Genomic DNA, 144,179 nt, shown 5'->3' on the forward strand with positions numbered 1-144,179 from the left:
TTATCAAACTCTCATTTACATCCCTTTCTTTATACCCTCTTAATATAAATTTATTAAAACTTTGAATAAATTCATTCTCCATTATTACTGGATCACTACATAATCTCTTAATTCTATTAAGTTCTGTATATGGTATAGCTTTTATTGTATGTGATGGATGAAAACTTTTTCCATGTAAAGTAGATCCAGCACCATGAAATTTCCTATATATATACAATAATCTATATTTTTACCCACACATCCTTTCAATAAAACATCTAAGTACTTCACTTCATTACCGATTTGTAAACCATCAAATTTAATGCCCATGTTATTCTCTTGTATTTGATCTAAAAACACGGAAACTTGTTCCTGCCCTCCTTTACAAATAAATATAAGATCGTCAATAAAACAAAAATATTTACACACATACTTCTTAAAAAATTGATTAATATATATACACTTGTTTTCAAAATATCCCATAAAAACATTAGCATAACTGGGGTTTCTTTTGTTACAAATGGCATCTTTAATTGCAAAACGGAGAGAGTTATATATGGTATGAGATGTACATGCAATACATTTTATGTGGGAGAAACTAAGAGGTCTCTTGCACGTAGAATAAAAGAACATGTTAGAGACATAAAAAATTATAAACAAACTAGCCCCATAGCATTGCACTTTAATAAATTTCATAATGGTAATCCAGAGGGATTAGTTGTGACGGTTTTAGATAGTGTAAAAGGAAATATATATTTAAGTGAGCAACAAATTAAACATATATTAAGAAAGAAAGAGTTATGCTTAATTTTAAAATTTAATACATTAAATCCTAGAGGGTTAAATTATGATTGTTCTTGGAAAAGTTTGTTATAAGTGTGCATATGAATAGTATGTATTACTGAGAGTATTATAGTGTTGTTCCTTTATTTGTTAATTAATGTGTTAAGAGGATGTGTTTCATGTTAGTATAAAGGTGATGAAAATGCATATGAAAAGTTTTTACTCTGTTAAAGGCAAGTGTGCCGAGGCGCTAGAGAATTTATCTGCTTTTGTACCATACGTGGATATATATCACGCATTTTATGCTACTTGAGTGCATTTTAAGAATAAATCCTTGTTTTTCCACTGGATTGGATTCACTATTTGTGGTGAAGTAAAGCTTCCCATTCATGTTAAGCAGAGCACATCACTGGCCCTTTTCAAGAGAAATTTTGACGAGTGGATGGGTAACAGAAAGTTCACTCCAGGGATCATTCCAGTTGCCCTACTGGATAGCGGCACTGTGAACCAACATTGGGTGACACGGTGCCTGGGCAATTTTTTTTTTTGGGCTAGGCTTGTAAAGCCTCCAGGGCCATTAGCCTAGTACACACCTATGAACCTATGAAATGTAATCTCAAAATCACAGGGATATCCATTTTATATAGCTGGAACAGTTTATTTGGAAGTCATCCTTGTTAAACAAGAATTCAATTTTGCTCTAGGAAACTAAAATCAGACTTCTATTTAAAATAATGGAACACTACTATTTAAATAATCTTTGATTGCAATCATCATATTTTTCAGCAAATTGCCAGAAAGACAACATTTTCTAGAGCTTTCCACTTTATACTGCGTACATATCTGATTAATGGAAGAAAATTATAAGCAATGCCTGTGTGTGTGGGAGGACAGTAAAAGAATTCACATTCTAAATCCTTTAATCCAAAAAGAACAAAATCTGATGAGAGAACATTCAAAAAATATACTTTCATGTCCCACAATCCACAGAACAGCTGTGAAGCTGTTAAAAGTGCTACATGTTGCATTTGTTTAACACGTCAGTCAGTTTAATCCTTCTAATATACGTTAACACTGGAAGCTGCAATTGTCTGTGTTTTAGGGTGTGACATGAAGCATTGGGCTGGTTACATGACCTGCCCAGAATCATGTAGTGTGAAAATAAAAGGTGTGGGAAATAAACCAGCTCTACAGGATGTAGCACTATACATCTTGTTATCTTAACCACTATAGTACTCTGTCAACACAATCTGACAAGAGGATTATCAGGGAAGCCACTTGGGAGCAGAGATGTGTGTGTGTGTGTGTGTGTGTGTGTGTGTGTGTGTGTGTGTGTGTGTGTGTGTGTGTGTGTGTGTGTGTGTGTGTGTGTGTGTGTGTGTGTGTGTGTGTGTGTGTGTGTGTGTGTTGTGGGGGATGGTATTTGTGCCTAACAAATGGGACAGGATTCTTTAGATAATCATATCAGTGACTAAACAATGTGCAAAACAGAAAGGACGTCCTTTGGGAAGGCTAGGTGCCCCAGGAAAGGGCTAACTAACTCAAGGAAAGGCAAACAGTAGTACAATTGAATAAATCTAGTGAATTTTCAGATATAATTACTGTGCTATTTTTGAAATTCCATTTCTGGAAGAACATGATGTAAAAGTGATATTGAAGTGGTTGTAGAAGTTAAAGTCCCTCAATATATAGAGTAATGAAAAAAGAATGGGAAGTAGGGGTGTTCCAAATGACCATAAATAGAGCTTTTTAAAGTAACCAACATTTGAAAAAAAATGCTGGGGAAAGGAAGTGCACAGTAAAGTTGTATAGGCATGCTATCCCAAACAAAACCAAGACCCAATCATCCAAAGGTAGGCGTCCATTCTGGTGGACCCCTGCCATAAATAAACTGTACAACAGAAGGAGGAAGCTACTACATGATAAAGCAAAATCCCTACTAGGGAAGGCATCTCTGATCAGTACTAGCAAAAAATTACGATCCCTCATAAAATCCTCCAAGGCCAGCTTCGAGAGAAAAATTGCACAGGACACCAAAGACAATCATAAGGCTTTTTTCAGTTATGTTAGAAACCTGGGATGCAACTCCCAGACTTGTTCTGAGTTGATTCTAAATGACAAAAAATACACTGAACCCACAGACATCGCCAATATCCTGGCAGACAGGTTCAGTGCAAACCCCCCCCCCCTTCCCCCCAAAAGAGGAAGTATCTATCCCAGCAGAGGGCTGCCTCCCAAACATCTCTGATGCTCAGGTGAAGGCTGCCCTCTCCAAAGCAAAAACACTGCTTCCATGGGACCAGATGACGTCCCAGGTTACGTCCTACATGAACTCCTAGAGGAACTAATCCCTCAAATAAAACAGCTTTGCAATCTCAGCCTCACTACAGGATATGTGCCCACAGAATGGTGTACAGCAACAGTGGTCCCACTCCACAAAGGTGGAGCCTCTACGGACCCTGGAAACTATCGCCCCATAAGCCTGACTAGCTTAGTCTGCAAGGCTATGGAGAGGATCATCATGGAGCTCATAAACAAAGACATTGGGGACCTACAGACACTAGATCCTACCCAATTCGGCTTCGTCAAGGGCAGATCCTGCCTTTTGAACCTGGTCGACTTCTTTGAAACTGTCACCAAAGCCATAGATGAAGGGAAGGTAGTCCACACAGCCTATCTGGACCTTGCAAAGGCATTTGACACAATACCCCACTCGGGCATCATAGATAAGCTATCCAGATTAAATATAAACCCCTATGTCACAAGATGGGTCGCAAACTGGCCCAAAGACAGAACCCACAGAGCGAGAGTTGCTGGAGCCATGTCAGACTCGAAACCAGTCACAAGTGGCGTCCCACAGGGTTCTGTCCTGGGACCACTCTTGTTCAGTATATACTTTTCCGAAGTACAGGCAAACGTGGGAGGACTATGGCTCACCAAGTTCGCAGACGACTGCAAACTGGGCGCCATAATCAACTCTCCAGCTGACACAAACATCCTTCAAAAAGGTCTCACAGAGACAGATAACTGGTGCCAGCGCCATGGTCTAAAGCTAAATGCCAAAAAATGTATAGTCATACCCTTTGGCAGAAACAATGTGCCCACAAATTACCACATAGGCGGAAACCCATTAAGTACAGAGAAAGTTATTAGGGACCTGGGGACCCAAGTTGATAGCAATCTCTCCTTTGAAAACCACATTGCCAAAGTGTTTAGAAAGACCTTCTACATAGCCCACCTCATCATGAAGGGTTTCACATCTAGATCAAGAGAGGTAATCGTGCCCCTTTATTCATCCCTCATCAGGCCCATCATAGAATACAATGCCCCTTTTGGGATGTACCTTACCCGACACCTGCAGCAATTAGAAAGACCCAAAAAGTATCTCACCAAGAGGATCAAGGGTCGCAAACAGATGCCATATGCTGCTCGGTTAAAAAAACTCCAGCTCTACTCAGTTGCATACCGCCTACTTCGAGGCGATCTATGCCTGACATACAAAGCTATGTCAAATCCAGAATTAATGGACATGCTCCACCTCAGTAAATCTAAATCCCTTAGAGCCACACGCTCGAGGGACTTGAACCTCAGCACAGAAATAAATAGAACTTGCTGGAGGGACAGGTTCATAACCCAGAGGCTCCCTTCGCTCTGGAATAGAATTCCAGTTCATGTGAGGCAAAGCACCTCACTGAATCTCTTCAAGAAGAATCTCAATAGGTGGATGGGGGATCGTAGGTTTGTCCCAGGGATTACTCCCGTGTCACTATTAGACAGAGGCACAGTAAACTAAACCTTAAAGGGCACAGTATACTCAAATCAAGGGGTGGCGTAAGCCATACAGAATCGGGCTAGGCTTATAATTGCCTCAGGGCAGATAGCCTAGTATGAACCTATGAACCTATGAACCTAAGACACCGGTGAATATAAGAGGTAGGAAGCACTTATGAGTTCTGGCAAACCTCTCAACTGTCCTTATTTGGAGGAACATTCCTATTCTGAGGCTGATTTATCCATGTACACGATATTCCTATTTTTGGAGCTATGTCCCTATTTTTAGAATTGATTTATCTTTCACACACTAATCTGAATCCTCCTCACCAAACATGACTTTTGAAGCTAACTAGTACACAGAAAACCAAACTACATAAACAACATGCAAGTGTCACAAATAATTTAAAGAAAGCGGACATACATTTTACATCTCCCTTTTTTCAGGAGCAAAAATAAACCTTGTATGGTAGAAGTGTGCCACATAATTCATTAAAGTCTACAGATTTTACATGGTCTCTGATAATGTGTTTATATTTTCCATCATTTTTGTCATTCTGTTGTTAAACATGTTTCTGAATAAAATCCCATCTTCCTACTGGAAACAGGTAGAATTACATGCTATTTAGAGTTCATATTTTATGCTAATTAGACATCCACATTTTTGACTGGATATACTTACTTTTTAAGGGCCTTTTTCCTATTTTCAATGTCTGCAGGTTGAGATGTGTGATTAGCTGTTCCTCTGATCAGCAGTAGTACTAGTGAAGTACAAGCAGAGAAAACACTGTATGGGCTAAGCATGCTGGGAAAACACTGGGGGCAGTAGGGTGGGATGGGGAAGACCCTGATTCACTGGGATTATTTTAGAATGTAGGAAAATAAGTACCCTAATTGTCCCATCTTGCAATCTGTACCATTTTTACTGTTATATTTATGGTTAAAACCCTCTCGAAGTTGTTAAAAACAACTTCCATACAGAAGAACAAGACAGGTTTCTGAAATTTGGAAGTAGTCTGATACATCTTTAGTAATTACCTTTTCCACTATGGCATATTATGACTGCAAAACTATGATGCATTTTTCTCTCATTTATTCACTTTTTGTCCCACATCTTCATCATATCCCTTATAAAAATTATATTTCCTTGCCTTGATATTAGTTGACTTGCATGACCTGACATGTTAAGGTAGCGTAAGTGTAAAGAGCTGCCCACAGACATTAAAGGGTTATGCTTGAGGTGCGTCTATTACCATCTATGGACATACAGATATATAACACACAAAGCCTACTTGGATATCAGTGAGGATTTAGTAGGTCTTTTATAAAAGCTGTAGCTTAATATAAAGTTTATGAAGCTTTTTATTAAACAACTGCCCAAAAATATTAGGAGTGCTGGAGGGGTATAATTAATTGCAGCACTTATACCACAGGAAGCTGTAGAGCTTATCTAATCTGTACCAAACCACTTTAACCCAATTTTACAGTGATCTAACCATCCTGCTGAATGTAGTGTCAGTTTCCTCACCATGAATCTTAAGGTGAACATTAGGTGCAAGTTATGACCACAGAAATGGAGAGCAGATCTAACAATTTTTGGTAAACCTAGAACTCCATATTTTGGAGAAAATCTTGAGTGAACTTAAAAGTTTTGTTACTGATTTATAGATGAGACCTATCAAACATAAACCACCTTGGTGACTGTGCCACATAGACAACAATAAAAAGCATGACTATATATATAATGTACACAGACAACCCCCTCCTCCTACTACCAAACAATAATATATGCAAGACATGCAATTATACAGCCAAACTGGAGGCAAAGCTCTCTCAACCCAAGACTGGAACTGACAGTCAAGAGGAGAAGGAAAATACTTGCAACACACCACCAGTCTCACATAGACCTGCTAAACCAACACCGGCAAATAGCACACATAAATACACGAAAACATACTTGGAGGCTCTAAATAAAAATCTGCAAAAGCAACAGAGACCTCCAAAGCAGACACCCAAGCAACCTCCACATCCCATCACAAACCATGAAACACATACTTCACATAATCAGTGTGCCATGCAATCACAGTCCTTAAGGCAAAATAACATACCCAACACACTAGTAATAGGCGACTCTATAGTCAGGCACACTGATGTCCCACTAACTAGGCTGAACAAGGAGAAGGTTACACTAAGCTGCCTGTCTGGCACCAGGATCCGCCACATAACACAAGCACTCAGGTCACTCCAGAACAAGTACAAATACGACTCTGTCATTGTCCATGTTGGTGTGAATAACCTGAGACGTACCTCCCTGGACTACATGAAAAGAGACATGGAAGAGCTCTCTGATCATGTAGTCCAGGCCGGTATGACCCTGACCCTGAGTAGCATCCTGCCCACACCAAGAATGATGCCACAGTATAAAGAAAAATTATCAATTTCAACAATTGGCTAAGTTTCTGGTATCATTCAAAGGGGACCCAGTATCTAACCACCTGGGATGACATGCTCGATAAGCCATGTTGCTTCGTAAGAGATGGCTTGCACCTGTTACCCTTAGGCTTTCGAATACTGGCCAAGGCTTTTGCCATCCCCATAGTGCCTTTTTTATGCAATGCTTAAAGGACAAACCCACCACCGTAAATAGCACAAGTAACCAAAAACTGAGGGTAATGCTACTCAATGCCAGAAGTCTAAACCTCAAAATGCATGCACTTGAGGCACTCCTCAGTATGGAGAACATAGATATCTGTGCAGTAACAGAAACCTGGTTTAAGGCTCCAGAGAGCACTCCAGCACTACCAGGCTATAACTCATGCCATACTTTTCAGCTACAGAACCAGGACTGAAACACAAAAGGTGGGGTTGTATCCATATTCCTCAAGGATACCCACACCTCCAGGTTAGTGGCACAGCACACTGCCTCAGAGATCATCCATGTGCAACTAACAATGGGCAAAACTGCAATTCAAATTGTAGCTTGCTACAGATTACCCACCATGACCCAAGACCCCCATTCCGTGTTTCTGGAGACACTGGAAAATATGAAGGTCCTACCAAATATCCTAATATTGGGTGATTTCAATTACCCAAACATTAATTGGGAGAACTACTCAAGTACTAACTCCCTTGCCCAACGCTTCCTAGAATTTATAAACTCGAGCGCCCAGGATCAAGTGGTCAACACCCCCACCAGAGGTGACAGCATTTTGGACCTGGTCATCACCAACATGGGCGACTGGTGTTCTACACCGGAGGTCAAACCCTCGCTGGTTAGATAAGACCATAGATTAATCATGCTGGATATCCACATTCCGCCCCCACCCCTAATCAAGGAAACCACTGTGAAAAACTTTTCAAAAGCAAACTTCACGTTACTTAAGACTGAGGTGGAAAGGTTCACACCCCCTATGCTAAAGGACAATGCTGTCCAAGCTGCTGAATCCCTTATAAAGGAACTCTATGAGCACCTGCAAGAATGCATGGATCGTGCTATCCCAAGCAAAACCAAGACTCACTCCTCCAAGAAAAGGAAACCAGTCTGGTGGACCCCTGCCATAAACAAGCTATACAATAGAAGGAAGAAACTAGTGCAGAAAAGAGTAAAATCCCAAGAAGGAAAGACATCCCTGATCAGTATCAGCAAGAAACTACGATCCCTCATAAAATCATCCAAGGCTAGCTTCAAAAGAAAAATTGCCAAGAACTCCAAAGATAACCACAAAGCGTTCTTTAGCTATGTCAAGAGTGGAAACTCTCAGATCTGCTCTGAGTTAGTGCAGAATGGCACAAAATACACTGAACCGACTGATATTGCCAACATTCTGGCAGACAGATTTGATGCAAACTTCACCCCCTCTTACCCCCTAAAGGGCCCATAACCATACCAGAAGAATGTACTGCCCTGGCAATCACTGACACACAGGTGAAAAAAACTCCATCCAAAGCCAAAAATACAGCTTCAATGGGACCAGATGGTGTCCCAGGCTGTGTCTTACACAAACTAACCCCTCACCTAAACACACTGTTCAAACTCAGCCTCTCTGCAGGCTATGTACCCATAGAGTGGCACACAGCAACAGTTATCCCGCTCCACAAAGGTGGAGCCACAACGGACCCCGGGAACTATCGCCCTATAAGCCTGACTAGCCTGGTCTGCAAGGATATGGAGTGCATCATCATGGAATTCATTAACAGAGACATTGGGAACCTTCAAACATTGGACCCTACCCAGTTTGGCTTTGTTAAGGGCAGATCATGCCTCCTAAACCTGGTGGACTTCTTTGAAACTCTGATGAAGCCTAAGATGGAGAGGTGAAAGCGCTCAGTCAACATTAGAGCATTGAACCTTGTTACACCATTGTGCGGTTATTTCCTTCTTTTTTCTTTTTTCTTTTTTAGTTTAGTATGACTTCTTTGAGACAGTTACCATGGCTTTAGACAAGGGAAAGGAGGTCCACACAGCCTACGTAGACCTCGCAGAGGCTTTCAGCACCATTCCCCATTCTGGTATTATAGACAAGTCCACCAGCCAGAACATAAACCCCTATGTCACGAGATGGGTTGCCAATTGGCTCATGGACAGAACCCGCACAGTGAGAGTTGCAGGCTGTCTGACTCTAAACCAGTTACAAGTGGCATCCCCCAGGGCTCAGTCCTGGGACCCCTCCTATTCGGTATATACTTCTCAGAGGTACAGGCAAGCACAGGAGGACTATGGCTGACTACGTTTGCAGACGACTGCAAACTGGGGGGCATAATTGACTCTCCAGCTGATACAGACATCCTCCAGAAGGGTCTCACTGAGACGGATACCTGGTGTCAAAATCATGGCCTTAAGCTAAATGCCAAAAAGTGCATAGTCATCCCCTTTGAAAAAAAAACAAAGTACCCGCGAACTACCACATACGTGGTAGTCCCTTAAATACAGAAAATGTAATAAGGGATCTGGGGACCCAAGTAAATAGTAATCTCTCCTTTGATAATCATATTGCCAAGGTGGTTAGAAAATCCTTCTATGTGGCCCACCTATTCACAAAAGGGTTCGCATCTAGAACAAAAGAAGTTATTGTGCCCCTCTACTCATCACTCATCAGACCCATCATAGAGTACAATACCCCATTTGGGATGTACCTTACAAGACACCTGCAACAGCTGGAAAGACCACAGAAGTACCTCAACAAGAGGATTACTGGCCTCAATCATATGCCCTATGCAGCTCAACTGAAGAAACTCCAGCTGTACTCGGCTGCATAGCGCTTACTCACAGGTGATCTCTGCCTGACATACAAGGCCATGTCCAACCCAGAATTGATGGACATGCTCCACCTAAAAAAAAACAAATCCCCAAGAGCCACACACTCTAGGGATTTAAACCTCACCACAACGATAAATAGGACATGCGGGAGAGATAGATTCCTGTCCGAGAGACTCCCCATGCTTTGGAACAGGATTCCAATCTACATTAGGCAGAGCCCCTCAGTAACACTCTTCAAGAGAAACCTTGATGAGTGGATGGGAAACAGAAAATTTACCCTGGGGATCACTACATTGGCTCTGCTGGACAGAGGCACAGGGAACTAATGGCTCTGCTGGACCGAGGCACAGGAAACTAATCTAAGGGGGCAGCGAAAGCCAACACATTCTGGCTAGGCTTATAGATGCCCTTGGGCAGATAGCCTAATACTTACCTATGAACCTATGTGTACTGTATGTGTGCAGCTGTACAATAAAATATGGCATTATGTGTAGTGGCGTCATGTTTTGGTCTTTTGATCACTCTGTAAGATGACCTTCCCAAACACTCACATGAGTACACAGCATGTATATACACACACATATGCCTGTGCGCGCGCGCACACACACACACACACACACACACACACACACACACACACACACACACACACACACACACACACACACACACACACACACACACACAGATCCTATATGAAACATACACATCTGAAAATCCAGTTGGGAATCACCAACTGCAGAAGCTACCCAAGCTGTCTGTTTATCATTTCTTTTATAAAGCAGTTCTAATGTACCCCAAGAATAATGTTTGCCACAACTGTGTTTTATTTTTGTATATACTTATGTTTTTATTGCTTTAGCTTAGCACAGTACTATTTGTGAAGAACAAAAATGGGAATCATTTACTGACTCACTATTATGGCAGTAAGAGAGGTGAGGTGGCTGTTCATTATGCCAGGGAATCAGGGAATGAGGTTCATGGGTTCATAGATAAGCACTAGGCTAGCTGTCCCTGAAGGCTATTTTAAGAAGAGCTACTTAGCATTTTTGTGCTCAGCATAACCTATCCCATTGGGTTATAGACTGGTTGGTCTTACCCATCCCATTATCTATAGTTATTTATTATCCTTAATGAGAATAACTGTGATTATAACATAGATAATTTGAGGGGATCCATGCATGGGATAAAGCATATAGAAGCTGTGTATGTCCATTATTAGTACAGGGGGCAGTCCTGGGGCATATTTCCTGTTTCCCATCCAGAGATCTAGGTTTCACTTAAAAATGGACGGTAATAAATTTTGTTTTATGTGGATGGGGAGTCTGTTCCATAGCTGCGGTATCCTCTGTGAAATATATCTGTCCTTCCAAATCATTGTGTTGGTGTTGCAGAAGAGGTTCAGATCCCTAGATCAAGTATATCTGATGCCATTTGACTTGCTGATGTCAGTAAATCCATCATTAATGGGATGCCTTGTATGCCTGACACAGGTCACATCTTAGTAGTCTGTAGGATACTAGGTATAGTGACAGGGCTTTCAGTCCATTTAGGACATGTTGTTTAGTCCTTGTATCCTTTTAGTAAGGGATCTCTGTGGACATTCCAGTTATTACATGTGTCTGGACAGATACGTGCCAAAGGGCATATTATATTCAATGATGGCCTAATGATGGCTGAGTAAAGGGAGACAATGACATCCCTAGATCTAGAAGCAATCTCTTATTTATAGGCTGTCCAATGTAGAAGGACTTTCTTACGATAGACACATGTTGGTCAGAAGTTAGGTGATTGTCTACATAAGTTCTCAAATCCTGAACAACTGGGTCAAACTTAGGGGTGTATTGTAAATGTGGTATTTCCCTGGGGTAGACAACTTCCCAAGGGATACAATAAGCATTTTTCTTGGCATTTAGTTTCAGACCATGATTTTAACATCAGTTATTTATTTGAGACAAACCCTCTTACAGCTGGGCAGCAGTATGCTGTAATGACAACCTCCTCATGCTGGTCAGTGGTGTGGTGCAGTGATGGCATTCTCATGCTGCCTGCCATCATGGTGCAGTGATTGTCTCCTTATTCTGTCCAGTAGCATGGTGCAATGACCACTATGTTGAGCCCAGTGCAGATGCATGATTCTGCACTTCTGTTGTGCTTGGGTAGAAACCACTCCAGACTTGCAAGCAGGTTGTCAGATTTCACTATGTAGAAGTAATTTCTCCACTTGCCAGCAATAACCACGGTACAGTCAACAACTCACCTTATTCCTGTATGGAACTGAATCACAAAAATGGCCAAAGGCAGATAACAGGACTAATCTTGAGGCAAAGGCTTTTTTTCATCATACAAGTGATTAGGAAGTAAAAACAGGTCAGTACAGATGGAGTTTAGAGAGAGGTAAACCATTTGCAGAAACTAAGTTAACTGGGTGTTAGTGTATGGATATAATTAATTAACTCATTGGCCAGATGAATCTACTACTTCAACAGGAAAAAAGAAACAACTGTCAATTCCTTCATCTTTCACAGACATTTGAAAGCAGCTACGTGTTGGCATCTAGACTGCAAATTATCTAAGTGACTGGGTGAATTCTTCCCCAAAACAGGGTAAGAAACAAAAGACCTTCATCCTTCATGGACATTTGAAGGTAATTGCATGCTAGCATCTGGCATGTAAATTATGAAACATGTCAACTGATTGAATCACTCTCCAACAAGACAATGCACAAAATATCTCTCTTCTTGGACACTTGAAGGTAAGTGTGCATTTATGTTTGGGCTGTCAGTTAATTAACTTATTTATTGATTGACCAGTTAAATCACTTACCAATAGAACAAGACACACAAGACCTTCACTCTTTGTGAACAATTAAAGATACTGCTTGTCCCCCTGGAATGGCAAAAGCTATACCAGGGTTAATCTGTGAAAGTGCTTGGTTAAAAGGTGGTTATCTGCCCCACTCAATACTGTGTCTCATACAAGCAGCTTACACAAATGGTACCCTGACATACTGCTAAATATCAGATTCCATTACTATTTGCTTACATTAGTTACCCTTCTATTATTAGCTATAGCAATCCCCTGTGCTCTCAATGCTCTACTTGCAGGGAGTTTTCCTTCTACTGTAAGTATGCCAAGAATCAAAGTGGGGCTGCATTCTTATACTAAACAAAGAAATATTTACCCCTGTAGATGTAGTACACCCATTGTCACTGTCTAAATACAGATATAGTTGTTGTTGTGTCTTTTAGCTTTTTCCTGGTTAGGGGTCGCCACAGTGGAACTCCGGTCCGCTAATGATTGGTAGTTGATTTTTACGTGCCGAGTTACCAGCCCTGATGCACAACCTTCAATGAATGTATACCCATTCATGCATGTCTCCACGTAGAAGATGGTCTAGCTGAGAATCGATCTATGCTGTGAAACAACAGGGACCATCTGCTAGAACTGCTTTGCTCATTTTAGTCTGTTTCTGCTAGAAACAGTGGAACATAGGCTTCAATAGTTAATAGATTTGGACTACATACTTATTTAGTATTTAAAGCTATATAGTCCATTGTGTGTGTGTGTGTGTGTGTGTGTGTGTGTGTGTGTGTGTGTGTGTGTGTGTGTGTAAATCTGGACAAAGAATAAAATAATGGGAGAACAAAGGCCCAAAAATAGGGACATTTTTAAAATATTGTTCTTAGAAACTTAGAAAGCTACTAAAACAATGGGTTTTGTGTTAGCATGCATTTTCTGAAGGATATGAAGTCTAAGACTCAAATGTTTGTCATTATTTAGTGATATCAATCCTCAATGATGTGCTAGAAAACCACAAATTCTGTGAGGAACAGACCAAAAATATTTGCCAAAATCTGGACATTCTGTGAAAATATGGACAGTTGAGATGTGTGTGTGTGTGTGTGTGTGTGTGTGTGTGTGTGTGTGTGTGTGCGTGTGTGTGTGTGTGTGTGTGTGTGTGTGTGTGTGTGTGTGTGTGTGTGTGTGTGTGTGCGTGTGTGTGCTCCACACCACTAAGTCGTCTATTCCCGTATTGGCATCTACAGTACTGAGTGCAGTAAGTAGTAAGTGCACATTTTTTTTGTCACCTTACAAGGAAAATTTTAGTTTTCTTTTTTTAATTTTACATTTTCTGCTAGTTGAAATTGAGTTGTGTACTTACCCAACAAGGAGTTCTTCAGGGATTAAGGTTATGCAGATTTTAGTTTCTGTTGTAAGTAATCTCTTTGCTTTCTCATTGCAGCTTAATTAAGCCTTTTGACCATATTCTGAACCACTTTTAAGTGACTGTGCATTAGTGTCTAGACTGTAAATTAAGTATCGTATCAGCTCTGAATCCCCACTGCAACAGGCAAATCACACAAAATCCTTGCCTTTCACAGGCATTTGATAGCATTGTTCATTCCTCCCAGGATAGCAACAACTATACCTAAACTACTGTGGAACTAATTGACCAGAATATGGTTATCTGCCCATGATACTCAATCTTGTATAGTCCACTTATACTGGTGTCTCTTTAATGCACTACTAGATCTCAGACTCCTTTACTATTTGCTTATATTAGCTACCCTTCTATTATTAGCTATGGCAGTCCCCATAATGCCTGTGTATTTTCCCCAAAATGCTTTTCCACTTCTTAAGTGCAAATGATCAAAATGAGTCTGCATTCATACACTTACCAAACAAATCTTTACCATACCATAGACATAGTAATCCTGCATTTACTGTCTACATGCAAATATGAAAAACATTTAACAAACTTCAACTATTATATATTTTGTTATAGCAAAATACTTGTTCAGGAATGTAGTTTTGAGAAATACTGCACCTGCACAAGCTAACTGACTTGGGCTGGTTGCCGTTAGCTACTCATTTCACTTATAATCCCTACCACCCCACATCTATAGCCATGTTTATACGTAGTATACCCAAACCCTCTAGAGCTCTTCTCCTGAATACCATGTCACTGAACTTCTGCGAGACATACAGATTAAAGCAGAGCGACAAAATACTCATGGACAACCTTAACTCATTCTATCCAGCAGTGGAGCCCTTGAAGTTTGCACTGTAACTTCCGATGGGCGGAGCCTAAGCTTTTTGATAGAATCAAATTATGTCCTCACATTTCAGATAAATGTTCACATCTCTGAAACCATAGTGATTATTAAAGAAGCATAAATTGCAAACTCTTTAGCAGAAAGTATTTTATAGTTGTAGTATTCTTTCGGTCCTAGGTCTTAAGCCAGATTCACAGTAAACATGGTAACTATTATGCCTGTAATAGTTTGTAAACAGTATCTCAGCAACCACCCAAGTTTCACACATACTGTCAGCAGCAGTTTCTTTATTCAACTGAGAGCCTTCATATGAGGTTAAGCAGTTCTGTCTGTGCTACATGGTTGATGAGGTATTCAGAAAAATATAACATTTATGATAATATAATTATTATATGAACAACAATTAATATTTCTTTACGTCTACTAGACAGAGGTCAAATATCAATACGCTTGTGTTTACCATTGTATATGCTTTAAGATTAAGTATTTTATTACTTTGTATATAGTATGTCTTTAGAATAATTATAATCCAAATATGAACAATCAATATTTAATGCCTAGAGTCGTCCATAGGATGTACCTGCAGAAACACCTGGAGGCGTCACTCTGCTATAATTAGTTAATAAGCCATGTTCATTTTATCGATAATAGCAGTAATACTGAAATAAATGGTGCTCCTACCAATATTTCTAATAACTTTAAGCTTCCTGTCCTTAGACATGTCAGTACCATGTGCCATACCAAAGACTGCCTATTTACACCTTATATTACATCAAACAACTATACAAAATAGATATATAAAACTAGTGGGGCAATTATACTAATTACCCATATATTCCAACAAAAAAGATTACATTATAAATTCTGAAAATACTGCATACATACTGCCCAACTCAAGTCAAATTTGCAGTTCAGAGAGTTTCCATAATACTTGGTTTACCTTTACTATTACAAGCCAGTGGTATCCAACTAAGCCTTGGTCTTGTAGCATCCTCCCAACAATGTAACACATCATGTAAAAAAACATCTGCCCATTGGCTAGCTAAGCAAAGCAAAGATAAATAATAAATTTATTTATTTATTTTTATTTATTTTACATTTATTTACCGGGATAGTCCAACTGGATACATGTTCATTTTCAGCGGAGGCCCGGGAAGAAAAGCTCCACATAGTTAAACATACAAAAGGTTACACAAGAAGTTAGAAAACAATTAGAATATATATATATATATATATATATATATATATATATATATATATATATATATAAAAAGTGGTAATATACCTTATGTACATTGGTTTAGAAGTGTTCCCTAGTAGGGACTCACAGTTCTTATAGATAGACATACAAAGGTTGCACAAGAAGTTAGAAAACAATTAGAATATATAAAAACAAAGTGATAATATATCTTATGTACATTGGTTTAGTAATGTTCCTTATTAGGGACTCACAGTTCTCATGGACAGATACAATTACAAGTAAGATTGAAACTCACAGTTAGCCCCTAGTAGGGACTCACAGTTCTCATGGACAGACTCAGTTACAAGTAAGATTGGATACATAGCATGGTGATGTAGTTAGATGTTATCATAATTACTGATTATGCTGTTGTTTTATAACTCAATCCGGGTTGGTACATGGGAAGAGCCAGTTCAATTTGAGATACTGTTTGAGGTTTTTTTTTTGAAGAGACATTTGGAGGATTGTAGAGTTATATAGTTTGACAAGACATTCCAGGTTTTGCCAACAAAGTTGGTGAACAAAGATTCACCAGCTGAGTTATTAGCTTTGTGGGTTTGGACCAGTAATTTGTTGACTGACCGTAGGGATCTCAGGTTGCTATATGGCTTAATAATATTTATGAGAGAGGGGGTATCTTTAGGGAGGTACAGAACTTTGTGCGCTATTAGGAGTTGATTGAATTGAATTAAGCTGGGCAGTTCTAGCCATTCTAGTTGTTTCAGGTTCTGGCAGTGATGAGTTCTATAGGTGGAGCCAGTGGCGAATTTTGGCAATATGGTTCTAGGTATGGGACAGCTTACTTAGTTCAGTTTTATTGAGGTTTGAGAGTACAGGTGAGGCATATAAAAGAGTAGAGAGTAGGTGTGATCGGGTGATTTCAGTCCTAGCCAGTGGGGTTAAGAGTGTCTTGTTTCTATACAGGGATCCAAGCTTCTTATTGATGGTCTGTACGGTTTTGTTGACCTGTAGGTCAAATTTGAGATTATTGTCTATGATAACCCCTAGACATTTTGTATGTTGATCTGAAGAGATAGTGGTGCCATTGTTAGACGTGACAGAGAATGAAAGTGTGGCAGATCTACTAGTGGGGTGAAGAGTAGAAGTTTAGTTTTATTGGGGTTCAGTAGAAGATGCTTGTTGGCGAGCCAGTTCTCAATAGTGTTAAATGTATTTTGGGTTAAGATTTGTAATTCAGATGGGGAGGTGGCTGAACAGATGAAAGTGGAATAATCTGCATATTGAATACAGGTAGTTTTAGAGATAGCAGTGTGAAGATTATTGATAAAAATAGAGAAGAGTAGTGGGCCTAGTATGGAGCCTTGAGGGACACCAAGTGTGAGATGTAGCTGGCTGGAGAGTTTGCCCTGCCATAGTACTGCCTGTTGTCTACCAGTTAAGTAGGACTGGAACCATTGGATAGTGTGCGTGTTGAGGGAAATGGATTTTAGAGAAAGAATGATAAGTTCATGGTTGACCATGTCAAAGGCTTTTGATAGGTCAAGGAAGAGGGCGGAGGTTAGTCTATTGTCATTTCTGTTATTGTTTATGGCATTAGTAAAGGAAAGGAGGGCTGAGGTCATGCTGTGATTTGGCCTGAAGCCATGCTGGGAGTTGGATAGTAAGTTATTCTGTGTGAGGTATTGCATTAGTTGCTTGTATACACATTTCTCCATTATTTTGGCTAGTGGGGAAAGAATGGCAATGGGTCTATAGTTGGACACGTCTATTGAGCTACCACCTTTATGGAGTAGGATGACATGGGATATTTTCCAGAGGGAGGGGATAGCATTTTCAGATAAGGTTTTGTTGATAAGGATAGATATGGGATATGCAATGGCATCTGCAACTATTTGTAGGTGCTCTGCAGGGAGGAGGTCAGCAACGAGGGTGGTAGGTTTTAGTTTATTTAGGAGAATTTTGATACAACTAGTGGATATTGGTTGGAGGCTAAATTCAGGGTGATTTGTGGATAAATTAGGTGTGTGGTTTAAGTTTGTGGAGGTTAAGTGATTTGCTAGGGATTAGATTGTTTCGGTGAAAAAGTTATTATAAGCGCTAGCTATGGTCTTTGGGGAACAATGGGTATGGTTAGCCGGGTTGGTGTTGGTAGAATGTCCTGGATGAAGTAGTTGACTTAAGCTTGCCCAGAACTTTTGGGGGTTGTTTTGGCGTTTTTGTAGGAGATTATGGTAGAAGCTTTTTTTATCGTGTAAAATATATTTTTTGTGTCATTCCTGAGTTGACGATATTTTAGATGGTCAAGTGGGGCTTTGGCTGTTCTCCAGCTGGCCCAGGCTCTGTTTCTAGCTTTGATTTTAGATGTGGTCTCTTTTGTGAGCCATGGTGCTGTGTTTGATCTAGATTTTATTGTACGTGCTGGAGCATGGGAATCAAAGATACTTAGGAATTTAATGTTAAACTGAGCTACAGCCTCTTCTAATGGTAGATATTTTAGTTTTGACCAGTCAACTGTTTGTAGTTCATTTAGGATTATTGCATTGTCAAGTTTTTTTCTGTTTCTCACAATTTTATATTTGGTCTTGTGAGGGTTTCCTACCTTATGTTTTATGATATAGGTTAGAAAATGGTCGGTAAGGTTGTCAGGGAGAGTGCCAGCAGTATACAGTTGGGGTTGGTTGTTAACTAGGATCCAGTCCAGGATACTTTCCCTTTTGGTCAGTTTGTTTATCCTAGTGGGAGAGGTTATGGTCTGTTTAAACCCAGATTGGTTTATAGGAGTGAGGGGGGGTTCAGAGGAGCAGGGGTGCCAATCGATGTTAAAGTCATCAAGAACTATGGTTTTTTGGGGATAAGTAGTGGATAACCAGTATAGGATATCCTCTAGGGTATTTAAGTTGTTGCCTGGTGGAATGTATCCACAGATAATGTTTAAACATTTGTACTGGTTAATCTGTAATTTGGTTATGAGGAGTTCAGCACTGTTGAACTGGGGTGGTTGAATGGTGTCTATTAACAGTTAGAGTGTTTTTGTAAAGGACTGCTATCTCACCTCTTTTCTTAGTAGCGTGGTCTAACCAGTGTATATTATATCCTGGAGGTAGTATCTCATTGTCGGTAGTACTAGGTTTTAGCCAGGTTTCCGTAAGACACATAATCTCTGGGGAGTGGGTTGCTAGGAGGGCGTGGAGGTTGGGAATCTTATTGTTAATACTTCTAATATTTAGGTGAAATGCTAGGAGGGAACTAGTGGGAGTAAAAAGAAGTAGCTTGACTGTGGGGGTTGTGGTAGGGGAGTGGAGGTTATTGGGTGTGGAGTGGCCAGGTTTGGGATGAATATCCCTGTGTGTTATAAGGTTATAGTGACAGGATATTCTAAGCTTTAGGAGTTTGTTTATTAGTTTTATATAGTCTTTGTCTTTAGGATTGTGTTTTGTGGTTTTACAGGGGTGATATATTATTGAGGGTTGTATATTCGGTTTGCTGGGGATGGCACAGTGTTTGGTGTTATGTGTGTAGACGTGGGTGTCTGTTTGACCTTGTGGGTAGTGAATACCATTGTCAAGTATTTGTTCATAGGCAGTAAGATGGTAAAATAAAAACAGTATAGGCATTATGGTAATTAGTATTTTCTTACTTGTTTGCATTTTGTTAGGGGGGGTGGGCCAAATTTGATGGTTGATTGTGCTAACGGTGTAGAAGAATGGAAGAGAAGAAAAATGGGTGTGGGGAGGGCTGTTCAATGATTGGATCTTAGTATGAGGGGAGTGGCTGAGCATAGTTTAAATGTAGGAGTAGTGGGGGGTGGGTGAAAATTGGGGGCAGGGAGGGGAGCAGAGTGAGCCTGAGCGCAGCGAGAGCGAGCAGAGCGGGGCTAATACTAACTCCAAGTATTTCCCTGGGCTTATGGTATGTTAAGGTAATTTTTTGGCTGAATTTAGATTTGTTTCTTTTTACACCAACTTTTTAGGCTATTTTTAATCTATAGGTTAATCACTTGCAGGATAAATTAATAGTTGCAGAGTATAATTTTCTGGGCTATGTGAGGGAGTGCAGGGTGAAATTACTGTTGTACCAGTTTAACCTGTTTGAGGAAAAATGGGGGTGGGGAAGAGAGAAGGCAGTAGGAGTGGTTAGAGGGGGACCTTGATTGACTCAAGACACCACAGCAGAGGTAAGTTTAATGTAAGGGCCTAAAACCTGCACTCAGCACTTAATGTTATTTATGTTTAGCAGGAAAGACAGACCAACAGTATACACTTTTGAGGATTTTTACAAGGGTTACTTGTTCAATGTCAGACAAGTAAAACTTTGATACAGGAAATCTATGTTTGTGTAGAATGCCAGAAAGGTACAAGGTATACCTGTAAAAATTAGGGTCAGAGACACTAATGTAAGAGTCAGTGTACTTTAGTTACAGGGGAAGGAGGTAAACACTCAAGTAGAAAAGAGCCCTATGGCTGACCAAAATAGTGACTTGCTTAGTTACACAGCACTATAAGAGTAAGCTTAACAAATGTTTTTATATGTGTAACCTACTCTGTTTAATTGCTGGGAGAAAAACTAAATGACCTCAGTATGAAGCAGATACACAGATGTGCAATCCTAAAATAATACTCATTACTAAACAGCGGCTTTTAAAACTCTTATCTTCCTCAAAATATCACTGAGATGTATACACTTAGCAGTGACAGTTGAGCAGAACCCTTATAAGACAATAATGTCTTAGTACTCATTAAAAATGGCACCAGTCTATCTTCCACAATTATAAGCAAAAGTAATTCCTCAAATGACACAAATCCAAATTGTCTGCTAGTCCAAATACAGCTTGGTAGACTTGTACAAATGTTAACACACACACACACACACACACACACACACACACACACACACACACACACACACACACACACACACACACACACACACATATATTGTTTGGTTGATGAGTACTAGGGGTGGTGCTTTATATCAAACCTATGGATAGCCAAATGGTCAAAATGTCAAGGCAATGTTTTGTCAAGAAAGGAGAGTGGGGCTGAGGGTGAGAGAACATTTGTGCTTGTGTGTTAGAGTTAGGGTTAGGGTTAGGGACTGGGATAGATGAGGGTATACGTTTTGTATGTTTGTGTATGAGTGTGTGTATTTTAGGGTTAGGGTCAGGTAGTGTTAGTGTGTGTCTGAGTGTGTCTTGTGTAGTGGCAGTGTTACAGGAATGTTTTTATTAAGGTAAGGTGTAGGGTTAGGGTTGGGGGAAGAAGTGGCATCAGGGTTAGGGTTATTCCCCATTACTAAGGTGGTGTGGGGGCAGATGCTACAACAGATTTTTCTATGTTTCTCTGTTACCAGTTAAGATACACAAACTGTTTTTTTAGATGCTTCTGTAATTCAAGCACTAGATGGTAATATTAATGCGAGAGTATATTAGAAGGAATGTAAATGTAATTATTATTTATATAAAACAAGTATGCACCCTACATATGTACAGTATATAGAAATATACTTAAAGGACAATTTATGAGAAATTCTCATGTTACTAGTTAAGACAGAGATTTTGAAAATTAAATCAGGCTGGAGCAAATTATGTATTAGAAGAGATATAGGAACTTAGAGTTACTATAACAGCACTCGGTGACACAGGTAATGTAATAACCAATAAGGAAAAATGGGATGCTGATAACACACAGGTAATATAATGCCCAATAAGGAAAAATGGGGTGCTGATAATAAGATACACTTTATAACTGCATATACTAGCTATACCAGAAGTCTCTGTAATATTAAAGATTGGCATATTTTGACAATAAATGAAGATTTTAAGAATCTCATAACAGATACAATCTACTTCACATATAGAAATGGCAAATCATTAATGCAAAGGTTATGCTATGGGAATTTTTACGAAAGAGGGTGTATATTTTCCAAATCTAAAAGTACTTATCCATGTCATAATTGTAATTATTCACATATTATTAAGGATAATAAGTGTTTACACCCTATTACAGGAGTTATATATGAAGTTCATTCATACATCACTTGTTACACCACTGATGTAGTTTACATAACTCTTTGTCAAGGATACCATTTATTTTTTGTAAGTAAAACTAACAGGAAATTTAAAGAAGGAATTTCCAATCACATTTATGACATCAGAATGGGAAGTCTAACTATTGCATTAGCAAACCTTCAAGCAGAAATGGATGGTAAGTTTCTAAATTCATGGGACTTTAAAAGACTAAGAAAGGTTTAAGAGGAGGGGATATATGTAATGTGGCTAAACAAGTAGAAATGGGTTGGATTATCAGGTTAAATGCACTGAAAACACTAAGTCTGAACGTTAATGTTAGTATACGTCTGTATTTGAGTGGGAGGGGCTTATGGTAATGAATGTTCAAATTTGATTGGCTACTACAGTCTTATGGTCTAGAAAGATTTTGTTTATATAGTGTTGTTTTAACATTCCTTATAATGTTTGAAGAAGCAATTTAATGTGAAAGCACTAACATAAATGGTTAGAATCCAAAAGCTATTTGAGGACAACACAAGGAAGACTTCAGTGCAATAGCTGTGGACATGATTTCAGAAAACATGCTGAAAGCACTCTGAGTACTTAGCTATTCAGCTTAGGTTAGTTATGGATTCCACACACCACAGTCTGACTACAAACACATCATGTGCCCAACATAAATTAAATGCGACAAGCTGCAATGCTGACTGTTTCTGAGATCCTCGGCTTCTGCTATACTGTCCACAAGGAACAGAAGCTGCTGATATAAATCCTGCCATATTCCATAAGACTCCCAAAAAATAAAAGAAAAATGCAACCTGCAGTTAATGAACTGCAACAGTCTGCAGTGGTACAAGTGTTAAATGAGGATATGGCTGTCTACCCAAGAAGGCAGACAGCTAAAGTCAGAGCAAGGCTGTAACTAAACCAGTTGTCAGACCAGAAAATAATTGGCTGGTACTGACTAGACAGACAGCTGGTACAGCTTGTTTGCAACATGTGTGCCCCACATGTCTGTACATACCCTGTGTGGAAACCCCATCCCTCTTGAAGCCAAAGTGTGTCTCAGCCTGGGTGTACTTGCATCTGGGACATTTCAGATACACAGCAGATGGACCAGCAGTGCAACTGTGTGCACACTGTAGCACAGATATTGATGCCTGATGGGGAAGGTTGGTTCTCCTGAGAGGGGGCCTGACTCTACTATGTGGCAATCACGTAAGCAAAATCAGGGCACACAGAACTCTGTTTGCACTACAGTACTGCTGTAATACTGTAGAGACCTGGGATTCTACTGACCATGTCACAGATAATATACTTTTATTCTGAGCAGCCAGTGATGCTATTACCTCTGTGCGCCTGTTGTCTCTAACCTCCATCATATGTTTGTGTGTAATAAATGACTTAAATGAACAACTAAGCATCATCATCTTATTTGAATACACAAGATGAATGACAGATTCCACCTCCTCTAACAGACCTGTAACCAGTGGTGTTCCACGGGGATCAGTTATGGGGACCCCTACGTTTCGGAATCTACTGCTCCAATGTCCACTCAAAAACTAAAGGTCTGTGGCTGACAAAGTTTGCTAATGACTGCAAACTGGGAGCAGCCATTAATTCTCCTAATGATGTCAACATCCTGCAAGAGGGATTTATGCAGACTAATGACTGCTGCCAAAGTCATGGTCTTAAACTAAATGCAAAAAAATGCATTTATCATCCCCTTCGGCAAGGGCGATGTTCCTGTAGACTACCACATCAGAAGCAATACCCTAAGCACCCATTCAGTAATGACAGACCTGGACACACAGGTTGACAGTAACCTTACCTTTGATCATCATGTCTCCACAGTGGTAAGAAAGGCATTTTATATTGCTCATCTCATAAGTAAGAGCATTGCCTCCAGAAAAAAAAGAGGTTATAACCCATTCCCTCATCAGGCCAATAATCAAGTACAATGTTCCCTTTGGCATGTACCTTTCCAAGCACCTGCAGCAATTGGAGAGACCACAAAGGTTCCATACAAAGAAAATGCAGGGTCTTCAGCATCTGCCATATGTGGACAGACTGAAATCACTGTCACTTTACTCTGTGTCATACAGACTACTCAGTGACCTGTGCTCTACATATAAGTCAACCTCTGACCCTGCTTTAATGGGAATGCTGCACATTAACAAGTTAAATAGCACACAGGTCACTCACTCTAAAGACCTTAACCTGGTATGTGCCATCAACAGGACCTGCTGGAGGGAGAGATTTGTCTCCCAAAAGTTGCCTCACCTTTAGAACAGGCTTCCGATTCATATTAAACAAAGCACCTTATTCACTCTACTTAATGGCACTTTGGACAATTGGATGGGTAATTGGAAATTCACTCCAGGGGTTCAACCTGTGTCCCATTTTGACAGGGGCAATAGCTACTGATTTTAGTGTCTGCTTTAAATGAACACTCTCGGGAACAAGGGTTGAACTTGGCTAAGCTTTTAAGGGCCCTAGGACCATTAGCCTAGTAACCTCCTATGATCTCTGATATGGCTATCATGCACCTTATTCATTACCCTATAGAGTTTTCCATGTATCTATGATCCAGCTCTGTGACTGTGGATGTGTATGCCATGACAATACAGCATTATTAGCCATCCAAGTAGGTAAGACCTGTACCGAATGATGCCAGAAGGGATGGCTATTTTTGATGACAGCAGAGACATAGGGAGGTCAAAAATGAGATGCAAATGCCCTGCAGACATGTAAGACCCCCTCTGAAAAAAACAGCATCTTATATGCAGAAATATTTCTAACTTTTGTATGACTTTTGGGTTGTTGAACAAAACCTGCTGCAGCATTTGTATTGTCTATAATTGTTTTGCATTATTCATTCCCTTGGCTTTATTCACCATTGTTTCAGGGAGCTGCAACAATTCTGCCACCTATCAGGTCCTGTACCTCGCAAAACATACCAAAACACATCAGCCAGTTAAAGTATGTTTTCACTGCATTCACTAGCATTGTCATTAAATTATATGTTAGACTCCTTTTTGGTGGGTTTTTCGCTAACTGTAAGGGATGCCAGCAGCCTAATAACCCTCATTTTTAACACTGCACTTTTATTAGTATTGAAATTTAGCCCTAGCCTCTTCCAGCCTAACTTTCTGCCTAGTACAGCCCCTTTATGAAACTTTCTATTTTCTTTAGCTAATCCCTCTGTAACACCCACTTTCCCTGACACTTTTTGGTTTCAAGACATTTTTCACTTACTGTTTATTTCTATTAATTGCTACTTAACTGTATATTAGGAAGTTAGCAGACAGCAGCCAATTCCGCTTAACCATACCCAAACAGAGCTTCCTCCATAATTACTTTATATCCATTTTTTTCCTTCGTAGGTGGGTGACTGATTTTTTTTTTTTGTACATTTGCTGTTTGAGACCTGCTGATAGCCCCTGCCATTTGCCATCACTTCCCTTGGGCTCACTTTGCTCCTCAACCTTACCACCATTCCCACCCATCCTCACCCTCCTGTACTTTATAGCTAACCATGCCACTCCCTTGCTGACCGCACCTCTCTAGCAATGAATCCTTAGCCATCATTACTAGTCTTCTCATACTTGTCTTCTTCTAATATACTACTACCTACATCATTGCCCTTGTCTGCCAAACAATATTGCTTACTCTCCCATCCTAAACCCTCTTCTCTCCTTCTACCTTAAAAACAAACTTGCCTATCTTTCTTTACTGCCTCCGTTTGCCAACTACCTATCATTATTACCTACTGTCCTACCCTAATCACCTTTCTATTACCCCTCTTTAAACCTACTTGCCCTATCTTGCTCTGTTACTTCTAGTGATTCTAATTACTCTACCATACATTTTATTCACCCAGCTTACTCTGACCCTACTTACCATTCATAACTTCTTTTATTATCCTCTTTACCATGCCTCAGATAAGACCAATCATCTCACTCACTTTCCTACTGTGTCTGCATTCCCTAGCCCATTATACCACCTCATACCAGTCTTATTATCTAACAATCTACCCCTCTGCTACTCTGCCTATTATGCAGAACATTTATCATGATAGAGACATTATTTACATCTCACCACATCTTTTTAATACCTCTGCTACACCACTTTCCTCTTTTAGATATTTTCATACCCATAGCTTTGTTTATAACCTTTACAAACATTACAGACTTTTTTCCAAACTAAAATTTCTTACCCTCCACTCCCTTACACAAATTAAGCTCCAATCTGACATCCAACCTAACCCAGGTCCCACACTCTCCACATCCTCTAACCCACTTCAGCCTTTAAACTTGATCAGTGCCATCTCCTCTCTCCACCATCCAGCTCTAAAAAGATGTGTATGATCTACTCATAATAAATTTCAACCTCAGGAGCCTTCTCAACAATGTTCATGAATTTCATGCTGTCATTGTCCTGTACTCCCCAGATATAGCCATAATTACTGAAACCTGGTTTAAGCCACATATAAAAAAATGAGGAAATACTTCCTTATTGGTATAGTATATTCAGAATGGATAGAGTAACCAAACATGATGGTGACATTGCCATAATGTTTAAAGACACCCTCAGTCTAGTACAACTCAACTCTAGTCTACCAGACCTCCCTAACTCTGACATTTTAACTACATGTCTGGCTATAAACACCCATAAGACTTTTATCATAATAGCTATCTACCTCCCCCCCCCACTAATAACCTCACTAACATTGAAAACATCAGAGAATGGGCCTCCTCCAATTTCACCCATGAAACTATAACACTTGGAGACGTTAACCTCCAAAACTCCCACCAACTTCATAAACTTATATAACTTCTGTCAAAACATTAACCATCCTACATGCATCGACAAGATCACCAATAGGCAATCTATACTTGACTGGATTCAGACAAACAAATCCAATATTAGTTATTATGCTGGTTGTCTTCCAGATACTCCAAGTGATCACTACCCAACCTATCTAATCAGAAAACATACAGACAGTACCAGCAATGTTTCATTCCGCTACATTCATAATAAAAAAAATGTTTTTCTCCCACTATATTTAATACACTTCTACAACAATATGACTGGTCACCTCTAAAAACTTTACAGTTGGACTTTGCAGTACAGTACTTTAATAATGCTTTCCTGCAAATACTCAATGACCTAGCCCCAGTCAGGAAAATTCACACTAAAGCCAAACAGCTTCCTTGGTTATCAAAAGAAACAATACTTCTACTTGAACAAAGGGACAAAGCCTGGACTCTTTTTCCTAATAACATAAATAAAGTCAATCTTACCTCCTACCAACAACTGAGAAATCAAGCCAAAAACAAATCAAACAAGATTAAAAAAAAAAATACTTTCAATCATGTCAACTGAAATGCCAAAATAATCCACCAAAATTCTGGCAAACGTCAAACTTCTTTCTCAACCCTGGAAAAAATGAATGCCCCAGTTCCAACAACCAACAGTTCTACAGGATGTATAGCCACTCAGTTCAATACCTACTTCATCATCTAGATAACCTCATTGCTAAACAAAACTGCGAATTCTCCTCTTTCAATACCCACCCCACCAACCTTAATGCCACCTTTTTCTTTCTTAGACCAATCCAAACTAGTTATATAAAAAAATATCCTAGGTAAATTAAAACCATGTACTATAGCTGCAGATCAACTACCCAGTGAAATTCTAAAACTAGCCACTACATCCATCTCCTACCCTATATCTGTCCTAATAAACTGCTCTATCTCTGAACATTATGTACCTCTTCTTTGGAAAATATCTCATGTCATACCCCTACATAAAGGTAGCCCCTCTACTAACCTTTCCAGCTATAGACTTATCGCCATTCTCTCACCACTACCCAAAATCTTAGAAAAGTGTATACACAAACAAATCCTAGATTACCTCCTTAAGAACAACCTATTATCTGATATGCAACATGGCTTTCAACCCAGACATAGTACTAACACAGCTCTTATAAGCTTCACTGATACCATAAATCACCTCGAAAATAAAGCCACCTTGTCTCAGCTACATTCCTTGGTATGTCAAAAGCCTTTGACACTGTATCACATCAAATACTTTTCAATAAACTTGCCTCATAGAATTTCAGACCCAAATCCCTAAGCTGGTTTCATAACCTCTATAACTGAAAACAAGCCACCTTATGTGATAATAAACTCTACCCCCAACTACCCATCACTGTTGGTGCCCCACAAGGCTCCATTCTTGGCCCTCTCTTTCTCATTATTTTTACCAATGACCTCAGTTCCCCCGCCAAACCTGCCTCAATCATTCAGTACACTGATGATGCCTCCCTCATCTGCTCTGCCCCCACTATCAAAGAACTTCAAAAAAAAACTCAGGTTGCCCCCAAAACATTGAAAACTACTTATCGGACCATCAACTCATATTAAACCCCAACAAAACCAAGCTCATGGTCTTTATCAATACCACTATAAAAATGACCAATCACCTCCCTCCATCTATTCCTCCAATGGCACAAAAATAGAGCCAGTAGAACAAACAAAACTTCTCAGTGTTACTCTTGACAATGGCTTGAAGTTTGATAAACACATAGCATTAACAATCAAAAATGTCCATATAAAACTTGGTGCTCTGTATAGGGCAAAACCCTATCTCATCAATCATGCCAGACTTACAACAGCTAGAACCCACCTCTTATCCACCCTTCTCTACTGTTCCCAAATATTCACCAACCTCTGTAAATCAGATTTGAATAACTTCGAATCTTGCTACAATAAAATAGCCAAATTTGCCTCAAACCAGCCTCACAGATCACATCATTGCACTTCCCTTCATCATCTAAACTGGATTGAACTCCCTAATTTACTAACTTCCTATCTTTCAATCAACTATTAGTTGCTCATATAGTCATCCGTAAACCTGACAACTGTCCTGTCTAACTGGCCTTGTATAACCCTACACTAACCTCAGTTCACTCAGGTCAACTGACAAATTATTGCTCAAAGTAATCAAAACCCATAAACGTTCATGGAGACTCCTTATACTGCCATAAAATAGCCAAATTCTGGAATTATCTTCTCCAGCATATTCTATCCATCCCTGATACATATAATTTCAAACTGCTTCTAAAAGAATACTTCTCAAATCATTGGCTTTGCTCCTGTACTTCCCCAGGCTAAGTTTCACACACCTTCCTTAAACTGTCTACACACACTTTCTCTCTCTTGGCCTCTTATTATCTTGGCAATCTGACTTCTACCTTCCTACGATACATTTATAATTATAAAAAAAAATGTTCTGAACTTGAACTGATGTTCGTTACTCATGATATATTGTTATATCCTGATTTTGTGTTTATCTGCATGTAATTAATTTTGAATCTCTGTTTAGCTGCATGTAATTTTAAATCTCTGTTTAGCATGGCTTGTACCTTCTCTTTATCTCATTGTACAAAATATGTAATTAAGTAACTTTTTTAGCGCTTTTCTCCCTGGGTTTCCACTGAAAACAGGCTACTGGCCCAGCCGAACACTACCCAGTAATCAAATGTAAATGAATAAATAAATAAATAATTCATTAATAGGCCTGGACTATGTAATATTGTCTAACCATGTTGCATTTTAATAATATATTTTTGCAGTCCCTTCTTTACAGCATTCAGCAATTGCAAAGAGATTGATGTCTGTCAGGTCATATAGTCTGCATTATATGGGGTAATAATCAGTGCAGCCTGATTTTCAGCATCCAATATGTAGTCATTGTTGCATATTACTGTGATATCGTCTTCTCTACAAGTTTGGATAGTAAATCATTTGTGCATTTAGTTGAAAGCTGTTGGAGGATTAAACCTCCAAGTTGTTAATGATCTGTTTCTTGTTTCAAGGATGCAGAGTCTGAATCTTTCCACCTTCATTTTCCTACTTTATGATATTGTGCAAGTCACTTAAACAGAAGTAAAAACTTTAACGATTAGGCCAGCCCTCAACTAAAGCCAAATTCCTTTGAGCCAGAATTAAACCATCTTTGGAAATCACTACAGTCCGCTGGTCTGCCAGCTGAGCTATCAAATGAATGTGAGCTTCAAGGGAAGAGGTTTAGTGTTGCTTATGTTGCCTTTTTTCAATGTGTAATTCTTTTTTGTTTAGAAAATGGCCAATGTTTGTGCAATAAAATTTGAAATAAATGTTTTAAGTTAAATCCACGTCTCTGAAATCATTGTAAAGAAGAAAACAGTCTGCACACAGGCAGGTTTTAATTGTTTGTGTTAAGTGGGGCGAGATAGCCAAGTAATTGGACACTGAAATAGTTGCAGGGGGATGTACATTACCCTGCCTAGGGCCCCATTTGACCATGACCTGGCTCTGGCTCAGAGCTAGTGTCACTGCTGCTGATGAGCTCCCTCTCTGAAGTACCAGCATCACCAGCCTCAGATGGATGTGTGGCCTCTGGCTGGTTCTCCTCCTCCTACCTTCCCAATGGGTTTGCTTCCATGTCTGATTGTGTGTAAAAGCATGCATGTGTGGTACTATAGTATTAAAGTCATTTCCTATTAGGACAGTAGCAGGAATCTGTTCAAACACAGTCACCTGCTTGCTACCTTGTCTTTCTTCCCAGTCCAGATACACTCTGGCCAAAGGCACTTGAAAAAAGTTTCCTACTGAAGAATCTAAATGAAGTTGATCACCCAGGCAAGTGTTGCTCCTGTTTGGTCACTGCAGGTTTGACTATGGTAATGTCTGAGGCTGTGTCATTTTGGTATTGGTCTCCTTCCCTCCTATCAGGGTAGGATACAGGCATTTATGATAGTTTGGTACACCCATAATCTCTACCCATCACCTTTGTAGTGTATTCCTGCTTGGTGCTTCTGAAGATCTTTGTTCTCCCTCACCTTAATGGACAATGAGACTGTAAATGCCCCATCTGGTTGCATTTATAACATCTAAGTTCAAAACCTGGGAGTGTACCTCAACCCATGGCTTCCCTCTTGTCATGTGTATTCTGCTAGGATAGCTTAGGCTGCCCTCATGGGTTCCCCTATACCAATGTGAAGTACTGGATCCCTCCCACCCCTCCCCTCTGAACTGGGAACCTGCTAACCAGGGAAAGGTCCCATTTTCTCCCCATCTCCTCAGTAATGTTACACTTCCAGTCTGCCACCCAAATCCTCCTAGTCTCAGGCATAGTGCGAAGGGCTTGCCTTTCAAATGTGGTGAACTTACATCTATTCACACTCTCTGTGAAAATAAGTGTTGCTTTTTGGAATATAGTCCGTCATACTTTTGCCTGCCTTTCTCTTGTATTCTCTAAAATTTTATATATACAGCTCTTTTGTTAACCTGTAGCAAGCAAGCAAAGATTCCTTACCATTGGCATAACTTTAACTTTTTTAATACTTCAAAGGCTGCGTTTGAAAAAAAATAGCTTCTCTGGTAAAGGACAACCACAAAGCTTTCTACAGCTATGTCTGTAACCTCAAGGGAAATAGCAACAATGCACAGACCTTATTGTAAATGGCGTCACCCACACTGAACTAGAAGACATTGCTAACCTTTTGGATGACAGATACAGCTAAAATTTCTCCCCCCTCTCCTCCCCCAGTAGCCTAAAGGAAATTCAGCATACCACATTCCTCCCAGCCATTACTAGGTAACGTCATCAATGTGCTTTCCAAGGTGAAAAACACTGAATCAGTGGGCCCCAATAACATCCTGGGATGCTTACTAAATTGTACAAAACATGACTTCTCTGATCCACTTCAATCACTTTTCAACTAGAACCTACAGTCAGGTTTTGTGCTCAAGGATGAGAAGATGGCTACAGTCATTCCTCTGCTCAAAGAAGGTCCAATGACTGATCCGGGCAACTGCAGGCCCATAATCTGACCAGTCTCATATGTAATGCCATGGAAAAAAATCATTATGGACATGATAAATGAGGACATAGGTAACCTGCAAATGCTGGGCCCATCACGGTTCAGCTTTGTTAAGGGAAATTCATGCCTATTAAATTTGGTGGACTTCTTTGAGAGGTTCACCAAAGCAATGGATGAGGGCAAGACTGTGCACACACAGCCAAGGCATTTGATGTAATTCCCCACTCAGGCATTATAGGCAAGCTCACTAAATTAGGAAAAAACCCTTTTATCACTTGCTGGATAGCCAATTGGCTCTCATACTGATATGAGCCAGGAGGTTAAAATAGGTGAGGCAATCTCCACCAAGAGGCCAGTTAGTAGCAGAGTCCCTAGGGCTTAGTAATGGGCTTGCTCATTTTTGGAATCTATTTCTCTGAAATAGAAGAAAATGCTGAAGGTTTATGGCTGATGATTGCAAGCTCGGGGTTAACATCACCTCCCCTGCAGACACTAGCATTCTTCATGAAGGCATATCTCTGACTAACAAATGGTGCCAAAGCCATGGTCTTAAACTCAGTGATAAGAAACACATAATTGTACCCTTTGGGATGTCAATTGTCCTGGCTAATTACCTTGCTGATAATACGGCTCTAAGAGTCAACCCAGTGGGGAAGGCTCAGGGTATATACATAGACAGTAGCCTTGCCTTCAACCAACAACTTCAAAGTAAAGATATAACATTTAGGTCCACAGAGGTCATTATCCCAATGTACTCTGCCCTTATTAGACCAATCATAGAGTACAATGTTCTCTTCGGTATGTACCTGACCAGTGATATGCAGCAACTAGAACTACAACAGAGGTTCCTTACAAAAAGAATACAGGACACGATAAACCTACCTTATGCAGAGTACTTAACTCCATTTTCCCCTACTCAGTCTCATATAAATTGCTGAGGGGTGATCTATGTCTCGCTTACGAAGACATCTGCAAACCCCACACTTATAAGTCTCCTGCATATTCGTAAGTCAAACAGTACCAGAAATACAAGGTCTTGTGACCTGAATCTTGTCTGATGTAAACAGAACATGCTGAAGAGACAGATATGTGTCTCAGAAACTGCCCCTCCTATGAAGCAGGCTTCCTATCCATGGAAGCTGTGTTTGTCTATGACTCAATTTAACTGCAATCTAGACTAGTGGATGGGAAATATGAAAACTTACATACAGCCTGGCACCCATGTCCCTTATGGACAGACATAGCTTACAAATGCCTGGCCTTTATTCTCCTATTATTATTTCAGAAAAACTTTGCTAGGCTTAGATAGAAAGCTCACCCCCCCCCCCCAAATTTTAGCCTATTAACAATCTATGAATGTATGAATGTATAATGTAAACAGTTATTATTACTGAGTTTACAAACTGCATTCATTGCTTTATCTGTGAACAAGGGAGTTAGAAACCTCATCCACTACCCTTGGTCATCTTAGTGCTGAATACACACTCTCTCAAAGGCCTTTATAGAACAAAATATATCATACGTTCATAGGTATATAGGTTGGTACTAGGCTATTGACCCTAGGGCCTATACAAGCCTAGCCATAAAAATTCCCTGGCTATTTCTTCCCACAGTATTTACTTCCCTGGATCCCTGTCTAACAGGGCAACTGACGTGAATTTCCTATCTCCCATTTAATCATCAAGGTTCCTTTTGAAGATGGCCAAAGAGGTGCTCTGCTTGACATGTATGGGCAGTCTATTCCAGAGTCTGGGGAGTCTCTGGGTCACGAACCTATCCCTCCAGCATGTTTTGTTCATTGTGATGACAAGGTTTTGATCCCTGGAGTGTGTGTCTCTGAGGGATTGGGATTTTTTTAAGTGTAGCATGTCCAACAGCTCTGGGTTTAACATGGCCTTGTATGTTAAGCAGAGATCGCCTCTGAGTAGACGATATGCAACAGAGTATAGGTGGAGTTTTTTAGATGGTCAGCATAGGGCATCTTCTTTAGGCCTGTGATTCTTTTAGTGGGGTATTTCTGCGGCCTTTCCAGTTGTTGCAGATGTCTTGAGAGGTACATACCAAATGGGGCGTTGTATTCTATAATGGGACTAATGAGGAATGAGTACAGTGGGACAATTACCTCCTTTTTTCTGGATGAAAAGCCCTTAGTGATGAGGTGTGCCACATAGACGGATTTCCTGACTGTTGCAGCAATGTGGTTATCGAAGGTGAGACTACTGTCCAGCTGTGTCCCTAAGTCTCTTATCACTCTTTCGGTGTTTAGTGTACTGCAACCTATGTGGTAATTCATGGGTACATGTTTTTTTCCAAAGGGGTTGACTATACATTTCTTGGCATTGAGCTTGAGCCCATGGCCTGGCACCAAGCATCTGTTTCTGTAAGGCCTTTTTGTAGAATATCCACATCATTTGGGGATTCAATAATGGCTCCCAGTTTGCAGTCATCTGCGAACTTTGTTAGCCAGAGTCCCTTATTGTTGACCTGTACTTCAGAGAAGTAGCTGCCAAACAAGAGCGGTCCCAGGACTGAGCCCTGAGGTACTCCACTTGTCACTTGTCTGGAGCTGGATTTGACTATTTTTACATTGTGGGTTCTGTCAGTAAGCCAGTTGGCAACCCATTGAGTGATGTAGGGATTAATGCCCAGCTTAGTAAGTTTATCTATGACCAGAGTAGGGGATGGTGTTGAAGGCCTTGGTAAGGTCCAGATAGGCTGTGTGGACCACCTTACCCTTGTCCATGGCTCTGAAGACTGATTTGAAGAAGTCAAACAGGTTCAAGAGACAAAATAAAACAACCCTGACCCAACAACTGGATATCGCTGATAAATACCAAAGTAATAAAGTGAAGCAAAGAATAAATCCACTTATTTTATTCACACTCTAGCGCCTTGGTGTTTCCACCTTCAAGGAATAACAAATCTAACAAAACACATACATTCTTATACTACAATCAATTAACTAAAACACACCCAATAATTTAAACATGTTTGTTCCTTAAAGCAAACATTTCCAATTCAATTCATTGTTCAAACCATTGGGCATTAAAGTTTTGTATTTTAAAATATAAATACTTTCTTTGTATAACAATTTCTGTTTCAATACAAGGTCCAGATAGGCTGTGTGGACTACCTTACCCTTGTCCATGGCTCTGGAGACTGATTTGAAGAAGTCAAACAGGTTCAAGAGACAAGATTGGCCCTTCACGAACCCAAACTGCATGGGGTCCAGTGTTTGAAGGTTGCCAATTTCTTTTTTTATAAGTTCCACGATAATACGTTTCATGGCCTTGCAGATCAGGCTTGTCAGACTGATGGGGCAGTAGTTCCTGGGATCCAAAGTGGATCCCCCCTTGTGGAGTGGGATAACTGTAGCTGTGCACCACTCAGTGGGCATGAAGTCTGAGGTGAGGCTATGATTAAACATGACACTTAGGTGAGGTGCCAATTCATTTTGTAGTTCATGTAGTACACAGCTTGGGATGTCGTCTGGTCCCATGGATGCTGTCTTATTAGCTTTGGAGAGTGTGTTTTTTACCTGTGTGGCTGTTATTACTGGAATTTGGCAATCTTTTGGTATTGAGATGGGACCTTTAGGGGGAGAGAGGGGGTGAAGTTTGCACTGAATCGATCTGCCAGGATACTGGCAATATCCTTGGGATCAGTATATTTAATACGATTCTGTTGTAGCTCAGAGCAGATCTGAGCATTGCCATTTAGATTCTTGACATAGCTATAGAATGCCTTGTGGTTTTCTTTGGAATCTTTGGCAATTTTATTTTTATAACAAGCTTTGGAAGATTTTATAAGGGATCTCAGCTTTTTACTGAGGCTAGTAAGGGAGTTTTTTTTGCATCCTGGGATTTTCCTCTTTTCTGCACCAGTTTCTTCCTTTTGTTGTAAAGTTTGTTTATTGCAAGGGACCATCAGATTGGCTTCCTTTTTTTGGAGGAGAGCATCTTGGTTCTATTGGGGATGGCACGATTCATGCAGGAGTGGATGTGCTCGTACAGTGCCTTAGTGTAGGATTCAGCAGTCAAACTTTCAGTTACAGTCTGTATGGGTGTCATGAAGTTTGTCACTTCTGACTTGAGTAGCACGAAGTTGGCTTTGGAGAAGTTTTTTATGGAGGTTTCCTTACTGGGGGGTGGGGGCCGGGATGTGAATGTCAAGGGTGATTAGCTTATAGTCAGATCTGACCAACAAGGCGGTGACCATAGGTGTGGAGCATCGATTTCCCATGTTGGTAATGACCAGGTCTAGGCTATTGGAGGCCCTGGTGGCACTAAGGATTAGTTGATCCAGGGCGTTGGAATTTATGAATTCCAAGAACCGTTGGGCAAAGGTTTGGTACACGAGTAGTTTTCCCAGTTAATGGCAGGGTAGTTAAAATCACCCAGTATTAGGTTGTTTGATTGTATCTTAATATTTTCCGGTATCTTTAGAAATGTGTAGTGAGAATCATGGGGCATGGTGGGGGATCTGTATCAAGCTACAGTTTGGATTGCAGTCTTACCTAGTGTTAGTTGCACCTGGAGAATTTCAGATGCATTGTGTTGGGGAACTAGCTTGGTGTTGTGAATATCCTTGGTGAATATGGACAATCCTCCACCTTTAGTGTTTTGGTCCTGGTTTGGTGGCCAAAAAGTGTGGTAAGAGTTGTAGCCTGGTATTGCCATTTTTAGGAGTGCCTCAAGAGAGTGCATTTTGAGGTTTAGATTTCTAGCATTGAGTAGCATTACCTTTAGATTTTGCATGCTTGTACCTGTTATGGTGGTGGTTTTGTCCTTTGAACTTTGCCTAAAAAAGGCACTATAGGGGTGGCAAGAGCCTTAGCCAGTAACCTGAACCCCAGGGGCGACAGGTGCAGACCATCTCTGGCAAAGCACCATGGTCTGTTGATCATGTCGACCCAGGCAGACAGATACTGGATCCCCTTTGAATGACACTAGAAGCTTAGCCAATTGTTGAAGTCAATCATTTTGTCCTTATACTGTTGTATCATTCTGGGCGAAGGTAGGATGCTACTCAGGGCTAGGGTCCAACCTGCCTGGGCCACATGATCCAAGAGCTCTTCCATGTCTCTTTTCATGTACTCCAGGGAGGTATGTCTCAAGTCATTCACTCCAACATGGACAATGACAGAGTCATATTTGTACTTGTTGTGGAGTGACTTGAGCGCATGCGTTGGCGGATCCTGGCACCCAACAGGCAGCTGAATGTAATTTTCTCTTTGTTCAGCCTGGTGAGTGGGACATCAGTGTGCCTGACTATAGAGTCACCTATGACTAAAGTGTTGGGTACGTTGTTTTGCCTTAGGGGCTGCTGTTGTGTGGCACTCTGGTGTTGTGAGCTATGTGACACTTTGGTTGTGATTGGTGTTTGTTTGCATTTCAGCTTCGGAGGTCCTTGTTGCTTGGGCAGGTTAATGTTAATGGCCTCCAAATATGTGGATTTAGTGTTGCTATGTGTGGGTGTTGGTGGTGTGGGTTTAGATGGGCTATGTGTTGCTTGAGGTGTAGTGTGGGTGTTAACCTTCTCCTCTTGACTGTCTAGCACAATCTTGGGTGGAGAAAGCTTTGCTTCCAGTTTGGCTATGTAATGCATCTCTCGGTGGTTGTAGTGTTGGATGGTAGGAGGAGAGAGTTGTCTGTGTACATGAGGCAATTGCTGCATTGCCCCAGCATGCCCAGATTCATCAGGTGGACAGGATAAATCACTGGAAGCTGACCCTTGGACATGCTTTGTTTGGTGCTTTATTTTTTTGTAAAGTACAGGAGCTGTTTTCCCTTACCTTAGCAAGGTACTTTGAAATTATAGGCTGTTCAGTGCCTATGATTAATTTCTCCTTATTAACAAAGAGAGTTGAGTGTTTTTATCAGTTTAAGACTTCCTGGTGCTTTCCAGCAGGTTTTAAAGCAAGTGCCAGTCACAGGGATGCTTAAAGTTAAGATGAAAAAAAATGGTTTATCCAAACACTGCAGTGTGCATTAGAGGAGTTAGATGTGAAAGTAGGTACTTTACGTTTTACCTGTCTAAAAAGTTAAGTTTTTGTGGAGAGTCACTATTTTTAAAACAGCAAGATAGATTGAAAGGGGGTGATCACTTTTGTATTCTGGTACTATGGAATACAGTAGGATGGTCAATAAATTTAAATAGTTGAAGGGGAGTGATTTCACAAAAGGATAATTTTGTGCTTACTCACACAAGCCAGTAAAATCAGAGAGGAAATGAGATATATGGTCAAATTAACACAAGGGAAGGCAACTAGAAAGACAATGGTGTTTAAGAACACTACAGTAACTGGGTGAGAGGGTGGGGAAAAAAATTCTGCCTGACTCACAAGAGACAGAGCTGTGGTCTCTTTTCAATTTTTAATATGCAGTTAAAAGCAGAATACAAGTAAAACACAAGGTAAATAAAACAAATCACAGTATTCAAAATAGAAAAAGGCAATAAAGTAGTACAACAAATAAAAAGCAAACTAACATTTCCCTCACAGCAAAGTGTAGCAGAGTCTGGGTGAGCCTTTCTAGTATTGAGGAAAATGTTTTGTACAATGCAGTTCTCCCTTCCCTTAACTCACATTCATCTAGCAAAATAACTTCATCTCCTTAACATGCTCTTATTTCTGTTCTTTCTCCTCTGCTTCCAACTGTTGCATTATCCCAGCTGCCATGAGTTTTGTGTGCTTTGGTTACAGTGCCAGTCTCTGTAACTCCAGCTTGGCTGAAAAATCCATTGGGATATAACTGACTGTCATTGCTCTGTCTCCTGCAGATTATCTCCATGTTGTACTAAGCACAAATCTGCCACCATTTCCTCTCTGTACATATTAGTATTCTGTCTTCCTCTTGCTTAGCAAAACTTTTTGAGATGGGCTACTGATATCTTAGCAAACTTGCCAGAAGAGCTCATTTTTTGCCTTTTCCTAAATTAAGCTGACTAAAAATAAAAATAACTGCTCTGCACAACTAGACCTCTGCACATTTTACCTTGCAGTGATGAGGGTTAACACACCTTTGGTAAAAAAGTGGTTTCAGGCTGAATAACGTCAGTTCTTTTATCCTCACCACTGCACCCCCAATTTGAAGGACAAACAGCTCAACTGCCACCAAATCTGATGTCAAAGTAGCATCACTATCTACCAAAGGGTGACATAATAGCAAGAAAGTACATACAAATCTGTTGTTCACGGAGTACAGCCAGGCCCCAAGACCAAAAGGGAATATGCATTGCTGTTTTAGGTATGGTCTTCCAACCTCTACACATACATTTAACTGCATACTGGCCATTTACATAGCTGAGTCCTTGGCCCAGCAATTCTAGACCCCTGCTTCAATGCTGTCTTTGTGACCATGTTTTCCACTGCCTTTTTATCTGGGTTAACTGCCATTCACACATAGTATTATTTTCACACATACATGTGTATATGCACACACACATACATACACATTTTGCAGAGAAGGCTGGCAGAATTATCCAAGTCACTTTCTTCTTGGCCTGGAAGTACTGCCATCCCTTTTGAAGACGCCAGAATCTTCCAGTTACTTGCTGCTCTTAAATTAAGCCAAGCAATCTCATAGGTATTTGTCATACATTCTGTTAACCTACAGTGGAAATAATGGTAAGCCTCTTCTCAGATAAAAAAATGCAGAAAAAAGCTTATAATAAATAAAATGAGCCACAAAAGTTTAAAGGTAAGTGAATGAATTTTAATTCAATAATAAAGAAAATAGTGTAAATGCAGAGTAAAATGTGTATACAGAATGGCACACATAAGGAAAATTTAAAAATGGCAATAAACATGGAAAGCATACAGAAAAATCTAGCTACATAAATCCAAGTTCCCTTGTTAGTTTACTACAAGATTATTGTTTCTAAATAAATAGCTAATACTCACAGATGATTCGACACATACAAGGCAAAAGAAGACATCATTATCAGTGACTAATAGCACACACTTATATAGCACATTTTCCCCTAGCTCAGTAACTATTACATCATCCTATTGTCAAGGAAACATTGTAAAATCAGTTCATTTACTTATCATGCGAACCACCAAGTTTTGTGAAAACACATCAGAATCTTCTTTCCTTGAACCCAAATCACAGTTATGTCTTAGGTTCATAGGTAGGTACTAGGCTATTGGCCCAAGGGCCTAAGTAAGCCTAGCCAAAGAGGTTCCATGGCTTACGTCATCCAAGAAAGTTATTTTCTTGTGCTTCTGTTGAGCAGAGTTACAGAAGTGATCCCCGGGGTGTATTTCCTATTTTTCATCCACTTATCAATATTTTTCTTGAAGTGTGCTAATGAGGAGCTTTGCTTGACATAGATGGGTAGCTTGTTTCAGAGTATGGGAAGTCTCTGGGACATGAATCTATCCCTGTCCCAGAGACTTTCTTAGAGATAAATCCTTATAGCCATTATATTTCACTGGTCATTCATCCTTTTATGTTACATTATCAAGTAGTACTAGCATGTCTAGGGCTCAACACATTTGAAAAACAGTCACTATCCTTTGATATCTGGACAAACAAAACATCACATTCCTACCATAAGAACACACACTACAGATACAGATAGAAAAAAAAGGATGAAAAAACATGTTTTTTTTTTTTTTTACTGTGGCATTACTGCTGGCTTCACAGACCTACCCATGCATACACAATGTGCTTTGCAGGTACTCACGTGGGTTTGCGAATCTGGCTGAGCCTCTTAGAGTGGCTTAGGTGAATTGTAAGATGAGTTAAATGTTTGATTCAGGAACAATTCATTTAAATAAGGCTCATTAGTATAAGGACCATGCTGTGAGCCTCAAAACTGTGTGATAAATGCAGCTGTGACTACTGTTGGCCTCCTTGTGCTATAGAAGATTGAGAGACAGCAAACTATACAGCTCTTATTTACAAGGTATACAGAGCTTTTTAGGATCAAATCACTTTTAAAAAGAGGTAAGTGAGTGGGAAATTGTATTGTTCCCTCAATCACCCACTCATGCTTCGCATTCACACACAACTTTATTCCTGACACACACACACACACACACACACACACACACACACACACACACACACACACACACACACACACACACACACACACACACACACACGCACACACACACGCACACACACACACTCACACACACACGTACACACACTGTGTGCAGTTGACACTTTTCACTGTGGTCCTCCCCATCTGTACTACATATTATGACAAATGTGCCCTTTTATGTAAGCAGCCTATATCTGATGCACAGGGTGGCCAGCCTGTGCATTGTATTGCACAGAGTGGGAAAATATTTGCATATATAGGTTTTAATGTTCTAGGTACAGTTTATTCTGGACCATAATTATGAACCATACAGTGCCTCTTAGCCAGTGCCATGGCTTACTGTGCCCTTGCAGTTGGCTCTTCCACAGGCTCCTTATCAAGCACCTCTTCCACTGCTGACTCTGGGACATCATCTTTCAGAATGTCTCTGCCCTGCTGTAACTGTTTATGTATCAACATGTTTGTAAAATTGCACACACTGCAGTGACTTTACTGCATGTTCCATGATAATACTCCAGTGGACTGCCAGGGGCATCCAGATATCAGAAAAGGACCTCTAGCAGGCCAAACACACATTCGACAATGACCTGGGTGAAAGACAAGGCATTACTGTGTGCATTCACTGCCATTGTCTGTGGGTCTCTTACTGGTATCACCTATAAGATGATGCTATGGAATATCATTCCACACAAACTGCTGGAGTAAACTGCACATGTGCTAGATGTAAGAGTTGTGGGTACTGCTTAAGTGACTTGCTAACACATTGTGTATTATACCCTGTGCAGCACAGACCACTTGGTAGTTCATGGAGCAGAACTCTTTACAATTAATATGCCATTTTCCCTGATCTTCACTTTGGGCCTTTAGTGCAATGTGGGTGCTGTGAAGACTGCCAGCCTAGACAGATAGAACTTTGCAGATATCCTGACCAGCTGCAAGATAACAGAACAAAATGAGATGCTTAGAATGTAAATGCAGTTTCTGTTAGCCTGGGAACCCAGGGAAGTGTGCAAATGATGTAATGTGTAGCCTGGGAACCCCAGGAAAGTTTGAAGAATGATGTAATGTGAATCAGAACTGCAATTTCAATTTTAACAGAGAGAACCAGAGATTATTAAGCATTTTTGTCTTGACCATCCCACTCATCAGCACTCTGCCTGTTTTCTTAAGTAAGTTATCTTAGACTTGTGTTTTCTTTTAGAACTAGCTAGGAAGTAGACAGATTAGACTAAGTGTTTTTCTGTGATGTCAGAACTGTAGTACTGGATTATTTTAAGTATTTCTCTCTGATCACTGAACTCCTAACTAGGACTGTGTAGTAAGAAGTATTGTCTTGTGTTTTTATTATTTATTATTAAATATTTTAAAACCTTTCAACTGTGGCTGTTTGTGTAGAGATAATTTAAGCTCTAGAGTACACTGCATATATATTGCACAGTAACAATTGGACATCCTTATAAGGGCCTTTGAGTAGCTGATAAATATTAGCTGGGTGGTGGCAGGCAGTACTACCGTATAGTCTGGGTAATAAGGGCATAGCTGGAGTACCTGTGCCAGCCTTTCCCTGGAGTGGCTGTGTGGTTGTATAAACTCTTATCGCACAGTGTGTGTGTGTGCCAGCTACTTGGGCAGGGACACGAAGCACTGGTTGGACAGAGAGGGTGGTGGAGGTTTTAACTTGCCCAGCTAGGCTGAGATCTGGACCCTATAGCTGTGCAAGTGGGGAGTCTGATTGGGGACCTGGAGAGCAAAAGAGCAACCAGCCCCAGACTGACTGTGATCTTGGTGTGCTCTTAAGGGAAATTGCACTTTACTGTGTATAATTGTTATCCTTTCCTTCATATATGAGATGTCCTCTCTGGTGTTAGTGGTGAGGATTGAGACTCCTTGATTGCTGGGCCAGGGCACAGGTGTCACAGGTGTCATTAATGGCTCCATGTACCTCAGGGAAATGAACTCTATCATATAATTCCACCATGACATTTCCTGTCTCTCCTCTGTGGTGCATGAAAACCACATATGCTCCCCCTCATGCTCCACCATGGCATCCAGGAGCCAGTGGAGTATCCCTGAAGCAGATGTTTGAGATGCACCAATTTTGCCTCCTATTGATTTCTGAAAGTGCCCTATTGCTAGTATTCCCAAAGTCATGCATACCTTGGTGTCCTCAAAGCTAGGTACTCCATGTACCCCTTAGACCTGCATATGCGAGCAGTACATCTCAACCAGTTCCTGCATTGTACTTTTATCTACACATTAGTGGTCCACAATTTCAGTGTCATGGAGAGAGTGGCACTTTAGATGTGGACTGGTAACCCAGCATTGCTCAGAGTGACAGTGTGCACCTCTATGACTATGCACAGTGACACCGACCTCTTGTATATACATATTTATTGATAGCCACCCCATAACATCTTTTTGTTGTCTGTCTCTTGTAACGCCAGGATTTTACTGTGGTCAGCAGCTCTGGAGGTAGTATTTCTTCATGGGAAACATATACATTTCTGAAGCATGCCACCATATTGTTTGCCCTCATATGGATTTGCTATTTGTCTCATTTTAATAATTTGCTAAATTCCATGTCATAATACCACCATTTACATATTATACAGGTTGAGGTATTTCTTGGCTTACTGCAACCATCCTCAGTGTGCTTCTGAATTCCCTCCACCCAGTAACTGCTTTTCACAGAAAACTGGCTACCATGATGCAAAAACTGTTTCTGAATCCCAAGTATTGTCATTTAGCATTCCTAATACGACACTTGTTGTGCAGCAACCTATATGCATTAAGTTCATTGCTATTATGAGTTTGCCTGTGCCTCCAGACTTTATCCTTTGAATGCAAAATTGTTTGATTGTTAAGATAATCTGATCCTGAGTGCTGCTTTTTACCATAGAGATCTTTAATGAAGCTATGCTGTTGATAACGCCGCTTATAATAGATACTTAAAAAAAAAAAACTTTGTCGAAGTGTGAGATGGTGAAGATGTTGCTTCAGCAATATCCAGTCAGGCTGATGGCAGGATATGGATATACACTTTGGTTAAAGTATTTCATATGTATGTCCCGGAATTCACAAACTTTCTCTCTGCCACAAAATTACCCAACACAGGTTAATCAGTTAGTGCAATAGAGATAAACTCTGATTCAAAGACTTTGAGTAGCTGCAATGAGAAAGACCTTATTATTAGCTGATTACCATGTCTCTGAACTGAACGTTGTGCTGTTGCACCTGAGTGCACTAGTGTTCTTCATAGTAGCCCATGTATCACATTAGTAAAGGTACCCTCACACACACACACACACACACACACACACACACACACACACACACACACACACACACACACACACACACACACACACACACACAGCTATTCAGCTTACACAAGCCAGTTAACGCCATCAAACAATGCTTCACATTTAGTTGGATACCAGATTTTTCAGGGCACTACTTCTGTGCTACATAGGACAGGATGGGATGTGTCTTTCTAATATCTTCAACTTCCACTGATCAACACTGGGCTCAGTTGACACTTGTCTAGACCTGTCTAATGTGACCAATATAGGGGAAGAAAATCTATTGTAACCCCATTACACAAAGGTGGGAATTCCAATAAACTCTCCAGCTATCGCCCTATCTCTATCCTCTTCCCCTCTATCAAAAATACTAGAAAAATGTATACATGCTCAACTTCTCAAACACTTCATTGACAACCATCTCCTTGCCCCAACCCAACATGGTTTCTGTCCAGCACACAGTACCATTACCACACTACTGTCTTTCACCGACACAGTGAGCAAGGTCTTAGATGCTGGCTTAGCTACATCAGTAATTCTGCTAGATTTATTTAAGACCTTTGGCACTGTGTCCCATGCTTTACTGCTAAAACAGCTAAAAAATTGGGCTGCTCCTCTAATGCTCTAACATGGTTTTCCTCCTACGTAACTAACATGGAACAATCAGACAAATGGCTCAATCGCCAGTCAGAATACCAAGCCAATCATATAGGCGTCCCCCAAGGATCCATGCTCGGCTCTCTACTTTTTAATACCTTCATAAATGATCTACATAAGGTTTCACCACAAAGTAAACGAATTCAGTATGCAGACGATTCCACCATTATCTCCTCTTCCGACAATTTCTCTGATCTCCTAAAGCTCACACAAAACTCATATACATCCATTGAATCCTGGCTAAATGATTCTCAACTCCTATTGAACCCCAAAAAATCCAAACTCCTACTTTTCTCTACAAAGCTGCCACACACAGATTTTTAAATTTACACTCAAAATAAGACAGACATCAAACTAGTAAACTCTTCAAAACTACTAGGTATAAACATCGACAATAAGCTCACATTTGAGGAACACATCCTTAACTCAATAAAGAACCTAACTCATCAAAAAACAGAAATGTTCTCATTTAGATTCAGGTCACCCTGTACATTCCAAGTCTGATATCATGTAAATAAACACCTTTCACTGGATCTGGTGTGGTGCTTGTGCTATAGGAAGGACTTCTAAAACTTTGTGCTGCCTCATTGATGCACATTATTACCATACATATCTGATCTTTATACATTAGTACTAGGCTGCTCTTGGGGGGGGGGTACACTAAGCCTAGTCAATTAACCCATGTGAGAATCAAACCCTACACCTCATGCTTATAAGTATCATAACCACTGTGCCAACCTCCATCACTAATACTGTTTAGCTGATATCCTCATTATCTGAAAGTGAGCAACCTGAATTTCTTTCCCCAAATCTAAAGATCCATATCATCTGAAAGAATATGGGCTTGCAGTGTTTCTTTTCAACTTTGCTAAACTACTGTTAAAAACAAACAAGAAAATATTCAGTTATGCAGAAAAATATGACATCTATGAAACATCAAACCTGTCTTGCTTCTGAAGCAGTACTTATTGATCTTACAAAGGTAGCCTTTTCACAACTTAACTCACAAGGTATTTATGTGCTTGATTATTTGTTCTTGTTTTTTAACTGTGTAGGAGGGATAGTCAAGAGATCATTCCCAGCCACAAATGGGGCCAAAGGCAGTTCACATTTAACAAAATACTTGTTATAATATTTTTCAGATGTACAGGCAAAGTATAGGTAATAATATTTTTGCACAAGTATACACTGGGCAACATGTTTTATATAACATACTTAAGTTGAAAGCAATACTGAAATTCAATGCATTAGTTGTTGTTGTTTGTCTTTCGTCTTTTTCCCGGTAAAGGGTCACCACAGTGGAACTCCAGTCCGCTAATGATTGGCAGTAGATCTTTTTTACGAAATGCCGAGGTGCCAGCTCGACGCCCAACCTTCAACGAAGGCACACTCATTTACGCACACATGTCTTTCGAACGCTACCCAACCACGGGAAGGACATGTAAACTCCACACAGAAGGCACTCCCAAGCCATGCCGAGAATCGAACGGGAGAACCTCTTGCTGTGAGATAACAACGCTACCGCAGTACCAGTGCGGCATTATGCATTAGTAAATGACTGCAAAAAGGATACAGGATATTAGGATATACAAACCAATTTGACCAGAGGCAGTGTGTGTGCCTTGCCAATGACCACCTTCAGGCTCTACCCCTCTCTGCAAGAAGAGTAAGACCTGTAATTTCTGGGGTAGATTTCAGGGCACCAATCCACTTGTCCAAGCTATAGTGGAAAGATGACAAGGAATCGTATTGCTTGACAAGCAGGGCAGTCTATTGCAGAGCAACAAGATACATAGGGTGATGAGACTATCCCTCCACCTTGTTTTATTTATTTACAGATATGGGTTTAGATATTTGGTTCTAGTACTGGTTACACTATTTCACTTAGCCAGAAAATGGTAGTCAAGAATAACAAGATCCCTAAGGGCATAATAAGTGAGGCACAGATCTCCCCTCAGGAGCTTAAATGATAGAGATTACAAGGACAAGGATTCAGGACTGTTCTGGTAGCTAAGATTTTGGTGACCAGTGATTCTGTTTTTTTTTTTTTTGGAATCTCTGATTTTTTTTAAATTTTTTGAACATGTCTAACTAAATACATGTTAAAAGATGCATTATGTGTTATAGTAGGTCTGATTAGGGTAGAATATAAGAGAACAACAGCTTCACTGGTTTTAAAAGAAATGCCTTTGGCAATTAGTTATGAAATATAGAAGGATTTCCTAACTATAGTTGCACATGATGATCAATGGAAAGAGAGCCATCAGCCCATGTGCCCAGATCTCTAACAACTCTCGACTGATAATGGGGAGTTGTCAGTGCAGTAGCTGCAGTATATTGGTGCTTCCCAAAGGGGATGATACTATATTTCCTGGCATTTAGTTCAAGCCTATTTTCTGTGTACCAAGTGTAAACTCATGATTAATTTTGGAGGGTATATTTACCTATGTGGGACTTTAGAACTACATCCATCTTGTGGTTATCAACAAGTTTGGTTAGCTAGAGATCACTGTTATTAGCTAGGCTATAGTCCTGAATCCTGGTGCACTGCTGTAGCAGTAGGGACAGAGGCTGTAGCTAGGCTTAGGTTAAACAGTTTAAGTAGGAGATGGGTGAGTGCATGTTTGACATTGTTTATCAGACAACCAGTTATATTCTCATGAACCATGGAAGAACTGTTTTTGTTTTTTGAGAGTCCCTATAGGACATGATAATAAGTGACAGTGGAAGAAGAATGATTCAGGAATGACTGGATTTGGATGGTGGCTTCAGGGGGAGAAAATGGTAGCAAACTTGTTTGCAATCTCTTTCTGGTTTGTGTGTGAGGCTCCATTGTCGAAACATATGGAGCAGTGTATTGAATTATTTCTTAGTTTTCTAACATAACTGAAGAATGATCTTTAGTTATCCTTTGTTTCAGTTGCTAGCCGTAGCCTGTGGGATACATTGCTGGTCTTGAGAGCTGCCTTCCAGTTCTTAGTGATTTTCTGTGCAATTCCCATCCTGGGAGGCTCTGATGCTACTTGACAATTTAAGAGTTCCTTTCTTTTGTTATATAGTCTGTTTATATTTGCTGACCACCAGGTATGTTTTTGAATTTTCCTTGGTATTTGGTTCTGGTAGGGACTGCTTGGTCAATGCGTTTATCTAAATGGGCATACATATCCTTAGTGCAGATGTCTGCGTATAGTATGTCAACTGTGGAACTATCATAGATAAATTTAGAGATTTTGAATAATTGTATGAGGTTTGCCTTTATGAAGACTCTAAAGAGTGTAGTATTGTTTACTGTGTAGTGTGAGTTCTGATGGCAAGGGTAACCTGTTGGTAATTTGACTTAACTGAGGAGGGACCGACCAGGGGAGTGGAATAGGCTGGAATCAGGTTTGTGAAAACCTTGTCCAGAATGTTCCTGCCCTTGGTAGCAGTTTTAGTTTTTCAAGGACATTTTATCTTCAAAATCTACATGAAAGTGAAACTGAAGAAATGGATCAAGGATTACTCAAAGATATTTGTATGACTAAACAAAAGAGATGCGAGTCGGTAAGGAATCAGATATTTTGAGGTAGGAAGCACAAAGCAGTCTTTTTGCTGCTCCAAAGAACAATTAAATTAGTTTTACCAGTACAAATCATTAGCCACCTTGCACTGAACCTAGAAGAAAAAGTTTTAATGTCCTAACAGTAGCAGAGTTGATATTTGAGGACAGACCTTTACCACCTTGTAATCTAAGAATAATCACCAGTGTAAAAGTCAGCTATAGTTTGGATAACGGAGTGGAGGAGAATTGATGTATGTACAAAAGGGTGACAGGCCAAGAATAATGCACTGGGTGACACCAGAGAAAAGGGTAGTTAGGAGGTAGGGTGATTTACCAAAATGCACATGACTGAGTCTTTTGGAAAGGCAACTAGAAAACTGGTTGAGAGGTTTATTATTAAAAACCTTGAGAAGAAACCCTAGAAAAGAAAAGAGTGATGACTAGTGTCAAAGGCATGCCTTTTATCACCAGAAAGGGTACTTATAAGAAGGCTTCTGTACACTTTCAAAGACGATAGTATCTTTATGCTGGTAGATAGCCGTGAAAAGGCTGTAACCTGGCCTGACGCCATGTTTTGCATGCATAAGAAGACCACGATCTTGAATGCATGTAAGGAATAGATTGTAAACTTGTTTTTTCAGGAATTTTAACAAGCAGATGATGATTAGCTTGTAGGTCTGACATACTCTAGGTTAGCGGGATTAGTACATTTAGATAAAGTATGATAGCTGCCTTCCAGGCCCTTGCAATGGCACCAGTAAGAAGAGCTAAACAGAAAAGGTAGGTAAATCGTTTAGTTATATAATGAGTAGCCCTTTCTAGGAATTTCAGGTGTAGCAGGGCAGCATGATTCCACTCTTGAAAAGACAGGACAGTTTTTAAGAATAGAACCATGGAAAAAAGCAGATCCTTTCAGTGGAGTCTGGGAAAATCAGGATATTTTTCAAAGAAATTAGTTGACTGTTACAGACGTGGGCAAGAAGATTTGGTGGGAACCGAGCTTGTGATACGAATAACTCGTTTAGCAGTTCCCCACTTTCTAGGCAAAAAATGCAACATATTACTTTACAAAAGGGGGTCAGCAGGGATCACACAGAGTGACCATTGAGACTTTTAATCTCTATATAATACGATTTTGGACTGCCGATTAACTCTTCTTGTCCATTTTGCAATATGATGACTTTGCCTTTCTAAACATTTTCCCTACATTAATTTCTTAAAGATGGAAAGGTATTGCTGTCTGATTCCCAACATTTCCTGACAGTATTCCTAATGTGTGTAGGTCATTAAGTTTTCAAGTTAGCAATAGACATTTGTTTCCCCAAATGCAGTGAGATCTAAGTAGGATCACCACAATACAGTTTCAAGATGCGTGCATAGGAGAAAATCCATTCTTGCTTGACAAAAATGTAGTGACCCTCACTGAAGGAAGTTTGCATTTCTCAGTAGACCAAATCAAAACAACTGGGCAATGGTCCCTGATGGTAATGGGATGGACTTATCAAGAACATAAGTGAGTATCAGATTAAGGAGGAAATCATTAGCTGTAGTGGGATTCTGGACCAGCAAGAAAAGAGACAGTCTGTCCAAGATCAAAGAGTGATACATGCTGAATGAGTTTATTATCGAGGGGATCAAACCAATCAGTATTAAGATTGCCGAATATAATACACTGCATTTTGCTGAAGAAAGGAGATTGTTGCCAAACAGCTATCTATGGATATAAAAGAGCCACTATTGCAGAAAGTAAGATAAATAGGTTTTGAACTAAAGAATTACTCTGGTTTAAGAAATGTAGTGCTCACAGGCAGACAGACAACTAAAAGTTAAAAACAGTAAAGTAAAAATGTTACCTCCAAGTGGCAACTACTCTATAATAACAAGAATTCAACTGAAGTAGCAGACCACTTTCACCACCTTGGAATCTGGATGGATTCACAACTAAAAATGCTAACACCAAATCGCCATGAAAAAAGCTAAGATTTCCTGAACTCTCTTCTGGGCTGAAAATGTCCACTTCCTTTGACCTCAAGGAAGAAATACCATTGACGAGAGCAGTCTACAAGCATAAGTAAGTTACAACCGTTCATTGATAGCAACAGCCTCCAAAAAGAACTTAAAGGCTCTTCAGACCCTTTTAAACCAAATATGCCAGTGTATTACCATATCCCCAAAACAGAATGCAACTGCCAATTACTCATAAAAGCCAAATGCCTCTCCATAAAACAATCATCCCAGCTTCCCACAGGATCTCTTCATCAAACTCCTCAATCAAGATTCATTCCTTGCTGTTATTAACTGTGTCAACACTAAATCCTCACACTACATTCTCAGATAATTTCTTACATCTAGAATCTCCCTCCTCTCCCCAGTGAACAAATTATACTGCACCAATCATACATTCTCTGTTGTGATTCCCCAAAGTCTGGGAATTTCTTCCTTCTGACCTTAAAGACACACAGCCCTTTTAGTTCTTTACTGTATTATGGGTGCAGTTAAAATACTGTTCCAAAACTGCTATATGTAATTGCTTCAACCAGTATATGATATTACTAAACTCCCCCTCTACCTCTTTTACTCTTCTTCATTCTTCTCAATTTCCTTTTGATGTCACCTCAGAAAGTAACACACTACTAATACTTCACTTCAGCTCTAATTTCCTTACCACCCCTCATCTCATAGCTTTTCCACTTCCCGTCTAACATAACATCCCTGTTCCTAGCTACTCCCATACTGTTCAATCTCTTAGTACAAGAAATCTAGACAAGACCTAAAATAATGGGGGACAAAAATAGGGACAGGTTTTTAAATATTGCTCCTATAATCATAGAAAGTAGTGAAAGAAGAACATTTTTTTCTGAAAAATATGAAGTCTGAAACTCAAATGTCTGTTATTTAGTGACTTCAGTCCTTAGTGATTTGTCAGAAATATGAAGTCTGAAACTCAACTGTCTGTCATTAATTAGTGACTTCATATTCAATGGTTTGCCAGAAAACCTCAAATTTTATGAAGAACAGATTAAAAATATGGAAATATGGAAAAATCTGGACAATTGAGCGGTATGGCTACCCCCTTTTTCTCCCTCCCTCTACATCTTCCACTTCAACCCACCTTCACTTATTTCCAGAATCCAGTTCAGAATACCTCATCTGCCTATCCTCTATTCTTCTTCTTATGTTTTCCTCTAAATATCAGCTGTTTTACTTAGGTTCATAGGTAGGTACTAGGCTATCCGCCCGAGGTCATTTATAAGACTAGCAAGAGTGTGTCAGCTTTTGCTGCCACGTTGATTAATTAACTGATCCTCTGTCAAGCAGAGCCAATGAAGTGATCCCAGGGGTGTATTTTCTGTTAATCATCCACTCGTCAAGGTTTCTCTTGAAGAGCCTTAGTGAGGGGCTCTGCCTAATGTAGTTTGGAATTTTGTTCCAAAGCATGGGGAGTCTCTGTGACAGGAATCTATCCCTCCAGCATGTTCTATTTATTGTTGTGGAAAGGTTTAGCTCACTAGAGTGCGTGTATCGCAGTGACTTGGATTTCATTAGGTGGAGCATGTCCAGCAATTCTGAGTTTGGACATGGCTTTGTAAGTCAGGCAAAGATCACCTCTGAGTAAGAGATATGCCACTGGGTACAGCCGGAGTTTTTTCAGTCGGGCTGCATAGGACATATGTTTGAGGCCAGTAATCCTCTTGGTGAGGTACTTTTGTGGTCTTTCCAGCTGTTGGAAGTGTCTTGTGAGGTACATCCCAAATGGGGCATTGTACTCTATGATGGGTCTAATGAGTGATGAGTAGAGGGGCACTATAACCTCTTTATTTATGTGAACTCTTTAATAATTAGATGGGCCACATAGAAGGATTTCCTAACTACTTTGGCAATATGATTGTCAAAGGAGAGATTACTATCTACCTGGGTCCCCAGATCTCTTATTACTTCTTCTGTATTAAGGGGGCTGCCACCTATGTGGTAATTCATGGGTGTTTTGTTTTTTCCAAATGGGATGACTATGCATTTTTTGGCATTTAGCTTGAGGCCATGACTTTGACACCAGGTGTCCATCTCAGTAAGGCCCTTTTGGAGGATATCTGTGTCAGCCGGAGAGTCAATTATGGCTCCCAGTTTGCAGTCATCGGCGAACTTGGTTAGCCATAGTCCTCCTGTGTTTGCCTGTACTTCTGAGAAGTATATGCCGAACAGTAGGGGTCCCAGGACCAAGCCTTGCGGAACACCACTCGTGACTGGTTTAGAGTTGGACCTGGAGCCTGCTATTCTTACCGTGTGAGTTCTGTCTGTAAGCCAGTTGGCAACCCATCTCGTGATGTAGGGGTTTATGTTCAGGCTGGTGAGTTTTTCTGTAATACCCGAGTGGGGAATAGTGTCGAAAGCCTTGGCGAGGTCAAGGTAGGCTGTGTGAACCACCTTTCCCTTGTCTATGGCCTTGGTGACTATCTCGAAGAAGTCAACCAGGTTTAGTAGGCATGATCTGCCCTTAACAAAGCCGAACTGGGTTGGGTCAAGTGTTTGGAGGTTCCCAATGTCTTTGTTAATGAGTTCCATGATGATGCGCTCCATAGCCTTGCAGACCAGGCTAGTCAGGTTTATGGGGCGATAGTTACCAGGGTCAGTTGTGGCCCCTCCTTTGTGGAGAGGAATAACCATTGCTGTGCTCCATTCTATGGGCATGTAGCCTGTGGAGAGGCTGAAGTTGAACAGCGTGTTTTGGTGAGGAGTTAGTTTGTTCTGTAGTTTGTGCAAGACGCAGCCTGGGACACCATCTCATCCCATTGATGCTGTGTTTTTGGCTTTTGAAAAGGCTGTTTTCACCTGTGCATCTGTGATTTTTGGGACACTACACTTTTCCGGTATTGTTGTGGGCCCTTTTGAGGATGAGAGGGGAGTGAATCTATCTGCCAGGATGTTGGCAATATCAGTAGGTTCAGTATATTTTGTGCTATTTTGCACTAGTTGAGTGCATATTTGCGAGTTGCCACTTAGATTCTTAACATAGCTAAAGAAGGTTTTGTGGTTATCTTTTGAATCCTTGGCTATTTTTCTTTCGAAGTTAGCCTTGGATGATTTCATGAGGGATCTTAGTTTCTTACTGATACTGATCAGGGATGTCTTTCCTTCTTGGGATTTGCTTTTTTTCTGAACTAGTTTCCTCCTTCTATTGTATAGCCTGTTTATGGCAGGGGTCCACCAAAATGGTTTCCTTCTCTTAGAGGAGTGAGTCTTGGTTTTGCTAGGGATGTCACGATCCATGCATCCTTGTAGGTGCTCATAGTGTGCATTTGTAAAGGTTTCTGCATCTTGGGTAGTGTTATCCTTTAGCATGGGGGCTGTGAAACTTACCACCTCTGTCTTAAGTAAGGTGAAGTTTGTTTTAGAAAAGTTTTTTACCATGGTTTCCTTAGTTGGGGGTGGTGGTGGGGTGTAGACATCCAGAGTGATTAGTTTATGGTCCGATCTAACCACTGACGGGTTGACCTCCGATGTGGAACACCTGTTGCCCATGTTGGTGATGACCAGGTCCAATATGTTTTCACCTCTGGTAGGGGAGTTTAATAGCTGATCCAGGGCATTTGAGTTGATGAATTCCAGGAAGCTCTGGGCCTGAGAGTTTGTACTCGATTAGTTTTCCCAGTGAATGGTAGGGTAATTGAAATCGCCCAATATCAGGGTGTTTGGCAGGACCTTCATGTTTTCCAGTGTCTCCAGAAAGGTGGAGTGGTGGTCCTGGATCATGGTGGGTGATCTGTAGCAGGACGCAATTTGCATTGCAGATTTGCCTGATGTTCATTGCACATGGATGATCTCAGAGGTATCATGCTGCGCCACTAACCTGGAGGTGTAGGTATCCTTGACGAATATGGATACACCCCCTCCTTTTGTGTTTCGGTCCATGTTCTGTGGCCAAAACGTGTGGTATGAGTTATAGCCTAGTAGTGCTGGGGTGCTCTGTGGAGCCTTGAACCAGGTTTCAGTTACTGCACAGATGTTGACGTTCTCCATACTGAGGAGTGCTTCAAGCGCGTGCATTTTGAGATTTAAAGTCCTGGCATTGAGTAGCATAACCCTCAGTTTTTTGTTAATTCTGCTGTTTACGGAGGTGGGTTTGACTTTTGAGCCTTGCCTAAAAAAGGCACTATGGGGACAGTAAGAGCCTTGGCCAGTATTTGAAAGCCTAGGGGTGACAGGTGCAAGCCATCTCTTGTGAAGGAATGCAGCTTGTCGAGCATGTCATCCTAGGCTGACAGACACTGGATCCCCTTTGAATGACACCAGAAGCTTAGCCAGTTGTTGAAATTGATCATTTTTTCTTTATACTGAGGTATCATTCTTGGTGAGGGCAGGATGCTACTCAGGGTCAGGGTCATACCAGCCTGGGCTACATGATCAGAGAGCTCTTCCATGTCTCTTTTCATGTAGTCCGGGGAGGTATGTCTCAGGTCATTCATACCAAAATGAACAATGACAGAATCATGTTTGTACTTGTTCTGGAGTGACTGAGTGCTTATGTTATGTGGCGGATCCTGGCTCCCGACAGGCAGCTAACAGTAACCTTCTGCTTGTCCAGCCTAGTGAGTGGGACGTCGGTGTGCCTGACTATAGAGTCACCTATTACTAGTGTGTTAGGTATGTTATTTCGCCTTAAGGGCTGTGATTGTGTGGCACACTGATTTTGTGTTTAATGTGTTGTCTGGTTTGAGACAGGAGATTCAGGTTGTTTGGGTGTCTGCTTTGGAGGTCTCTAATGCTTTTGCACGTTTTTATTTAGAGCCTCCGAGTATGATTTTGTGTATTTATGTGTAATTTTTGCCAGTGCTGATTTAGTAGGTCTGTTTGCAGCTGGAGGTGTGGTGCAGGTGTTAACCTTCTCCTCTTGACTGTCTGTTCCAGTCTTGGGTGGCATATGTTAGTGTTTTGTGGTAGGAGGTGTGGGCTGTCTGTGTACATGAGGCAGTTGTAACATTGCCTCAGGATACCCAGATTCACCAGCTGACCTGGAGAGTGCACCTGAAATTGCTCTTTGGTCATGCCTGAATAGTAGGGTGAGCTGCTTAGTCGCTTGGTTGGTGAGGGGTGAATAAAGAGCCTTGCCCTGCTGGGCAATCAGTGTCAGGGTATATTAGTGCTTGCTATTAAGTCTGAGCAAGTGCTGGGCTGCAGGATGCTTTTTGAGTGCTTAGGTTGAGAGTTAGACTAGTTTCAAAGGAAAAAAACTGAAGAGGAGACTTAGTGGAGTCGGGAATTAATTTAACTGTAGCTAACTGGCACTGTCAGTGTGCAAAACCGTGCAAATGCGGTTTTTATAGTAGGGAAATGAAAGAGATAGAAATTAGTCCAAAATGGCCAATAAACTACTAACTTCTGGGCTGGAACCACTCCTCCATGGACAGATAGGTTGATCAAAGCTCCCCTCTCTCACAGGTGAACAGAGAAACTTCCTTCTATCCAAGTAAGGTATGGGCAACTCAGAAACTAGTATCACAGCCCTGAAATCAGCACTAGCCTGAAAACTTGACTATAATAGCTTAGAAAGGTGGGAAACAAGGAATTTTTTTTTTTTTTTTTTTGAAAAGATAAGGCAAAAACAGTAAAAATACACTTAAAACAGCTTTAAACAACTACAAACGATCAGAAAGGGCTATTGCACTTTAGTGTGTAGCCTACAACAGTTAAACAAATTATTTAAACAAAAAACAACTTTTTAAAAGTACAGCAGTCAAACAAGTACAATATGTGGAAAAAACAAGCTTTTAAATCACAATAAATGCTGGAAAACCTGCATTTAGGCGGAAAACAGTTAAGTACAGCAAGAAAGTACAGAAAACTGATACATAATCACTCCAGAGTCTCTCTTCTAAGCTAGAAGACTTGTATCAGTTTAAGGCTTTAGATTAGTTACAGGAAAGATGGGAAAAAAGCGCAGATGTGGTCTTTTAAACCAGAAAGTTGAAATAGATGGACAAACTATCCAAATGGTCAGTAAACTACAATTTCTGGGCCAAGAACCTCTCCTCTCATGATAGACAGGCTACCTAGTGCTTACCACTCCCACTGATAAGCTAGAAGGCTTTCTTCCAACACAGAAAGGCTTGCGGGGCTCAGAAGCTTACCAACAGTCCTGGATACAGCAACTCTGTATCTGGACCAGGCTAGTTAAAGGAAAGGTGGGAAACAAGTGCAAGTGCAGCTTTTAAACCAGAACATTGAAAGAGATGGAAAAAAACTGCCCAAAAAGCCAATAGCTACAATTTCTGGGCCAGGAACCACTCCTCTTGTGGTACACAGGCTACCTAATGCTTACCACTCCCACTGATAAGCCAGAAGGCTTCCCTCCAACACAGAAATGCTTGGGGGGCTCAGAAGCCTACTAACAGTCCTGGATACAGCAAATCTGTACCTGGACTAAACTAGTTACAGGAAAGGCAGGGAACAAGTACAAATGCAGGCTTTTAAACCAGCAAGTTGAAAGAGATGGAAAACTGCCCAAACGGCCAAATAAACTACAATTTCTAGGCCAAAACTCACTCTTCCCATGGAGGATAAGCTACCTAGTGCTTACCACTCCCACTGATAAGCTAGAAGGCTTCCCTCCAACACAGAAAGACTTGGGGAATCAGAAGCTTACAAACAATCCTGGATACATCAACTCTGTAACCAGACTAGGCTAGTTATAGGAAAGGCGGGAAACAGGCGCAAGTGCGGCTTTCAAACCAGAAAGTTGAAAGAGATGAAAAAAAACTGCTCAAACAGCCAATAGCTACAATTTCAGGGTCAGGGACCACTCCTCTTGTGGTAGATAGGCTACCTGATGCTTACCACTCCCACTGATAAGCTAGAAGGCTTTCCTCCAACACAGAAAGGCTTGGGGGGGCTAAGAAGCTTGCCAACAGCCCTGGATACAGCAAGTCTGTATTTGGACTTGACTAGTTACAGGAAAGGCAGGAAACAAGCTTAGAATTTTTTTTTTACAGAAAAGCGGCTAAAACAGCAGTAAATGCAATTCAAATTGCAGTGCAGGCCTGCACACCTGAGTGTGTAGCAAAACTACAGCAAATACAGTTCAAATAAATGCAATTAAATTAACAAATGACTAAAAAACAAATGCAGAAGGCAGTAAATTAGAAGGCTACTAACAAGCAGTAATAAGTGCAGAGTAAGAGCGACTGAACAGATAACTGCATGCAGAAGAGCAACTAAGTTACAGTAAGAGCAGCTGAAAAAAAAAAAAAAAATATATATATATATATATATATATATATATATTTTTTTTTTTTTTTTGAGGGAGGGAACAGAGCAGGATTAAGAGGCTACAGTGGTTGTCCTTCCCAAATGCTCTCTTTGTACACAGTAGGAGTGCCTGAAATCAGAATATGATCTCACTGCACTCAGTTGAGTGAGCAAATGAGATGGGCCCAGAAGGAGTATCCAAATACAAATCTACAAGATGGGTGGGCAATTTCAAAGCCACCAACATTAACACCAAACCAAGAACAGGGAGGATGGGTGGGAAACTAACTGCAGAGACACAGCCGCAACATCAGTTGAGTTAATATTCAGTGAAAAACACAAATAAATAAATTAAATACAGTACTATATGAAAAAGAGCAGATAAAAGTGTACTTAAATTCACTTATAAGTCCAGCTGATTTCAGGTAGATGTTAGCCGGCCAAAGCTCAGATATTAAGCAGAGAACTCAAATGTACCACTTATATAAGGCAGGACAGAATATCAGTGATGAGGTGAAACTACCCCCCACTGCTATCAATGGTTACACAGAAATTATAACAAGTACTCTGTAGAGAGACAGTCACAACTTCAGATTAGTTAATATTCAGTGAGAAACGCAAATAAATAAATTAAATACAGTACTATATGAAAACGAGCAGATAAAAGTGCACTTAAATTCATTTATACTTCCAGCTGATTTCAGGTAGATGTTAGCCGGCCAAAGCTCCGATATTGTTTATTAATATTGTTAAGTACTAAAACGTGTTTTCTGATGTTCATTTAAGAAGCTTTCATTTAAATGCAATGTATGTGTGTTGTTTAGCAACTTTTACATACTGTTTATATCTTTAGTTTTAGTTTGTATTCACATCAGACATTGATAGAATAAGAAAATATGAATTAATATAGATTTTCTGAAGTAAATGAAATCTAGAACTTTAATTATAGTAATTATTTATTAAGTGTAATTAATCATCATTTCTCCAAAATTCACCAGTTTCTGGAAAGATTAAGATGGACAGAGCTAAAATTGAGTCAAAATCAGGGACTACTTAGCTACCATTGTGTAATGAAGACAACCAGTTATGTGTGCATATAAAAACTATTTGCAAATTGGTAAAAAAAGAGATGCAACTGAGTTTTTTTAACTTAATGTGAGGGTACCAGAGAGTAGAGATAAAAAAGCGTTGATTTTGTGTTCATGAGATGTGTCTTGTAATGCCATCTAGTGGATAAAATGTTTGCTTGTGAGCTGATAACATTTTTATCCTCACTGCTGTTAAGTATAATGCCATCTAGTGGACAAATATGCTTGCTTTGTGAGGTGATAACATTTTTATCCTCACTGCTAAGTTCAGTGAAAGTAATGTGGTACTATACACTATTTTATTTATTTATTTATTTTACATTTGTTGACCGGGCTAGTCTAACTGGAATACAAATCCATTTTCAGTAGAGGCCCGGGGAGAAAAGCTCCAACACAAACACAATATGTATAATAAAAATTTGTCACAATTCAGAGAAGTATAAAGTAGTTGAAAAGTTCTGAACAGTTACAGCCGTATAGGCTTGATGCAGTTGTCATTACAAGAGTACATAGCTCATGATGAGGAGATATGAAAAGCAAAAATAAAATACAAAACAGTTGTTTACTTATAGAAACAGAAAAAAATAGGATAAAAAAGATGTTTATTTATACAAATGTACCATGTGATACAGTGAAATACAAGGTTTATAGGAGACAACAAGAGGATGTCGTTAGTTAGAACATAATAATATTAGATGCAGAGAGCACATAGGAAATCGAAGAAAGAAGAAAGACAGTCAGGGTTACACTACAGATGCAAGAAAACAGTTACACATACTAACAAAACTGTTCATTATCATGCTGCAAAGTTATTATCAGTCTGTCAATATGCAACATAACTTGATCACATTTTAAATAATTATGTTTTTTTTTTTTTAGATGGGATCCTATCACATCTCTCAACCTCTTAACTCAAGAAATCTGGACAGAGTCAAAAAAATGTTGTGGCGGGGGGGGGGGGGGTGGAGGCAAAGGCTCAAAAACAGGGACAGATTTTAACTATTGATGTTACTAACTTAGAAAGTTGCTGCAATAACAGCTTTGTATCAGCATGCATTTTCTAAAGAATATGAAGTATGAAACTTACATGTCTGCCATTATTTAGTGGCTTCAATCCTCAGTGATTAGCTAGAAAACCACAAATTTTATGAGAAACAGCAAAACATGAGACAGAATCTGGACATTCGGCAAAAATCTGGACAGTTGGGATGTATGGCCGATATTTGCAATGTGATTTGTCAGAGAACACTGTGAAGTAATATTAGAAATTCAGGAAGAATTTGAAAAAGGCAACTGACAAATTTGGTCTGCATCAACATTAAGTTATGTGTAAACAAAAGCACTGATTTTATAAATATTAATAACTAGCTTGTCTCTTTCTCATTATTAATTATCAAACTAATTTACATTATGAAAACAAAGCATTTTCTCATAGTCTTAATATTACAACAGAGGATTACAACTGTTATGTGGGGAATAAACCATATAGGATAATGGCAGAACAGGGAATTGCGATGGAAAGCGTAGATTTATACAGCTCTATACAGAGTTATAGAATACTACACTGAATTTTGTTTACATCATTCTACATTTTATTTTTATATTTATATTTTGGCAAAATTACCCCTGCTGACATGTGGCCTAGGATTCAGAAACAAACTCAGCGCTCACTGTAAGTGTCATGACAGTTTGGTCAATTAACATGACAGAAAATGAGATTCAGAAACAGCTATGGGCACAATAAGAAAGACCTCATTATTGGTTAACATCTCTGTGAACTGCTCACTGCTGCTGTCAGACATGACTGTGTATTGTTCTGCACATATACATGCGTGCACACACACACACACACACACACACACACACACACACACACACACACACACACACACACACACACACACACACACAAAATCACACACAGTGCATGCATGCAAACACACACAAGGAAACACTTACCTATTCACCCACATGCACACTCCAACATGCACTGTCTATTCTTTACCTAACCCCCACCCCCTCCCAGTGCAACCAGCAGGGTAGAAGCACACACAGACACTAAAGTCTAACCCACCCCAAATCTTCACTGAACTTACCTGCATCTCAATACTTCTTTGGAAGTGAATGAGTGTCCATTGTGTTTGTATGCAATAAATCTTTTTCTCGTTTAGTAGCATTTTATGTGACTGAGCAAAGTGGAAGCCTCTGACATTTCTGTGGGAGAAAACATATAATTAGCATTAACTACTGCTAGCAAGACTGCTCTCAGAGCTTAAGAGCCCAATGACAAAGGTGTAGCTAGGCATACACTTTGTACTCTATAGAGTACATTTTTTATTTGCATCACTCAGAAACATTGTAGCTTTTTAATGATATATTGTGTCTACAATTGTCTACAGTACTGCCACTGACAACAGGTGGATAACTTGCTTACAGAGAGGATTGCTAACCTAATTAAAAAAGATATATATATATATATATATATATATATATATATATATATATATATATATATATACATTAAATAATTCAAGAGGGGAACTCTGAAAAGAAAATGATGTGTATATTTACTAACTGCTGAGGAGACAACATTTTTGAAGATATGACCACTGTTTTAAATACCAGGTAGGTTGGGAGGTAATAAAAAGTGTACGTGAGCACAAAATGGAATTTTCTGGCTACACCCTGCCTGGTGAGGTGAATACCTTGTCAATACAGGAGGTCCCCAGATCAGAAAGGCTGAAAGGGAAAACTACTAAGCTAAGGTTTCCCTACTCTGATAAGCCTTTCTGAAACCTAGGTTTGGTTTTGACCGATTTATTTCCCCTACTGGCTCTATAAACATTTTTCTTTGTAGAAATTTCCCATCTTTTTGGAGCATCTTAGTCTAACAAGCTTTTAGGCATTTATCTTTGAGGATAATGGAAGGCAAGAGTCAGCAGACTAGGGTTACCACCTGTCCCACTTTACAAGGGACAGTCCCTCTTTGGGCGGTTGTGTCCTGACCAAAAATATTAAAAATGGTAAATGTCCTGAGATTGTGGGACATAATTATGTCCCATATTTTATGTAATAGTTGCATAAAATAGTTATTTCTGTATCTAAAACACCTACATGTTACAAGAAACAGAATAAGCAACTAAACTGCTACAAGAATAAGCTTTTATTTAGGCAGAAAAGTAAAGTTCTATCCTTTGTACTAACCGTGGGTAAGCGCCGGCCTGTAAAATCTGATGTGTGTCCCGAAAATGTTCCACTATGGCCATTTGAAAAGGTGGAAACCCTACAGCAGACATATACTGGGAATACCATAATGCAGGCAATTAAAAGTTTGTTCTTTTTGCTACCTAAAGCCTCAAGTACATGGAATACAATGTGTCAGTATCAGGGGCAGGACAACATATGGTACCAGGATCACATCATACAATGTGCCAATATCAGGGGCAGGACAACATATGGTACCAGGATCACATCATACAATGTGTCAATATCAGGGGCAGGACAACATATGGTACCAGGATCACATCATACAATGTGTCAGTATCAGGGGCAGGACAACATATGGTACCAGGATCACATCATAAAAAAGTGCCAATATCAAGGGCAGGACAACATATGGTACCAGGATCACATCATACAAAGTGCCATTATCAGGGGCAGGACAACATATGGTACCAGGATCACATCATACAATGTGCCAATATCAGGGGCAGGGCAACATATGGTACCAGGATCACATCATACAATGTGTCAATATCAGGGGCAGGACAACATATGGTACCAGGATCACCTCATACAAAGTGCCAATATCAGGGGCAGGGCAACATATGGTACCAGGATCACATCATACAAAGTGCCAATATGAAGGGCAGGACAACATATGGTACCAGGCTCATATATTTGCATTAGAACAACTGTTTCTGCCTGACTAGCTGCACAATCCAGTTCAGGGCCAGCCACTAGTGTAAGCAGATGATCAGAAACAGAAGGCCAGTGCTTTAGTCAAAATTTCTAAAATACTGGCTTCTTTTTCATTTAAGTGGTCTTTGCCTTCAAATAAAACAGCACCAAAGTTGCTGCACCTCAGAGCACAGAAAAAAAGGAGAGAATGAGAGGCAACATCTTAGACATTTGGTCCAAAGTAGTGGCTGAAATTCTTTGTCTATATCAGTCTGATGGCCACCAGTTAATACAAATTTAAACAGTCTATTCTTACATGTGCACATGAGCTCATGGGTGCGCATGTGTGCGTGTGTGTGTTTGTACATATGCAAGTCCATATTGTGCTTATCTATGCACCCACACATGTTGCCATATATTTGGGCATACATCTCACACACAGACACATGTGCTTGAGCATGTGCATGCACGTGTATACAGACACACACACACACACACACACACACACACACACACACACACACACACACACACACACACACACACACACACACACACACTCACATATATGGAGTATGTGGTGATCTGGGTTGGATATAATTTTTAAGTATACCATATAGGAATCATACAAGTGTACAAGTGATCTCATTATCAGTGAAATCTATAGCTATCTCAGTATGAGTACATCCTACTGTCTAACTCATACACTTTGTCTTTATCATTTTATGCTTCCTCAGCTTCTTTACCTTCATTGCCAGATCCTGTGCCATACAGCAGCAATGGTCCCACTAGTGTTTTGTACACTTCACTTTTCAGCTTCTTTGACATTCCTCTATCACAAACTGCCCCTGACACTTTGTGACACCTGGCTGCGGCACCGCTGATCCTAGTTTTGACCTTCTCACTTCATACTTCCCATTGCCTTAGGCACAACTCCCATATACTTGAAGTTGTTAATCTGTACCACTATTTCCCTTCTATCTCAATTTTCACCTTCTTTTGATTTCCCCCTTTTGCTGTCATGGCCACTATCTCCAGCTTTGCATTCCATTCCGGTTTCATTTATTGAAGCTCATGGTTACAGTCTGTTTGTAATACCACAATGTTTAATAAACACAAGCGGTTTTGTTGACCTGCCCCCTCTGACCTGTCTGCTGATGCAGTCCATCACCAGTATGAAATGGAGTGGACCCCAAGCTGAACCCTGATGCACACATATTCCTACTGGAAACCCCTTTGTGAGTTCAAGCTGTGTTTACACTTAAATCAATGGGTTCTTCTACATAGCCAACACTAATTCTGGTAATATTTCTGGAATTCTGAACCATAACAACACTGACCAAATAAGCGTTTTTGGGACATTGTCACATGCTTTCTGTCAGTCTAGAAATGCCCAGTTGAACTATTTCTTCTTCTCAGGCTTATTCTAAACTATCTGTCACACTGCAAACATTAGGTCAGTTGTACTGCATCTTGATCTGAACTTGAACTGCTCATCTCACATATTACCATCTCTCTCTGCCTTTACAACACACACACACACACACACACACACACACACACACACACACACACACACACACACACACACACACACACACACACACACATATTTATCTCTGTCTCTGTCTCTCTCTCTCTCTCTCTATATATATATATATATATATATATATGCATGTGTGTGTGTGTGTGTGTATATACACACACACACACACACACACACACACACACACACACACACACACACACACACACACACACACACACACACACACCTTGATTCCCTAGCAATATGTTTCTTTTTAGTGAGGACATCACCTCAGAATGTTTCTTTTGTTGCCTAGCTATCCTGTTAGGTACCTGAAAATTGATCAAAACTGATTGCCTGGTAAGATTTATGGCCTTATTGTATTCTGCTTATATTAGTACTTCAAAATTAGTATAAAAAGTTCACAGATGAGCACTCATAGAATATATGTGCCCACTTACCTTCTAGATAGAGTTTGCATCTTTTCCAACTGAAGTGGAAGATGTATGTAGTTTGGATAGTCAGTGTGGCAGAGACAGAAATATTTTATACACAAATTTTCATGAAAATGTCCTCTAGTGCTGACTCTATAGTGGAATGCTGAACCTGTATAATGTATTAATTATTATACCATGTGGACATGTTGGAATAACCTTTCTCAATTTATCCCTGTGTATGTGTGACTGTGTGTGTGTGTGTGTGTGTGTGTGTGTGTGTGTGTGTGTGTGTGTGTGTGTGTGTGTGTGTTATGTTCTGTTAGGCAATGCACTGCCAAATGAGCCAAGCTAGAAATCAGAGTATCAGGTTCAGACATTGATTTGGTGGGTATGTGAGAGCAGAATACTGACACCCCAAATATTTCTTATGCACACTCAGATGACTCTTTGACCCAGGGCAAGCTTATACTTGATAATCTGAAATCAAAATTATGATTTGTTGAATGACATAGATTCTATTCTTCTATTTTTGAGGGGTTGTGGGTCCTATGTTTGAATGTTGTGTGTTGTGTACTGCTTAAAGTAGTAATTGTAATAATTCTACTTTTGCAGCATACTTTTCAGATTGTATCAGTATGCAAGGAAAGAAAATTATTTAGATGTTAGGCTGTTTCCTGTGAAAGTGGTTTATGGGATTATTTTTTTAAACCTTGCACTACCTATAACAGTTTTGCCGTTCATCAATTTTATGCATTCATCACTTTTGCTTTGTTACAAGTACAAAAATAGGCAGGCTGCAGCTGATGTACTTTGGTGTAGCGTTGGGAATTCTGAATACAGTGTGTCTTTTATCTCATCCTGAACATTACACAGGGAAGGGATATTGTTATATGACTGGCAAGGAAAAGTTGGGGCTGTTAAAGACAGCTGTGCATGTTTTCCATCTTCCTCAAAGTAAAGTTTGCACAGTCAACTTTGCAATTCCACAAAAGCCATATAATTTAAAAAGCAACCTCATCAGATAACAGCAGAGTTTTTTATTACCTAAAATAAAGTCATAGTTGTCAAATGATGCGAACCACATTGTCAACAAAAGAAACATCCAAAAAATGTAATAATTTGATTATTTTTGACTGGGGTTCTGTCTGTGCGATCTGCATGTGCTCCCTATGTCTACCTGGGTTTTCACTTTATGGTCCTATTTTTTTCTGCACCCCAAACAAATGCTGCTGCAGTTTATTGGTGACCATCAGCCCTTCATATTGCCCATACTTAGTGTGCCTAAGTTAGTTTGAGAGAGTGTGTGTGTGTGTGTGTGTGTGTGTGTGTGTGTGTGTGTGTGTGTGTGTGTGTGACTTTTTCCATGTGTTTCTTTGGCACTTAAGCATTAGAAGGCTGATACAATAATACTTAGTCTTTCCTGTTGGAAGTCTAGTAGGAGTATGTAGGGGTAGAATAGGTGGCTGATGGGCTTTAGAGTTTTTGTGCACTATTTGCTTTTAGATTTAGAATGATAGTTACATATTTTTGTATGCTTTTTATCCTCAGATTTTGAATTACAGCTGCATATTTTTGTATGCATTTTTATCTTTAGATTCAGATTTACAGTTGTACATTTTTGTGCATTTTTGTCTAGATTTACAATTACAGCTGCATCTTTTGTGAGCCTTTTGTTTGATTTAGAATTAAGGTTGTATGTTTTTGCGTACTTTTTGTCTTTAGATTTAGCAGTACTGTTGTATATGTTTGTGAGTTTTTTGTCTTTAGATGTGGAATTACAGTTTTATGTTTTTGTGCACTTTGTCTTTAGATTTAGAATTGCAGTTGTGTATTTTGCTCACTTTTTATCTTTAGATTTATCATTACAGCAGTACATTTTTGTTCGCTTTTTGTCTTCAGATTTAGAATTACAGTTGTGTACTTGTTCAGGCAGGTAGAGAAGGAGGCAGTATTGGAGAAGTGTTTAGCCTCTCTGCATAGATGTCTAATGCTAGGAGCTTCATCAGAGAAGGTAAAGTAGGGCCAGATTCAATAAAGCCTACATTAAATCTACACTAAGTGTACACTGTTCTGAGTGAACAGACAACACAGACATAACTCACACCTTCTTCCTCCTAATTTTAGTTTTCTTACTGATAGTCATGCAACTTTAAATATTGACTGGCATTCATAAAGGTTACCACAAAGTGGAGACTACATGTAAACTTAGTGTAACCTTTCTGGGTGATTAGAAACCACAAAAAAGTGATAAGAATTTTACTGAATGCATATTGTGTACACTTATTGTACACTTAGTGTACACTTTATTGAATCTGGCCCTATATCTATAAATGAATTGCACACTACAAGGGGTACCTCTTAGAGAGTGTATATATATATATATATATATATATATATATATATATATATATATATATATATATATATGTATGTATGTATAACTTTACACACACACACACACACACACACACACACACACACACACACACACACACACACACACACACACACACGCATGCACACAGATTTTTATACTTATTCTATCACCAGTAATCTATCCTGTGTTGAATAGGTATAAATATATATTCTGGCACATAAAATATTTTGAAAGGAGTGTCCTTTGAGCTCCATACTGTTTATTTTTGTAGTAGATACAGTTTTATGGAAACTGAGAACATTACTCACACGATGGATTTGCCAGGAGAACCCTGAAGAATTGCAAAGGCCCTGATTTATGCAGGTAACTTAATGCTTAATATAAATAACAAAGACGTTATATGTGCGTTGAACATTACTGAACTATGTATAGAAAACAGTGTAAGGTAACAGAGGAGAAAATAAGTAATTCTGGCAGGTAAAACAAATGAAACTAATGATATGGGATTGTGTTAGGGGAGGAGCTTGTAATGTTGTAGGGTATATATTTTAACGTGGATTTACCAACTATTTACAGGCATGTAGAGAGAATGGAGACAACAGAGAATGAGGCATATAGCTAGGATTTTCAAGCACTACCTTAAAAGAGAAAAGCGATTTACAAAACACATTATAATCCCTCACTTTTCATACCTTACTGTTACTATTATGCCACTTGAATTCATAGTTACTCTGTATAGCAATTTATTTAAAAAAATTAGAGAAGGCAAATGAATCTAGTCAAAAACACACACTAAATAAAACTGTGCAAAAAAGAGTTCTAGGCTCTGACCTATACATTCCACAGGCAATAGCAGTGTTATGGGCATAAACTTATAGGTGATATAAATTGCTGGAAAAGCATTATGTACTGGATTTGAATGGGTCTCGGAGAGAACAGACTAACAGAGGGAAAAGGTTGTTTGTCTTTTGGCTTTTCCCGGTTATTCATACTTTTGCACATTGCAATGAGTAATCTGCAGATGCAGATATCTGACACTGTTAAAGCTTGGGGGCTGTGAGTCAAAAATGGTCATTTCTCAATGTTTCAATGGTTTACTATTGGCTAAACACCTCCAATGAGATTACTTGTAGCCTTACTTGTAGCCAAACTCCATGTGCTAATTGTCTTTAACACATTATTTTAAAAGAATTTATATTTGGAACCATTCCTACTTAAATTGATAATTTTATTCCATCTTCCACCAATCTGAACATCAAAAAAGCCTCTATTTATTTTTTGACAATTAACTTTATTAAACTAAGCAATAAATAAAATTACAAATAACAGAATCAAGTGAAACATTCAAATTTACTTCTTGACATACAAACCACATCACTTAAATTCATCTGATTGCTATAAACTCTAAAAGGCTAATCAAAACAAAATAGTAGGCCTGGCTAGTTTAAAAACTCAACAATAAGTATTCAGTCTCATCCTAAAGCATTTAGAATAGTTTAGCTATCAGAGCAAGTCTGGCAGATAATGTTAAATGCACAGCATTATACCTATTCCTAAATATGGTTTTGGTCTTACCTCCTATATAGAAAGGTTCAGATCTATTGCACATCTGTCTTCCTTGGATAAAATAGTAGAACATCTGCTGGCAGACAACTAAAGGTACACACAGAATCCTGTAGCTTACTCTCTGGCCATCAGCATTGCTTCAGGGAAGGCATAGCACAGTCACATGTCTACTTGCCCTAACAACCTGCACCATGCCCTGAAAACAGACCAGCTCACAGTCACTGTCTTCACTGACTGTTCAAAAGCCTTCTTCCAGGTGGACTGTACCTTATTGGTTAAAGAGTTGTCAATCTCTGGATGTAGCAAATCTACCCTGAGATGGTTTACATACCATCAACAAAGATACTTTCACTTCACAGCTGGAATGGGACATTCTCCACTTCAGCTAATAAAATCTGAGGTTCCTCATGGATCTACACTTAGACTCTTGGTTTTTATAATCTATATTAATGTAGTTGGTATATGTGACATGTTACTCTAGGTAGATGACTTGTTGATTTGGGCATCAAGGGACTTTTTTTCTTATGATTTTTGTTAACTTTCTTACCAACAGCCTATGTCAACTATGTCTGTTTCTCAAACAGCTAGGACTCAGGGTAAGCATGGGAAAAGACCAATAGATTTATTTATCACACTCAGACATGAGTTACTGTGTTCTAATGAATCTTTAACATATCTGTTCCACATTACAGTCTACTGGCCAATGCCCAGGTTTATGAATACCTAGGTACATGGTAGACCCTTCTCCAATATTCACCACTCATATTCATCATTTTGGTTATTTACAGTGATCAGACATAACTGCGGTGGTGGTGCTGCGGTAGTGTTGTCACCTTACAGTAAGATGTCCTGTTCGATTCTCAGCTAGAGTGTCTTCTGTGTGGAGACGTGTGAATCAGCGTACCTTCGTTGAAGGTTGTGCATCAGAGCTGGCAACTCGGTACGTAAAAATCCACTGCCAATCATTAGCGGACCGGAGTTCCGCTGTGGTGACCCCTAATTGGGAAAAGCTGAAAGACACAACAACAACAACAGTGATCAGACATAAGTCATTTGCATAAGTAAATTGCTGGAATGTGAACCACAGTTATGGCAGATCTCTGTGAGTAATGAACACCATTTAAATGTGGTAACCATGACCATGTCTTTTAATCCTAACTCTAAAGCTATAAACACAACCCTGTCCCTAAAAAGTCTATCCTTAACCCTAAATCTAATCCCAAAACCCACCAACAGCTTTAACCCTAACCATAAATCTCTAATCCTAACCATAAAATTCTATCCTAACCATAACCTAAAATTGTATCCAGTATCCTAACCTTAAAAGCTTATTCCTAACCCCAACACTTTAGAGTTCCTCAGTCCTAGCCCTAACGTTATCCATTATTATCTAACTCTAGCCCTAAAACCTTACTTCAAAGTTGCATTGATTTGTGTTGCAAACTTTACATTTTAATGTGTACCTTTTATTTTACCTAACAGAAGGCACACTCTTCACTGTTTCATTTGCAGTTACACTACTAGTGAGCAGGTTCTAGCCACTCAATAATTATTACCCGTATTTGCAATACTATGAATAATCATGTCTCAGTACATCAATACACAATGCATTATAACTAAAACAAAGGCAGATGAATAAATACCCTTCTAAAGTGTATTAACACAATATTGCCAAATAGTATAAAACAAGCTACCCCTCCTGTACCCCCTTAGATAAAGAGGATTTGCTCCCACACCCCTGTTCTGTATATATACAAACTCTGAGGTGATGGAAAATCACAGAAAAGGGGAACATATAAAATTAAGAGAAAACTCAGGTTTCCCCACTTCTTCTAGTCATACAACACCCAAACAGAAGGCTACATCTGCAACAAAGGAAATTCCAAAGTACTACAATTTCAGCATAAAATATCAGATATTTGTATGAGATTTTATACACAAAATCATGCTAAAATATAGTGTCCTGTTACCCCACCTGATACAGAGTGGACAATCAGTTTACAAAGCAGACTACATTCATAAGTTCATAGGTTCATAGGAGATTACTAGCTAATGGTGGAAGGGCTCTTATAAGCCTATTCATTATTACTTGAATTTTATTTCGTTTTTTAATCCCTGAGGGCTAGAGGATGGCTTAGGTGTGTGCCTATGCCTTTGAGTATTTTACAAACTGCCCTTGTCCATAAGGGACATGGGCACCACCCCAGGAGTGAATTTATGATTCCCCATCCATTGATCTACACTGCCTTTGAAGAAGGTTAAGAAAGGGCTCTGCTTTATATGACTAGGAAGTCTATTCCAGAGAATGGGCAATCTCTGAGACACATATCTCTCTCAAGCTTGTTTTGTTCATGCCACACAGCAGGTTTAGATCCCCGGATTGGGTGACCCTTGTGCAGTTTGTGTTGCGAATGTGTAACAGTTACATCAGGCTGGATTTGTGAGTGACTTGTAGTTTAGGCACATATCACCCCTAATAGTCGATAGGAGACAGAGTAAAGGGATAGGGATTTTAGTCTATCCACATGGGGCATGTTGTTTATGCCCTGGATTTTATTTATTTATTTATTTTTTTATAAGCAACCTCTGAGGCTGCTCCAGCTGTTTCAAGTGCCTGGTCAAGTACATGCCGAAAGGTGCATTGTACTCAATTATTGGTCTGATGAGGGCCTTGTACAGTGGGATTATAACTTCCTTGGATCTGGATGTCTTGACTTTACTTATAAGCTCTGCCACATAGAAGGACTTCCTTGCCATGGTGGTCAAATTCAGGATACTATCTATCTATGTACCTAGATCTCTCACCGCTGAGTCCACTCTTAGGAATGTGCTATTAATGTTGTAATTTGCAGGGGTATTTGACTTCCCAAACGGTATGATTATGCATTTTGTTTTGCATTTAGCTTTAGGCCACGGCTCTGGCACCAATCATTTGTATGAGTCAGATCCTTCTGAAGGATATCCACATCTTTGGGGGATTTAGTGATTGCCCCCAATTTGCAGTTGTCAGCAAATTAGTCAGTCAAAGGTCTTCTACATTACCATTGACCTTAGAGAAGTAAATTCTGAACAAGAGATGTCCTGCCATTGAGCCCTGTGGCACACCACTAGTAACTGGCCCCTTGATGGATCTGTATTCACCCACCCTAACAACTTGTGTCTTGCCTGTGGACCATTTAGCTATCCATCAGGTGATGTAAGTTTAGATCAGAGTGTATGTGCTGTGCTGAGTGTCTTTAAGAAGCATACCAAAGACTGTACGTGCATGTATAAATTCCAGACATGTCCATTCCCTAGGGCCATTTTGAAAGAGCAGCCAGAGTGTGAGCATGCATGATGGCAGTTGTTAGTTTGTATACAAGTTACTTTAGTTAAAGTCAGTAAACTTCTATAGTGATGTGTTTGTATAAAATAAAGCTGCTTGAACAGAACCCACAAAGACTCTTCTATTGTGTCCAAAGTAGGAGAATGAGAGTAAGGATTTATTTTACTATGAATTTTGCTGTATTTTATACACTGCGAATTTTGTATACTAACTGTTTTTAGATTATGTACATAATATTCTGTACATATATACTAACTACCTCCTGGAGCTTTTCTCTTTGGGCCTCCACTAAAAATGGGCTCCTTTTGGCCCAGTGGAGTTTCCCGATAAACAAATGTCAGTAAATAAATAATTCCAGTTTTTGTGTGTTTATCTACAACACGAGTGGAAAATTGTGTCAAATGTGTTAGCCAGGTCCAGGTAGGCAGTTTACACTGTTTTATCCTCATCCATGGCCCTATTGGCTTTCTCAAAGAAGTCCACCAGATTGATCAGGCATGACCTACCCTTGACAAAGCTGAACTGGTTTGGGTCCAGTGTTTGGAGGTTTCCTATGTTGTTATTTATCAGGTCCATGATTATTCTTTCCATGGCCTTACATGTAAGACTAGTCAAACTTATGGATCTGTAATTTTCTGGTTCTGTTTTTGGTCCCCTTTCTGCAGAAGGATGACTGTTGCTGTCCTCTACTCCAAAGGGACAAGCCAGTCTGGAGGCTGTGATTAGACAGAGATCCTAGTGGGCCAGATAGTTCCTGTTTCAAGTTATTTAAGTGGCCTCCTGGGATATTGTCGGGACCCATTAAAGCCATAGTTTAGCTTTAGAGATCACAGAGGTGACCTGTTCTTTGGTGATAACTAGTAGAGGAATGGTGGAGGGTATTTCTTGGGTGGAAACCGGAGGAAATGGGGAGGTGAAATTTGAGCTGCATTTATCAGCCAGTAGATTTGATATGTCTTCTTTCTGAGCATAGGTGATGCCATCTACAACTAATTCCACAATTTGCTGGGTGTTGCCATTAAGCTTGTGGACATAACTGAAAAATGCCTTATTGTTATCCTTAGCTTGGATAGTTATTTTTGCCTCAAAATTTGCTTTTGAAGACTTGACTAGTCCATTGATTTGCTTGTTTAGACAGATGAGGGTATTTTTGCTCTGTTGTGCACATTCTGTCTTACTTCTAGACAAGATTTTCTTTCTGTTGTCTAACCAATTTATAACAGGAATAATCTCCACCAGAGTGGTTTGTTTTTGTGGTTTGTCTTAGACTTATTTTGGTCTGGTACTATTGTTTCTATGCAGTTGCTTGTATGATCACACAGGGCTTTTGTGTATGCCTCCACCTAGGCTTCTATGTTTTCTGGGTTTGCAGAAGCTTGGAAACTAGCTATACTGTCACTCAATAGGAGGTAGTTTTCCTTAGAAAAGTTCTTAAAGGTTTTGGATGTTAGGTGGGGGATCTGGTTTATATTTATTTCAAAGGGTGCTGCTTTATGACATGATCTAACCTGTGAGGACATCGAGGTCTAGGATATTTGTACCCTTAGTGGGAGTACAGACTAGCTTCTCCAGGGCATTTGAATTGACAAAGTCTAGAAATCTTTGAGCCTGCATGTTAAGGGTCATGTATGCTTCCAAATTAATGGAGAAGTAGTCGAAATCACCCATGAGTATAGTATTGGGCTGAATGGTGATTCTAGTAAACTCAGGTATGATGCATGCATTTCCTGGTTCATCGTTTGGGACCTGTAGCTAGCAAGGATATGATTACTGATTTTTCTTATGGTTAGTTATTCACGGTGTAGATGAAGCATGTCATACAGTGTGACCATTCATGATGTCGGAGAATCATTCATGAGGTATGTTTATCATTGATGTAGATGGATACACCTCTTCTTTTGCCCTTTCATGTGCAGTGGGTGATCAGAATGTGTGAAAGGTGTTATAGCCACACACTGCTGGGGTTCTTTCTGTGGCTTTGAACCATGTTTCAATAACTGCACAGACATCACCATTCCCAGGGTGAGGAGGGCTTCGAGGGAGTATAGTTTCTTGTTGAGACTCGTAACATTGAGCAGTAATATCTTTAGCTAATCCTGAGTAGATTTTTGCTATGTTGGAAGGTTTGTTTGTTTGGCAATGCCTAAAAGAGGCACATAGGTGTGGATAATGTGTTGGCCAATATCTGAAAGCCTAGTGGTGACAGGTGAAGACTATTCCTAGTAAAGTAGCATGGCCTGTCAATCATGCTCTCAGTGCTCCCACACTGACAAATATTGGACCCCTTTGGAATAACACCAGTAGCTAAGCCAATTATTAAAATCAATAATTTTCTCTTGATATTGTGGCATCATCCTTGGAGGTGGTAGAATGCTGCTCAGTGCTAGGCTCATACCTGCTTGTGACACATATTCTGAGGGCTCAATCATGTCTGTCTTCATATAGTCCATGGTGGTACACCCATATGGACTATGACTGTGGAACAAATTTCAAATTGGAAAAACTCCCTCCTTAGCTTCAACAAGTAAATTAGATCACTAGTGAAAGCCTCCAAAGCCAATTATGAATTGAAACTAGCCTCCATGACAAAGGGTAACCAAAAAAACCTTCTTCAGTTACATCAGGAACCTCCACAGCAAAGCCCAGGTTTGTTCCGAATTAATACTTAACAGTATCACTTACACCAATCCTGTTGACTTAGCCAACCTGCTAGCAGATGGGTTCAGCACAAACTTCACCCCTGTCCCCCCCAAAGGCCCTTTTGATATCCCTGATACTTGTCCCGCACCTCACATCTCCATAGATCAAGTGCTAAAGGCCCTATCCAAGGCAAAGAACACAGCTTCCATGGGACCTAATAGTATCCCAGGCTGTATTCTACACCTTCTTCAGCAAGAACTGGCTTCGCCATTGAGTACCCTATTCAACCACAGCCTAAGTACAGGCTTCATTCCAGCAGAGTGGAGAACTGCCATTGTCATCCCCTTGCACAAAGGTGGTGCCACTACTGACCCTGTAAACTATCGCCCCATTAGCTTGACAAGTCTGATCTGTAAAGCCATAGAGCGTATTATTATGGATCTCATAAACAAGGACATAGGCAATCTCCAAGCACTTGACTCCACCCAGTTTGTTTTTGTCAAGGGGCAGATCTTGAACCCAGTTAACTTCTTAAAGACTATCACTAAGGCCTTGAATGAGGGAAAGTCAGTGCATACAGCTTACCTTAACCTGGCCAAGACCTTTGACACAATCCTCCATTCAGACATCATCAAAAAGCTAACACAACTTGGTGTAAATTCCTATCTCATCAGGTGGGTGGCCAACTGGCTCACCAGCAGGACTCTCAAAGTCAAAATAGGTGGCTACACCTCTGATAACACACCTATCACTAGAGGTGTTCCTCCAGGAATCTGTCCTGGGAACCCTACTTTTTGGCATCTACTTCTCAGAGGTCCAGGCAAAGACAAAAGGCCTGTGGCTGACCAAGTTTGCAGATGACTGTAAGTTGGCTGCTGTCTTTGACTCCCAGATGATGTTAACATATTGCAAGAGGGCCTCACAGCAACTAATGACTGGTGCCAAAGTCATGGCCTCAAGCTAAATGCAAAAAAATGTATCATCATATCATTCGGCAAAAACATTGCCCCTACTGATTACCACATCAATGGCAACCCCCTAAGCATACAACTATGGTGAGAGACCTGGGCACTTATGTTGATAACAACCTCACATTTGACCATCATGTAGCGGCAGTGGTCAGAAAACCCTTTTACTTGGTTCATTTCATAAGTAAAGGATTGCATCCAGAACAAAGGAGATTATTACCTCTCTATACTCCTCCCTTATTAGACCAATAATTGAGTATAACACCCAGTTTGGTATATACCTCTCTAAACATCTGCACCAATTGGAAAGGCCAGTGAAATACTTCACAAAGTGAATCCATGGCCTCCAACAGCTGTCTTATGTGGACAGGCTGTAATCACTATCCCTCTGTTCGGTATCGTACAGATTGCTCAGGGATGATCTGTGTCTCGACTACAAGACAATCTCGGACCTCCTAGATTTGTTTCATATCCTTAAGTCTAACTCCTCATGCATTACCCACTTGAAAGGCCTGAATCTAATATATGACATCAACAAAATCTGCTGGAGAGAGAGAAGTTTGTCTCCCAGAGGCTGCCCCGTCTCTGGAATAGACTTCCCATACATGTCAAGCAGAGCACTTTGCTCACCTTCTTCATGCACAACCTTGATGAGTGGATGGGAAACCACAAATTTGTCCAAGGGGATCCACCTGTGTCCCTCATTGACGGGGGTAATAGGTACTGACTGAGGTATTTTTTGGGGATAAACTCTTAGCTAGGCTTGTAAGGGCCCCAGGGCCATTAGCCTAGTAACTGCCTATGATCCTATGATCCTATACCACAGTTTAGTGGCCTGAGTGCTTGTGTGGTCCGGCAAATCCTGGCCTCTGACAAGTAAGTAACTGTAACCTTCTCTTTATCTAGCCTGGTGAGAGGGACATCAGTGTGTTTCACAATGGAGTCTCCTATGACCAAAATATTGGATTGTGTAGTATTACGTCTTATGGGCTTGGTAGGTGAGACACAATGAGATGTGGGTTTATGTGTTGTGGTTAGGGGGTTGTCATGTTTTTATGCATGCAGAGTTTCTGAGGACTGTTTCTGAGAGGCCTTTGAGGTTTGGATAAGTTACATGTGAGCATCACAGCATATGTGGGTGTAGGTGTCTGGTCCTTTGTAAATGCAGTGAGTGTGATGTTTGTTTGCTGACAACCTATTTGGTGTTTTTGTTGTCTGTATGTGAAAGTCTTGCCTCCAGTGACATTGTGTAACATGTCTCACATTCTGTATTTGTCTGTTTCAGAATTAAGTGTCTGTCAGTGTACATAAGGCAATAACTACATTGCTTCAGGATGCCCATGTCCACCAAGCAAGATGCAGAGATAACAGGAAAGTGCCTGTCCATGGTTGCAGGTCCTTAATATGTGCTTTACAATGAAAAAGAATGGGGGTGTGTTTGCAGTCAGAAGTGGAATGGGTGCTTCTTTAGTATACATACATACATACATACATACATACATACATACATACATACATACATACTAATATTTCAAGCATGGACATTAATGCATTTCTAGCCTGCCAATATACCAAAACAGTTATTCCCATAATAAGAGTCCAGGCTGTTCTTAAAATATCTTCTCATTCCTATAGAATCTTCTACATAAGTTGTCTGATGATTCTCTAGTACTTTTTGATAACCCCAAACATTCCAAGAGGTAGCTGTCTCTAAATACCCTACATACTTGAAAAAGATTTTCTCTTAAATGTCTATAAGAGACTCTGTACAAATTCTGATATTTTAGTCTGTCATAATAACTTATATATTCACATCCATGGATGTTCTTGGTATATTTCTGCTGTACTCATTCCAGTTTACTCATGCTTATAGGTTCATAGGAGGTTACTAGGCTAATGATCTTAGAGCCCTTACAAGCCTAGCCATATTTATCCTGAGTTGCCCCAACTGTCATGGGTTAGGTAAGTGAAGTTCACAGAGGTATGGGTGCATGGTAGTTGATACTGACTTCTTCTGTCCAGGAGGGATGTGGGTGCCACCCCAGGAATGAATTTGCAGTCACTTATCCATTGATCTAGGCTGCATTTGAAGAGGGTCAGGGAAGGGCTCTATTTTACGTGAATTGGAATATTTTCCCAGAGAAGTCATGAACTGTTCATGTCAAAGGCTAGGTTAAGATCCATGGAGTGAGTGACCCTCCCATCAGGGGCAGGTCAGAGACTGCCCTGTAAACTAGTCACAGGTCATCCCTTAGCAACCTGTAGGAGACAGAATACAGTGGCAGAGCTTACAGTTTTTCCATATAAGACTTGTTTTGTGTACCCTGTAATTTCTTGGTGAGAAACCTCTGTAGTCTCCAATTGTTGCAGGTGTCTGGTGAGCTACATACAAATGAGAACATTGTATTCAATTACTGGTCTGGTGAGAGCCAAATATAATGGAATTATAACAACATTAGATCTAGATGAGATACCTTTACTAATAAGATGTGCCACATAGAAGGATTTCCTTACTACTGTGGAAATGTGGTGGTCAGAGTTTAGATTGCTGCCAACTTGAGTACCCAGACCTTGCACCACTTGGTCTGCACTTAGGGGGTGTGCTGTCTATAATGTAATTAACAGGGATGTCAGCTTTCCCAAAGTGAATAATAATGCATTTTGTTTGCATTTAGCTTTAATCCATGGCTTTGGCACCGATCATTTTTCTGCATCAATCCTGTCTGCAATATATTAACATTGATGGGGGACTAAATGATTGCTCCCAATTTGCAATCGTCATTTAACTAGATCAGCTACAGGCTGTCCATGTTTGCCTGAACTTCTAAGAAATAAATTCCAAGCAGTAAAGGACCCAGCACAGAACCATGTAGTATGCCACAGATGACTGGTCATTTGCTAGAGGTGAAGTCACCCACTTTGACAGTATGTGTCCAGTCAGTGAGCCAGTTGGCTACCCATCTGGTAATGTAGGGATTAATTCTCAACTGGGAGAGCTTCTGTATGATATCTGAGTAAGGGATTGTGTCAAATGCTTTTGCTAGGTCAAGACAGGCAATATGCACTGTCTTTCCCTCATCCATGGCATTGACGAGTTTTTCAAACAATTCAACCATGTTTAACAGGCATGAGTTACCTTTAATGAATTTGAACAGGGTTAGGTGCAGAGTTTGGAGATTACCTATGTCTTTGTTAATAAGGTCCATAATGATTCTTTCCATGGCCTTGCAGATGAGGCTAGTCGAGCTTATGGGCCTATAATTCACAGGATCAGTTGATGGTTCCCCTTTGTGTAGAGGGATTACTGTTGCTGTCTTCCATTCTGCTGGAACATAGCCAGTTTACAGCCTGTGGTTAAACAGGAATCCAAGTGGGCCTGTTAGTTCATGTTTTAAGTTGTTTAAAAGCCAACCTGGGATTTTTGTCTGGTCCCATTGATGCTGTGTTTTTGGCGTTTTTAATTTCTCCAAATCTTTTGGATTTCTAATACTATGACGAGAATGGACCCCATTCCTAAGTCAAAGTGCGATTAAAGTCCATGAAATTAGTATTTTTTCACACTTTGCTGTCAGCCAAAAGTGCTCTTCGCAGCACCCACAATGAGCCCAATAATGACTCCTTCTGCAATTCGTACAGTATTACATGATTTGGTAACATATCTAAATACAATTGTAAGTTCTTTTTTATAAGACCAGTTGCTCCTACTACTATTGGAACTGTCTGGGTATCTTTCTTCCACATGGCTCTCATTTCTGCCTGCAGATCAAGGTATTTTATGTCTTTGCATCTCTCTGTACGCAAGACAGTGTAGTCACTAAGTGTGGTGATTTCAATGATCAATGCTACTTTTGTCTTCTTTTCTTGGACCACTATATCCGGTTTTCTAGCATCTATCTTTTGAACTATTGGTATTGAGTGATCCTGTTTGATATAAACTTCATCATTTTCTATGATTCTTTGTGGCTCATGTTTCCAGTGTTTTTCAGCCACTTCAGTGCCATAATGTTTGCACAATCTCCAGTGTAACAGTCTCTCCACATCACCATGCCTTTCAGTATACAGTCCCTCTGCCATTATTGCGTCACAACCATCAGCAAGGTGTGTGACTGTTTCCAGTTCGGTTTTACAAAACCTACATATGTCTGTTCCTCCCACATGTTCAATGGACTTTGTAAACCAGCATGTATGTAGCCCACTATATTTGGCTGCCAATATTAACCTTTCATTTCTTGATGTGAATTCACCTCTCCTTAACCATTCCTGCATTTGTCCTTGATCAACATGAGGCTCTTCCAGAAGTTTTCTGTACTTGCAACTATATTTATGTTTTTTCCAGATTTCTTGCCTTCTCACCTGGTCCTTCACCCTATATTCTTTCTTTTGTTTTTTAGTACATTCAGTTGCTGCCTGGTTTTTATCCACTTCTGGTTTGATTTCCATTCCTGCTTGACATCGATATGCTTCTGCTAAATTAAGCAGAGATGTCATCTTAGATGTATTTTCCTCATGTTTCAAAACTTTCACTACATTTGGATCTTGTGGGGTCAGTAGATATGTGTGGAGTCCCACGGTTGCAGATCTATAGATGCAATCAGTTTCAAGGAGGCCCATCCCTCCTTCAGAACGGGTAGTATATAATCTTGGTATATGCAGATTTTTATAAATCATTTGGTGAGCATGAAGTATCCTTCTTGTTTTAATATCCAATCTATCCAACACTTTTTGGGGCCAGTCAATCACTCCAAAACTATAAGTTAGGACAGGAAGAACAAAGCTTGGATCTTGTTCCTAGATGTCAGTGCTGTTTTCAGGATTAATTTAAGTCTTCTAAAGTACTCCTTACTGAGCTTTATTCGTATTTGTTCATGTTTTATTGCTGATCCTTCATCAATTCCCAAGTATTTATACACTCCCTCTTGCTCAAGTTCTTTTATATACATTCTTCTCCCAAACTGGTTTTCCTGGTGCTGCAGTTTTCCTTTTTTAAAGTTTACTTTTGCACATTTATCAAGACCAAATGACATTCCAATATCATCTGAAAAAGTTTTGACAACCTGCAGCTGTGCTTTCAGTTCCTCATCTGATGAGATATACAGTTTTAAATCATCGACAAAGAGAAGATGAGAAGTCATTAGACTTTGTTGTGTTCTAAAAGCAAAATTGTAGTCATGGCCTAAGCTGTTAAGTAAACAGCTTAATGGATTAATGGCAAGGCAGAATAGCAATGGTGACAGAGAGTCCCCCTGGAATATCCCCCTTTGAATTTTTATCCCTGGGATAATAATCTGTCCATTATCATGGCTTAATTGCAAAGTGGTCTGCCACTGTTTCATGGTACTGTAATGTAGTCAATCAGTGTAGGGTGTATCTTATACATTTTTAAGCGCTCTTTTATCCATGAATGTGGGATACTATCAAATGCTTTTTTATAGTCAGTCCATGGCATACTTAGATTCTTCCCCTTACAGTTCTCCACTATAACTTTGTTTAACAACAAATGATCCTTTGTTTCATATGAGTTTCTTTTATTGCCCTTTTGTTCTACTGCCATAATTGAGTTTTTTTCTAAATGACTATAAACTCTGTCAGTGTCAATTCTTGTGTGTAATTTGTACGTCGTTGGAAGCACAGTAAACTAATTCTATTATATAAGGGGACCTTCACTGTGTCACTACTAGACAGAGGCACAGTATTCTAGATTTATTATGTACATTTTTGTACCATTTCATGGGGTGGCAAAAGCCACATCACTATGGCTAGGCTTACAAATGCCCCAGGGCAGATAGCCTAGTACTATACTATGAAGTTATTGGTCTATAATTTTTAGGGTAGCTTGCAGGTTCACTCTTAAGTAAGATCATTGTTTTTCCTGTTGTTAACCAGTGCAATGTGTGTTCGGGATGTGCATATAAATAGTTCCTACCCATGGCTAAATCCTTGTGCAAAGAAGTTAATACTTTAAGCCAAAAGTTAGGTACTGCATCTGGGCTTGGGGTTTTCCAGTTAGAGGCTTTTCTCAGCTTGTTTCAATCTCTCTAGCTGTTATTTCATCCCATTTCATATCCTGTACCTTTAAACTTATTATTCTTTCTTTTACTTCTATCCATTTAGCATCTTTGTTATGTTCCACAGGATCTTCATAGATACTTCTCCAAAATGTATCTACTTCCTCTTTTTTTGACAGTCTTTCAATTCCTTTTACCTTATTTCCCAGTTCTCTATAAAACTTTTTTGGGTCATCAATAAATTGCTTATTTTGTGCTTTTCCTTTATATTTATCTTTGTATCTTCTAAGTCTTTCCACCTGTTTTGAAATTTTTAGTTTGTTATCTCCTATAGTGCATAATAGATCCTGGTTAGTTCTAATACTGCTCATTGCTTTTATCACATCTATCTTTCTTAATATTTTCATTGATCTGTTCCCTCTTCTATAATCTTCTAACAATGATATTTCTTGTCTTAGCTGCTTTATAGTTTTCTCTATTCGATATTTCCATGATGGTATTCGCTGTTGCCCCCTCTTTGCCCTCGCTACCCTATGTTCCTGTGGTAGAACTTTATCAGTTATTAATTTAGCAGCACAGTAATATATTCTGTTTACTTCTGTTATATCAAATGGATCTCTATAGACAGTCCTAATTACTGTATTGATTTGCTTTATCAAGCTTCTGACTTTTGGGGATTTATTAACCTTCTGCAGTCTATTTCTCTCATTGACCTTGATATACCTGTCTTTGTCTATTAAACAAAGCAACTCTTCTCTTAACTCCTTTTCTTCCATACTGAGGGTACATCCCTTGCTTTCTGTTTCCTGTGGGCATTTTATAGGAAGTTCGATAGCATCTTCCTGTGGCACATTCTCTTCAGTTTCATCCTGTGTCTTCTGTTGTTCTGTCATATGGCCTATCACTCCTCAACATTGACTGCATCAGAGTTTCCACAGTTTCCTGTTCCTTCCCTTGCTGTCTAGCTTCAAGTGAACATTTATACTGGTTTCTCGTGGAAGGCTCCAAAATATCTTGATATGGCACCTGACCAATTGCTTCCTGTTCCACTGATTCATCCTTAATTTGGATATCCACTGCTCTATCCTGTTGTGGTGCTTTCTGTATTCGATTTACTACACTGAATCCTTCTCTTTGTAGCTGTTCCATAAGCTCAATTTCTATTTCTTTGACTTCTCCATTACTAATCTATTTTTCTACTTTTCCTCTTAGTCTTCTTATTTTTTGTATTGTAAAGTTTTCCATATCCAGATTTCTTTCATTATATTTTTCTTCAAATATCTTTGGCGCTGCTCTTTTGTATTGGTTGGTTTTGCTTCACGTCTCCTGACCTTCTTGCTTTTCCTTATTCTGGGGAGTCACTCCATCATACTGTGATGTAGTCTGTTTTAGACCTTCTACATTAAATCCTTCACTTCGTAGGCACTCCATAACTTCAACTTCTATTGCCGTGTTTTTGGCCTTGGAAAGCGCTGAGATGACCTGTTCTCTTGAGATAATAGGTTGAGGAACGGTGGCAGGTATATTTGGGAGATGACTGGAGGGGATAGGGGGTGAAGTTTGGTCCAAATCTGTCAGCTAGAAGGCTGGCTGTTACCTCCATTTGAGTATGGGAGGTGCCATCCACAACCAGTTCAGCACACAGCTGGTATTCACATTTAAATTTTGGGGGGTAGTTAAAGCTATTTTTGCTTTGTAATTAGCTTTGAAGGACTTGACAAGATCTCTAATTTGTTTATTTAAGCTAGAGAAGGATTTCTTCCTCTGCTGAGCCAGTTCCATCTTTTTCTTGGACGTTAGTTTCTTTTTCTTGTTGTATAGCCTGTTTATACTAGGGGTCCACCAGGGTGGCTTGTTTTTTTCGGTAAAACCTGGTTTGTTTTCTTACAAGGCTTCTATACTGTTATTCCATACTCAATGTTGGGTCTAATATAATTAGCAAACAATGACTTCATCATTTCTGATTTCCTAGGCTTTACATTTTTTTATATAACGTATAGTTCTATAACTATCATTAACCAGTTGTTTAATATGATTAGAAAAACTCACAGTGGATCTACCCATATACCTAGATCCTTAAATAAATCTACAGTTTCAATCACTGTGTGCTGTATTAATTATTCACCTTTCAGTTTATGTCTGCCAAATCTCATATGCTTAGTTTTTCATCTTTTTATCAGCATATTATTCTCCTTGACCCACATGGTCAATTTAGTCAAGTTCTTTTGCAGACATGCCCTATCTGCAACACATATAATCATTTTACCCAATTTCAGGTCATCTGCTTACAGACTGTACAGAACCTCAGATGAAAAAGATAGGTCTGAAAGATGCAATATAAACAAGTAGGATAGAGCCCTGTAAGGATAGGGCCCTGTAAGACACCCTGACTGTAACCAAGAATTTCACCTGTCCAGTTCCTGTAGGATACTTGCCATGTCCTATTTGTAAGTCATGTAGCTATCCATCTTATCAAGAATAAATCAATACCTAGTTGTTCTACTTTATTAATCAGTGTTTTGTGTATGTACCTGTCAAATGCTGAAGTTAAAATCTGTATAAATTGCATCACAGTACAATCTTTCATTAATAGCTGTTATATTATCGTAGAGCATAATATTACAGGAAGTAATTAATCTATTTTTAACATATGCATGATGATATATTGTTTCAAGTCCCAGCCTTTCCATTTCTGACAATGACATCCAATATTAGCTTCTGCATTATTTTTCTGCAATATAAAAATAAAAGTAGACTTAAGAGTCTATATGATTCTGGTTTGTCCTACTCCCCTATCCCTTAAAGACAGGTTTAATAAGCGCATGTCTGCAATCTTGAGGAATGTCCCCATATTTATGAAATCTAGTAAATAATAGCTATAATGGTACTATAAGTTGTAACTAATTGTAACTAATTCCGTCTCCTCTATGCACTTTGTTTGGATCCAGTTTGTGCAGTTCTTTTTCAATATAATCTAATATGATTCCAGCATCTGAGGTTACCTGGATGTGACTAGGACAACTTATTACCGCTTTGTGGAGCCAAACTGTTTTGCACAAGATTGTATAAATATATTGGTTATCGGTTATGTCTGAGAATGACACACAATTTATCAGTATGTAATCTACGGCTAACCTGTCTGGTGATGTTGCCCAGCGTGCAAAACAGTTGCTCTTTAAGCAGTGATAATTCTGAGTGCTGTAATGTAATCTAGAGCTAACTAAATGTGACAGTGCTGCTCAGGCACACAAACTAGTTGTTCTTTTAGTAGCACGGGACTATGGAAGTTTTCAGAGGTAGTTTTTTATGGGGAAAAGTACAACTTCTAGTGATTGCATTTAAACAGGGCACGACTAACCACAGCTGAGTGAAGAGCAGTATTGGGCAAATGTGAGGCTTATATATAAGCAGAAAGAAGCAAGTTTTAAACTAGGTATGCCCACAGGCCAATCAGATAAGCACACAATAAGCTTTCCACTACAGCTCAGACAGGTGAAATCAGCCCTCTCCTGCCACAGGAGTGCAGACGTTGACCTGTTTAATGTAAAATGACTGGTTTGGAGCCCAAGTGTTAGGGGACCACAAAAATAGGTGCCTACAAGCAGTGAAAACAATAGATACATTGTATTTAGAGTATTATAAATGCAGTACAGCAGCCCTTACAGCAGTGGAATATGCAACTTAAAACTCTAAGCAAGTGCAGGAAAAACAATAAATAGTAGAGAAATCTTTGTGAATGCAATGAAAACAAGCAATACAAATCCAAAATAGTACTTAATTTCATTTTCCTTGCCAAGTATGTCTTCAGATGCCAGTAAAATCTCTCAAATTGCCTGGTGGTCTTACCAAACAATGAGCAGCTCTGGATAACTGAATCAAGACCTGCAAATATAAGGCTTACATACAAGCAGAAAAAAACAAATTTTAAACAAGGTATGCCATAGACCAATGAGGTAAGGACACAGTAAGCTTTCCCCCAGCCGTTCCAAGCTCATATAAGTGAAATCAAACCTGTCCTGCCACAGGAGTGCAGACATTGACCCTCTTAATACAAAATGACTGGTTTGGAGCCCAAGTGTTAGTGAATCACAAAAATAGAATCCTAAAAGCACCGAAAACACTAGATACAGTATGCTACTGAGAAAGAAGTTTTACACTTCACGTTGCAATATGTCCTTGAAATCATCTGGGTTACTGTCATCCAAATTCACAAAGACTATGTATGTTGCAGAGAAAATTTGCAACACCATTGCCTTACTGTCACTGAAAGTGGAAGACTACTCATTTCCGGCAGAGTAATTCTTCTTACTGTTTCACTTTATAAGCTAATTATGCTGGACTGCTGATTCCCTTCATGACAGCTGATTTTAATTACTTACAGCTCCAGAGGGATCAAGTGATTCCTTAACTATGTCTCTTGCAGATCCGCAACACTGTGTAACTCACTCACATAACGCAATCTCCATTAGGAGTGCTACTCTGGGGGCCTTTCTTCTCTAGTGATATTAGGCTGCAAACCACTCTGTCTGGCTTCAGAACTCAACTCAGGCTCTTGTTTTCGTTTTTGCAAAAGGTAAATGCTGCTCTACGGGTGCTGTGACTTCATGGATTGCATTTTGCCCTTGCATGAATTTCTCCATGCTTGATGGAGGTCACACCAGTGCACTAGAAAGTAACAGTATTACATAATCATTCAGTTACGCTTGCTTAACGCTGTGCTGTTACTATGTACTTGATAATTGTCTTTTATAATATTACTAAGTTGTGATTAAATGAAAGAAGTGAAAGAATGAAACAAGTCAGTGAGTTGGGGAATGCTCGATAAGTGCTTCAGAAAACCTATGTCGTGCTGCATCCAGCTGCATTAAATCTTTGCAGTCCATGTGGGTATGTAGTATTCCTTGAATGAGTAAGCCTCACAGATATTTTAGTTGTTAATCACTTTTTGAAACAACCTTGGTGTGCAGGACTAGATTTCTACTCAAGGTCAAGATTTTGATGGCACAATTTCTTAGTCTTTATATTCCCAGAGTGGAGATGAAGGCCAGAGAATGCAACCCGTCTTTATAGGACCATAAGATATATATAGAAGGCAATTTGAACAGAGGCCATGTACATCTTTGCCAACCAATGTTACTATGCAGCCTTCTAATTATATGTAAGGGAAAAAAGAAGCATGAAATGTATTTAACACATTAGGAAACAGTTCCCAGAATCTCAGAAGAAACAGATGATCATTATATTACACCAAAGCACCACTAGATGGCACTAGATAACAGCAGTACAGAAGATTACAGTACTGACTATTGAGATAGGAAAAAACAATTAAGATTTAGTAACTTAAATCTCTTAACTGTCCAGATATTTGCACAATGTCCAGATTTTTGCCTCATATGTTTCGTCTACTCTTCATAAATATTTGCTTTTCTGGCAAATCACTGGGGACTGACATAACTAAATAATGACACCCGAGCTTCAGACAATGCATGCTAACACACATTCTGTTTTTCTGGCAACTTTCTAATTTTACTAGAGCAATATTTAAAATCTGACCCTATTTTGTGGCCCTTGTCTTCCCATTATTTTAGGCTTTCTGCAGATTTCTTGCTGCTACCAAAGTGAAACAGAATGAAAAATCATTGATGACTTCCCCTCATTCTCCAAATCATATGTGCACAAGTTTGTGGTAGCAAAAAGTCATTCAAATGCTGTATGTATAAATCAGGTTATTGTATCTGTCATGGGGAATTTAAAGGTGAACAGCATATGAGTGTGTGTGTGTGTGTGTGTGTGTGTGTGTGTGTGTGTGTGTGTGTGTGTGTGTGTGTGTGTGTGTGTGTGTGTGTGTGTGTGTGTGTGTGTGTGTGTGTGTGGGTACGTGTGTGTACGTGTGTGCATGTGTGTTTGGGGTGGGGTTGTTGATGGGAGAAATGGAAACATCATGCAGGAAAGAATACACCAGCAGCATTCTCTTTCATGAAGCAATGGAGCAAATATAGCGAAACAATTGATTTAAATTGTAACAGGTTTGATGCTGGGCTTTGGAATAGTGATTCCTGAAAGACTTACCACTACCACTTCTTTTCCATGGACTGCTCAGAGTGAGCAGCATCCTAAACTGAAACATGGATACCTTCTTTATCATTGTAAACAACGGTACTTTAAAGGCACTGGTCAGTAAAGTTACTGTAGGAAAAGTATGCCCTCCCTTCACTTTGTTTTGCTGATGCGGAGTACTCATTTGAGTATATTTCTGAGCATCACTCAGAGTATTTGCCTGAGTATATTTCTGAACACCACTTGGAGTACTCACCTCACCTCAGCATATTTCTGAGCATCACTTGGAGTACTAACCTGAAGATGTTTCTGAATGTTACATGGAGTACTCACATGATAATGTTTTTGAGCATCACTCAGACTACTCAGCTGTATAATTCTGAGAATTATAAAGAAACAACTCCTAGAAAATCTTAGTCTGTCTGAATTACTTTCTATAACATAGATCTGAGCACACCAGACTTAGGGATGGTTGTAAAGGGCAACATCTGAAAATGATGTATAATTCCAGCATAGAGGCAAAACTTAGAAATATATGTATATTAAAAAATATATGTGGTGATGTTAGGGTGTAAACAATAAAAGGTCTGAGTGTAAAATAGGAATTTCTGGCTTTACCTGTGGAGGGTGCTTCTCTAGAGGTCCTCATAGTTACAAATAGAAACTCTGAAGGATGAGGAATACACATTTCTTTGTTTTGGGGAAATTACAAGGAGGATTTAGGATTGAATATTCCTTTCCTTTTAAATGAAAGCTCAAAGGTGTGAAACAGTAAAACTAGGGGCTGGGGGTTGGCATAGTGGTTAGGTGTTTATCTCGCAGACACAGGTTGCAGGTTTAGAGTCTCATATTTGAAGGAAAATTGGATAAGCTTAAAATTATCTACAAGGGCAACTATCCTAGTACTTACCTATGAACCTGTCACCAAAAAAAAGCCCAGTTTGGTATGTGAGATGACCTTTGTAGGTTATGCTAGTGTGCATTTGCGTTCCTCCACTACCCCTTCATAATTATAAATGAAATTATTTTAAATGTTTTATATAAACAAGGAACTTAATGACATTTCTGAATAGTGATATTAAATGCTTTCTTACTATATGATCTTTCAGAACTTTTATATGACTTTGGTCATATAAAACAAAGCTCAATATATTTTTTTTTACAATTTGAAGTGCATCACTTAAAGTCCTTCAAGTTTAAAATTAAAAAGCATATGGGTTATGTTAAATATTTTAACAGATATGGCCTACATGACACACTAAGTTTACTCATTTTCCTGACTTTGTAAAATAATCAGTCCTAGTGGACTAAATCCATCCATCATGGATTTCATATAGACTATGGGAAAATAAAGGCAAGAAACATTTTGGGCTTCCAAGAAAAATAAAATAGAGGCTTTTTGACAGTTGAACATCTGTATGGCTAGCACCTTTGCATGAATGCAAAGTTAGTCAAAAGACAAATTGGTCAGGGGAGGATTTGTCTTTCCCAGATATGCCACAACCTGTTGGGCAGGCAAAGCTCACTTTATAGCTGGGGTACCTAGCCAGACATGAAAATTATGATTTCTGCTTCTTTCACTGCCGTGATATTATTATGACAATATTGTCCTTTGTACTGATAAATATAACTAAGTAGAAGTTCTTTAAAACTAAAGGTAATGCCTTCTCTATCAGAGGTCCTAGAGGTTAACTGAGTTTTGTTAGTGGCTCGGCCACTACAAACGTCAGGTGAGGTGGGTGAGTGGGCAAAAGTACAGCATGCTAGCTTACCCAACTTGGGGAAAGCTGCTAAACCCTCTTCACTGCTGAACCCTATAAGGAAGTAAGGGAACCTCAGGACACAGATATGGGAGACATCATGACTCAAACTCATGTTACAAAGTTAGTAAAGGATGTTGTGGGTAGGAGGTGGCTTAATGGGAGATTCCCTGAAACAGAAGCACTTGTGTAGCTACTGGACAACACTGGCCTGAAGATACACCAGGAAAGGGAGTGGGATGTGTACGACTCACACATTTACTCCCTAATAACCAACATTCATCGCCAGCGGAACTAACAGGCCAACTGGTTCCCTAACCCAAGCAGAGAAGTAATGGGATATAGTGTTATTATTGCCCTGGGAATGAGCCTAGCACTCATCTCCATAGGAGAAGCAAATGAACCAGTTTGGTGTAAGTGGCGGAGCCATTGGCTTTGGTGGTATAATCATTTAAAAAAATCTTAAAGGAAGATAAAGAAACTGGCCAAAAGAATTCATCACAAAAATGTTAAGAGCTATACACAGGTGTATACAAACTGTCAAGTATTGCACTTAACAAATTATGTGAGTAGAATGTTGTGCTTGAGGTGTTGAAGATGGACTTTGTGGTTTTACTTTATGAAAATGAGAAACAATGAAATGTAGAAAACAGTAACTAGAAAAATCAAACAGGCTGACTCCAAACAAAGGCAAACAGAGCAGCAACAAACATTGCAAAGTTGCAAATAGGCAGCAGAGGAACAAGTAATCCAAAATCCAAACTCAGAAGGCTGGGAACTATATGGAAAAGGAACGTTTAATATCAAAAATAAATCAAAACAGATGAACGCTTTCGCATATAGCTTTTTCAGATCTTTAGTTTGTTTGTGTTTTTCGGTTTTTCCCGGTTACAGGTCGCCACAGCGGAACTCCGGTCCGCTAATGATTGGCAGTAGAGTTTTACGTGCTGGCTTGCCAGGCCTAATGCACAACCTTCAATGAAGGAACACCCGTTCACGCATGTCGCCACACAGAAGACGCTCTAACTGAGAATTGAACGGGCAACGTCTAACTGTGAGGCAACAACGTTACCACAGCACCACACACAAAACACTTGGATGTTTAAATAGTATGATATAGGCAGACCTAGATCAAAGTAACCAACGAAAGTGCCGCAATGTAAGTGAATGGTGTGCATTCGATCTAAGAAAAGCCAAAGCACTTAAAGAGCAATATACACAAAAAATCTAAATATATGGAATAAAAAATAAACTATAAAAGCAGTTATACTTTCTGCAGTCTACGAGACTTTAAAATAGGTTTAATAGAAACATGTTCATTCAGGCCAGGTTCACAATCTGACTTGAAGTTAAGAATCTATTTCAGCTCTGCTTTCTCTGTTTTATTAGTAACATCACCTTGTCACTCTGTGGGAACAATAGAGTTAATAGCCATAAACATAAACTTGTGGACAGCATCTGCTTGTATAATATGCTTCGCTAATGCATTGGTCTCATTAGACCTCCTAATGCAGTGTAGGTGGTCTTTGATTTTGGCACAAAGACGTCTGTTCATCTTCCCTATATAAAACGCTGCACATGTAGTGCAGTGAGCCAGATAAACGATGTTACAGGTAGTTTGCTTTAACTATAAATTTAAACAGTTGTTCTGAGCAGGGGGGTGTGTGTAAAAAGCTGTTAGAGCAATCAATAAAAGGGCACTCTGTGGGGGGTGTAATTTCTGCCCTTTTACTGATAGCTCTAACAGCTTTTTACACCCCCCCAGCTAAGGACAATTGTTTAAATTTAAAGTTACAGCAAACTGCAACACCTGTAACATCATTTATCTGGTTCACTGCACTATGTGTGCTGCGTTTTATATAGGGAAGATGAAAAGATGTCTTTGTGACAGAATCAGAGACCACCTACACTGAATTAGGAGGTCTAATGAGACCAGTGCATTAGCTAAGCATATTATACAAGCCAGTGCTGTCCACAAGCATAGCCGGCCTTAGGCATAGGCCAATTAGGTGGCCACCTAGGGAGCAGCTCTAGCAGAGGTGCTTTTACAATGATTTGCCTGGTGTAGGTAGACCAGGATTGGGGCACCAGGTGGTGTGGTGGGGTGCTGTGGAGCCCATTTTGCCTAGGGCACCAGTTGACCAAAGGCCGGCCCTGTCCACAAGTTTATGATTATGGCTATTAACTCTATTGTTCCCACAGAGCGACTAGGTGATGTTACTAATAAAACAGAGAAAGCAGAGCTGGAATAGATTCTTAACTTCAGGTCAGGTTGTGAACCTGGCCTGAATGAATATGTTTCCATTAAACCTATTTTAAAGTCTCATAGACTGCAGAAAGTATAACTGCTTTTATAGTTTATTTTTTATTCCATATATTTAGATTTTTTTTGTGTATATTGCTCTTTAAGTGCTTTGGCTTTTCTTAGACAGAAAGCCTGCCATTCACTTACATTGCAGCACTTTCACTGGTTACTTTGATCTAGGTCTGCCTATGTCATACTACTTAAACATCCAAGTGTGTTGTGTGTTTTACTAAAGATGTGAAGAAGCTATAAGTGAAAGCGGTCATATGTTTTTATCTTTTATATTAAACTTTCATTTTCCATACAGTTCCCAGCCTTCTGTGTTTGGATTTTGGATTATGTGTTCCTCTGCTGACTATTTATGCAACTTTGCAATGTTTGTTGCTGCTGTGTTTGCCTTTGTTTGAAGTCAGCCTGTTTGATTTTTCTTAGTACTTTGCTTGCTGGCTCCATTTATTCCTTGCGGATATCTTCTTGGAGAAAGCAGTAACTGTTTACTTTGATTTCAAGCTTTGGAAATATGAAGGAATAACGGAATACAGAAGTTTAGCTAGGATTTTTGAATTGTACACAAAAAATATTTTTTCTCCACATCAGAAGTATCTGATTTATACGCCAAACCCCTATGCTGCTACTATTCTACATATCCCCAGCACAACTGATTTTGTCTGTGGTATATATTCTAATTAATCAAAATCAAAGGTGCAGCACACATAGTAAAATTATTACATGAGATCTCCTTAATTGGATAGCTAGTAAAGTAGCAAACATACATAAGTCTTGATAAATTTATGCAATTTTCTTTACTGGTTCATGTGTGTACCCTTTTCTTTTATCGTTTCTCTTCTCTCTCTCTTTTTTAATTTCTACATGACCTATAAAACAAATGGTTCCTCTCTACCTGCACCCATTTCTCAAAACCTCGAAGCACAAGAAATCTGGACAAAGTGTAAAATAATTGGGGGACAGATGCCCAAAAATAGGGACAAATTTTAACTATTGCTTTTATAAACTTAGAAAGTTGCTAGATTAACAAGATTTGTGTTAGCATGTATTTTCTGAAGGATATGAAGTCTTAACCACAAATGTATGAAATTATTTAGTGACTTAAATACTCATTGATTTGCCAGAAAACCACAAATTTTATGAGGCACAAACCAAAAACAAGAGGCAAAAATCTGGATATTCAGCAAAGATCTGGACAGTTGACAGGGATGCCTGCACCCAATCAATTCATTCATTCATTCTTTTATGAGGATGAGAGCCCATGCTGGCTCATAAGCTGGGCAAAAGCTCAACAGATCATTTGTCCCCATACTGAGATAGTGCCTTATTAGTTTAGATGCTTCCCTGGGGTGGGAATTGGGAGATATGGAATGGTGACTGTCATGTGAGACAGTCCTAATCTCCTCCTTGCAGTGACTGAGAGGTTATACACAGTGCTGTATTCCAAGGGAGACTCCCTAATTTGTAGGCCTTGATGTTCTTCCCTATTTAACCTGTAGGGACCTTTACTGTCTTTCTCTCCTCAGACTGGACCAGGGTCAACTATACACTCCCTTCCTTCTTACTTCACCCTCCCAGTGTCTCAGTCATAACCAAACTCAGATAACTTGGGATGTAGTCAGGGCTTTATACTCCTGCACCATAGGGCAGACTCCTTTTAATTTCATTCACATGTAAAATGCTGTCCTCTTAGAAATGAATGCGTTCACCCTATGGGTTAGAGGTTGCATGCCTGGATACACCAATGGGCAGAAAATGAGAAAGTATTAACTACTTTAAGGTTAGCAAGGCCAAATAAAATAAAGTATAATAAATACCTAATGGATCTAGAAAAGGCATGCTATATCAGATACATGTTATAACAGTTCAATGTATGTGTTTGAGGTTTCCTTTATTTTAGCAATATGTCTTACCAAGTTCTAAACTAAATATTAATATGCCAGCTAATTAACTATGGTATTGGCCTCAGGTTGTGTCTTGGGGTAATAACTGTATAAAGAGCTTATCAAAGTGGCACCCTAACACTTAGGAGTGGGTTTCATTTCCTCCCCTTAACTCTGTAATATTAACTTTGTTATGGCTATATTGCAGTTAAAAGGGTTAATAATAAACAAATCCTCCTTTAATCAGTTTAAATGTATAAACCAAGCCTGCCTGCATATTGAAGAAGCAATGTAATTTACTTCTGCCCTTAGTAATTCTCTACTAATTTATCACCAAGTGAGTGGCAATGTAATGCATTGGATCTGATGGAAGCCCAGTCATCCTAATCAATGCCTTCTCCAAGAAGAGAGCTAAGCAGAAGTGGATGAAAACTGAGAAAATGCTTCATTGATCTACATGAAGAAGTCATAACAACAAAAGGAAAACTGATCATTCAATGGCCCCTCAAGACATTAAGAACACCATACCTCCTCTCCAAAAAGCTCTATTTAATCTTCATATGGATGTATCTGGGATTAAAAGTGTACTAACTTCACTTACAAAGGAAAAAGGTCAAACTGGGAAATGAACACCTACTTTGGCAGGCTAACCAAATTCACACAAACCTGAAATCCAAAATTTCACAAAACACTTGAAGCCACTTCAGGATAAAGTTTTCTATTTGGAAGATTGGAGTCAAACAAATAACATTATAGTCTGTGGTATTCATGAGCCTGTTGCCTCTAATACAGTATTGCCATATTTACAAGATGTTTGCTGATATTCTTTTCCATTCAAAGAACAAGGAACAGATAATAATTAAGAGGAGCCACTGATCTTCAAGATGCCTTGCTTGTTATCAGTCCCCAGGGGTGGCATATTTCAAGTTACTCTTTCAACTTTTAAGAGCAAGGAAGATAAAAATGGATTTCATTTGGAATCAACTAGAATTCATAGTTAAGTACCTGATAGAGAACATCAATTAACCAATGTATCTTTTTTTAATTCTGTGCAATTATTAATAAACATAAATACTGTAGAAAGTCAATTGTCTAAATACTGATTATCCGAAACATCAATTATCTGAACGCAAAGTTTTCGGGTAGTAAAAATCATAAAGGTTGAATATGTAAACGTTATACATATTCACTTGTGCATGTTTTTTGAGCTTGTAACCCACTGGTGTGAAAAATATTCTTTATTGTCCACTAGAATCACTGAATGGTTGAAAAGTATATTCCCTGCATGCAGAAAAAACAAGATTTAAAAAAAATTTAATCTGGTTGAATTATGTTTGATTATCCAAACAGTTTGATTGTCCAAACTACCCTAAGTCCCAATTAGTTTGGATAATCGACTGTCTACTGTATTCATTTTCATAAACAATATTCTGCAATTCTTACACTTATCAAGGGTGTGAGTAGGTACTCAGTTGAAAATATAAAGAAACAAACACATTTTAATATTAATATAATGCAAATGCTTGTATAATCTCTTATTAAGTGTGCTAATTGTTTTACTTTATTAGCCAAAATAGGAGTCTATGCAATTTAAATGCAAACAGGATTTGTTTAATGCAATATTCAGCAATCATCTGAATAGAATAAACTGTTTTGTATAGGAGCTTCAGTTAGTAAAAAGCTGGAGTGCCAGTAACCTGAACTGCTTAGCCTAACACGTTCCCAATTAGGGGCGTATCAACTAGGGAAATTACAAGGTCATGATCTCTGCCTTTGGATTCACCTAGATACTGTATTTAATAACGTTTTGTCTTGGTGTGTTGTGCAACTTGTTATTGTTGCAAATTATATTTTCAATGTGAGTTGAAGTAGTCTTTGGGAAGGCTAGTATAAAAATGATTTTATTTTATTTAGTAGATCCATTTTGTTTTATCTTATATGGCAATTTAGTTTTGTTTTTAACTGTGAGGGAAATCACAGTTTCCTGTCCTTTTTTGTTTAAATGATTGTCTTTTCAGTAAATTTTCAATTGCTGCACAGATTTGCTAACAGTACTCTAATTTATCTATAGATTTTTATTATTTTGAGAGGATTGTCTCCATGGCTCCTCTTTCCAGTTTTTTCTAGTATATCTAGGGTCCCTATGACTTCTTCCCTGCTGTACAGAATTTTAAGCTATGCATTTTCATACAGCCACAGTTTCCCTTCTATCTCTCATACAACTGACTGGAAGTAAATGGTTGGACATTTGTTTTCCTGTCATAGATGTGAGCTTGCACCAGGTAGTGTGCATTACTTCCTGAATGGCATCATGCAATGACATCATGTTGATACAAATTCTTCCATATTTGCCCAATTAATACACCCTGCCACAAATCCCACCCCTAGACATGGATCACAGAAATCACTTTAACATTTACTGAGATGATTCTATTTATGCTAAAGCTAAACCTACTCCCAGAATTGAAGAAACAAATGAGTCCCTCCCTGAAGGCCCTAAAAGCCCCAAATTCATTTTCTAAACTCAGGTTGCCAGTGTCATTGTCAAGTTCTTGGCTATGTACTAGCAGATCAGCATTCTAACTTTGCATATTTAGCTTTAGTCAAGCAATTTTTACTTATTATTCATTTTTTAACAAGAGAGTTACTACCCCCTTGATTTCAATTTCATATAATATTTTAATCTTTATTATACAGCATTTTTTGATTAACAATGCTCTGCTTCTAGTCTCTTTTTCCTTTTATAGTATGATCTCTGAATTTGATAAACAGAAGAAATAGTTAACTTTTTTTTTAGTTTGCTGTCCTTTTAGTAGCTGAAGGGGGCAATGCCAATAGATACTGCACGCAGGATATCAATTCATGTTTGGTTCTGATATTTAATTAAGTTTTAATAGTTTGATGAAATATTAGATGACATGTTTATTAGACCATACTGGCATTTGCATGTTTTCTTCAGCTAATTAATTTATGTAGTCTTTCCTCTGTTCTAGTTACTTGATGAAAATTGGAGTACAAATCTTTTGTTACTCATTTATTTTTTTACTTTGTTAATGCAATGTAGCAGAGTCTCTGATTTATTTCCTGGTATTCTGTGATTTATTTCAGTGCATTTTATTAAGCCTTGCAGATATATATTAGAATAGGTGAGCTCTATTTATTCCTTTGCATTGTGTCAAAAGCTTGTTGTTGGAATTTGAATGAAACAGATTATACATTAACTAGCCTGCCTTTGCTGTCATAACTGCTATATTTCATTTCCTTATTGTTACAATATAGCTATTCAGATAGGGATTATTTTACTTATTTGAATTTCAAACATTAGGATAATTTTTATTTATTTTTTTTCAGTAAACTTAGATTATTTAGCTATTCCATACAGAAGGAGCTGGTGCTCTTATTAACACCACCCAGTCTGAGAACTTGAGGAGTGCAGAAAAGTTATTCATGGAACTTTTTTTGGTGTTAATTTTATTTTTAAATAAAAACACCAAGTCTGGAGCAAAAAAAAAAAAAAAAAAAAGTTCAATTAGAAGCAAATGTAAACAAGTAAAAAAAGGAACCAGCCAGGTAGTTGGCATCAAGTAAAATCAAACAGAAACTTTAATAACACAATTAAAACAAGAAAACAAGTAAAATACATGAGCGCTTTCGCGTCTACACTGGGTGCTTCATCAGATCTAATAACAATTAATTAAAAACCTATTTAAATACTAATGTTTCAAACCCCATGACCTTAAAATAGGTCTTAAAGTTATATGATCATTTAACCCACTGCCTCTGGTTGCTTGCAGTATCATCATCCATTTAATTTCCAAGCACTCAGTACAGGTTTTGATGTCACCTCCCCTCACATCTATTTTATATAATTCTGACCATAAATTTAAAAACATACCAACCTGGACGATATGCTTAGCCACTGCATTTCTACTGTCATGTCTATTTATTCTATACAGATTTTTTTAATTTGATCCCTAAGACAGTTATTAGTTTTATGTACAAATCTCACATACAGCTAGGTAAACTAAATTTGCAGTATTACAATAAGCATAGAGATCAAATTCAAATATTGGTCCTGTATCAGGATGTACAAATTGGTTATCACTCTTGATATATTTAGAAACATTACATCCCCTACAGGGGAATGTTGCTACTCTATTAGATATTATAGTCGTAGACATATTAGTAGTCACTGGCTTATATCAAAGCATCCTCTTCATGGATGTACTATTTTTAAAAGAGAGACCAGACTGCTCTACAAGAGCTTGTTTACACTTTTCATTATATATTAAAATTTTCCAATGACTTTTATAATACTGCAAACAGATTGAATGTCATTAGAATATGTCAAACACATCTTCAGGGAACTATTCGTTGTTCTAGAACTATTCCTGCTATCTTCATGATAGTGTTATGTCAGGAGTTTATATATAAGTAATATAAGTAATATATATATATATATATATATATATATATATATATATATATATATATATATATATATATATGTGTCAGGAGTTTATATATAAGAAATATATATATATATATATATATATATATATATATATATATATATATATATAAACAACTGGGTTTGTGATGATACAGTCCTCAACACTGAATGTGCAGGTAGGCCTCCCCCCCATGTAAGATGCTTATTTTGTTAGATATCTGTAGGTTGTTAGTGTTTCAGGTATCAAATCAGGATATGGTATAAGCTTGATGAAATTTTGGTTGACAAGTTGGTTGTTAACAAAAATGTCCAGACATTGCTGATATACTGTAAATGACCTTTTCAAAGATAAGACACCTATCCCATATACCCCATCTTCATTAAAAACAGAAGTAATACAAGACATATAAATTACTTTGGTATGATAGATCCTCTTAGATATTAATTTCCTCAGAAGAAAATAAATCACTTTTCCCTACTTCCATAAATCTTGGCCACAAACACATTTTTTTTCTAATCTTTCAAATATTGACAATTTAATTTTCTAATCTTCCACATATTAAGAATGTTGTTTTAGATGTTTTATATAATATTAGCTTGTTATGTTCCTTATGTGCTCTTCTGTAGTTAATCTCTATTTACATCTCCAGGTTAGACTACTATTTTGGAAGACCTAGAGATGGTCAATTACATATATGACCAGTTGCATGGTTTTGTTCAGGAAATTGGCTACCGTTCCATCAAGGCTGGTATTAGACTGACTTTTTGTAAGGTGTATCACTGGGACTACTTAAAAAGCAAAGCTTCTTTACAGAAGAAATATGGAACACCTAAAGAACAATCTTTAAGAGATCTTCCCTCGTCACCTCAAAAAATATTCTAATGCTTAGAAAAACAGGACTCCCTTTTCCTTCCTGTTAACACCTAAGAATGTTAAAGACTGAAACTGACAAATGCAATTTATTTTTTTCCTTTTTCTTAATATCTGGGTGGGTGGAAGGGTTTGCCTTATCAGATTTCATTTTTTTTTCCAAGTGTTTATGGCATTTATCAATAATATCTTCCAACCATTTTCTCCTTCCTGTGTCATCTTACCTTTTACCTTTGTGAGCATTTGTCATGCTTTCTCCCCCTTGTCTTTTTCCTCCATAGTTCTGCCCTGTTCCATTTGTTCTGTATCACAGGCTTCCTTTTTGCTTTTTTTCCTCATCCTGCTCATGAACCTTGTTTTTTAAAGGCCTGATAGTTACCACATACCCCATGCTGCCCCCAGTTTCCCACATACCGATATCCATATCCATTTCCCCTACCCACTGCCATGCCCATGTATTGTAATTAATGATTTTTATCTTTCTTGGCTTGCTGGCTACAGGCATGGGTAGAACCTTGGAGAAAGCCACCATGCACTCAACTCCACATGTCTGTAGTCTACACCTTTGCTCTCACACCAATGGTCTCAACATGGATTATGACATGGGACTTAGTCTTCACTTTGAACAGTCCTGCTCATTTCCTTCAATTAAAGGTTCTGATTCACCTGGTGGTAGAATCACTGATTATGACTAGCCTACTGACACCACTAGTTCTGACTGGTACTCTAACACCCAAAGCTGAATTTGTATTCTCTTACTCTACTAAATCCTTGCTTTCTACTTCCTTGCTAGTTACTTGTGAAATCTGTTCTCTTGCTGTCCTCCTGATTCATCCCACCATTTTCACCCCTCATCTTCTCTGGTTGTGACCTTTCCTTCAATATGCTGTTCTTCTGTCTAAGCCTTATTTCTGTATTAGTTAATGCCATATATCATATACAAACCTTCCTATTCCTACCCTCTGCAAAATTTCTTTCCTCACTCACCCTATGTGTTTTCTTCTCTAATTGAGTATTTCTTCCCATTGGATCCCTTACTCCACCATGCTTCTCTTCCCATTGGATCCCTTACTGCACCATGCCTTCTCTTCCCATTGGAACCCTTACTGCACCATGCCTTCTCTTCCCATTGGATCCCTTACTGCACCATGCCTTCTTTTCCCATTGGATCCCTTACTACACCATGCCTTCTCTTCCCATTGGAACCCTTACTACACCATGCCTTCTCTTCCCATTGGAACCCTTACTGCACCATGCCTTCTCTTCCCATTGGATCCCTTACTGCACCATGCCTTCTCTTCCCATTGGAACCCTTACTGCACCATGCCTTCTCTTCCCATTGGATCCCTTACTGCACCATGCCTTCTCTTCCCATTGGATCCCTTACTGCACCATGCCTTCTCTTCCCATTGGAACCCTTACTGCACCATGCCTTCTCTTCCCATTGGAACCCTTACTGCACCATGCCTTCTCTTGTCATCTCCTTACTTTCCATCTCTTCTCACCACTCACTCTCCTAAATTCTACAGGCCCCCTATCCATGTATCACCTCTGCTTGACCTTTTTAACTGCTTGAGTACGCTCCCTAGTTCCCTAATGCATGCATCCCTATTCTCATCTCCCTCATCAAACTGCTGAGATTGCATGTCCCTTCCATCCTCCCTTCCCTCCTACATACTACAGTCTTGTCCTTTCCTGCCAGCTCCAAACGTTCCTGAGCCATCTGTTAGTACACACCTTAAATACCTCACCCACCTGGGGGAGTTAGCATATAATATTTTAGCTCTGTCTATCATTGATTAATCTCTTAAATTACTTGAGGGACTTTTCTGGTGCTTCTATTACATTTAGCTGTCTGAATGCTAGCTATTACTTCTGATTGACTCTGTATTTAATATGAGCTAATTTGGCACATTTCTTTCTGTATTTCTAATTATTTTACACAACTACAGCAAACTCTGCACTAAATGACACTTAGCTGATAGAATAAGAACAACTGAGCCTATTTGTGTGGATCTATTTATTAGTTGGTTTAGTTAGCATTGCCTTTCTCCCTACTTTATCCACATGACCCAAGAACAAACCAAGAATACAAAAAACAACGAAATACTTCTGAACCAGAAGACTTTATTGGTTAAGTGCTTTCATTCCTAAGAACTTCATCAGAACCAGTTGTTGTTGTGTCTTTCAGCTTTTCCCGGTTAGGGGTCGCCACAGCAGAACTCCGCTAATGATTGGTAGTTGAATTTTACGTGCCGAGTTACCAGCCCTGACGCACAACCTTCAACAAAGGTACGCCCATTTACGCATGTCTCCACGCAGAAAACACTCTAGCTGAGAATTGAACCGGACAGTGTCTTACTGTGAGGCGACAACTCTACCTCAGCAGCACCACCGCGGGTCTAGCTTCATCAGAACCAGTGTCACCAAACACCAGTTCCTTCTCATTTAAATGCTGGGCTGATAAAGAAGCTGCAGCTGCATGAGTACCTTTAAACTATATACAGTACATTTATTTTCAACTTCCAGAAATCCTTCTATTTGAGTGCTGCAAGCCATTTCAGTGTTCTGTATCCCCTCATTAGCCTATTTGTGTGGATCTCTTTGTTAGTTGGTTTAGTTAGCATTGTCTTCCTCCCTGCTTTCTTACTTTTAGTCAGTTGTTTTTAGTTATGTACAACTATCCAGTGCATTTAAAAGATGCAGTAAAGATTGCAAATGCATTCAAACATATAGACTAGGTCATTCTGGCTAAAAAAAAAAATTAAAACGAACCATCTGCCATTATTTTATTTATTTATTTATTTTACATTTGTTTACTGGGATACTCCGACTGGATGCATGTCCATTTTCAGCTGAGGCCCGGGGAGAAAAGCTCCACAAAGACAAACTTACATAGATTACACAGAAGTTAGCAAACAATTATACAAACAAAGTGATTATATGCAATGGGTTAGTAGTGTTCCCTAGTAGAGACTCACAATTGTCATGGACAGACAATTAAAAGTAAGAGACATCAGATTGGAAGCAGAGCTTGCTGATGTAGTTACAAGTTATGATAATTGCAGAATATGCTTTTAGTTTATAACTACATTAGTCTATGACTAGTTTATGATTGCTTTATAACTATATTAGTTTATAACTATATTAGTTTATGATGATTTGTGATGTCTCTGATGATTGAAGGTCTTGACTGGCTAGAAAGTGTTGACAGCTGGCTACCTTCACAACACTTCTTTGCCTAGAACTGCATGATTAAATCAGTTTATTCAGGTCTCAGGCTGTTATTCTGCTAAATAATGGAAAAACATATTATTAAACATCTGTCATTAGTTGCCAACATAGCTGTACTATAAATTTCCTAGATATGAAATAACAATAATTTCTATACAAACCCAAATGTAAAATTCTAAAAGATCATTGCCATATAACAGTACATACATGACTGACCCTTTATATGGTACAAGGAATATCCTCCACCTCAAAACAACTCTTACTAAGTATCATCCTCCCTGTTACACAGTATGGAAAAAAAATAAAATAAAAGCATTAGTTCTACCTATTTGGCTGAAAATTCTGTGATCAGGAGATATACAACATAACTCAGGCCCCACTGTATCACCTACCACATTCATGACTGTTAATAATGCAAAACACCTTAACAGCTTTCACCTAAATAATTGCAGCATAAACAAATCATCAACATTTGAATCTTGGCTTGACCAGTATTATAGCTATCACTAAAACCTGGCTAAAAGATGAAACTTAACTACCACAGAGTATAAAAGTGACAAGTGACACTAATGTATTTTCTGTGATAACAGACTAGGACTCTGCTTAGATGGAGATGTCAGATTACTAATATCATTAGTTTTCCTGCTCAGTGCCAACATAGAAAAATAGGGTCTATATTGAATCACCGAACACTTAGAAAAGCGAATGCTGATTCATTGACCCCATGTAAGCGAAAGCTTACAATCTCAAACACTCAGAACAGTGATTTTTTTCCCAGTGGAAAAAAAAAATCGCTGTTCTGAGAAACACACACACACACACCACAAACTATTTCTAATGTGGGGGGCTTCATCCCAACACCCCCCTACTTAAATATACCACCTCTGAGACCACGCTACAGTAACAAAGAAGGCAAAATACTGAAGGCGGCCAAGCAATTTCTTTCCCATGGAAAGAATTTGCTTATATGCCGCTTCAGTATTTTGCCGTTTCGCACTATAAAGTTTGATCAAGAGGCATTCGAGCGAATGCGTCTTCGATCAGCTAATAGGGAACTAGAAAAATATGCTACCAACAAGCAATGCCACATCCACCTCTGTACTGCCCTTATGGCACTGAATTGGCTTGAACTGCCTCAACATTTAGGTTACAGACAGATCATCTCTACACACACCATTATTCACAAAGCCGATGACTGCCCTGCCTTTACTCCTGCTCTCCATTTATATCGCCCTAATAAACTACTTCACTCTAATTAACAACATCCTGTCATTATATATAAACCCCACAAATCTTCTAGCCAAAGGCTCTACTCATACTGAGTAGCTAAAAGTGGAATTCTATCCCTCTGCAAATTTATCTACCTCTAACCTCTCTAACTTTAAACACCTACTAAAAGACCACCTAAATAAGATCTGGCTCTGATTCTGCACTACCCCAGGCTGAATAAGTCTCTCTCTCCCCACCCTTGGATAAATGACAAATAGAACTCTGCCTAGGATATGTTATCTTGTCATTTCTGTTCCAATGTGTGTTGTGTTTGTGAATAACATCAGCACTATGAACTATAACCGGGAAGTCTTTAACTATTGACAATATTTTTTTCAACTTATCTGTGCCCAAATATGTGTACTCTGTAGTTATAAGTTTAGAATGTATGAAGTGAAGTTGTGAATTTTTACTTAGTTAATGTGTTGTTCTTCTGTAATAGGCTTTGTAATAATTTATTTAGCTGTAAACATATGCCAATGTGGAGTTTTCTCCCCAGACCAATAGTAGTTGTCGCATGTTTATTGGCAACCTCCTATTTCTTAAACAATCAGATTGTGTGTGTGTGTGTGTGTGTGTGTGTGTGTGTGTGTGTGTGTGTGTGTGTGTGTGTGTGTGTGTGTGTGTGTGTGTGTGTGTGTGTGTGCATCTGTGTGTGTGTGTGTGTGTGTGTGTGTGTGTGTGTGTGTGTGTGTGTGTGTGTGTGTGTGTGTGTGTGTGTGTGTGTGTGTGTGTGTGTGTGTGTGTGAGAGAGATGTAATTATACATTGTCACTGGAGGCATGGCTTTCACATATAGCCAATACAATTAACAAACATGTTGTCAGAAACTCAGAAAACCACATTATACCTGTAATCTTATGAAAGACCAAGCACATAAACTTACTTATGCTGGGGCTCTAAAATGTAATCTACCCAAACTTCAAAGGCCTCCTACATGCAGCTATAACAATAGAGTTCCTTAATAACCTCACAAACACTCAATCAAACCAACACCCACATGACACATGCAGCTTCAATGCATGGTGTCTCAACTCGTAAGCCCGTAAAGCAAGCCTCCACTCAAACAAATGTTATAGTCATAGGTGACTCCATCTTAAGGCACATAGATATTCCACTCAATAAGCTGAGCAAGGAGAGGGTCATGGGTAGCTGCCTATCTGAGTCCAGGATCCATCAGATAACACATGCAGCCAAGTCATTTAACCACAATTACGAGTATGACTTGGACATTGTACATGTCGGTATAAGTGACCTGACATAATAGAGCTCTCAGACTATGTGTCTCAGGCTGGTATGAGCCTAGGAATGAGCAGTCTTCTATCTTCTTCAAGGATAATGCTAAAATATGAGCAGAAGATAATTGACTTAATGGCTTAGTTTTTGGTGTCATTTGAAGGGGTACAATATTTATCAGCATGGCAGGATATGATTGACTGACCACACTACTTCACCATGGATGGTCTGTACCTGTCTTCTTTAGGCTTTTGAATCTTGGCTAAAACTTTATCCACCTCCATAATACTTTTTTAAGGCAATGCCAACCTGATAAACCTACCAACATAGAAAACCAACCTAGAATACCCTGAAGGTATTACTGCTCAATGACAGGAGTCTAAACAAGAAACCCCACTCCCTGGAAGCTCTCTTCACCCTGGAGAACATAGATATCTGTATAATTATGTACACATGGTTTAAAGCAGCAGATGCCACCCTGACAAACGAAGAACATAATGCCTTCTACACATTTAGACCAGCTACTGCATAGCAGGGGGCAAAAGATGGAGGTGTCTCAATATTCATCAAAAACAAGCTGCACCTCAAGACTGATGAAGCAGTATGACTCACTTGAGTTTCTCCATGTCCAACTTGCCATAAGTAAAGTCTCATGCCATATCATTTTAAGCTAAAGGTCTTCCTCTGTGACCCAGGATACCTATACTGCATACCTAAACCTACTGGAGTCACTCTGCATTCAGCCCAACACTATATTCCTGGGCAATTTCCACTATCCCACTGTAAACGAGGAAGCATACACAATGTCCAATACACAGGCCCAAATATTCCTGGACTTTTGTCAGAACAAATGTTCTGGACAAGCTAATCTGTACACCCGCTAGGAGCACCAATATCCTTGAACTGATCCTCACAAACAAGGAGGAAGTTTGCATCCACCTGTGTGTAACTTCTTCACTTGTCAGGTCAGACCATAAAGCTGCCTCCTTTGAAATTAAGCTAAAACCCGTGACCCCATCTAACTCTCAAATGTTTATTTATTATTCCAAAGCTAATTTGTGCCTACTGAATGATACCTTGTCAAAACGTATTACCCCCCGAAAAAAAACTGTATGAAATATGCTGCCTATGCAGAATTTTTTTACAGCAACCCTATACCATCATGTAAACAACTGTACTGAGGCAGTGGTACCCACCCAGAATGAGCATAGCACTCTGGTGAATCCCAGTAGTTACAAGCTATATAGCATAAGGAAGAAAACCATAGCCAAATCCAGAAAGAGCAATTCCCAGCAAGACAAGAAACCCCATCATAAAATTAAAGAAGCAACTCAGGAGTGTTATCAAGAACAACAAAGCCAAATTTTGGGTGAAGATTGCCTCACATGCAAAGGACAACCAGATAACCTTTTTTGACTATGTCTGTAACCTCAAAAGTAATACACAACATATTTAGAACTAATTGTAAACAGAACAACTCATGTAGAATGGAGGCTATACCAAACCTACTGGCTGATAAACTCCAACTTCACCCTGCTTCCTCCCTCAGGTCTCCAACCAAAGTATACCTTCAATAATAACTCACTCATCTATCACTAGCAAACAGCTTCTTAATGCGCTCTCCAAGGCAAAAAATACTGTACCTATGGGCCTTGATAATATCCATGGATGCCTCCTGAATAGCACGAAACATGGTCTTTCCAGCCCGCTAACATCACTGTTCAACCTTAGCCTCCAAACTGGCTTCATTTGTAGTGAATGGAGGACTGCAACATTTCTCTCTGCACAAGGACAGATCATCTACAGACCCAAGTAATTACAGACCCATAAGTCTGACTAGTCTCATATGCAAGGCCATGTAAAGAATCATTATAGACACTATAAATAAAACCTAGGAAATCTTTATAAACTGGATCCAACACAGTTTGGTTTTGTCAAGGGCAGATCATGCATCTCAAACAGGTAGACTTTTTTAAGAAAGTCACCAAAGCTATGAATTAGGGCAAAATGGTACAGACTGACTATCTTGACCTGGCCAAAGCATTTAACACTATTCCTCATTTGGGGATTGTCAATAAACTTAAAAAACTAGGATTAAACTCCTATGTCACTCATTAAATAGCCAACTGGAGACTCTACCTCCTCAGTAAAGACCAGTTGCCATTAGAGTCCATCAGGGTATGGTGCAGTGACTGCTCCTTTAAGGCATCTACCTTTCAGATGTCAAACTTAACATTAAAGGCCCCTGGTTGACCAAGTTTAAAGAGAACTGCAAGCTCTGTGCAATTATATATTCCCTCAAGGATACTAAATTCACCCAAGAGAACTTGTGGCAAACTAATAATTGGTACCAGAGCTGTTGTCAAAACTGAATGCCCAAAAATGCATAATAGTGTGCCTTGAGAATTACCACACAGACAATATATTCCTAAGAGCAGATACAGTGGTTAGGGACTTGGGAGGATATTTGGACAGTGACTTGGCCTTTGACCATTATGTGTTTACTCTTGTAAGGAAATCATTCTATATTGCTCAGCTTATAAGCAATGGTATGGAATCTGGGTCCAGAGATGTCCAGAGGTCATTGTCATTGTCCTCTGTACTCGGCCCTCATTAGACCAGTCATGGAGTACAATGCAGTACAATGCTCCTTTTTTATGTACCTTACCAGAAATATGTAACAACTAGAACACCCAGAGAGATTCTTGACAAAAAGAATACAAGATGTAAAACTACATGGAATATGCACACCACTTCAAAGCCTTGTCTTTATACTCAGTCTTTTACAGAATACTGAGAGGTGATCTATGCCTGGTTTACAAGGCAACATCTAATCCAGTACCGATGGACATCACATTTGCAAGTCTAACAGCATTAGAAATACCTGATTAAAGGACCTAAGCCTAGTTTGAACATAAGTAGAACATTTTGGAAAGATATGTATGTGTTTCAGAGGCTTCCCATGAAGCAGAGTTTGTCCTTGACCCTATTCAAACACAACCTGGACCGATGGATGGGGAATTGGTTATTTACCCCTGGATTGACACCTATGCCCCTACTGGACAGAGGCAGCTTGTAATTGCTCTGCCACTTAACACAACTGTATGCCCCAGGCTAATGTGCCATTTAATTTACAAATGGGTAAATATGGCTAAGCTTAAACTTGATGCCCTTGAGTAGTTTATCCTATCATTTACAAATGGGAAATATGGGTAGGCTTAAGAAGGCCTCCTAGGGCTGTTAACCTATTAATCACCTATAAATCTATGAACCTATTAGATGTATTCATCTCTCTTAGGGCAAGACTATCATTTCTGTAAAAGCACAAAGAAACTTATGACATCTTCCCCTATAATACAGAATCCAGTAGCAATAGCAAACTCTTACTGATACAGCTAATCTTATATCTCTTTCTCCTAAACCTGCCCCCATTACAACATTGGTATATACCTATAACTGACAATCACCACCCAGATCAGCGTTTGGAAGCTCTCTACTTTCATTTCAAATAAATCTACCACAAAAAAGTAGAAAAAACTACTTGGAGGTATTCATTTCACTGCCCCCCCCCCCCAGTATACCACATTCTGCATCGTACTCCGCTAAAACTAGGCAAATACAAATTTGCAAAAATACCCCAACATTCATCTTTAATCTCACTCTTATCTATGGCAACATCTCTTATACCTTAAATTGTGTTTAATCAAACCCCTTCCTAAAACTCCTTTTTCCTAGTCAGATAATGATTTTTAGGCCAGTAGCACTCAATTGCCCTTTAGCTAAACTATTAGAAAAAGAACATACTGCTACATTTTAGAATATGTCAGTGCCTATAACTTTTAGATAACAAACCTGGCTTTAAAATCATTATATTACTGTTGTCAGCTGTTCCTTTACAGATATCACTGTCAAATACAGCAAACTGGCACACTTCCTCAAAAAAGAGCCTTTGAAACCGTGTGAAACTGTTGACAATGATCTGCTTTTATAGAAATTTTACAAGTATAATTTTTTCCAATGATATTTACTCTGTTTCATTGTATGTCATGTTTCATTACCGTAAACTCATTTACTCTTGTATGTTTTACTTATTTGTACTTGTGGAGCTTTTCTCCCTGGGCCTCTGTTGAAAAAGGACCTGTGTCCAGTCGAAATTTCCCGGTAAACAAATGTAAATAAATAAATAAATATTATCACAGGGTTTAAAAACTACCTAATAGATAGGTCCTTACAAGTAATCCCTGGTGAAACAAGCAAGTTGGTCACAAGTACCCGAAACTGCACTGATAATCCAAAAAAAGGTACAAGCCAGATAGCCAGTCCCAGATGATAGTTTATTCCGCAAATCCACGAACCAACACTGATAAATCACACTGCAAACCAAAGTAAATTAATGTAGTATAAAATATCCTAACGTTTTCGTCGTATCATTTCATCAGATGAATACCACAATCAAAATTGACTGTTTAAATAGAAGTTTCTATTTAAACAGTCAATTTTGATTGTGGTATTCATCTGATGAAGTGATACGATGAAAACGTTAGGATATTTTATACTACGTTAATTTACTTTGGTTTGCAGTGTGATTTATCAGTGTTGGTTCGTGGATTTGCGGAATAAACTATCATCTGGGACTGGCTATCTGGCTTGTACCTTTTTTTGGCTAATCCCTGGTGAAAACAGAACACATATTGCTTCATTGAGTAGCTAAAATTTGGATGCTCAGTTTTGTGTCCCCTGCTTTTCTCATTATTCCTCATCCAGGATCTCCCTAACTTAACATGCAGTCTCTATGTAGATGATTTGGTATTACTAACTTATAGCAGCAAAACTACACTTCCACAGAAATCCCTTCAGAAGGATTTTAATTGGCTTATAAACCAGCTAATAAACAACAGACTATCAAAATAAATAAATAAAAACAAAAAATATGTGCCTGGTCACCATGCAAGGTAGAAGTGAAACTTCTGTAAGGAAGTGTGAAGGAAAGCAAATGGTATAGTACAGTATAAGCTCCTTTGCACTTCCGTACAGAAGTTTCACTTCTACCATGTGTGGTGACCAGTTTTATTTCTGGATTTGTCTCTAGTTCCTGAAGCAAGAGGCTGTGCTCTATAATAGGAATAGGCATTAAGAATATTAATTTGCATCGAAATATCCTGTGCTACTTACAAAAGTACACTGAGAAAACAATTAGGATGTCTCCCCCACCTGTCTTTCAGGGTAAGCATCATTAGCTGCAGTTACAATGCAAAACAGGAGACTATCAACCTATGCTGTCCCAAAAGTAATAATAATAATAATCACTACACCAAAGTTGAACAGACAGCATATGCTATAATACCAGTGTTAGGCATTACTGGGTACATTCCAGCATGGAAAGGAGCACAGCCACCTTATGGAACACATTCGTATATTACTCCAGTGTTCCAGAGGCTGTGTGTCTGAGCACATGTTCCAGGCCATCTTAGTTTAGCCAAAGCCATTCTTGCATTTCAGTGAGAGGGAAGTGTTTATGGTCATTGGCTGATTGGGGTTACCTGGACTACGGCTTGCAGTAAGCACCTCATTGGTTCTTTCGAGTTTTTTTTAAAGTTGTTTCAGGTTCCAACTTTCTGAAGAAGAAGTTAACTTGTGAGTGTTTCTGCCATTTCACACTGAGCTAATCGGAGGAAGGGCACTGAGCAAACTGTGATCTGTGATATATAACATTAAGTATCCTCTGTTTTTTGCTTATTTTTATGAGTTATTTATAACACTTTTATTGTCTGCTGCATACTTTTCTAGCTAGTTTCACTGTGTGTGAGGTATTAACTGGAAATTTTCTACATTTGTTAAGCATCTATTTGGGTTTGATTGTTTTGATTTCCTGCCAAGGAGTGTATCATATAACTTATTTGTTTGTAGTTAAAAACATTCTCTAGAGCTTCCTTGCTCCTTTATCTGTTTAAAACTTTATTTAAAGGCTCACTGCTGCTTTTCTGCTGTGATAAACATTTCTGCAGTTTTTTTTCTACCTGCCACTCCCACTGCCATCTGTAACCTTGACAACTGATCTTCATATCCCATTTATCTGAAACTATATGTTGCCAAACAGAAAAGTGGAGATTCAGACTTTGTAGAAGGGAAATGTAGGTACTGGAAGGGTACTTAAATAGTCATTCTGATATTTTGGACTGTCCTTGGTTTTGGAAGATTCCAGAATTCTTTTTCGGACCCCTTTGCCATTTCTTCTTAAAAATCTGTTTACGTCTATTTTGTTGAGACGGGTTATTTATTTTTTTTATTCATTTATTTATTTTTTTGCTAAAACTGATGAGGGGTTAGAGAATACCTTTAAAAATATGGAATAGGAGGGCTGAAAATTTTAGAAATTCCCCAAATTAACTTGCCACTTTCATCATACTCTTTGATCACCTCTCCAGCAAAGAAACCAAAAACTAAATCTCTATCTGTAGGAGAATTCAAAATATAACTTTTAAGATCAACTTGCAGGTTCTGAGAATGCAGTCAGGTAAAACTCCTCAAAACAGCACGCAGTGGCCATAGCACTGGAAGAAATATTAAATGAGTAATAAGCACACTGCAAACAATGATTAGTAACTTGTACAACTGGAGAAACTATTTAAAGCAGATTTTTCCTTGCAAGAAGAAACCGCAGTCAAAATATTCCTCATACTTTCACAATTAGTCAGAAAAATCTTTAACATATGAGCCTAATAATTCAAAATTATGAAAATCAAAGTTGCACAAGCAGACACTTTTTCCCATACTTATTAATCATTTTCCCATCCTTATCAGAAAGAGTAGGATTGGAATTATCTATATGCTTGGCAGCACAAGCATTAACTAAACTTATAGGTACTAGGTTAGGTTTGGGAATGGTGTAGAAAAACTTAAAAGACTAAGGAACTTTTTACATCTTATCTGCCTTTTAGGGGCAGCTGGCAGACTATCAAGACAATTGCAGGCAGTAACACACACACACACACACACACACACACACGCACACACACACACACACACACACACACACACACACACACACACACACACACACACACGCACACACACACACACACACACACACACACACACACACACACACACACACACACACACACACACACACACACACACATCCCCCATTGCTGATAGAACTGGAGGAAAGTGTGAAGTTCTGGAAATTCATTTTGTAACAGCTCATACTATTTTCTGAGGGACTGGAAATAGTCTCAGACAGAGAAACCCTCACAGGGAGAATCAGAAACTGAGCTCTCCTCTGAGTCTGAATCAGAAATCTGAGGAGAAAACCCTATATCTGTCCTTTCATCTTCCTGTCCAGATTCAGAATCTTGAATTTCTCCTGGAAAAGGTTCCATTCTTGGACCTTTACTCCCCAAGGTTCCATTCTTGGACCTCTACTCACCAAGGTTCCATTCTTGGACCTCTACTCACCAAGGTTTCATTCTTGGACCTCTACTCACCAAGGTTTCATTCTTGGACCTCTACTCACCAAGGTTTCATTCTTGGACCTTTACTCCCCAAGGTTCCATTCTTGGACCTTTACTCCCCAAGGATCCATTCTTGGACCTTTACTCCCCAAGGTTCCATTCCTGGACCTCTACTCCCCAAGGTTCCATTCTTGGACTTTACTCACCAAGGTTTCATTCTTGGACCTCTACTCTTTGATAGCTTCACCAGCTCACTCCACTCCTCTTATCCTCAATCTAACATTGTCCAATATGCACATGACTCTACAGTCACAACTATTGCTAATTCCCCCTTAGAACTCCTAACAAATACCCAGGCATCTTTCAATTCAGTAGAGACATGGCTCATTAATAAACAGCTCATCCTCAACCCTAAGAAAACAAAATGACTACTCTTTCTATCTAAATCTGAAAACCACATTAAACTTTCCTTCTCCATAAGGTTCCTAAACAATACTCCTATAGAAGTCGAAACTAGCACAAAACTTCTTGGCATTACCATTGACGACAAACGAAAATTCGATCTTCACATTAACTTCTTCTTCTTCTTTCGGCTTTTCCCAGATCTTCACATTAACAAATGTGTCAAAAAAATAAAACGAAAGTCTAGGACTACTGTACAGGAACAACAAATTCCTAACTACTGAAGCTAGGATTTCTCTTACTCATGCCTACCTTCTACCATGCTTAACCTATTGTTCCCAAATACTCACAAATCTGAATTTTTCCCTACTTACCAAATTAGAATCAACCTACCACAAAATAGCTAGATTTGCAGCTCAACAAACATATAAATCTCACCACTGTCTCTCCCTAAAATACCTGAACTGGCCCAAACTACCTCACCTGTTCCTACAATCTCAACTCCAAATCGTACATTCCATCCTATATCAGCCGGATTTCTGCCCAAGTCTATCTTCTCTCATCTCTCACTACTCCCCTACGAGACTTCTCTGAAGCTCAACCCAAGTCCTACTAAAAATACATAAACCCAGATCCAGCACAGGGTGCAACTTATATAGCTACCATCCCTCTATTGCATGGAATAAACTCCCACTAGAAATAAGGACGCTGACTCACCCCAAACAATTTAAGCTACCAACCAAAGATGACTTTAAAAAACACTGGTCCTGCCATTGTACTCACCCTCCCTGATTATTACCTACCTTTTATAGTACAGTCAAACTAACTTACTAAAACTTACCATTAACTACTTCATCCTATGCTTCTTGTGCAACCTCCAAAGCTTCTTCTATACTCTGCTCCCTGAAATTCTTATGTAATATTTTAAGTTTCTGCTACTCTGCATACAAAACCTTATATTTACTCAACTCTTTTTAAACCAAAACATACAACTTATTCTACTTTTTTTAACATTCTCCTTTGTTTATAATACTGTTTTATCTGTCAACAATATACATGTATGTAGCTTACATATTTTAACTACCAAAATTCTCTATTGCTTTTTTATTGAAATGTATCTGTATTGCTATTTTTATTGCATTGTGTATCTTTGGAGCTTTTCTCCCTGGGCCTCTGCTGAAAAAGGGCAATAGCTCAGTTGGACAGTCCCAGTCAACGAATGTAAAATAAATAAATAAATAAATAAATAAAAAATAGGAATCCTTTCTTTTACCAGAAACTACTTCATAAGAAGGATCAACAGCCTGAATTAAACCCTGAGCCAGACCCAGTAAACTAATTTGTCTATGGACATTTGAGGAGGATACGATGCATGTTCTGTTTTCTGCTTCTTTTTGACAGGAAAAATGGGCCAACTATGTTATTAATGGCAGTAGCAGCTTCCCCAGGGATTGGCACACCATTCTGACAAAACAGGGAAACCTTCCATGTTTCTTCTGCCAGTACTGACAAGAATGGCTCTCCTTGCCCACTGAGGGGACCCCAACAGCTATAGAGGATGTGAGTAACATCCAGTTCATAGTGGCTGTAGGGTGCTATACCAGGAAGACCCTAGGTAAAAAAAAATGAGTGGTCTGTGGTACAACAAGAGACACCAGCAAGTGGCTGAGGCAAACTGACAGCCTAATGTGGTAATAAATGTTATTTGCTTAACTTTTTCTTTCGGTGGCTGATAGAAGGACTGACTGTGGGACCAACAGTTTGTTCCATGGTCAAGATGATAATGTTACCTCTTTCTTGGGGAAAACAAGCAGGAAAAGTTGGAAAAAATGTAAAAGCCTTTATGTTAGAAAAATATGTATTAGTAATATGCCTGCTTAGTGCATTTGAGGTTTAAAGGGGTTAATACATTTATTCTGTTCGCACTGCATGAATCTGCACAAGCTATTAGAAACATTCCAATCCTGTTATGTCATGAAAATATGCGCAGCTATGATCTGCTTATGCTTTGAAAATTAACAAGAAAGCATTTGATTTCTGCTAATGTCATGAAAATAATAATAATAAGTGTTTCATTTCTACTAGTGTCATGAGACTTAACAAAGAGTTATTGATTTTCTGCTTATGCCATGAGAAAGTACACAGCGCTGAAGCTATTGATAATGAAAACAAAGGCTGCTTGAAAGTATAAATCGTAGTCAGCATTACTTGTACCTAAGCTAGAAATGTACCTTGAATCTAGGTAAAATGTAACACATATATATTAAAACTGCACAATTGAGGAATAGAAAGTTTGTAGTGTGCTAAAAATAAGCCCCAAGGCCAGGTTGTTTTTCTCAAATCGTTTTGTAAATCAACAATAATCCAGTCATGTCAGCAGGAAATCCAAGTAACATTTTCTATGTAACACATAGTGAGTTTTAAATCTGAACATGTCAGCAGGAAATCTAAGTAACATTTTCTGTAGAGTAATACAGAAAGCTGTGTCTAACTACGTCAACCATAGATAAGTAACATTTCATAGAACTGTATAAAAGTAGCAAACTGCTCACTACTAATTTAGACAAATCCTGTATCTGCATGTTTTGTCTCCTTGCTGCAAGTAATAAAGGGTGCCATACTTGAACCTTACGTGAACTGGTCTTTGAAATTTTTTCCTTTGACACTTTAAATGTCACCTTTTTACAGAAAAATACAGTAAAAAGCACTCCAAACACTTCACCAGTCCCCAAAATTTATAAAATAAACACAATTTTGCCATAGATAAAATGGTTTAAAATTATTTTCAATTACTTTAAACAGCTTTTTAACTGACAGGGAAAAAGAGGTCTCTTGTTTAAAAGTACAATACAGTCAAAAGATAGTCCATTTAAACACAAACTCCTAGCTTTAAAATGAAAGTATTAATAAACAAACATTTTTTAAACTGAATTTTTCCCCAAAGGGAATTTATCTACCCAGCAAAGGAACAACAGTAGCAGACTGTCAATCTTCAAAAGCCTCAGAAGATCATACTCTTTGAAGACAGGAAAGCTCTGAAGGGTTTGGCACCCAAACCTGCCTTTTTTAGTCTGCTCAGCTGAAGCTGATTGATGGTTTGGATGCATGAAAGGTGCCCTGAAGCTTTGGAAACTGGCCAGCTGTTATATCCTATATAGGATGTAACCCATATAGCTAAGGATACTGCAGCAGTGATAGATATGATGAACAGCTTGAAGTTCTTTTACGATCTGTTAAATATAGATTTCTTTTTTTCCAACAAACATATTTATTAAATTTTCACACATGATATAGGCAATCTTACATTTATACAAATGGAAAACAAACAACATGACACCATTTTAGTTGGAAAGAGTTTACAGCACAGACACCATTAAAACAACTGTAGTTGCAAACATTATACATCACTTATAACCTATCCAGTCATTGTCAGTTAAGCATTATATGGCTCATTCAAATCCTGCCTCTTAAACCTCATTCCTGCTCTGCATATATTTTCCCCACAATTCCCATTTTTTTCCTATGGAATTTGCTCTCTCCTTTTCTAAAGATCCAAATTCCAGTTGTTTTATCTCTGTTACTATATTCACTACTTATAGAAAAGTTGGTCTAGACTTTGATATCCTGCTTTTTTTGGCAGCCACCATAATTAGACTCAGCAAGGCTTTACTATGTCTAGGCAATTCTGTATCATAACTCAAAAAAATTATCTCCCAAGTCAATCCAATCTGCTTACCCAGCATCTCAGACAGAGCGGTCTGCAAGGAATCCCTAAAGTCTGCCAGCTCATTACACTTCCGAAAAGTATGTTCCCAGCCACTTCTTTCTTGCCTGTCACACCTCCAACACTTGCTATCCACCTGAGGAAAAATTCTTTGGAGTCTACCTGGGGTATAAAAATACCAATGTAAACACTTCCTGGCAAAGATCCTAAATCTTCTAGACTTTGTTGCATATTTAGGAGATATACATATATCCTCCCATTGTCTCTTTGTGAATTGCTTATTTGATCTCTTTTCCCAATCTTTTCTAAGCTCCTGTGATTGATTCTTATAATTATCATGCAGTATTTTATATGCTTTACTAGTTATTCCTTTTTTAAAGTTAGCTTCTGTTCTAGATTCTATTAAAACATTCTACCAGTGCCATACTTCTCAAGCTCTTAGAGCAAGAAATCTGGACAAAGCCATAAATAATGGGGTGGACAAAGGTCCAAAAATATGGACACTTTTTAAATATGGCTCTTACAAACTTAGTTGATAGAATAACATATTTACATTAACATGACATTTATAATGGGTATGAAGTCTGAAACTCAAATGTCTGTCATTATTTTCTGACTTTAACCCTCATTGATTTGCCTGTGATTTGCCAGAAAACCACAATTTTATTTAAAACAGACCAAAAATATGAGGCAAAAATCTGGACAGTCTGTGAAAATCTGTACAGTTGAGAGGTATGAAATGCTGGTCTTTCATTCAGGAGCCCCCTATTTATTTCTCTTTGCCTATACTCTGATCTCAGTCCTTGATAAGAGAAATGATAATTCGGTGAAGATCAAGGAAGAGTTTTGAAGCTTCTGCACCCATGCTTCACCCTTCTAATGTACACTTTGTTATAACAAATCACTGAGGCGATTGCATGATATGTCTTCATTTGATGGTACTGTAGCACTTTTACATAAAATATTAAAAGGGTCAATTAAACCTATTAGTGTTACCCTACTTTCTATGTGTCAAAACTAGCTGAGGTTTCAACCCATTGATTTCTAATCACCAGTGTTCAACTCAGTGATCAAAGTTGTGAGGAAAAGTGAGTATCGGTGCAGTTTCTATTTGTGTGCTAGCATTGATTCAGAGTTAATGATGGTTTTTCTTTTTACTACATTTATACAACCATAGCGTTACTATATTTAAGTAAGGGGTAAAACTTTCTAAAGTTGTTACAGCTAGTTGAAGTTTTGACATTTTTTGGTCTCCAGTTAACACTGCAGCTAGCCATAAATTGAGGAAATATATTGGAAGCACCTACTAGTTTATTGACTAGAATTCTGATGTCTTCAAAAAAGATTAAATTGTTGTTACACTGACTTTTTTGAGTAAGCAAATTTTAGAACTGTATTTATGGGTGCTTGTTTGCTACTCAAACATTTCAGAAACTACTTGTTATGACATTTAATGAGATTAAAGCTATATAACAAAATTCTATCTTTAAGAATTCCATGAATATGAAATCATTTGAATTCTTGGGAAAGATGTTGGCAGTGCAGCCATTTTAAGCAGATTACCAGTCCATCAGTGTAATAATGCTGTTTCTACAGCTAGAAAAATGCAGATATGAGATTGTTTGGATATTTTTTCAGGATACAGCTGTACAAATTAAATCAGGGACAAGTAGTAATTCAGTGATGTTCAGAGTATGAGAGTATAGCAACATTATTCTGATAGCACCCAAATTCATATACGTCTTACCTAGAAAACACTAATGTAGCAGACAAGACAATGGCATCTAGAGAAGATCCCAAGTACTAATTACAATGGAAGCTGGACAGATGATGTTGTCGCCATTACAGGAGTATCATCTTAGTATCACTCACATGAAAGGATTTACAAGAAGTTACAAGTGGTAGCCAAAATATGGATACTGACACTGATGTTGTACCAGAAGTGTCCTACTATGGTTTCACTGCACCTGAGGGAATATCCAGAGAAGTTAAGGAGAATACCTTTCATTCATTATACTGATCTGGACTTATGGTGCTGTTATGGATATTCATTTAAAGTGGACTGACATCAGTAGGAATGCTGACTTCAGGTGCAGCATGTTTTAATATTCATGAAATAGCAAAGTGATTGCATCGAGCAATGCAGCATTGACTTAGCAAAGGGCATGTGGAAAAGGGAATTAATGACATTATTTCTGTCATCCTTCAGCACATGGATTAGTTGACCAAATAGTCATTACTTTGTTAGCTGTTATATTATTAACTATTATTGCTATATTATTGACATGCTGCTCTCATACTTTTAGTATGTTTTGATAAGCTCCCCTAATAACTTCCGCTGTTTAGAGATGTGACTGAAATGGAGAACAAACTATAACATTTATATTTACAGTTTAAATGGCTGTTTTTGGCATATTGAATGAAAAGAAGCATTTTTTTTTCAATTCAGCTCATCTGTTTAACTATTGCTATTTAATTTTAAATTGTTGTAATTAATTCTGAAAAGTTAACTGTAGAGATCATTGAGTACCATTACATGAATAGACCATTTCATCAAATCTGTGACTAGCCTTGAGATTGTGTAGCCTTGGAGGATATTATAATAAGCTGGTTGCATAAGTGTGCCCACCATTAAACTAATACTTTGTTGAAGCACCTTTTGATTTAATTACAGCATTCAGTATTCTTGGGTATACACCTGCCATCAATTAAAGAGACTCTGATTAACCCCAAATAAAGTTCAGCTGTCCTAGTAGGATTTTACTGACATTTACTCAGTTGCCTGCTACAGCAAAAGCCATGGTTAGTAGAAATCTTACAAACCAACAAAGAGATCTCATTGTTGAAAGGTATTAGTCAGAGAAGGTTACAAAAACATTTCACAGCATTGGATATACCATGGAACACAGTGAAGACAGTCATCAAAGAGTGAAGAAAGCATAGGACAACAGTGAAGTTGCAAAGAACTGGAATCCCTCCAAAACTGATGAAAAGACAAGACAAAAACTGGTCAGTGAGGCTGCTAAGAGACCTACAGCAACACAGAAGGAGCTGTAGGAATTTCTAGCAAGTACCGGTTGTGTACTACATGTGGCAACAATCTCCCATATTGTCCATATGTCTGGACTATGAGGTAGGGTTGCAAGACGGAAGCGTTTTCTTACACTGAAAAACATCCAGGCTCAGCTACAATTTGCAAAACAATACATCAATTCTCACAAAAGCATGTGGGAAAATGTGTTATGGTTTGAAGAGACCAAGGTTGAACTTTTTGGCCACAATTCCAAAAGGTAGTTTGGTGCAAAAACAACACTTTGCATCACCAAAAGAACACCACCCCCACTGTGAAGCATGGTAGTGGCAGTATCATGCTTTGGGGTTGCTTTTCTTCAGCTGGAACTGGGGCTTTAGTCAAGCTGGAGGGAATTATGAACAGTTCCAAATACCAGTCACTTTTGGCCCAAAACCTTCAGGCATCTGCTAGAAAGCTGAAGATGAAGAGGACTTTTACCTTTCAACACAACAATGATCCTAAGCATACGTCCAAATCAACAAAAGAATGGCTTCACCAGAAGATAATTAAAGTTTTGGAATGGCTTAGCCAGAGCCCAGACAAAAATCTAATAGAAAATCTGTGGGGTGACCTGAAGAGAGCTGTGGACAAGAGATGCCCTCACAATCTGACATATTTGGAGCACTTTTAAAAGGAAGAGTTGGCAAATATTTCCAAGTCAAGATGTGCCATACTGATAGACTCCTACCCAAAAAGACTGAATGCTGTAATTAAATCAAAAGGTGCTTCAACAAAGTATTAGTTTAAGGGTATGCACACTTATGCAACCAGCTTATTGTACATTTTTTATTTTTTATATTTTTCCCCTAACAGATTTGCTTATTTTTTTCATTGAATTGTACAGGTTATAGGTCACATTAAAGGTGGGAAAAGTTTTGAAATGATTTATTGTGGTCTCATTTTTTTTATATCACAAAAACCTGGCATTTTAACAGGGGTGTGTACACTTTTTATATCCACTGTACCTACATAAATAAAAATGATTACTTTTTCCCACACATTATGCAACAGGAACATAATGGCATTCTGTCCAGCTTGTTCTGGTACCATATTACTATCTGTTTCTCAGAACTCAGCAGTCGAGGTTTGAGATTTCATATACTGTGCAGAGATTATCAATATCTGAGTGATTTGGCTGGCTACATCAACTGTATTAGAAGCTGAAGTTAAGTACAAACTTGCAGTTTTAAAGAGGTCTCCTTCATTAGAACGAAAGACCAGAAGACCAAAACCCAGAACAGCGAGACAAAGACAACGAAACCCCAGAACACCGAAAAGCGCGAAATTCAAAATCCAAATGTTACGGGAGTTTGAATTAATGCTTCTGGTGTTCTGCTTTAGGTAAGTGTGCATGTGTGAGTGTATTTGTGAGGGGAATTGCTGTGTGTAAGTATGTGTTGTGACTGTGGTGTGTGAAGGACTGTACTGTGTGGGTGTAAATTTGCCTTGTGTGTCTGTTTGTGCGATCTCGGAGTTAGAATATTAAAGTAGGGAGGTGTGGGGGGGTGCAGGGGGGCTTGCCTCCCTGCCTATCACTAATGTAGGGAGTTGAGTTTGGTAGTGTGGAACAGTTGTGTGTGCGTTTTTGTGTGTTATGTGTGTGTTCTAAAGTTACTTGGTTTTCAGTGTTTTGGGGTTTCGTGGTTTTCGTCTTGGTGTTCTGGATTTCGGTCTTCTTGTCTTTCGTTGTTATGAAGTAGACCCTTTTAAAGATAGTACTGTATTTTATTTTTATGTCTATTTAATTGTTTAACTTAATTTTGCCTGACTGAAATATTTTTTTGCCTGACATTTCTGGCATTGCTTTCTGTTCTCATCTGTCCTGAAACTGTTTGTTCCTCCTCCCTCCCACCCTATTCTTGTGGCGTTGTTATAGTTGGTGGCTTTGCAGTTGCCCGCCCCTACTGTAAATTTGATCTGGGACACCCCTCCCAGTCTAGTGTTCACTCTACTTAATACAGAGAGAACATTTGAGAAGGCAACCCAATTCCTCTCCCCTTGAACTTTACTAAAAAAAAAAAAAAATTGCACTTTATTCATCTGCTTTTACTTACTGTATTTGTTTTTCTTCCTACTTTATTACCTTATTTTGCTTTTGCCTCTTCTTAAAAGTACTCAATTGTATTTATTCTGCTGCATTTATTACTGATTGGTAGTAGCCGTGTTATTCTAAGCCTGTTGGTTTAAGCTCTTGGGCTTCAGACCATTTGTTTGCATTAAGAAGGTTTGTGGTCTGCACTGTTGTGGCAGGACAGGTAAATTACATCCTTCTAAGTTGGGAATTGCTGATTGAAGGCTCAGTGTCTGTTATTCTAAAAGTGTATTAGCTCTGGTTTAAGCACTTGGGCTTCAGGCCAGTTATTTTACATTAAGAAGGTTTGTCCCGTTTGATTCCGGGCTGGAGTGCGGGGAGTGCCTTCTGTGTGGAGTCTACATGTCCTCCCAGCGGTTGGGTGGGCATTCGAAAGACATGCGTAAATGGGCGTGCCTTCATTGAAGGTTGAACGCTGAGCTGGCACCTCAGCATTCATGAAAATCTACTGCCAATCATTAGCTGACTGGAGTTCCGCTGTGGCGACCCCTAACCGGGAAAAGCCGAAAGACAAACAACAAACTCTTGTGGGAGCAGCTAGATTCTGCCCTTCTGAACTGGGAAGTTCTGGTTAAAGGCTTATTGTGCCTGCTTATTTGAGCAGTTTCTTTCTGAAATTGGTGCACCTTGTTTGCTGTAGCATAGACTATATTCAGGGATGCTGAATATAGCTTTGTCTGTATAACTTGTACACTAATCCAGGCCATATTTTTGGAGAAGGTTCCCCTGCACCCTAGTGGCAGGAGTGTGCAGTTAGAACTTGTCTGATTGAAGACTGCTGGAACAGGGCTTATTTTCAGTTTTGAGCTTTTTTTACTGGTTAATTGGGTAATTTGTTTAAATCAGTTTGCTTGTTTTCTATTGCTATAAAAAAGTTGCACTTTATTCATCTGCTTTTACTGTATTTGTGTTTCTTCCTACTTTATTACTTTATTTTGCTTTTGCTGCTTGTTCTTAAAAGTACTTAATTGCATTTATTCTGCTGCATTTATTACTGCTTGTTAGTAGTCTGATTATATTGTAACTGTTATTCTAAGCTATTGGTTTAACCACTTGGGCTTCAGACCAGTTGTTTTTCATTAAGAAGGTTTGTGGTCTTCACTGTTGTGGCAGAACAGGCAGCTTACATCCTTCTAAGTTGCGAGCTGCTGATTGAAAGCTTAGTGTCTGTTATTCTAAAAGTGTATTAGTTCTGGTTTAAGCACTTGGGCTTAGGACCAGTTATTTTACATTAAGAAGGTGTGGTCTGCACTCTTGTGGGAGGAGTGGGTAGATTCTGCCCTTCTAAGCTGGGAGTTTCTGGTTAAAGGCTTATTGTGCCTGCTTATTTGAACTGTTTCTTTCTGAAATTGGTATGCCTTGTTTGCTGTAGCACAAGGCTACATTCAGACCTGCTGAATCTAGCTTTGTTTGTATAACTTGAGCACTAATCCAGGCCATTTTTTTCTGGAGAAGGTTCCCCTGCACCCTAGTGGCAGGAGTGTGCAGTTAGAACTTGTCTGATCAAAGACTGCTGGAACGGGGCTCAGTTTTTAGCTTTTTATTGGTTAATTCATTAATTTGTTTAAATCAGTTTGCTCATTTGCTACTGTTATATTAAAAAAATACACTTTATGCATTGCTGCTTAGCTAGGGTTAAAATATTCCCGGCGCCATAAAGTCTGCTCTTCAAATTTTCCCTTAGAACTAGCCAGTTTTTTAGTTTTAGCACTCAAATCTGTTTCTTTGAGCTCAGCACTTGTTCAGAACTCTTTGTAAGCACTAAATAAGCTACAAATTACTACAGCACTCAACTTTCCTCACTTGTCTAGAGGAAAACAGTTTTTAGTACTTAATAAATAAGCACCTATCTAGACATGTCTAAGGGTCAGCTACCGGTGTTTTCTCTGTCTACCTGATGAATCTGGGCATCTTGGGGCAATGCAGCAATTGCCTCATGTACACAGACAACCCTCTCAACCTGCCACCCAACACTACAACCTGTGAGAGATGCACTTATATAGCCAAACTGGAAGCAAAGCTCTCTTCACCCAAGACTGGACTAGACAGTCAAGAGGAGAAGGTAAACACTTACATCACACCACACTCATCACATAGTCCCTCAAAACCTACACCACCAAAACACACACATAGAAACACAAAATACACACCTACATTCACAAAGGCTCTCAATAAATATCTGCCCAAGCAACAGAGACCTCCAAAGCAGAAACACAAGCAGCTTCCACCCCCCAACACAACCCAAATGACACATAGCCCACAAACTCAGTGTGCCACCCAACCACAACCCATAAGGCATAACATCCTAACCAACACTCTAGTCATAGATCATTGTATAGTCAGGCACACTGATGTTCCCCTCACCAGGCTAAACAAGGAAAAAGTTACTGTCAGCTGCTTGTTGGGTGCCAGGATCCACCACACAATGCACACACTCAAGTCATTCCACAACAAATACAAATATGACTCTGTCATTGTCCATGTTTGTGTGAATGATCTGAGACGTATCTCCCTGGACTACATGAAAAGAGACATGGAGGAGCTCTCTGATCTTGTAGCCCAGACAGGTATGACCCTAGCCCTGAGTAGCATCCTGCCATCACCCAGAATGATACCACAGTACAAGGACAAAATGATTGACTTCAACAATTGGCTAAGCTTCTGGTATCAGTCTAAGGGGATCCAGTATCTGTCTGCCTGGGATGATATGATCAACAGAGCATGATGCTTTGTCAGGGATGGCCTGCACCTGTTGCCTTTGGGATTCTGGATACTGGATAAGGCTCTTGCCACCCCTATAGTGCCTTTTTTAGGCAAGGTTCAAATGACAAATTCACCACAGTAACAAGTACAAGCAAGCAAAATCTGAGGGTAATGCTATTTAATGCTAGAAGTCTAAACCTCAAAATGCATTCACTCAAGGCACTCCTTAAAATGGAGAACATTGACATCTGTGCAGTGACAGACACCTGGTTCAAGGCTCCAGAGAGCACCCCTGCATTACAAGGCAATAATTCATACCACACCTTTCGGCCACCTAACCTGGACTAAAACACTAAAGGTGGAGGCGTGTCCATATTCATTAAGGATATCCACACCTCCAGGCTAGTTGCTCAGCATAATGCATTCTAGATTATCCAAGTGCAACTAGCTCTGGGTAAGACCGCAATCCAAATTGTAGCTTGCTATAGATCCCCCACAATGCCCCAGGATTCCCACTCCTCATTTCTTGATACACTGGAAAATATTAGGGTACAACCTAACACCCTAATAATGGGTGATTTCAACTACCCCACCATTAACTGGGAAAACTACTTATGTATCAATTCTTGTGCTCAACGTTTTCTGGAATTCATAAATTCCAATGCCTTGGATCAACTTATCCACACCCCCACCAGGGGCAGCAATATCCTAGACCTGGTCCTTACCAACATGGGCAACTGGTGTTCCACACCAGAGGTCAATTCCTTATTGGTCAGATCCAACCACAAACAAATCATGCTAGACATCCACATCCCACCCCCACCCCCCCATTAGGGAAATCACCGTAAAAAATTTCTCCAAAGCCAACTTCACTCTTCTTAAGACAGAAGTGGCAAACTTCATGACACCCATGCTGACGGACAATAGAAGTATGACTGCTGAATCCTATACAATTGCACTTTATAAGCACTTTCACGAGCGCATGGATTGTGCAATCCTTAACAGAACCAAGATGCTATCCTCCAAAAAAAGGAAGCCAATCTGGTGGTCCCCTGCCATAAACAAACTCTACAACAGAAGAAAGAAACTGCTGCAAAAAAGAGTAAAATCCCATGATTGGAGGAACTCCCTGGTAAGCCTCAGTAAGAAGCTGAAATCCCTTATAAAATCCTCCAAAGCTAGTTATGAAAACAAAATCTCCACTGTTTATAACAACAACAACAAAGCATTCTATAGCTATGTCAAGATTCTCAATGGCAACACTCAGATCTGCTCTGAGTTACAGCACAATGGTACTAAATATACAGAACCAACTGATATTGCCAACATCCTAACAGATAGGTTCAGTGCTAACTTTAACCCCCCTCTCACCCCCTAAAGGGCCCATCTCTAAACTGGAAGAATGCAAAGTTCCTGTAATTACGACTGCACAGGTAAAAAACACACTCTCCAAAGCCAGGAACACAGCATCCATGGGACCTGACAACATCCCAGGCTGCGTTCTACATGAACTACAGAACAAACTGGTACCCCACCTATGTACCATGTTCAATTGTAGCCTCACCTCAGGCTTTGTGCCCACTAAATGGTGCACAGCGACTGTTATCCCACTCCACAAAGGGGGATCCACCATGGACCCTGGGAACTGCCACCCCATTAGCCTGACGAGCCTGGAACATATAAACAAAGACATTGGTAATCTCCAAACTCTGTACCCCACCCAGTTTGGGTTTTTAAAAGGCAGATCATGTCTCCTAAACCTGATAGACTTCTTTGAAGCAGTCACCAAAGCCATAGATGAGGGTAAGGTGGTTCACACAACCTATCTAGAGCTCGCCAAGGCTTTCGACACTATCCTTCACTCTGGAATTATAGATAAACTCACAAAACTAGGTATAAATCCCTATGTCACAAGATGGGTTGCCAACTGGCTCACTGACAGAACCCACACTGTGAAAGTAGCAGACTCCAAATCTGACCTCAGACCGGTGACAAGTGGTGTACCACAGGGTTCACTTGTGGGTCCTCTCCTGTTTGGTATCTACTTCTCTGAAGTACACAGAAAGTCTTTGGCTACTGAAGTTTGCAGATTACTGCAAACTATGGGCCATAATCAAAACTCCTAATGATGTGGACATCCTACAAAAGGGCCTCACTGGCGATAGATGCCTGGTGTCAAAGCCATGGCTTCAAGCTTAATGCCAAAAAGTGTATTGTCATCCCTTTTGCTAAAACTCTGTACCCATGAACTACCACATAGGTAGTAGTCTACTTAACACCAAAAGTGTGATAAGAGACCTTGGAACACAGGTGGACATTAGTCTCTCCTTTGATAATCACATCGCCACAGTAGTCAGGAAATCCTTCTACATGGCACACCTCATCACAAAAGGTTTCTCATCCAGGAAAAAAGAGGTAATTGCTCCCCTCTACTCATCACTCATTAGACCCATTATAAGGTACAGTGCCCCTTTTGGTATGCACCTCACAAGACATCTACAGCAACTGAAAAGGCTGCAGAAATACCTCACAAAGAGGATTACTGGCCTCAAACAGATGCCCTACACAGACCGTCTGAAAAAACTCCAGCTTTACTCCTTCACATATCGCCTACTCAGAGGCGATCTCTGCCTAACATACAAAGCTATGTTAAACCCAGAGCTGTTGGACATGCTCCACTTAAAGAAATTCCAATCCCTCCGAGCTACATGCTCTAGAGACCTACACCTTGCAAACACAATAAACAGAACATGCTGGAGGGATAGATTCCTGTCCCAGACACTTCACATACTCTGGAACAAACTACCTATCTATATCAAACAAAGCTCCTCATTAGCACTCTTCAAGAAAAATCTTGATGATTGGATAGGAAATAGGAAATTCACCTGGGGGATCACTTCTGTGGCTCTGCTCGACAGGGGCACAGGAAAATAATTTTCTTGGGTGGCGAAAGCCAGGGTACCTTTATGGCTAGGCTTATATAGGCCCTAGGGCCAATAGCCTAGTACCTACCTATGAACCCTATAAAGGATTAAAAATATAGTCTTCAGCTTAAAGAGGTTGGTGGGGGTACCCTTTCCAGAAAACGCTTGCAGTTTAGAGTAGGTGGCTAGGTCTAATGACCCTCATCCTTTAGGAGGAGTTTGAGTCTCTCTGAGCTTGTACACTTGTGATTCTGTGCAAACCATTCACTGATGCAGTGCTACAGAGGCACCACTGAAAAGATGCATTGGTGTCTAGTAGGTTTTGGAAGCTAATAAGTTACTGAAAAGTCCACTGATCCTGAATTATTCAGAACTAAATGGGCCCCCTAGTCCTTCAACAACAATAAGCTCTTCAATGGGGACCATCTTCTGTGGGCTGTGGAGATCAAAACTAAACGTCCATGACAGGAAGTGCAAAAAATATGGAGAAAATCCAGGAAGAGACGAACCTTTAACTGCTGACAGTATACAGTCACTGTAGGACTCATATGAAGGGTCAAGGAGGAATGTGAACACTATTACTGCTTTAAGTCCAAGAAGTCAGGCCTGAACTCATCACTGTGTCCTACCCTGGTAGGCAGATCCCTAGGGCATTTCTGGATGTCTTCTGATACTTATACTACAGAGAAGCACTGAGGGATGTATTGTACTCTTCAAATACCATGTTTTACAAAAGATGTTAAAACGACAGCACACCTGCTTCAAATGATAGCAGTACAGAAGTGGATGTCAAAGATCCCATGACATTTATTAGATGAAGCAACAGAGTGTTTTTCTTCACAAGCATTTGCATTTTCATAGAAGTAATAACAAATATGAAAGAAAATGAGCATTCCTCCATAACACATGCATCAGTTAAGGTTAATTTCAGATACTTTATATTTTCCCAGTTTTCTTTATCAATGTCATATTTTCTTTTAAATTTATTAAGTGTTACTGTAGTCCTGAAAAATCAAATTCAATATGTTAATTTCATTACCATGTAAAGAAAGGAAACAGCCTTAAGTATATTAAACCTCATTACAACAGAGATGACTATCTGAATGTTGTATCTTATTACCAGTATTTTGTTCATATTTTCCAAAAAAAAAAAGACTTTCTGCTCATAATGATGCACTTCTAAGGCAGTCAGTTCTTCACTCCTCTGCTACTTGATTTTTAAAATTCTGCATAAAACTACATTCAAATAATAAATGAACCCTTTTTTATCCTGTAAGTCACAACCTTCCCTAGAACAAGGATATTACATGTTCCTGCTTATCTCGTCTGTTCAGAACTGTAGCTAGCTCATCTGGTGACCAGTGCAGTTCTCCAACATGGCACGCTTGAAAACTCAAAGCTGAGAAGCAAAAACTAACAAACAAAAAATAAATAAAAGAAGAACAAAAAAAAAAAAAAAAGAAATACAAAGTGCTGTTAAGTCCCTGCACACTGAACATTTCAACACTTCAGCTGTGGCTGCAAATGTGGTATCTGCATTTATTTTTTGAATAAAACAATGTTAGTAATCTTTCACAAAAAAAAATCCTGCTATAAAAATACTTGCCAGACATAAAAATATCTCATTGGAAGAAGTATCTGAATGTTTTATACTTCAACATTTTCACTGATCTATTTGACCACTAATGATGCTTCTCTTCAACCCGTGTGCTCAAACTCCTTAGATAACAGGATAGACAACATTTATTCAGCAGCGTTCTAAAACACAAAGTTAATTCTGGATGATGCTGCTATCTCAAACTTCACAGGTCTTTTCTTCCAATAATAATAGTAAAAGAAAGATGTTTGTTTTTTTTGTACTAAAATATATGGGAAAAGAACATTCAATCCACTTTAATTTTTCCTACAAAAATGATTTGGAAAAACATTGCTCTTCTTTTTTTGACTACTCCAAGTTCAAGGTTAGACTGTCAAGCTCTAAGTTCTGAGAATAAGAAGGAGCTTGTAACCATCATTATTTATGTGACACAAAATGGTCATCCCGCCTCACTTTAAGTTCTGACAATATGTCTGATTCACTTACTTCTCCAGCTGAAGAATAACACCCACAAATAAATACAAAAATGTATTCTTAAGTGCAGTTGTGACATACTCAGCCTTCAAAAAGAAACAGACTGAACTCTTTACATTTAGCACAAGAAACACACGATCATAACAGCATAACTGTGGACCTCACAGTACGTTTGCTATATCTCATCCTATATTGTACCTTTTAACATTTGTTTTTATTCTTTTATGGCTCTTTTCTCTTCTTCCCTTTAAATCCTTTTGTTACTTACTTTTTTCTCTAATTTTTAAAACATTTGTTCATTAAAGAAATGTGTGTTATATTTTATTAAAAAAAACAATACAGCTTCTGCATTTCCATACTCTTGGTACCTGCTGCTTGCTCCCCCAAACAGCTTGTACCCAAAGTCTCTCCCTTTGACCTGTACTATTTATGGCTCTGTGGTTAAGTTTCAGATTTCCTTTAATCCCAAGCTTTTCATGACAATAAAGTCACTGGATATGCTTAATATATAAGCATCAGATCATTGATGTTTTCAGACAAAGTTGCTTATCATTTTTACCCAGCCATAACTTATGTTAAAATGATTGTCTATTGCATGAGCAAATTGAGTTTTCCTTTCTAAGACCATAATTGTCTTATAACTTTAGTTTTCTATCATAAATTTCAGACAACCCTCTTTCCAATTAGTTTGTTCAGTGCATTTGTATGATTGTTCTTCTTTCAGCTTTTCCCGGTTAGAGGTTGCCACAGCGGAACTCCGGTCTGCTAATGATTGGCAGTAGATTTTTATGGTGCCGAGGTGCCAGCCCAAGGCCCAACCTTCAACGAAGGCACGCCCATTCACGCATGTCTTTTGGATGCCACTTGACCGCGGGGAGGACATGCAGACTCCACACAGAAGGCGCTCCAGTCAAGAATCGAACGGGAGAACCTCTTGCTGTGAGGCGACAACGCTACCGCTGCACCACCACGGCTAAGTGCATTTGTATGATTACTTCTCCTTTATTACCATTCATTCCATTCCATTGCATTAGAGCATTATTGCATAAACTAGAATCATTTTCTCCAACCAAATAGACACAAGAAGGCAGACCATAAGAATACCTACCTTTAATAAACTAGAAATCCTAATCAGTACCCTGAAAAATCACAAAATGCTACATATAATTGCAATGTATTTACCACCTAATTCTTTGAATACTAATATTTCCTCCTTAGAGAACACTCCTCCTAAGTTTTCATCCACTCTAACATAAAACATTATCATACTTGGTGACTTCTGCATTGACCAAAGCCTAGTATACATCACAAAACAGTTACACCAACAAGTTCTACAAATGAACCATCATGGCTTAATTTACTTAATTACTGGCCTCAAGACTACGCAAAGCAACTGAAAAGAAAGCACACTATATTGGCTATTAAGTACAAAGCCAAGCAAAGTTACAAAACTGTGACTGCAAAGCATTCTATCCCATCTTGCCAATCCCAAAATATCCAAATAATCATTTATAACTCATTTCTCAGGCAGGAAAACTTCATTAAGTTAACGTTCAAATAATTATTTAGCAGTTATAACTGGCATCCAATATAATATTCTTCCCTAGACCACGCTACCACATACTTTAGCAATTTCTTCTTAAATATGCTTAATTCATTGCATTTTCCTCTATGTGGAAAATGGGTAAAATCTATTCCTGCTCCTTGGATGGGGCATAATGTAAAAGAAAATAACACGAAGAGATAAGGCATGAAATACATGGCACACAACTAAAACTCTACAAACCTTACAAACATGTCAAAACTTATGAATCCAAGCAAAAAAAAAAAAAATGAAAGGCTGACAAAATAAACTATAATGATTTGTAAAACAAACATGATAACAACCCTAAACAATGTTGGCTCCCCATTTTAAGGTGTGTTTTTAGAAAGAAACCTTAACCAAGCCCATTGTCAAATGAACCTGATATTATTGCTGTCTGTATAATAAACTTACTAAACTCATTGTTTACAAAAAGAGGAAAAACAGACCTCGTAAGTAAAGAATCTTTCATTTCAAATACTAAAATAAGCTAATTCTCATTTGGACCTGTACCAAATGATATTATCAAAAATCTGCTAAAGAAACTGAAATCTACCACCTTAACACCAAATAGCTTACCTTCTATATAGCTTCAAATCACTGCAGACCCAACAGTTATCAGTGTCAACAAATCACCCCATCATAGAGTCATATGTATGTACTCAGCAGAAGGAATCCTATATTGTTTTTCTCCATAATGGAGACAACTCCCTCAGACTCACAAATAGTTATAGGTTCATAGATTCATAGATTAATACTAGGCTAACAGGCCTTGTAGGCTTTTTTAAGCCTAGTGACTTACCCTATGTTAGGATCAAACCTTGCACCTTGTGTCTGTAAGGTAAACATCTTAATCATTATACCAAACTCCCACCCATATATATTCTATTCTCTCTCAAAAGTACTAGAAAGATGCACAACTAAACAATTAGTGACAAACACAATGAACAAAAGCTATTATCTACTACACAGCATGTTTTTCAACCTGAACACATCACAGAAGCTGTACTACTATCTCTACTTAATAAAGCCTATTAGAAAAGAAACCAAGTTCAAGTTATAACATTCCTTTTGCTTGATCTCTGTCTAGCTTCTGCCACTATATCATGTCAAATTCTACTGCAATAATTATCAAAACAAAACATGAATTATTTTTCATTATACCATGACCCCCCATTAATATTCCAAAATGTGCATGCTGATTGGTCAGCGTGCACGTTGTAAATCGACTTATACTAATGGAAAAAGGTCCGGTCGCCCGGACTTTTTCCATTAGTATAAGTCTTTTTTAAAACACTGTCTCGCTATGTTAAAGGAGTTTAACATAGCGAGACAGGTTTAAAAAAAGCAACGGAGATCTCCGTTGATTTTTTTAAAGCTGTCTCGCTATGTCAAACTCCTTTAACATAGCGAGACAGTGTGTAAAAAGCAACGGAGATCTTGCTTTTTCCGTTGCTTTTTTTTAAACGTGTCTCGCTGTGTTAAATGGGTTTAACATAGTGAGACAGCTTTAAAATAAGCAACGGAGAATCTCTGTTGCTTATTTTAAAGCTGTCTCGCTATGTTAAACCCATTTAACATAGCGAAACAGTAAAAAAGCAACGGAGATCTTGCTTTCTCCGTTGCTTTTTTCAAAACTGTCTCGCTATGTTAAATGGGTTTAACATAGCAAGACAGCTTTAAAATAAGCAACAGAGATTTCTGTTGCTTATTTTAAAGCTTTCTCGCTATGTTAAACCCATTTAACATAGCAAAACAGTTTGTAAAAAGCAACAGAGATCTTGCTTTCTCCGTTGCTTTTGCCCACAGCTCTGATGTACTGCGTAGGCATACGCATGCACAGTACATCAGAACTGCCGCAGAATACCAGACAGCTGCGGAAGGGCAGCAAATAGGCATTATACAATGCCATTATTTAAGAAAAGTAATTTTTTTTTTTTCTTAAATAATGTCATTGTATAATAGCAATAACTCATGCCTGGGTGTGGGTAATGCTGGAATTACCCACGGTTGGCTTTGTTTGGTCCCTTGGGCTTCACCCTCAGGACCAAACCACGCCAACCGTGGGTAAATCCAGCATTACCCACACCCAGGCATGGGTTATTGCTATACTAATCTGGTTCAAGAGCTACAACTCTCAGAATGGAGAAATTGTATTCTGGTAGCATGCCTATTCCTGATTTCTACCAATAAACATAGAGATAATGCAAGGTTCATTTCTGGGTCCACTGCTATTTAATATTTTTATTAGTGAAATGTATACTTCCTCCCAAGGACATATCATCCAGCATGAGATGACTCAACTTTAATCTGCTTTGTATCCAATTTAACAAAGCTTCAAAAAATGACACAGAATTTTCTCTTCAATTGAAAACTGGCTGGCTGACATATAGTTACTACTAAATGCTAAAAAATCAAATTGATGCTCTTTGCTTCTTCAGTTTTACAAGACTATCAAAAGAATATGAGGATCACATTCCTGAATTATATGACTACAGAACAAATGACTGAAACTAAACTAATATGTGGCATCATAAACCAAAATCTAAAATTTGAGCAATACATCAGCTATTATTAAAGAGAGAAATACAAAATGTATACAAAGCTAAACCATACTTTACAGGCAATACTCCCCCTATCTACAGCTCATTCCTTTCTCTTCCCAAGCCCTCGCTACACTTTGTCAATTCCAACATTCGGTCAACCCTCTAAATAAGCTGCAACAAAACTATAATAAGATAGCATGATAGTAAATGTTGCTACAAATCACCAAAAACAGAAATCACCATTGCATTGCACAAAAAAAGAAAATAATATAGCATAACATATACTAGCTATAGACTAGTCCAAATAAATCACAACATCCTGAGCAAAACTGATAAGATGTCCATCCATAAATTACACAATTCGAGTATACTTACCATGTAGACATCTGAGACCTAAAATCAGAACGTATTACAAATGCAAAAATCAACCATCACAGAGATGCCTTAATTCTGAAATACAATGCCAAATGAAGTCAGCCAAGAGCCAGACATTAACCTGGTTCCAAAACATCTAAAAACTATTTACTAAACAATGGATCTACTCATGCAATGTACCACCGTGACTTACTTTTCTTTTTGGTATAAAATCACAGTACCACCGGGTCAGTAGTTACAAGCAGGATACTTCAGATTTTCTCTTTCCCTCTGCAATACTCTTTTATCAGTTTACCTCTTCCTATAACTCCCCTTACTGTTTTCTTTCTACCTACTTCCTTCTTTTCCATGTTTAACCAAAATATCATATCCTCACATTTAGGCTTCTTCACTGATCCCATAAGTTTTCCTTTCTCTTCTGTCTTTAAGTAAAATTCAGTATTCTCTGTACAGTGCTCTTCTAACACCACGTTTCCCTAGAATCTGAGCATTACGGTCCTTAGAACTTATACTTCTGTACTTGTCTTTCTCCATATCCTTATATACAAATTGCACACATGTATAGATTCTAACGATATATACACTTACTAACGTATTCTTTTCATCTGAACATACAGATACATAATGTAATTATATGTTACATATTTCCTGTTTTATGTTAATATTTTATATATGATTATTAGTGTCCTTGTTATTGGAGCTAATTTCCACAGAGCTTCTGCTGAAGAGGGGCATGTTGCCCAGACTGATGACCCTAGTCAACAACGACAAATACATAAGTAAATAACTAAATAAAATGATACATCGGTGACAGTAGAAGATGGCAGTACTTATTCTCTTCTCTGTTCTGTCCTCTTCATCTTCTTTCCCTTCTGTACTGACTTTCTTGCTTTTCCTCTTCTCCATTTCTGGCTGCTGCTTTAGAATCTCTGCCATGCCACTTACTTCTTTTCTCCTGATCCTGTTCTCCTAGCTAGCCCTTCTTCTTGCTTCAGCTCTCTTTTATTCATGTCCTCCTTCAATGATAATATTTCCAAGGTCCTGCCACCCTTCATCCTGTCTGCTTGCAGCTATCTAGTCCAGGCTATGAATGCTCCTATTGTCCTCCTTATCTGTTCCACCTCTCTTTCCAGCATTCCAACCAGCAAACATGCTTTATGCTCTCTCCTTCTTTGTAAGTCCTTACGGCACACTGTCCTTATGGCACACTGTTATTTCGCATTTAGAACACTTAAAACACTTCATCTTCTGTCCTTTCCTCCCACCCATGCTTCATTTGCTGTTATTTGTCTTTGTAAAGATCATACACACTGAGCAGAGTGGATAAGTTGTTGACCGCAGCTGTTAGCTGAGATATATAAGTATCCTGTTTTTTTTTATTATTTATGCAGATTATTGTTTTTAACAATTAATATATAACACTTTTATTGTCTGCTTTTTAGTCTTTGAGTGTATTTTATTGCTATTAACTAATGTGCACAAGTAACTGATTTGTCTGCAGTTAAAAGCATTCTGTATCTTTACAAATCTTTATCTGTTTGTGCTTTCTCTAGTGCTACTGTCTGTAGGCTATTGTCCTCACCCTCCCTCCCAGTTGGTGTCTGGCTCTTATACTTGGTGGCTTTGCAGTTACCCGCCCCTAGTGTAAATCTGATCTGTGACACTCCTCCCAGTCTAGTGCCATTAGCTCATTGCCTTAATATTGCTACAACTCAAGTGCTCTAGGTTGCACTGCATCTGAAGTGTTTGTGTGTTTTAGCTGCTTTTCTGTATATATAGACTTCTCTGTTTCTTTAACTAAATAAGCTCTGCAAAGTTGTTTTATTGCATTCCTGCCTGTATTTCTGAGTTTTTTGCACTTTTAAAGTTTGTTTTTGCTTAGTTTAACTGGTAGGCTACACACTCAAGTGCGCTAGCCAAATTAAAGCATTTACTGTGTTTCTGTACCTAATTTCTGCTACTTTGTAAAAAAAAAAAAAAAAAAAAATCCTTGTTTCCTGCCTTTACTGAACTAGAATAGTCCAGTCTTCAGGTATTGCTGATCTCTGGGCTGTGTCATAGTTCCTGTGTTGCCCATATCCTTATTTGGATAGGAGGAAGCTTCTTTGTTCACCAGTGAGAGTGGGGAGCTCTGAGCAGCCTATCTGTCCGTTGAGGAGTGGTTCCAGCCCAGTGACCTGTAGCTTATTGGCCGTTTTGGGCCATTTCCTATCTCTTTCTAACCCCCTGCTTTAAAGCCAGCTTTAGCGCGCTTTTGCACTTGTAATTTAAAGTTTGTCCTGTTTGTTGCATTTACCTGTTGAGGCTACACACTCAAGTGCGCTAGCCTGTGTTACATATTTATTGCATTTGTCTGCTGTTTGTTGCAAAAAAGAAAAAAAATCCTTGTTTCCCATCTTTCCTGACCTAGAGTAGTCCAAATACAGGCTTTGCTGTATTCTGGACTTTTGGAAAGTTCCTGTGCTGCCCATTTCCTTTCTTGGATAAAGGGAGGCTTCTTTGTTCACCAGTGGCAGTGGGGAGCTTAGAGCAGCCTATCTATCCCTGTAGGAGTCTTCCCAGCACAAGAATCTGGTAGTCTGTTTGTTGCAAAAAAGAAAAAAAAATGTATCCTTGTTTCCCATCTTTCCTGACCTATAGGTTCATAGGTTCATAGGTTCGTACTAGGCTATCTGCCCTAGGGCATTTATAAGCCTAGCCAGAGTGTATGTGGCTTACACCACCCCTTTGTATGAGAATACTACGCCCTTTTAGGGTTTAGTTTACTATGCCTCTGTCTAGTAGTGACAAAGAGATGACCCCCGGGGTAAACCTACGATCTCCCATCCACTCGTCGAGATTTCTCTTGAATAGAGTCAGTGAGGGGCTCTGCCTAACATGGACTGGGATTCTGTTCCAGAGTGTAGGGAGCCTCTGGGTTATGAATCTGTCCCTCCAGCACGTTCTATTTATTTCTGTGTTGAGGTTTAAGTCACTTGTTCTCGTGGCTCTGATGGATTTGGATTTTCTGAGGTGGAGCATGTCCATTAATTCAGGATTGGACATGGCCTTGTACGTCAGGCACAGATCACCTCTGAGTAGGCGGTATGCGACTGAATAGAGCTGGAGTTTTTTCAGTCGGGCAGCATATGACATATGTTTAAGACCCTTTATCCTCTTGGTGAGGAACTTTTGGGGTCTTTCCAATGGCTGCAGGTGTCGGGTGAGATACATCCCAAATGGGGCACTGTACTCAATCATTGGCCTGATAAGAGAAGAGTACAGGGGCACAATGACCTCTCTTGATCTAGATGTGAAACCCTTCATGATAAGGTGGGCAATATGGAAGGTCTTCCTAACCACTTTGGCAATGTGAGTGTCAAATGAGAGGTTACTGTCAACCTGGGTCCCTAGGTCCCTGATTACCTCTTCCGTACTTAATGGATTACCGCCTATGTGGTAATTTGTCGGTACCTTGTTTTTCCCAAAGGGTATGACTATACATTTTTTGGCGTTTAGCTTAAGGCCATGGCTCTGGCACCAATTATCCGTTTCTATGAGGCCTCTCTGAAGGATGTTTGTGTCCGCTGGAGTATCAATTATGGCGCCCAGTTTGCAGTCATCTGCGAACTTTGTCAGCCACAATCCTCCTATGTTTGCCTGTACCTCGGAAAAATAAATGCCGAACAAGAGGGGTCCCAGGACTGAGCCCTGTGGGACACCGCTTGCGACTGGTTTAGAGTCTGACATAGCTCCAGCAACTCTGACCCTGTGGGTTCTGTCCTTGAGCCACTTTGCAACCCATCTTGTGACATATGGGTTTACATTTAAGCTGGTGAGTTTGTCTATGATGCCTGAGTGGGGTATTGTGTCAAAGGCTTTTGCAAGGTCAAGGTAGGCTGTGTGAACTGCCTTACCCTCATCAATGGCCTTAGTGACTGTTTCAAAAAAGTCGACCAAGTTCAGAAGGCAGGATCTGCCCTTGACAAAGCCAAATTGGGTAGGATCCAATGTCTGTAGGTCCCCAATGTCTTTGTTTATGAGTTCCATAATGATCCTCTCCATAGCTTTGCAGACCAGGCTCGTCAGGCTTATGGGGCGGTAATTTCCAGGGTCCGTAGAAGCACCGCCTTTGTGAAGTGGGACCACTGTTGCCGTCGCCACTCTTTGGGCAGTATCCTGTGGTAAGGCTAAGTTTAAACAGCAGTCTTATGTGTGGTTTTAGTACCTCTATGAGTTCATGTAGCACACAGCCCGGGACACCATCCGGTCCCATTGATGCTGTGTTTTTAGCTTTAGAGAGGCGGCTCTCACCTGGGCATCTGAGATGTTAGGCGGGCTTCACTCTGCTGGGTTAGTTATTTCTCCTTTTGCGGGGCAGGAGTAATTTGCACTCAACCTGTCTGCCAGAATGTTGGCAATGTCAGTGGGTTCAGTGTATTTTGTGTCATTTTGGACTAACTCTGAGCATATCTGGGAGTTTCCACCCAGGTTTCTAACATAGCTAAAGAAGGCCTTGTGATTGTCTTTTGTGTCATTTGATTTTCCTCTCAAAGTTGGCCTTGGATGATTTTATGAGTGATCGTAGTTTTTGCTAGTACTGATCAGAGATGCCTTTCCTTTTAGGGATTTTGCTCTGTCATGTAGTAGCTTCCTCCTTCTGTTGTAAAGTTTGTTTATGGCTGGGGTCCACCAGACCGTCGCCTGCCTTTGGGGAATGGGTCTTGGTTTTATTTGGGATTGCATGATCCATGCATTCTTGAAGGTGCCCATAGAAGGCATTTGCAAGGGATTCAGCAGTGTTGGTTGTGGTTTCCACTGGCCCAGGGGCCTTGAAAGATACCACTTCAGTCTTAAGAAGTGTGAAGTTTGCTTTTGAGAAGTTCTTCACTGTGGTCTTTGTGCAGGGGTGGGGGCGGGATGTGGATTTCCAGTGAGATTAATTTATGGTCTGATCTTACCATAGAGGGATGTACTTCCGGTGTGGAGCATTTTGTCCCCATGTTTGTGATGATCAGGTCTAGTATATTGTCTCCTCTTGTGGGAATGGTGACTAGTTGTTCCATTGCATTTGAGTTTATGAATTCTAAGAACCTTTGGGCTAGAGTGTTGGGGCTTGAGTAATGTTCCCAGTCTATGTTTGGGTAGTTGAAGTCTCCCAAAATGATGGTATTTGGAGAGACATTCATACTCTCCAGTGTCTTCAGGAAGGCTGTGTGGGGTTCCTGAGTTTGAGAGGGTGGTCTGTAGCATGCTACAAACTGTAAGGCAGTTTTGCCTATGGTTAGTTGCACCTGGATAGTCTCCGATGCTTCGTGCATTGCCACTAACCTGGAGGTGTGGGTATCTTTGATGAAAATGGATACTCCCCTCCTTTTGTGGTTCTGTCCAAGTTTTGGGGCCGGAAAGCATGATATGAGGTAAAACCTGATAGTGCTGGGGTGCTCTCAGGAGCCTTGAACCAGGTTTCAGTCACTGCACAGACATCGATGTTCTCCATACTGAGAAGGGCTTCGAGGGTGCATCTTGAGGTTTAGACTTCTGGCATTGAGCAGCATTACCCTTACTTTTTTTCCACTTGTGTGTTGTAGGGAGGTAGGTTGGTCATATGAGGCATGCCTAAAAAGGCACTATGGGGTGGCAAGAGCCTTGGCCAATATCCGGAAGCCCAGGGTGACAGGTGCAAACCATCCTCTTGAAGCAGCGTGGCTTGTCAAGCATGTCATCCCAAGCAGACAGACACTGGATCCCCTTAGAATGACACCAGTAATTAAGCCAATTGTTAAAACTGATCATTTTGTCTTTGTACTGTGGCATCATTCTTGGTGAGGGTAAGATGCTGCTCAGGGTCAGGGTCATACCGGCCTGGGCTACATAATCAGAGAGCTCCTCTATGTCTCTTTTCATGTAGTCCAGGGAGGTACGTCCCAGGTCGTTTACACCTGCATGTACAATGACTGAGTCATATTTGTACTTGCTGTGGAGTGACCTGAGTGCTTGTGTTATGTGGCGGATTCTAGCTCCCGACAGGCAGCTTACTGTGACCCTCTCCTTGTTCAGTCTGGTGAGCAGGACGTCAGTGTGCCTGACTATGGAGTCACCTATTACAAGTGTGTCTGGCATGTTGTTTGGCCTTAAGGGCTGTGACTGTTTAGCACACTGACTTTGTGAACTATGTGTTGCATTTGCTATGTCTTGAGGTGGTGGTTGCTTGGGTGTCTGCTTTGGAGGCCTCTGTTGTTTTGGTAGATTTTTAATCAGCGCCTCCGAGTATGTTTTTGTGTGTTTATGTGTTTGGTTTGCAGTTGTGATAGTTCTATGTGAGACTGGGTTTGTGGTGTGCGTGGTTACCTTCTCCTCCTGACTGGTCTTGCCAGTACTGAATTGAGAGAGCTCAGCCTCCAGTTTGGCTCTATAGTTGCATCTCTCATATATTTGTATTTGTTGGGAGGAGGAGAGGGTTGTCTGTGTACATGAGGCAATTGTAACATTGCCTCAAGATTCCCAGATTCACCAGCTGAACAGGAGAGGACGCTAGCAACTGACCCTTCGACATGCTAGAAATAGTGAAAAAGATTGCTGTGTAACTGAGTCAGAAAGGACCTATAGGGAAATGGGTACTCAACAGAATTTAGGTGAATGAAGTACTTTTCGTTTGTTTAAGAGTGCTTTACCTGTATACAAAATGCTTTAGGAGCAAGTGCTGAGCTTTTCAGATAGAGTATAGGCCGTTTAGATTGCAAGTAGAACAGTTCTAAGGGAAAAATTGAAGAGCAGACTTGGCGGAGCCAGAAAAAGTTTAACCTTGTTTAACCTTGTTTAACCGGCGCTGCGCTATGCGCACGACCGCGCAAAGCCGTGCAAAGGTGGATTTTAAGCAGTGAACTACAAAAGAGCTAGGAATGGTCCCAAACAACCAATTACTAACAGCTTCTTGTGCTGAGGTCACTTCCCCCAAGGATAGGTAGGCTGCTCAAGGCTCCCCACTCCCACTGGTGAGCAAAGAAACTTCCTTTTATCCAAGTAAGGTAATGGACAACACAGGAACTACACCACAGCCCAGAATACAGCAATGCCTGTATACTGGTCTAAACTAGTCGAAAAAGGCGGGAAAACAAGGATTATTTTTTTTTTTTTTTTTTGCAGAAATACACAGAAAATGCAGAGACAGTGATAAATTAGTTACACAGGCTAGCACACTTTAGTGGGCAGCCTCCACAGTTCAATTAAACAAACAAACAAGCAAACTTTCGACTAAATTGACTAAATGTAACTTTAAGTGCAATTTTAAAATAAATGCAGTCATCAGTAAAAAACAGTTCAGGCTAGTTTAAAGTAAGCAGCAGAAGCTATTTTCAGTGAAAAAAAAGCAAATATACTTAAATCCAGAAAGTAGTCGCTTTTTCGAGTTCCTTGCTGCTAGGACCACTCTGTAAACCCACGTGGAGCTTGTCTGAGCAGTATAGCCAGAAAAAAACGCCCAGAGGCGGATTTTAAGCAGTGAACTACAAAAGAGCTAGGAATGGTCCCAAACAACGAATTACTAACAGCTTCTTGTGCTGAGGTCACTTCCCCCAAGGACAGGTAGGCTGCTCAAGGCTCCCCACTCCCACTTGTGAGCAAAGAAACTTCCTTTTATCCAAGTAAGGTAATGGATAACACAGGAACTACACCACAGCCCAGAATACAGCAATGCCTGTATACTGGTCTAAACTAGTCGAAAAGGCGGGAAAACAAGGATTATTTTTTAGTTTTTTTGGGTTTTTTTGCAGAAATACACAGAAAATGCAGAGACAGTGATAAATTAGTTACACAGGCTAGCACACTTTAGTGGGCAGCCTCCACAGTTCAATTAAACAAACAAACAAGCAAACTTTCGACTAAATTCGACTAAATGTAACTTTAAGTGCAATTTTTAAAATAGTAGTCCAAATACAGGCTTTGCTGTATTCTGGACTTTTGGAAAGTTCCTGTGTTGCCCATTTCCTTTCTTGGATAAAGGAAGGCTTCTTTGTTCACCAGTGGCAGTGGAGAGCTTGGAGCAGCCTATCTATCCATGGAGGAGTGTTCCCAGCACATGAATCTGGTAGTCTATTGGCCGTTTTGGGCCAATTTTTAGCTCTTTCAAGCCCCCCTGTATAAAACCCACTTTGGAGCAGTTTTTGCGCTTGTTACTACTCAGCCAAGCTCCTTGTGGTCCTGCAGAGTGGTGCTAGCAGCAGAGAGGCTAAAAGAGCGACTGCTAACCTGATAAAAGTGTTTGTTTTCCTGATACTACCTGGGCGACTGTCCGATCTAGGTAAACTGCAAGTATTTCTGCTTCTTGAACTGTTTTAAACTGTTTAAAGTTGTTTTTGCACCTGCACTTTTAAAGTTTGTCCTGTTTGTTGCTTTTACCTGTTGAGGCTACACACTCAAGTTCGCTAGCCTGTGTTACATATTTATTGCATTTTCCTGCTGTTTGTTGCAAAAAAAAAAAAAAAAAAAATTATCCTTGTTTCCTGTCTTTCCTGACCTAGAGTAGTCCAAATAGCTTTGCTGTATTCTGGACTTTTGGAAAGTTCCTGTGTTGCCCATTTCCTTTCTTGGATAAAGGGAGGCTTCTTTGTTCACCAGTGGCAGTGGGGGGCTTGGAGCAGCCTATCTATCCCTGGAGGAGTGTTCCCAGCACAAGAATCTGGTAGTCTATTGGCTGTTTTGGGCCAATTTCTAGCTCTTTCAAGTCCCCCTGTATAAAAACCGGCTTTAACACGGCTTTGCACGATTTTGCGCATAGCGCAGCATCGGGCAGCGCCGCTTAATTGGGTTTAAACCATTCTCGGCTTCACAAAGTCTGCTCTTCACTTTTTCCCTTAGAACTGATCTAGTTCTCATAATAAACACCCTATTCCCACTCTAAAGCCTGGCACTTGCTCACTAAAGCAATTATATAAGTCAGCACTAAAAAATTAAAAGCACTACACCCTCACAAACTCCCCTTGAGTACTTTGTTCCCCATTGGCCCTTTATTTCAATTATAAAGGAATTCCCAATACTATTCTAGCATGTCCAGAGGTCAGTTGTCAATCTCCTCTCTGGTCCAGCTGGTGAATCTGGGAATCTTGAGGCAATGTTACAACTGCCTCATGTACACAGACAACCCTCTCCTCCTCCCAACAAATTCCAACACATGTGAGAGATGCAACCATATAGCCAAACTGGAGGCTAAGCTCTCTCAACTCAGTACTGGCATAACCAATCAGGAGGAGAAGGAAACCACACTCACTACAATTCCAGTCTCACATAGACCTACCACGACAGCAAACCAAACACATAAACACACAAAAACATACTCGGAGGCTCTAAATAAAAATCTGCCTAAGCAGCAGAGACCTCCAAAGCAGACACCCAAGCAACCGCTACCCCAAAACAAAACACGTGCAATACATAGCTCACAAAGCCAGTGTGCTGAACAGTCACAGCCCTTAAGGCTAAACAACACACCTGATACACTTGTAATAGGTGACTCTATCGTCAGGCACACTGACGTCCTGCTCACCAGGCTGAACAAGGAGAAGGTCATGGTGAGCTGCCTGTCGGGCGCTAGGATCTGCAGCATAACACAAGCACTCAGGTCACTCCCAGGCAAGTACAAATATGACTCAGTCATTGTCCATGCTGGTGTGAATGACCTGAGACGTACCTCCCTGGACTACATGAAAAGAGACATAGAGGAGCTCTCTGAGCATGTAGCCCAGGCCGGTATGACCCTGACCTTGAGTAGCATCTTACCCTCACCAAGAATGATGCCACAATATGAAGACAAGATGATCAATTTCAACAATTGGCTTAAGCACTAGTGTCATTCAAAGGGGATCCAATGCCTGTCTGCCTGGGATGACATGCTCAACAAGCCACGATGCTTCACTAGGGACGGCTTACACCTGTCACCCCTGGGCTTTCGGATATTGGCAAAGGCTCTTGCCACCCCCACAGTGCCTTTTTTAGGCGAGGCTAAAAAGACAAACCCACCTCCATAGGTATCACAAGGGATAAGAAACTAGGAGTAATGCTACTCAACGCCAGAAGTCTAAACCTCAAGATGCATGCACTCGAAACTCTCCTTAGCATGGAGAACATCGATATCTGTGCAGTAACAGAAACCTGGTTCAAGGCTCCCAAGAGCACCCCAGCACTACCAGGTTATACCTCATACCATGTTTTTCGGCCCCAAAACTTGGACCGGACCACAAAAGGAGGGGGAGTATCAATATTCGTCAAAGATACCCACACCTCCAGGTTGGTGGCACAGCACAAAGCATCAGAGACTATCCATGTGCAACTAACAGTGGGTAAAACTGCCTTCCAGTTTATAGCCTGCTACAGACCACTATCCCAAACCCAGGAACCCCACTCGGCCTTCCTGAGAACACTGGAAAATATGAAGGTCTCTCCAAACACCATTATGTTGGGCGACTTCAACTACCCTAACATAGACTGGGAGCATTACTCTAGCTCCAACACCCTAGCCCAAAGGTTCCTACAATTTATAAACTCAAATGCTATGGAACAACTTGTTACCACTCCCACAAGAGGGGAAAACATACTGGACCTGATCATCACCAACATGGGGACTCTA

Source organism: Protopterus annectens, chromosome 1.part2 (genome assembly GCF_019279795.1).
Source record: "Protopterus annectens isolate FY-2018-M chromosome 1.part2, PAN1.0, whole genome shotgun sequence".
In the NCBI taxonomy this organism is placed as follows: Eukaryota; Metazoa; Chordata; order Ceratodontiformes; family Protopteridae; genus Protopterus; species Protopterus annectens.